This window comes from Pseudophryne corroboree, chromosome 1 (genome assembly GCF_028390025.1).
Source record: "Pseudophryne corroboree isolate aPseCor3 chromosome 1, aPseCor3.hap2, whole genome shotgun sequence".
NCBI classification, from domain to species: Eukaryota; Metazoa; Chordata; class Amphibia; order Anura; family Myobatrachidae; genus Pseudophryne; species Pseudophryne corroboree.
Window position 1 is genome coordinate 225,612,800 of NC_086444.1, and position 144,179 is coordinate 225,756,978.

Below are 144,179 nucleotides of genomic sequence, written 5' to 3' on the forward strand. Positions count from 1 at the left end.
GTTAACACTAAAAGATGCTTGGGACTACTAATTTATGAGCAAGCCATGTAAAGGTGTCCATGGTAGAAGCAGCTCATCCTGAGATCTACGCCAGCAGCCATGAGCGTATGCCCGTGGAACCTGTTGATCATCATAGTAAAGCAGATGCTTATAGGAAACAGCAGGCGTTTTTGAAAAGGAAAATTGTTGGGCATAAGACGTGTACGTGGTATAAACACAGTCTCAACTGTGCCACATCCCTTTAGAATCGCTGCCTCAATTATACCCCTTTCACATCGCAAAAATAACCCGGTATATTGCCGAGTTTGAGCCGTGTCAACCCGGTTTGAGGTGCAGTGTGAAAGCGCCATTATGAATTTACCATGTCAAACAACCCGGTATTTCAACCCGTGTAAAAAGAAGAGTCTACACCGTTCAGAATCGGTTCATTTAGCAGTGTGAAAGCCTCAGACCCGCTATATTCAACCCGGTAATCTTAAAAAGGAGGTGATAGGTTGTCTCCCTGCATGATGTCACCTGTCTGAACCCGGAAATAAACAGTGTGTTTTTATTTATACTACATTCACAGTGCTACATTGCTACAGTGCTTGGAGAATATGGCAAACTGGAGTGAGGATGAGGTTAGGGAGCTGTTACGGATAAGAGGGGAGTCTGAAATCACCCACCAAATGACAGGGACTGTTAAGGATGCAATCACGTACAAAAACATAACAAAGATGCTTGCAGCCTCTGGATTCCACCGTACCTCCCAGCAGGTAATCAATAAACTAAAGGCCCTTTAAAGGAATTTCCATAAGGTCCACGACCACAACAGAAATAGAAGTGGTGCTGCCCGTATGGAGTGGCAATATTACGAGCAGTGTGCCACCATATTTGGCCACACAGCACTTGCAACACCGGTTAGCTTATCCTCCAGCATAGCAGCAGCAGAAACAAGACAGGCCTGTGCTGCTTCCACCTGCAGCGTACAGGACCCAGACACCCGATCACCACCACCACCATCTCCACCAGTCGTACTGTGTGATATGCAACCGATGCAAACCACTATGCCTGACCCAGTTGTACAGGAGCCCAGCAGAACTGAAACCACTGATGCGCCAGAAGACACAGAGGCTTGGCCAAGTCAAATGGCCCCAATTGCACAAACGCAGCCTTTGCGTGGAAACAGTAAGTACAACAATCCTAAAAGCATAATAACTAACATTAACAATTAACGTAAACTAAACACAAACTAACAACTCTAAACATTAACGTCATTAAATCTTAACAATAAATGCATACAATTAAAAATTATAAATGTTGCAGAGTATATGCAGTGTGTAGGTGGGAGGAGGCCACAAACACGTTTGCGAACACTGCTATTTTATATAAGCTCTTTGCAAATTCCAATAACATAATTATTTGATTTGTGTCTGCAGTATATACTGTTCCGCCAAGGAGGCGCCGCCCAAACAAAACGGAGCAAGCTGCAAGAATTATGACCACTGTCCTGGTGGAGAAATTAGAGCAGATGGACGCTGCCATGGCTGATCGAGAAGAAGCACGTCTCGAGCGATTTTTGCAGGCAGAGCAAGACATGAACAACACATTTATGACGCAGCTGATCTCTATGCAGGAAACCTATAATAGGGATGCAAGAGAACGTCAGAGGGAAATGCAGGAATTTCAAATGTCCATATTTGACCGAATGTTCCAATGCATTGAAGGGCTGCACACAGTGCCACCAAACTACCCTCAACCGTATACCCAATATTACCCTGGCCCCCCCTACTATGAACATACCCCACCTCAACCAATGTCACACCATACCCATCCTCGACATAACCAACCTCAACAAACCCCACCTCCACTAACTACAACTCACTATACCCATCCTCGACATACACAACCTCAACAAACCCCACCTCCACTAACTCCAACTCACTATACCCATCCTCGACATACACAACCTCAACACACCCAATCACCTTCTGAAACGGAGTCAACTACAGAGTCTCATGTTTACCGTAATTTATCTTAAATGGTTATTGTTTTTAAAAAAAAGTTGGTTTTAAAATCATAGGAGTGTTTTCCTACACTATTACTGGTTTGACTTTTATTACTGTAAAGATTTCACTACTTTATTTACCAAAGTTTTATACAAATTAAAATTCTAATGTCTCTGACCTTTTGTTAATCTTTGGACTTGTCCTATTTTTACTTACAAACAAAATGCTTGATACATCCATTTCAAATTGGATATTGATGTTGTACATTTGTTATCAACACAGTAGCAGAACTACACAAACAAGAATTGTGGGGGTAGTTCAGCTGGCGCTAAGCTGCTCAGATGTAACAGGTTTCTGAATAAATGTCACCACATTTAGATCGAAAAAACACAAACCAGAAATTTGAAACACTGTCATACACCACAAGCGCTAAAACAAGATATCACCATAACGTTCTTTTTTGGGCCAGAAGATAGGTTCTATTCTTCTGAGTAGAATCTTCAATTTAGTTCAATACAGTATGGAGTTTCTCGAATGTTGATATCATAAAAGACAAAAATGGCGAGAACAGACCAATGTGTAGTACATACAATCAAGATTTGTTTTCATTCGTACAGTGTCATTAAATGGATAACACAAATTAAAAACGTGCCCCACTAGTATTACACAATTAGAATATAGACCACCTCAAAGTTTCTTTTTTTGGGGTCAATTTCTTTTTCTATTTATATAGCCTCCAGAGTGGTATAATAGAGTCTCAATCAAACTAGCGAAGGCCTTGTAACAGTTTTCTGGAGAAGGCGGATGATGCGTACCCCAACACTCACACTCTGTGTGCTGATGACAAACGTATAAAGGTATCTTTCACTCTTTCAGCAATAGAAGTAATCCACTGATCGCGTACCACAACTCACGATTTAAGGGGCTTTATAACTCCTATAAAGGTATCTTTGGATATCTCCTCGGAGATCTCGATTAGAAGTCTCTGATGTAGTCTCCAAATGTCGATCACATGGGGAAAATAAAGAACAGCCAATGTGTAGGAAGTTCCACTATTCTCAATGTAGTATGTAGGGTATCTCTAATGAATATTTAAATAGACATGGAGCGTACCCCACTTACACATGTATAGGGAACTCTAAACATATAATGGTTTCTTTCTGGTCAGACATACACCGAATTGAAACAAGATTTCAGGGATAAACGGTCAATGCGTACCCCAACACTCACACTCAGGAGGCAGGTTAAAAGCTTATAAAGGTATCTTTTTCTTCTCTAGAAATCAATGGATAATTATTCAATATGGCGTACCCCAACTCACAGTTTAGTGTGATGGAAGACTCCTATCAAGGTATCTTTAGACTCCCAGTAGAGGATGAGGTTTGTGTATTGAATCAGGTTTAGTTCCATTAACCCCAGAAAGAAGAAAAAATAGCAGGGCTCATACCGGAGTTGGTAAAAAAAAGGGAGTTTACAGATTTTATTTCACAGTACAAGTGGAAAACTATATGCAGGAACAACCCCGCATGGTGATAGTACAAGAAAAAATATATAAAATTTAAATAAAAACGGCAGAGAGAGATGGTAAACTCTTGCGAAGAAATTTTTTTTACAATTTAAAAAGTATCAGAAAATCCGGATAAAAATGGCTACTCACACTCCAGTTTGTCGACGCGTTTTAGCCCACATCTGGGCCTTTATCAAGACATGTTGGAGTGTGTTTGTAGCTTGATATTTAAAGGACAAAGCGCCAATGGAGGCTGAGCAGGAAGTGATGTCATAATTAGATAAATTTAAATATTTACTCTCCTTGCCGTTTTTATATACAATGAATAAGCTTTAATCTGGCTAAGGAGATACTGAATATAATTCAAAACGAACCAGCTATATAAGAAAATCAGACAATAATAGATTATCAATCGCGTGTTGTAGCTTCCGGCGGAAGTGACGTTGCGGCACCACGCTTTGTGGGAGATGTAGTTTTCTTCCCGCACATCCGTTTTTTTGTCACTCGTAGCCCGCCGGACAGGAAACAGGATGCAGGGTTTATGGGAAGTGTAGTCTCTTCCATTAGGCATCTCTAGACGTCACCGGAAATTGTATTACAGGTATTTGCCGTGATGTACATGGGAAATGTAGTCCGTTAGTGGGCTGTGTTTTGACATCTAGCCCGTTCTTTTGACATAATGTTCCATAACATATGGGGTACAGACATGAAGTCCTAGGGTGACATTATAGTATGTCTGATGAAAACAGACTCTAGAAAACAAAATCAGAGTCAGAATATCGATGTATATATATATATATATATAGTTACTGATAATTCCAACATAAAATGTCATCCGTATAAACAATCAATAACGTGTCTAATCATTAATACATTAATATAAAGTGCTCATATATATTGCAGTGAAACACATACGTATTTATATGATAAGGTGTAAGAGGATGTATTAAAACATGCAGGATGCCCATTATTGGACTAATTGTTCTGCATATTATTTCCACTCCTTATATGGTCAGAATGCCATAGTAAGATGTTTGACTGACAATTCCAACATAAAGTGCCATAGTAAAGAATATTTAGAATTGAAAGTGCATTATAATTGTTAGTGCAGTGGTGTGAAGTGTGCAAATCTATTTGCACCACAGCTACCTATTTTTAAAGTAAGTGCAACCAAGATTAACATTAAGAAAGTATATAAAATATCCATTAACAAACCAAATTATCTATATATATCCTAATAGACCAGATTTTATAGAATCAAGAAATGGTTTACATAAACCATTTGATTTCAAAGTCGCTGTTCAGTCCTATAGGAATCAGCGTATTGTAATTGTAGATAAAGCTCATCTCAGTTTTTGCTAACTGTGTTGCTGTATTATTGTTACGTCTGTTCCCTTTTATATGTCTCAGGCCATAAAATCCCGACACCTCAGAGATGCGACATCCATGTGTTGATTTAAAGTGGGCTGACAGGGAGTGTGTTTCAAGGCCCTTTCTGATGTTCCGAACATGCTCTCCCAATCTGGTTTTCAGAGGTCGAGATGTTCGCCCAATGTATGTCAAATTACATTTACAGCTAATCGCATATATAACATTGCTTGTGTCGCAAGTGATGAAGTCTCTTATTTCAACTACTTTATCATTAATGGATACTTTCTCAATTTTGCTACATCCCTCACTTTTTATACTTCGACAACCTATACAGTTTCTACACCTGAAGAAACCTTTAGATGTTATTCTAGGTGTATTTTGTCGGGTGCGTAGAGTGCTAGACACTAATTTAGATTTCAAATTCGGAGCCCTACGGTAAATGTGTACCGGTCTATTGGGTACCAGGGGTCCAATCACCGGATCACTCTTAACAAGATTCCAATGCTTCCTCTTGATCTTTTCAATGGATCTATGTTGTGAAGTGTATTCAGTAACAAAGGCCCATTCATATTTTTTGTCTTTAACTTTCTTTACGTTACTTGTACTAAGAAGGTTTTGGCAATCTATTTCATTGACCTCCTCAAGTGCTTTATTAATATTTTCACACTTATATCCACAGGCTTCAAACTTCTGTGACAATGTAACTGCCTGTTGTTGAAAGACAGCATCCTCACTACAATTTATTTTTAATCTTTTAAATTGCCCAACTGGAATAGAATTGAGCCAGCTGTCATGATGACAGCTGTTGATGGAAATATATGTCCCAGAGTCTGTGGGTTTTGAGAAGGTTTTCGTATTAATTCTACCATCTTTAATATAGACCGTAATATCAAGAAAGTTAACTGTCAATTGGTCTATTTGGAATGTTAAATTGATCTCTTTATCATTCGAGTTCAACTTGTGGCAGAAGGCATTCAAAGTTTCAATGCTGCCTCGCCAGATAAAGAAGACATCATCGATGTAGCGAACATAGGACACCAGGCTCGACCCGACCTCATTGGAGGACCAGATGGTATTGGCCTCCCACAACCCCAAAAAGAGGTTGGCATAGCTCGGGGCGAACCTGGTGCCCATGGCCGTACCGGTCTTTTGAAGATAATAATGGTCTTTAAAGAGGAAAAAATTATTTTCAAGGATAAATTGGACACCTTCCACAATAAACTCCCTGATGTCATCAGAAAGGTCTGCGGCATTAAGAAAATATTTAACTGCCTCTATACCAAACTCGTGTTTTATAATGGTGTAGAGTGAAGTGACGTCAGCTGTAACCAAAAAATTTCCCTCTTCCCATTTGATAGACGCCAGAACTTCTAAAAAGTCCTTGGTGTCCTTCAGGTGGGATCTGTTGGATAACACTAAAGGTTGAAGGACATAATCTATCACTTGCGATAGATTTGCGGTGAGAGAGTCAACCCCCGAAATTATCGGCCTGCCTGGGGGATCCACCAGGCTTTTGTGGACCTTTGGGAGGATGTACAGTACGGGGGTGATTGGATTCTCTACCAAAATGAAGGAAGCTTCTTTGTTAATTAGAGTCCCCATTTTTTCATATTTCTCTACCATGAGTTTTAGTTTAGTGTTGATCTGTTCGGTAGGATTATTCCTAAGTTTTTTATAAACCAATGGGTCGTTAAGTTGTCTGAAAACTTCATTTTCATATTTTATAGTATCCATCAGGACAATACCGCCCCCCTTATCCGCGGGTTTGATAATAAAAGACTCAGCCTTTTTTAATTCACCTAGTGCTTTTCTTTCTTTCGCTGTTAAATTATATGCTTTTTTAGGATGTTCTTGTAATTTAGTTATGTCATTCAGGACTAATTTGGAAAACAATTCCAAAAGAGGTCCCTGGACATGTTTTGGAAAGAAGATGGACTTAGGTCTATAAGGGGTGAGGGGTAGAGGATTAACTTGTTCCCTACATTGCTCTTGACTGGCAAAAAACTTTTTTACTGTTAGTTTTCTAATGTATTTTTGAACATCCACATAAAGGTTAAATGGATTGATATAGTTACATGGGGCGTATTTAAGGCCCTTTTCAAGCACTGAAACCTCATTTACAGATAAAATGTGAGAGCTTAAATTAAATATTTTGACCTTTTTCAAGGAGTCATTGGGTTCTGCAATCTGTGTATCTGGAAGGTATTCAACGTTATTGGCCAAATCAACAGCAGGAGGTCTTTTTACCCTTCTTTTTTTATATTTACGTTTTCTGGGTCTAGGTTTACCCCCTCTTTTACCCCTTGACTGGTATTGGGTAGTTATCTGAAATTCGTTCGTTGTGTTCTCTCCTCTAAAAAACAAGGTGAGTCTTCCAAATCCTTCAGAGGAGAGAAATAGTTGGGATCGGAGACTTCGTCCCAATTCCGTGAAAATCTTCTCGACCTATCTTGTCGAGTAGATATATTAGTCCGAGCCGGGGTCTGCTGGTCGTATCGGTAACTAGTATTTCTTGCCCTTGTTTTGAATTTAGTCGTTATATTATTTTTACGGGGCCTATTCCTCCATTCTGGTGTGTAGTCCCTATGTTGAGTATCCTCAATCCCCCGTCTTAATTCTGTTTGGTATCTGAATCTGTGGGTTGGGGAGGGTCGTGATCTATATCGGGATCTACTGCTATTCTTGTCTCTAAAGTTGACATTTTCATGTACAGATTGTTTTTTTGTTGGCATATTGTACTGGCCGTTTTTTCTCATGTTTTTTAATCTTACAGGGGATCTTTCATTACCCGGGACCTCACTTTCAGATTCCCTGGAATTATTTTTATCCAATTTGTCTCTATTGTATTTTTTTAATTTCCTCTCCATTAGTTGTCTCTGAGTCCTCCTTAGTTTATTCTCTATCTCTTTGTCAAGAACCCTATAGTCTTCTGAGTTACTATAGGGGGAGGCTAAAGATTTAAATATGGCAATTTCTTCATCGAGTTTGCTTAGTTCTCTTTTTCTCTCTTCTATAATAAGTCTCATTAAAGAGAACGAGCAGGCATCGATGGTATTTTCCCACTCTTTCTTAAAACCCTCTCTGGCCGTTTCAAACGTAGAGATTTTCTGTATTTTTAGGCCCCGAGGGATTATTTCATGAGATAGGTAACGTTCTAAAGTCGTCACCTCCCACCATAATTTACACTCTTTTATAAGAGTAGTTTCCAATTTGCTCATTATTCCATAAATGTCATCATCTAAAAGTTCGGCCTCTATATTGTTATCCCCGAAGGTTTTTTCAAAGAGAGAAAGTCTTTGGTCTCTATATGAAAACATGATGGCACTTGGGATGAGGAGCAAATTGGATTACAGCTGCCGATCCAAACCACTCCCAATGGTGAAAGATACAAATATACAAACAAGAATTGTGGGGGTAGTTCAGCTGGCGCTAAGCTGCTCAGATGTAACAGGTTTCTGAATAAATGTCACCACATTTAGATCGAAAAAACACAAACCAGAAATTTGAAACACTGTCATACACCACAAGCGCTAAAGCAAGATATCACCATAACGTTCCTTTTTGGGCCAGAAGATAGGTTCTATTCTTCTGAGTAGAATCTTCAATTTAGTTCAATACAGTATGGAGTTTCTCGAATGTTGATATCATAAAAGACAAAAATGGCGAGAACAGACCAATGTGTAGTACATACAATCAAGATTTGTTTTCATTCGTACAGTGTCATTAAATGGATAACACAAATTAAAAACGTGCCCCACTAGTATTACACAATTAGAATATAGACCACCTCAAAGTTTCTTTTTTTGGGGTCAATTTCTTTTTCTATTTATATAGCCTCCAGAGTGGTATAATAGAGTCTCAATCAAACTAGGGAAGGCCTTGTAACAGTTTTCTGGAGAAGGCGGATGATGCGTACCCCAACACTCACACTCTGTGTGCTGATGACAAACGTATAAAGGTATCTTTCACTCTTTCAGCAATAGAAGTAATCCACTGATCGCGTACCACAACTCACGATTTAAGGGGCTTTATAACTCCTATAAAGGTATCTTTGGATATCTCCTCGGAGATCTCGATTAGAAGTCTCTGATGTAGTCTCCAAATGTCGATCACATGGGGAAAATAAAGAACAGCCAATATGTAGGAAGTTCCACTATTCTCAATGTAGTATGTAGGGTATCTCTAATGAATATTTAAATAGACATGGAGCGTACCCCACTTACACATGTATAGGGAACTCTAAACATATAATGGTTTCTTTCTGGTCAGACATACACCGAATTGAAACAAGATTTCAGGGATAAACGGTCAATGCGTACCCCAACACTCACACTCAGGAGGCAGGTTAAAAGCTTATAAAGGTATCTTTTTCTTCTCTAGAAATCAATGGATAATTATTCAATATGGCGTACCCCAACTCACAGTTTAGTGTGATGGAAGACTCCTATCAAGGTATCTTTAGACTCCCAGTAGAGGATGAGGTTTGTGTATTGAATCAGGTTTAGTTCCATTAACCCCAGAAAGAAGAAAAAAATAGCAGGGCTCATACCGGAGTTGGTAAAAAAAGGGAGTTTACAGATTTTATTTCACAGTACAAGTGGAAAACTATATGCAGGAACAACCCCGCATGGTGATAGTACAAGAAAAAATATATAAAATTTAAATAAAAACGGCAGAGAGAGATGGTAAACTCTTGCGAAGAAATTTTTTTTACAATTTAAAAAGTATCAGAAAATCCGGATAAAAATGGCTACTCACACTCCAGTTTGTCGACGCGTTTCAGCCCACATCTGGGCCTTTATCAAGACATGTTGGAGTGTGTTTGTAGCTTGATATTTAAAGGACAAAGCGCCAATGGAGGCTGAGCAGGAAGTGATGTCATAATTAGATAAATTTAAATATTTACTCTCCTTGCCGTTTTTATATACAATGAATAAACTTTAATCTGGCTAAAGAGATACTGAATATAATTCAAAACGAACCAGCTATATAAGAAAATCAGACAATAATAGATTATCAATCGCGTGTTGTAGCTTCCGGCGGAAGTGACGTTGCGGCACCACGCTTTGTGGGAGATGTAGTTTTCTTCCCGCACATCCGTTTTTTTGTCACTCGTAGCCCGCCGGACAGGAAACAGGATGCAGGGTTTATGGGAAGTGTAGTCTCTTCCATTAGGCATCTCTAGACGTCACCGGAAATTGTATTATTTGCCGTGATGTACATGGGAAATGTAGTCCGTTAGTGGGCTGTGTTTTGACATCTAGCCCGTTCTTTTGACATAATGTTCCATAACATATGGGGTACAGACATGAAGTCCTAGGGTGACATTATAGTATGTCTGATGAAAACAGACTCTAGAAAACAAAATCAGAGTCAGAATATCGATGTATATATATATATAGTTACTGATAATTCCAACATAAAATGTCATCCGTATAAACAATCAATAACGTGTCTAATCATTAATACATTAATATAAAGTGCTCATATATATTGCAGTGAAACACATACGTATTTATATGATAAGGTGTAAGAGGATGTATTAAAACATGCAGGATGCCCATTATTGGACTAATTGTTCTGCATATTATTTCCACTCCTTATATGGTCAGAATGCCATAGTAAGATGTTTGACTGACAATTCCAACATAAAGTGCCATAGTAAAGAATATTTAGAATTGAAAGTGCATTATAATTGTTAGTGCAGTGGTGTGAAGTGTGCAAATCTATTTGCACCACAGCTACCTATTTTTAAAGTAAGTGCAACCAAGATTAACATTAAGAAAGTATATAAAATATCCATTAACAAACCAAATTATCTATATATATCCTAATAGACCAGATTTTATAGAATCAAGAAATGGTTTACATAAACCATTTGATTTCAAAGTCGCTGTTCAGTCCTATAGGAATCAGCGTATTGTAATTGTAGATAAAGCTCATCTCAGTTTTTGCTAACTGTGTTGCTGTATTATTGTTACGTCTGTTCCCTTTTATATGTCTCAGGCCATAAAATCCCGACACCTCAGAGATGCGACATCCATGTGTTGATTTAAAGTGGGCTGACAGGGAGTGTGTTTCAAGGCCCTTTCTGATGTTCCGAACATGCTCTCCCAATCTGGTTTTCAGAGGTCGAGATGTTCGCCCAATGTATGTCAAATTACATTTACAGCTAATCGCATATATAACATTGCTTGTGTCGCAAGTGATGAAGTCTCTTATTTCAACTACTTTATCATTAATGGATACTTTCTCAATTTTGCTACATCCCTCACTTTTTATACTTCGACAACCTATACAGTTTCCACACCTGAAGAAACCTTTAGATGTTATTCTAGGTGTATTTTGTCGGGTGCGTAGAGTGCTAGACACTAATTTAGATTTCAAATTCGGAGCCCTACGGTAAATGTGTACCGGTCTATTGGGTACCAGGGGTCCAATCACCGGATCACTCTTAACAAGATTCCAATGCTTCCTCATGATCTTTTCAATGGATCTATGTTGTGAAGTGTATTCAGTAACAAAGGCCCATTCATATTTTTTGTCTTTAACTTTCTTTACGTTACTTGTACTAAGAAGGTTTTGGCGATCTATTTCATTGACCTCCTCAAGTGCTTTATTAATATTTTCACACTTATATCCACAGGCTTCAAACTTCTGTGACAATGTAACTGCCTGTTGTTGAAAGACAGCATCCTCACTACAATTTCTTTTTAATCTTTTAAATTGCCCAACTGGAATAGAATTGAGCCAGCTGTCATGATGACAGCTGTTGATGGAAATATATGTCCCAGAGTCTGTGGGTTTTGAGAAGGTTTTCGTATTAATTCTACCATCTTTAATATAGACCGTAATATCAAGAAAGTTAACTGTCAATTGGTCTATTTGGAATGTTAAATTGATCTCTTTATCATTTGAGTTCAACTTGTGGCAGAAGGCATTCAAAGTTTCAATGCTGCCTCGCCAGATAAAGAAGACATCATCGATGTAGCGAACATAGGACACCAGGCTCGACCCGACCTCATTGGAGGACCAGATGGTATTGGCCTCCCACAACCCCAAAAAGAGGTTGGCATAGCTCGGGGCGAACCTGGTGCCCATGGCCGTACCGGTCTTTTGAAGATAATAATGGTCTTTAAAGAGGAAAAAATTATTTTCAAGGATAAATTGGACACCTTCCACAATAAACTCCCTGATGTCATCAGAAAGGTCTGCGGCATTAAGAAAATATTTAACTGCCTCTATACCAAACTCGTGTTTTATAATGGTGTAGAGTGAAGTGACGTCAGCTGTAACCAAAAAATTTCCCTCTTCCCATTTGATAGACGCCAGAACTTCTAAAAAGTCCTTGGTGTCCTTCAGGTGGGATCTGTTGGATAACACTAAAGGTTGAAGGACACCAGGTTCGCCCCGAGCTATGCCAACCTCTTTTTGGGGTTGTGGGAGGCCAATACCATCTGGTCCTCCAATGAGGTCGGGTCGAGCCTGGTGTCCTATGTTCGCTACATCGATGATGTCTTCTTTATCTGGCGAGGCAGCATTAAAACTTTGAATGCCTTCTGCCACAAGTTGAACTCGAATGATAAAGAGATCAATTTAACATTCCAAATAGACCAATTGACAGTTAACTTTCTTGATATTACGGTCTATATTAAAGATGGTAGAATTAATACGAAAACCTTCTCAAAACCCACAGACTCTGGGACATATATTTCCATCAACAGCTGTCATCATGACAGCTGGCTCAATTCTATTCCAGTTGGGCAATTTAAAAGATTAAAAAGAAATTGTAGTGAGGATGCTGTCTTTCAACAACAGGCAGTTACATTGTCACAGAAGTTTGAAGCCTGTGGATATAAGTGTGAAAATATTAATAAAGCACTTGAGGTCAATGAAATAGATCGCCAAAACCTTCTTAGTACAAGTAACGTAAAGAAAGTTAAAGACAAAAAATATGAATGGGCCTTTGTTACTGAATACACTTCACAACATAGATCCATTGAAAAGATCATGAGGAAGCATTGGAATCTTGTTAAGAGTGATCCGGTGATTGGACCCCTGGTACCCAATAGACCGGTACACATTTACCGTAGGGCTCCGAATTTGAAATCTAAATTAGTGTCTAGCACTCTACGCACCCGACAAAATACACCTAGAATAACATCTAAAGGTTTCTTCAGGTGTGGAAACTGTATAGGTTGTCGAAGTATAAAAAGTGAGGGATGTAGCAAAATTGAGAAAGTATCCATTAATGATAAAGTAGTTGAAATAAGAGACTTCATCACTTGCGACACAAGCAATGTTATATATGCGATTAGCTGTAAATGTAATTTGACATACATTGGGCGAACATCTCGACCTCTGAAAACCAGATTGGGAGAGCATGTTCGGAACATCAGAAAGGGCCTTGAAACACACTCCCTGTCAGCCCACTTTAAATCAACACATGGATGTCGCATCTCTGAGGTGTCGGGATTTTATGGCCTGAGACATATAAAAGGGAACAGACGTAACAATAATACAGCAACACAGTTAGCAAAAACTGAGATGAGCTTTATCTACAATTACAATACGCTGATTCCTATAGGACTGAACAGCGACTTTGAAATCAAATGGTTTATGTAAACCATTTCTTGATTCTATAAAATCTGGTCTATTAGGATATATATAGATAATTTGGTTTGTTAATGGATATTTTATATACTTTCTTAATGTTAATCTTGGTTGCACTTACTTTAAAAATAGGTAGCTGTGGTGCAAATAGATTTGCACACTTCACACCACTGCACTAACAATTATAATGCACTTTCAATTCTAAATATTCTTTACTATGGCACTTTATGTTGGAATTGTCAGTCAAACATCTTACTATGGCATTCTGACCATATAAGGAGTGGAAATAATATGCAGAACAATTAGTCCAATAATGGGCATCCTGCATGTTTTAATACATCCTCTTACACCTTATCATATAAATACGTATGTGTTTCACTGCAATATATATGAGCACTTTATATTAATGTATTAATGATTAGACACGTTATTGATTGTTTATACGGATGACATTTTATGTTGGAATTATCAGTAACTATATATATATATATATACATCGATATTCTGACTCTGATTTTGTTTTCTAGAGTCTGTTTTCATCAGACATACTATAATGTCACCCTAGGACTTCATGTCTGTACCCCATATGTTATGGAACATTATGTCAAAAGAACGGGCTAGATGTCAAAACACAGCCCACTAACGGACTACATTTCCCATGTACATCACGGCAAATAATACAATTTCCGGTGACGTCTAGAGATGCCTAATGGAAGAGACTACACTTCCCATAAACCCTGCATCCTGTTTCCTGTCCGGCGGGCTACGAGTGACAAAAAAACGGATGTGCGGGAAGAAAACTACATCTCCCACAAAGCGTGGTGCCGCAACGTCACTTCCGCCGGAAGCTACAACACGCGATTGATAATCTATTATTGTCTGATTTTCTTATATAGCTGGTTCGTTTTGAATTATATTCAGTATCTCTTTAGCCAGATTAAAGCTTATTCATTGTATATAAAAACGGCAAGGAGAGTAAATATTTAAATTTATCTAATTATGACATCACTTCCTGCTCAGCCTCCATTGGCGCTTTGTCCTTTAAATATCAAGCTACAAACACACTCCAACATGTCTTGATAAAGGCCCAGATGTGGGCTGAAACGCGTCGACAAACTGGAGTGTGAGTAGCCATTTTTATCCGGATTTTCTGATACTTTTTAAATTGTAAAAAAAATTTCTTCGCAAGAGTTTACCATCTCTCTCTGCCGTTTTTATTTAAATTTTATATATTTTTTCTTGTACTATCACCATGCGGGGTTGTTCCTGCATATAGTTTTCCACTTGTACTGTGAAATAAAATCTGTAAACTCCCTTTTTTTTACCAACTCCGGTATGAGCCCTGCTATTTTTTCTTCTTTCTGGGGTTAATGGAACTAAACCTGATTCAATACACAAACCTCATCCTCTACTGGGAGTCTAAAGATACCTTGATAGGAGTCTTCCATCACACTAAACTGTGAGTTGGGGTACGCCATATTGAATAATTATCCATTGATTTCTAGAGAAGAAAAAGATACCTTTATAAGCTTTTAACCTGCCTCCTGAGTGTGAGTGTTGGGGTACGCATTGACCGTTTATCCCTGAAATCTTGTTTCAATTCGGTGTATGTCTGACCAGAAAGAAACCATTATATGTTTAGAGTTCCCTATACATGTGTAAGTGGGGTACGCTCCATGTCTATTTAAATATTCATTAGAGATACCCTACATACTACATTGAGAATAGTGGAACTTCCTACACATTGGCTGTTCTTTATTTTCCCCATGTGATCGACATTTGGAGACTACATCAGAGACTTCTAATCGAGATCTCCGAGGAGATATCCAAAGATACCTTTATAGGAGTTATAAAGCCCCTTAAATCGTGAGTTGTGGTACGCGATCAGTGGATTACTTCTATTGCTGAAAGAGTGAAAGATACCTTTATACGTTTGTCATCAGCACACAGAGTGTGAGTGTTGGGGTACGCATCATCCGCCTTCTCCAGAAAACTGTTACAAGGCCTTCCCTAGTTTGATTGAGACTCTATTATACCACAGTAGCAGAACGTCAACTAAACAGGTTTATTTTTTGTAGCAACAACAATTAACAGAATATACAAACTGAAAAAACTTAACGGAGTAATGAGGGAAGGTTGGCCATTATAGCAGACCTCATCTGTTCTGCACTTCCAGAATGGTCACCCAGATAGGCCTCACAATCAAGTGCAGGGTACGCAGCGGAGGCCTGCACTGTCCACTCTGGTAGGAATTCCTCCCTCTGAAACTCACATAGGTTATGCAGAATACAACATGCTGCAACAATGTTAGGCATGATATTAATGTCTACATCATTGCGCTTCATAAGACAGCGCCAACGTCCTTTTAATCGTCCAAAGGCATTTTCGACCACCATTCTTGCCGAGCTCAGGGTGTGCGTATATGTAATTTGATTGGGGCTCAGCTGGACATGTTGGGTGACCCCCTTCATGAGCCATCGTCGTAACGGGTAGGCTGCATCACCAATTATGTGTACTGGGATCTCCACTCCGTCCACAAATTTGGATTTCTAGTAGGAATATAGATAAAAAAATGTACGTTAGCAACAAGAAATTGGAATACAAATATGAGCAGACTCCTCCGTGATGGGCAGGCTGGTGGGCACATAGGAAGCATGTTTGAAGGTAACGACAACTAATTGGTCCCAATGTAATTAAATTGCATTCATCTATAACCTGCTTGATTCATGAACATTGCGTCATTTTAACACATCTTTTCTTGGGCATGTTTTCAAAAGTATTAAAATGATTAAACAAAATCACCTCTCTTGGGAAAAGGTAGCCCCCTTGCTTGTCCTCTGCTAGCCGGTACAGATCAGAGTTAGCAAGCACTCGAGCGTCATGTGACCGTCCCGGCCAACCGATGAATACGTCTGTGAAGCTAATATAAAAATATATATTAAGTTGTAAATTAATTATAAACAATTAGCATTAAGAAAACACACTGACAAGAACATCACCAATACTTATGATCCACCACAGCTTGCAAAACAATGGAATGCCATCCCTTTCTATTGTAGTAGTCGGCAGGATTATCATAAAGTGCGATTATAGGGATGTGGGTACCATCGATTGTGCCTGTGCACTGCGGATATCCAGACTCCACAAATCCCTTAATTGTTTTATCCAAACGCTGGTCATGCGGAAGAGAAATAAATCTGTGGTACAGGTTGTCCACCAATGCTCTGGTCACCTCATGTACAATGGTGCAAACGGTAGATATCCCCACACCAAACAGGTAAGCAATTGTGCGATATTCACCTGGAGTGGCGTACCACCACAATGCTATAGCTAGCCTCCTGCTTGGCTCTATTGGTGACCTGAAGTTTGTGGTCTGTCTAGAGAGTGCTGGGGACATTAAATCCAAAAGGTAGTGGAATGTGTGATGCGACATTGTGAAGTGACACTTCCACTGAACATCCTGAAAGTTCAGCACACTTTGCATAAAAACTTGACCATGCTGCTGTTCTCTAGACCACAATCTTCATTGTGTAGAGAGGTGAAGGTTGAGTATGGTGGTCACAGAAGCAAATATAAACGATCTCCTCCTGCGCAGGTATTATCGGCGACGAATGGCGGTGTCTCTCAAATACTGCAGCCTCCTCCTCCTCATAACATAGCTGCTGAACAAGCTACAGAATGTGAGAAGCTCAAATATCCTCTCACAGGCTGAATCCAAGAGCAGTACAGCTGAGACTATCATAAAGTCTATAGAGACATGTGCTGTGTCGGCCATGATTGCTGCACTACTGAGCACTCCCCAGCCCCTCCTTGTAATACCTTTCAAACCTCATCAATAGGAGACAGAAAAGTCCATTTATAATGACATCACAAATGTTTTCAAAGGGTGAACCGGGTTCAGTGTGAAAGGCACCAACCCGGGAATAACCCGGTAATAACACGGCTCCAAACTGCAATGTGAAAGGGGTATAGCGTGTTCAGACCCGGGTCGGAAGCGTGTTCAAAAGCCGGTTCTTTACCGGGTTAGCGATGTGAAAGTGGTATTAGGTTCTTATGCAGAGCAGTCACTTTACGTTGTGTTCCATTGCATAACTAGGGCAGAGTCAAGTTCCACAGAAGCATTATCAGAACACCAACTTTCAGTGCGCTCAGTGTCAAGCATCTAGTTTTTCCCTTATTGCTCGTCTCCCTCATATTACATCAAGTTTTTTTCTAGGTCACTAAGCTATACAATAGTTAAAGTGCAATTCAAATTCATCCAGTAGATTTTGTGTGATGCCAGAATGAACAGACAAACCAACAAAAAAATCTGAATTTTTGTTTTTATTCATCTCCATAGTACATAAACTGTCCCTAGAAGTATTTTAAATTTTTTTTATTGTTACGTACAGATACAACCCTTACAGTTTTATTATATGTATATATAAATATATAAATATTATATATATATATATATATATATATATATATAGAGAGAGAGAGAGAGGGAGAGAGAGAGAGAAATGTAGGAAAACACTCACTATATCTACAAAAGCACATTTATTAAAAAGTCACATGACCGGGTATATATACCTTCATCTAATGTACGTAGGTGTTATCCAGTAATTACAGTAGTTGATAAGCCATAGCTGGATGCTGAGCTGTCAGGTTCTAATGCATCAGTGAGAGAGACAGGCACCTGGGAACAATATCATTGTTTATGCTGTTTTGTATCACATCTTCGAGCACAACATGGAGAGCTACCAAGTTATTTAATTATACGTACAAATAAAATTATTGAACACAAATGAAAAAGTATGTAAGGGCCACAAAGTTAGATAATAGAGGTTAGTTAATGAATACAGGAGAGATAATGAGAGCCCACAGAATAGACACTAAAGGGGAAATGTTCGAAATAGGCAAAAGTGAGTTTCCAGCGAGAATAAAAACGAAAAAGAGTTAGAGGCTAACTCAGTAATTGTTCCACAAGGTGTTTCCACACTTGACGGCAATCCAGCATGTTTCCAGCATATTTGCTGTAAATACGTTATTGAAGAAAAAAACTCATATAGTACTTTCTATGTATATCTTTCTATATTGTAGCATAAAGCTGAAGCTAGTTTACATCAACACTATCTTATCTGATATACAGGATGCTTGTTGGGTATATCTTATCTGCTGCATAATCACTGCATTGTTCATGGTTTTTTTTTTCTCCTATTCTGATCTTGTAATAACATTCACCATCATATTGAGCCTGAATCAAAATATTTGGGATAAAAAAAAGTATAGGGTCCCCCCTCAAAGCATAACCACGGCTGGCATTAAAAAAACAAAAACCAATGGGTCAAAGAGCATGTACCCGATCCCCCCCCCCCCTTCCTCCCACAAACACACAATTTTTCCATGAACAGCACTAGGCTGGATCAGCCATGGCTAGTGAAGCATGGAGTGGGCATCAGTAGTGTGTGGGTCTCCGCAACATCATTCCACCAGCCCTCAGTCAGTTGGCATGAGGGCTGGTTTCCTCAGGGTAGGGCAAAAAAAATCATACAGGGCTCCCCTCCTGTACCCAACCAGCACTAGTGCCTTTAGCACTAGAGCTCTGCATCGTACTCCTGGTAGTAGTGAGTAAGGAAGAAATAGTTAATTTCAGAAATAATAATGTTTTTACAGATTAACTATTGGTCCCAGCAAGGCTGCCAGGGCAGGATGGCACTTGGAGAACCACAAGTGTTATCATGACTGGGCATCAAGGGCCCGTTGGCACCTGTAAAAAATATTATAACTATGGGGCTAATTCAGAGTTGATGGTAGATGTGCTAAATTTGACATGCGGGGGAATGCCCAGCACAGGGCTAGTCTGCCGCGCATATCAGGCCCTACCCCCCCTGCACAAGTACAAAAGCATAGCACAGCGGCGATGCTTTTGTACTTGACAAGTAGCTCCCTACCTGCGCAGCTCCTGTGCTCTGGCAGGGAGCTACTTGTTGCATCCCGGGTCACATTGGCTGCGTGTAATGTCACACATCCGCCGCGGCCACCCCTCGCACAGTCCGGGCACACCAGCATTTCCCAGACCACGCCCCCAAAATGGTGGCCACATGCCGCCGGCCAGTCCTCACCCGCCCAGTGAATGCCTCTGCCTGGTAATCAGGCAGTGGTGATCGCTGTGCTGTTATGCCGATAGCATCTCTGGCATGCGCTGGCACACTGCGGCGCGGGCGCATGCGCAGTTCAGACCTGATCGCCCGTAGTGCGAAAAATGCACAGCAGCGATCGGGTCTGAATTAGCCCCTAAGATAGGACTTGGACACCTTAGCAAATATATTTTTAGTAAATAGGCACTACCCCACACATTCCTCATTAACCCATTTTTCACTCATTTAATCCATTATATAGATTATATAGATATAGATAGGTCCTCTTCAATACATGTAGCATCTCAAATACTTGGCAAAAAAGTTCCCATACTCTCACCTGTCTCAGAGGCCAGATCCCAGAGATCACTTACCAGGTTCATGAGGCGCTGGCTTCCTTGCACTGTCATTGTCCCACTGTAGCAGTGGTCCATTTGCACCCGGTGACATAGTGGCAGCTGGTGGTCCTTCTGCTGGCCATTACTGTGTCAAACTCCCGGCTCCTTTCACTGTCAGTGAGTCTCCCATTAGGTCTTGACTAAGTCTGTTGACTTATATGGTATTATACGTCTCATGGCTGCACACTCATTCCAACACTAGTGTATGCCAGCTCCATACTAGGCAACCCAGATAGAGAGTTGCGACCTGCGTGATGGATGCAACAAAGCCCAATAGAGATGAGCGGGTTCGGTTCCTCGGAATCCAAACCCGCCCGAACTTCAGCTTTTTTCTCACGGGTCCGAGCGACTCGGATCCTCCCGCCTTGCTCGGTTAACCCGAGCGCGCCCGAACGTCATCATCCCGCTGTCGGATTCTCGCGAGACTCGGATTCTATATAAAGAGCCGCGCGTCGCCGCCATTTTCACACGTGCATTGAGATTGATAGGGAGAGGACGTGGCTGGCGTCCTCTCCGTTTATAGAGAAGAGACTAGAGTAGAGAGAGACACAGTATTTAGTAATTTTGGGGAGCATTTTTAGGAGTACTACTACTTGCTGAAGTGTAGTGTGACTGTATATGTATATCTGACTTGTGGGGGAGACAGTGGGGAGCAGTTAGAGTCTGAGAGCAGGAGTACATATTTTAACGTACAGTGCACACTTTTACTGCCAGAGTGCCAGCCACACTGCCATTGTGACCACACTGACCACCAGTATATTGTGATTGTCTGCTTAGGAGTACTACTTGCAAGTTGCTGATAGTGTGACCAGTGACCTGACCACCAGTTTAATTAATCACCACCAGTTTAATATATATATATAATTGTATATATATATATAATTGTATACCACCTACTCGTGTTTTTTTTTTTTTCTTTCTTCTTGATACATACTATAGTAGCTTACTGTAGCAGTCTGCGGTGCTGAGCTGACAGTGTCCATCAGGTCCATCATCAGTCATTACATAATAAATATATATACCTGTCCGGCTGCAGTACTAGTGATATTATATATATATATATATATATAAATTTAATCTCATTATCATCCAGTCTATATTAGCAGCAGACACAGTACGGTAGTCCACGGCTGTAGCTACCTCTGTGTCGGCAGTCGCTCGTCCATCCATAATTGTATACCACCTACCCGTGGTTTTTTTTTTTCTTTCTTCTTGATACATACTACTATAGTAGCTTACTGTAGCAGTCTGCGGTGCTGAGCTGACAGTGTCCAGCAGGTCCGTCATTACATAATAAATATATATACCTGTCCGGCTGCAGTACTAGTGATATTATATATATATATATATATATATATATATATTAATTTCATCTCATTATCATCCAGTCTATATTAGCAGCAGACACAGTACGGTAGTCCACGGCTGTAGCTACCTCTGTGTCGGCAGTCGCTCGTCCATCCATAATTGTATACCACCTACCCGTGGTTTTTTTTTTTTCTTTCTTCTTGATACATACTACTATAGTAGCTTACTGTAGCAGTCTGCGGTGCTGAGCTGACAGTGTCCAGCAGGTCCGTCATTACATAATAAATATATATACCTGTCCGGCTGCAGTACTAATGATATTATATATATATATATATATTAATTTCATCTCATTATCATCCAGTCTATATTAGCAGCAGACACAGTACGGTAGTCCACGGCTGTAGCTACCTCTGTGTCGGCAGTCGCTCGTCCATCCATAATTGTATACCACCTACCCGTGGTTTTTTTTTCTTTCTTCTTGATACATACTACTATAGTAGCTTACTGTAGCAGTCTGCGGTGCTGAGCTGACAGTGTCCAGCAGGTCCGTCATCAGTCATTACATAATAAATATATATACCTGTCCGGCTGCAGTACTAGTGATATTATATATATATATATATATATATTAATTTCATCTCATTATCATCCAGTCTATATTAGCAGCAGACACAGTACGGTAGTCCACGGCTGTAGCTACCTCTGTGTCGGCAGTCGCTTGTCCATCCATAATTGTATACCACCTACCCGTGGTTTTTTTTCTTTTCTTTCTTCTTGATACATACTACTATAGTAGCTTACTGTAGCAGTCTGCGGTGCTGAGCTGACAGTGTCCAGCAGGTCCGTCATTACATAATAAATATATATACCTGTCCGGCTGCAGTACTAGTGATATTATATATATATATATTAATTTCATCTCATTATCATCCAGTCTATATTAGCAGCAGACACAGTACGGTAGTCCACGGCTGTAGCTACCTCTGTGTCGGCAGTCGCTCGTCCATCCATAATTGTATACCACCTACCCGTGTTTTTTTTTTTCTCTTTCTTCTTGATACATACTACTATAGTAGCTTACTGTAGCAGTCTGCGGTGCTGAGCTGACAGTGTCCAGCAGGTCCGTCATCAGTCATTACATAATAAATATATATACCTGTCTGGCTGCAGTACTAGTGATATTATATATATATATATATATTAATTTCATCTCATTATCATCCAGTCTATATTAGCAGCAGACACAGTACGGTAGTCCACGGCTGTAGCTACCTCTGTGTCGGCAGTCGCTCGTCCATCCATAATTGTATACCACCTACCCGTGGTTTTTTTTTCTTTCTTCTTGATACATACTACTATAGTAGCTTACTGTAGCAGTCTGCGGTGCTGAGCTGACAGTGTCCAGCAGGTCCGTCATTACATAATAAATATATATACCTGTCCGGCTGCAGTACTAGTGATATTATATATATATTAATTTCATCTCATTATCATCCAGTCTATATTTGCAGCAGACACAGTACGGTAGTCCACGGCTGTAGCTACCTCTGTGTCGGCAGTCGCTCGTCCATCCATAATTGTATACCACCTACCCGTGGTTTTTTTTCTTTTCTTTCTTCTTGATACATACTACTATAGTAGCTTACTGTAGCAGTCTGCGGTGCTGAGCTGACAGTGTCCAGCAGGTCCGTCATCAGTCATTACATAATAAATATATATACCTGTCCGGCTGCAGTACTAGTGATATTATATATATATATATTAATTTCATCTCATTATCATCCAGTCTATATTAGCAGCAGACACAGTACGGTAGTCCACGGCTGTAGCTACCTCTGTGTCGGCAGTCGCTCGTCCATCCATAATTGTATACTAGTATCCATCCATCTCCATTGTTTACCTGAGGTGCCTTTTAGTTGTGCCTATTAAAATATGGAGAACAAAAATCATGTCATAGTACAGAGCATGTAAAATCCAAAACACCAAATATCAGTAAAAAAAGGACTCCAAAATCTAAAATAAAATTGTCGGAGGTGAAGCGTAAACTTGCCAATATGCCATTTACCACACGGAGTGGCAAGGAACGGCTGAGGCCCTGGCCTATGTTCATGGCTAGTGGTTCAGCTTCACATGAGGATGGAAGCACTCAGCCTCTCGCTAGAAAAATGAAAAGACTCAAGCTGGCAAAAGCACCGCAAAGAACTGTGCATTCTTCGAAATCCCAAATCCACAAGGAGAGTCCAATTGTGTCGGTTGCGATGCCTGACCTTTCCAACACTGGACGTGAAGAGCATGCGCCTTCCACCATTTGCACGCCCCCTGCAAGTGCTGGAAGGAGCACCCGCAGTCCAGTTCCTGATAGTCAGATTGAAGATGTCAGTGTTGAAGTACACCAGGATGAGGAGGATATGGGTGTTGCTGGCGCTGGGGAGGAAATTGACAAGGAGGATTCTGATGGTGAGGTGGTTTGTTTAAGTCAGGCACCCGGGGAGACACCTGTTGTCCGTGGGAGGAATATGGCCGTTGACATGCCTGGTGAAAATACCAAAAAAATCAGCTCTTCGGTGTGGAAGTATTTCAACAGAAATGCGGACAACATTTGTCAAGCCGTGTGTTGCCTTTGTCAAGCTGTAATAAGTAGGGGTAAGGACGTTAACCACCTCGGAACATCCTCCCTTATACGTCACCTGCAGGGCATTCATAATAAGTCAGTGACAAGTTCAAAAACTTTGGGCGACAGCGGAAGCAGTCCACTGACCAGTAAATCCCTTCCTCTTGTAACCAAGCTCACGCAAACCACCCCACCAACTCCCTCAGTGTCAATTTCCTCCTTCCCCAGGAATGCCAATAGTCCTGCAGGCCATGTCACTGGCAATTCTGACGAGTCCTCTCCTGTCTGGGATTCCTCCGATGCATCCTTGCGTGTAACGCCTACTGCTGCTGGCGCTGCTGTTGTTGCTGCTGGGAGTCGATGGTCATCCCAGAGGGGAAGTCGTAAGCCCACTTTTACTACTTCCACCAAGCAATTGACTGTCCAACAGTCCTTTGCGAGGAAGATGAAATATCACAGCAGTCATTCTGTTGCAAAGCGGATAACTGAGGCCTTGACAACTATGTTGGTGTTAGACGTGCGTCCGGTATCCGCCGTTAGTTCACAGGGAACTAGACAATTTCTTGAGGTAGTGTGCCCCCGTTACCAAATACCATCTAGGTTCCACTTCTCTAGGCAGGCGATACCGAGAATGTACACGGACGTCAGAAAAAGACTCACCAGTGTCCTAAAAAATGCAGTTGTACCCAATGTCCACTTAACCACGGACATGTGGACAAGTGGAGCAGGGCAGGGTCAGGACTATATGACTGTGACAGCCCACTGGGTAGATGTATGGACTCCCGCCGCAAGAACAGCAGCGGTGGCACCAGTAGCAGCATCTCGCAAACGCCAACTCTTTCCTAGGCAGGCTACGCTTTGTATCACCGGTTTCCAGAATACGCACACAGCTGAAAACCTCTTACGGAAACTGAGGAAGATCATCGCGGAATGGCTTACCCCAATTGGACTCTCCTGTGGATTTGTGGCATCGGACAACGCCAGCAATATTGTGTGTGCATTAAATATGGGCAAATTCCAGCACGTCCCATGTTTTGCACATACCTTGAATTTGGTGGTGCAGAATTTTTAAAAAAACGACAGGGGCGTGCAAGAGATGCTGTCGGTGGCCAGAAGAATTGCGGGACACTTTCGGCGTACAGGCACCACGTACAGAAGACTGGAGCACCACCAAAAACGCCTGAACCTGCCCTGCCATCATCTGAAGCAAGAAGTGGTAACGAGGTGGAATTCAACCCTATATATGCTTCAGAGGTTGGAGGAGCAGCAAAAGGCCATTCAAGCCTATACAATTGAGCACGATATAGGAGGTGGAATGCACCTGTCTCAAGCGCAGTGGAGAATGATTTCAACGTTGTGCAAGGTTCTGCAACCTTTTGAACTTGCCACACGTGAAGTCAGTTCAGACACTGCCAGCCTGAGTCAGGTCATTCCCCTCATCAGGCTTTTGCAGAAGAAGCTGGAGGCATTGAAGGAGGAGCTAAAAGGGAGCGATTCCGCTAGGCATGTGGGACTTGTGGATGGAGCCCTTAATTCGCTTAACAAGGATTCAAGGGTGGTCAATCTGTTGAAATCAGAGCACTACATTTTGGCCACCGTGCTCGATCCTAGATTTAAAACCTACCTTGGATCTCTCTTTCCGGCAGACACAAGTCTGCTGGGGTTCAAAGACCTGCTGGTGACAAAATTGTCAAGTCAAGCGGAACGCGACCTGTCAACATCTCCTCCTTCACATTCTCCCGCAACTGGGGGTGCGAGGAAAAGGCTCAGAATTCCGAGCCCACCCGCTGGCGGTGATGCTGGGCAGTCTGGAGCGACTGCTGATGCTGACATCTGGTCCGGACTGAAGGACCTGACAACGATTACGGACATGTCGTCTACTGTCACTGCATATGATTCTCTCACCATTGAAAGAATGGTGGAGGATTATATGAGTGACCGCATCCAAGTAGGCACGTCAGACAGTCCGTACTTATACTGGCAGGAAAAAGAGGCAATTTGGAGGCCCTTGCACAAACTGGCTTTATTCTACCTAAGTTGCCCTCCCACAAGTGTGTACTCCGAAAGAGTGTTTAGTGCCGCCGCTCACCTTGTCAGCAATCGGCGTACGAGGTTACTTCCAGAAAATGTGGAGAAGATGATGTTCATTAAAATGAATTATAATCAATTCCTCCGTGGAGACATTGACCAGCAGCAATTGCCTCCACAAAGTACACAGGGAGCTGAGATGGTGGATTCCAGTGGGGACGAATTGATAATCTGTGAGGAGCGGGATGTACACGGTGATATATCGGAGGATGATGATGAGGTGGACATCTTGCCTCTGTAGAGCCAGTTTGTGCAAGGAGAGATTAATTGCTTCTTTTTCGGTGGGGGTCCAAACCAACCCGTCATTTCAGTCACAGTCGTGTGGCAGACCCTGTCACTGAAATGATGGGTTGGTTAAAGTGTGCATGTCCTGTTTATACAACATAAGGGTGGGTGGGAGGGCCCAAGGACAATTCCATCTTGCACCTCTTTTTTCTTTCATTTTTATTTGCGTCATGTGCTGTTTGGGGAGTGTTTTTTGGAAGGGCCATCCTGCGTGACACTGCAGTGCCACTCCTAGATGGGCCAGGTGTTTGTGTCGGCCACTAGGGTCGCTTAGCTTACTCACACAGCTACCTCATTGCGCCTCTTTTTTTCTTCTTTGCGTCATGTGCTGTTTGGGGAGTGTTTTTTGGAAGGGCCATCCTGCGTGACACTACAGTGCCACTCCTAGATGGGCCAGGTGTTTGTGTCGGCCACTAGGGTCGCTTAGCTTACTCACACAGCTACCTCATTGCGCCTCTTTTTTTCTTCTTTGCGTCATGTGCTGTTTGGGGAGTGTTTTTTGGAAGGGCCATCCTGCGTGACACTGCAGTGCCACTCCTAGATGGGCCAGGTGTTTGTGTCGGCCACTAGGGTCGCTTAGCTTACTCACACAGCTACCTCATTGCGCCTCTTTTTTTCTTCTTTGCGTCATGTGCTGTTTGGGGAGTGTTTTTTGGAAGGGCCATCCTGCGTGACACTGCAGTGCCACTCCTAGATGGGCCAGGTGTTTGTGTCGGCCACTAGGGTCGCTTAGCTTACTCACACAGCTACCTCAATGTGCCTCTTTTTTTCTTCTTTGCGTCATGTGCTGTTTGGGGAGTGTTTTTTGGAAGGGCCATCCTGCGTGACACTGCAGTGCCACTCCTAGATGGGCCAGGTGTTTGTGTCGGCCACTAGGGTCGCTTAGCTTACTCACACAGCTACCTCATTGCGCCTCTTTTTTTCTTCTTTGCGTCATGTGCTGTTTGGGGAGTGTTTTTTGGAAGGGCCATCCTGCGTGACACTGCAGTGCCACTCCTAGATGGGCCAGGTGTTTGTGTCGGCCACTAGGGTCGCTTAGCTTACTCACACAGCTACCTCATTGCGCCTCTTTTTTTCTTCTTTGCGTCATGTGCTGTTTGGGGAGTGTTTTTTGGAAGGGCCATCCTGCGTGACACTGCAGTGCCACTCCTAGATGGGCCAGGTGTTTGTGTCGGCCACTAGGGTCGCTTAGCTTACTCACACAGCTACCTCATTGCGCCTCTTTTTTTCTTCTTTGCGTCATGTGCTGTTTGGGGAGTGTTTTTTGGAAGGGCCATCCTGCGTGACACTGCAGTGCCACTCCTAGATGGGCCAGGTGTTTGTGTCGGCCACTAGGGTCGCTTAGCTTACTCACACAGCTACCTCATTGCGCCTCTTTTTTTCTTCTTTGCGTCATGTGCTGTTTGGGGAGTGTTTTTTGGAAGGGCCATCCTGCGTGACACTGCAGTGCCACTCCTAGATGGGCCAGGTGTTTGTGTCGGCCACTAGGGTCGCTTAGCTTAGTCATCCAGCGACCTTGGTGCAAATTTTAGGACTAAAAATAATATTGTGAGGTGTGAGGTATTCAGAATAGACTGAAAATGAGTGGAAATTATGGTTTTTGAGGTTAATAATACTTTGGGATCAAAATGACCCCCAAATTCTATGATTTAAGCTGTTTTTTAGTGTTTTTTGAAAAAAACACCCGAATCCAAAACACACCCGAATCCGACAAAAAAAATTCGGTGAGGTTTTGCCAAAACGCGGTCGAACCCAAAACACGGCCGCGGAACCGAACCCAAAACCAAAACACAAAACCCGAAAAATTTCAAGTGCACATCTCTAAAGCCCAACTTCCGTGCAGGGGCCCCTATTGAAAACTCATTTCACATTAGACTCTGTTCTTGGTATCCACCAATCCCAAAGTACGGGTCAGCATCCGATATCCATCTGTGATTTGTTATAGCCCAATCAGCATGAACAGAGTGAAAAGGAATTAGTAATCAGGTCCGCTGATAAAGGTAGAGCCATATGTTTTGTATGAAAACACACTCTTTTAAGCCAGAAGCTTTTACCCGGAACATCTTAAAAAGGTCCTTAGGTTGCTTAAAAGCAATACAGATGCAGAATACATAAGTTTTACCGATTGCCGGGATCCCGGCTGTCATGATCCTGACAGCGAGATCCTGGCTACCAGTATGCTGGCAGCGGGGCGAGTGCTTGAAAGCCCCTTGCGGGCTTTCTGTGCTCACAATGCTGTGGGCATAGTGGCTCACTGCGCTTGTCATAGGCACCCATAGAGGGAGAAAAGCCTGTGGCGCAGGTATTCCGGCGGCAGCATTTCACCATCTGTTGGGATTCTGTCGTCGGCATTGTGACCGACGGGATCCCAACATGCAGTCTCATGATCGCCTCCACAGATACATTACAAGCAGAAATGCACAATGGTGAGATGAAAAATAAGATTTTACTTACTGGTAAATCTATTTCTCGTAGTCCGTAGTGGATGCTGGGGACTCCGTAAGGACCATGGGGAATAGCGGGCTCCGCAGGAGACTGGGCACTCTAAAGAAAGATTTAGTACTATCTGGTGTGCACTGGCTCCTCCCTCTATGCCTCTCCTCCAGACCTCAGTTAAGGAAACTGTGCCCGGAAGAGCAGACATTATAAGGAAAGGATTTTGGAATCTCGGGTAAGACTCATACCAGCCACACCAATCACACCGTATAACTTGTGATACACTTATCCAGTCAACAGTATGAACAACAACAGGGCATCAACAATGGATGACAACATAACATAACCCATTATTAAGCAATAACTATGTACATGTATTGCAGAAAGTCCACACTTGGGACGGGCGCCCAGCATCCACTACGGACTACGAGAAATAGATTTACCGGTAAGTAAAATCTTATTTTCTCTGATGTCCTAGTGGATGCTGGGGACTCCGTAAGGACCATGGGGATTATACCAAAGCTCCCAAACGGGCGGGAGAGTGCGGATGACTCTGCAGCACCGAATGGGCAAACTCAAGGTCCTCCTCAGCCAGGGTATCAAACTTGTAGAATTTTGCAAATTTGTTTGAACCCTACCAAGTAGCAGCTCGGCAGAGCTGTAATGCCGAGACCTCTCGGGCAGCCGCCCAAGAAGAGCCCACCTTCCTAGTGGAATGGGCTTTTACTGATTTTGGATGCGGCAATCCAGCCGCAGAATGAGCCTGCTGAATCGTGTTACAGATCCAGCGGGCAACGGTTTGCTTTGAAGCAGGAGCACCCAACTTGTTGGGGGCATATAGGATAAACAGCGAGTCAGTTTTCCGGACTCCAGCCGTTCGGGCTACATAAATCTTCAAAGCCCTGACTACATCTAGTAACCTGGAATCCTCCAAGTCACGAGTAGCCGCAGGCACTACAATAGGTTGGTTCAAATGAAAAGATGACACCACCTTTGGCAGAAATTGGGGACGAGTCCGCAATTCTGCCCTGTCCATATGAAAAACCAGATTGGGGTTTTTACATGACAAAGCCGCCAATTCTGACACACGCCTAGCCAAAGCTAATGCCAATAGCATGACCACCTTCCACGTGAGATACTTTAGCTCCACGGTCTTAAGTGGTTCAAACCAGTGGGATTTTAGGAAACCCAACACCACGTTGAGATCCCAAGGTGCCACTGGTGGCACAAAAGGGGGCTGAATATGCAGCACTCCCTTAACAAACGTCTGAACTTCAGGAAGAGACGCCAGTTCCTTTGGAAAGAAAATGGATAGGGCCGAAATCTGGACCCTTATGGATCCCAACTTCAAGCCCATAGTCACTCCAGACTGTAGAAAGTTCAGAAATCTGCCCAGTTGGAATTCCACTGTAGGGGCCTTCCTGGCCTCACACCAAGCAACATATTTTCGCCATATGCAGTGATAATGCTTTGCTGTCACGTCCTTCCTAGCCTTTATCAGCGTAGGAATAACTTCCTCTGGAATGCCTTTTTCCGCTAGGATCCGGCGTTCAACCGCCATGCCGTCAAACACAGCCGCGGTAAGTCTTGGAACAGGCAGGGCCCCTGTTGCAACAGGTCCTGTCTGAGAGGCAGAGGCCATGGGTCCTCTGTGAGCATTTCTTGCAATTCCAGGTACCAAGGTCTTCTTGGCCAATCCGGAACAATGAGTATTGTTCTCACTCCTCTTCTTCTTACGATTCTCAGTACCTTGGGTATGAGAGGAAGAGGAGGGAACACATAGACCGACTGGAAAACCCACGGTGTTACCAGGGCGTCCACAGCTATCGCCTGAGGGTCTCTTGACCTGGCGCAATACCGTTGCAGCTTTTTGTTGAGACGGGACGCCATCATGTCTACCTGTGGCAGTTCCCATCGATTTGTAATCTGAATGAAGACTTCTTGATGAAGTCCCCACTCTCCCGGGTGGAGGTCGTGTCTGCTGAGGAAGTCTGCTTCCCAGTTGTCCACTCCCGGAATGAACACTGCTGACAGTGCTTGTACGTGATTCTCCGCCCACCGAAGAATCCTGGTGGCTTCCGCCATCGCGACTCTGCTTTTTGTGCCGCCCTGGCGGTTTACATGAGCCACCGCGGTGATGTTGTATGACTGAATCAGCACCGGTTGGTTGCGAAGCATGGGCTCCGCTTGACTCAGGGTGTTGAATATGGCCCTTAGTTCCAGGATATTTATGTGCAGACAAGTTTCCTGACTTGACCACAACCCTTGGAAGTTTCTTCCCTGAGTGACTGCCCCCCACCCTCGGAGGCTCGCATCCGTGGTCACCAGGACCCAGTCCTGTATGCCAAATCTACGGCCCTCGAGAAGGTGAGCACTCTGTAGCCACCACAGAAGCGACACCCTGGACCTGGGGGACAGGGTGATCAGCCGATGCATCTGAAGATGCGATCTGGACCATTTGTCCAACAGATCCCTTTGAAAGATCCTCGCATGGAACCTGCTGAAGGGAATGGCTTCGTACGATGCCACCATCTTTCCCAGGACTCGCGTGCAGTGATGCACCGACACCTGTTTTGGTTTTAAGAGGTGTCTGACTAGAGTCACAAGCTCTTGAGCCTTCTCCGTTGGGAGAAACACCTTCTTCTGGTCTGTGTCCAGAATCATGCCCAGAAAGGGCAGACGCGTCGTAGGAATCAGCTGCGACTTTGGGATATTCAGAATCCAGCCATGCTGTTGCAACACTTTCTGTGAGTGCGCTACGCTGATCTGCAACTGCTCCCTCGATCTCGCCTTTATAAGGAGATCGTCCAAGTATGGGATAACTGTGACTCCTTGCTTTCTCAGGATCACCATCATTTCTGCCATTACCTTGGTAAATATTCTCGGTGCCGTGGACAGACCAAACGGCAACGTCTGGAATTGGTAATGACAGTCCTGTACCACAAATCTGAGGTACTCCTGATGAGGCAGATAAATGGGGACATGCAAGTAAGCATCCTTGATGTCCAGAGACACCATAAAATCCCCCTCTTCCAGGCTTGCAATGACCGCTCTGAGCGATTCCATTTTGAACTTGAATCTTTTCAGATAAATGTTCAGGGACTTTAAATTTAATATAGGTCGGACCGAACCGTCCGGTTTCGGTACCACAAACATTGTGGAATAGTATACCTTCCCCTGTTGAGGAAGGGGAACCTTTACCACCACCTGCTGGAGAAATAGCTTGTGAATTGCCGCTACCACTACTTCCCTTTCTATGGGGGAAGCTGGCAGGGCCGATTTTAGGTAACGTTGAGGGGGCATCACCTCAAATTCCAGCTTGTATCCCTGAGACACAATCTGTATAGCCCAGGGATACACCTGTGAGCGAACCCACTGGTGGCTGAAATGTCGGAGACGCGCCCCCACCGCTCCTGGCTCCACCCGTGGAGCCCCAGCGTCATGCTGTGGATTTAGTGGAAGTCGGGGAGGACGTCTGTTCCTGGGAACTAGCTGTAAGGTGCAGCTTTTTTCCTCTGCCCCTGGCTCTAGCAAGAAAGGAAGCACCTCTGACCTTCTTGCTTCTTTGTGCGCGAAAGGACTGCATTTGGTAATACGGTGCTTTTTTCGGTTGTGAGGGAATATATGGCAAAAAGTTTGACTTCCCAGCAGTAGCTGTGGAAACCAGGTCCGAGAGACCGTCCCTAAACAATTCCTCACCCTTGTAAGGTAACACCTCCATGTGTATTTTGGAGTCGGCATCACCTGTCCACTGCCGAGTCCACAGGACCCTCCTGGCAGAAATTGACATTGCATTAATTCTAGAACCCAGTAGGCAAATGTCCCTCTGGGCATCCCTCATATATAGGACAGTGTCTTTTATATGCCCCAGGGTCAGCATAATGGTATCCCTGTCTAAGGTATCCATTTCCTCAGACAGATTATCTGTCCACGCTGCTACAGCACTACACATCTACGCCGACGCAATTGCCGGCCTCAGTAGAGTCCCTGAATGTGTATAAACAGATTTCAGGATACTTTCCTGCTTTCTATCTGCAGGATCCTTTAGGGTGGCCGTATCCTGAGATGGCAGGACCACCTTCTTAGATAAGCGTGTCAGAGCTTTATCTACCCTAGGGGAGGATTCCCAGCGCACCCTGTCCTCTGGCGGGAAAGGGTACGCCATAAGTAACCTTTTGGAAATCAGGACTTTCTTATCTGGGGAATCCCACGCTCTTTCACATAACTCATTTAACTCATGTGAAGGGGGAAAAGTCACCTCTTGCTTTTTCTACCCATACATATAAACCCTCTTGTCAGGGACAGGGTTTACCTCTGATGTGTGTAAAATATCCTTCATCGCTATAATCATGTAACGTATAGCTTTTGTCATTTTTGGTTGCAATTTTGCATCATTGTCGTCGACACTGGAGTCAGAATCCGTGTCGACATCTGTGTCAACCATTTTGGATAGTGGGCGCTTTTGAGACCCTGAGGGCCTCTGCGCTGTAGGATCAGGCATGGGTTGAGACCCTGACTGGCCCGAGGTATCAGCTTTATCAAACCTTTTATGTAAGGAGTTTACATTATCATTTAACACCTTCCACATATCCATCCAATCAGGTGTCGGCACCGTCGGCGGCGACACGTCAGTCAATTGCACTTGCTCTGCCTCCACATAGCCCTCTTCGTCAAACATGTCGACACACGCGTACCGACACACCACACACACAGGGGAAGCTCTAAATGAGGACAGGACCCCCACAAGGCCTTTTGGAGAGACAGAGAGAGAGTCTGCCAGCACACACCCCAGCGCTATATAACCCAGGGATTACACAGTAACTTAGTGTTTACCCAGTAGCTGCTGTATTATGATTTATGCGCCTAAATTTATGTGCCCCCCCTCTCTTTTTTACCCTTCTACCGTGATTCTGCAGGGGAGAGCCTGGGGAGCTTCCTCTCAGCGGAGCTGTGGAAGGAAAATGGCGCTGGTGAGTGCTGAGGAAGAAGGCCCCGCCCCCTCAGCGGCGGGCTTCTGTCCCGCGATTTTTAGTAAAATAAATGGCGGGGGCTCATACATATAACAGTGCGCCACTGTTTATATGCAGCATTCGCCAGGAGGTATCTAATTGCTGCCCAGGGCGCCCCCCCCCTGCGCCCTGCACCCTACAGTGACCGGAGTGTGTGGGTTAGTGTGGGCGCAATGGCGCACAGCTGCAGTGCTGTGCGCTACCTCATGTGAAGACAGGAGTCTTCTGCCGCCGATTTCGATGTCTTCTCCGCTTCTGCCGGCTTCTGTCTTCTGGCTCTGCGAGGGGGATGGCGGCGCGGCTCCGGGAACGGACGACAAGGTCAGGTCCTGTGTTCGATCCCTCTGGAGCTAATGGTGTCCAGTAGCCTAAGAAGCGCAACCTAGCCGCAGTTAGTAGGTTTGCTTCTCTCCCCTCAGTCCCTCGTAGCAGAGAGTCTGTTGCCAGCAGAAGCTCTCTGAAAATAAAAAACCTAACTAAAATACTTTCTTATTAGCAAGCTCAGGAGAGCTCACTAAAAGCACCCAGCTCTGTCCGGGCACAGATTCTAACTGAGGTCTGGAGGAGGAGCATAGAGGGAGGAGCCAGTGCACACCAGATAGTACTAAATCTTTCTTTAGAGTGCCCAGTCTCCTGCGGAGCCCGCTATTCCCCATGGTCCTTACGGAGTCCCCAGCATCCACTAGGACGTCAGAGAAAGGAGATTTATCCTTAGAAAGTAGTCAATAGAAGTGGTTGTTGATTCATGCCTTAGAAAAACTTATAGGAGCTCATCTCAAAAACAAAAATCTGATATAAACTAGAGATGTGCGCCGGGTAATTTTTTGCTGGTTTTGGTTCTAATTCGCCGTACAGTTTTGGTTTTAGATTTGGTTTTGGATTTTAGCCAGGACTGGTTTTGGATTTGGATTTTTGCCAAAGATTTACAAAAAAAGCTAAAAACACATAATTTGCACCATTTTTTGGTTCCTAAAGTATTATTAACCCCAATAATATTCATTTCCACTCATTTCCAGTCCGTTTTGACTACCTCATAGCTCACAATATTGTTTTCATCTGCTTTAGGTCAAAGGCTGCAGCGAGCTAGATGGTTACTAAGAATCATCTAAGAAACATTGCCACACACCAGTGGCAGAAATGAAAAGTGGTGCAAGATGGAATTGTCCTTGGGCCCTTATTTTGGATACTGAAGGTCATGCACAGTTTAACAGACCAAGCACTTCAGCAACAGGGACTGCAACTTTTGTGGCTGAAGTACTTGGTTTGTTTGGGTCCACACAAAACAGTATTTTGGAAGCACTACCTCCGATCGCTAAACAGGAGGTTGATGATGCGGGTGTTGGTTACTAGATGACTAATGAACCTACCTCTACTAACTTTGGTGGTCTTGTTAACATCAAGTGACTCACAGTGTACATAATGTTCATTCATTTTAGAATATAAACTAGCAGAGAGGTCTAATATTATGTGGACTGGTCAGGTAGGTACTTGGGGAATTCTGATGGTATGGAAAAGGGCAGGAATGATGTGCATCTCAGAGGTATATGGTGAGGTTTGCTGAGCATCTAAGGGGCATGTGTGGAAGCCTGATGGACATCTAAGGGGCATATCTGGATGTCTTAGATGTCCATCAGACCTCTCCACATAACTCTTAGATATTCAACAACTTTCCTAAATGCCCCTTAGATGTTCATCTGACCACCACATATATGTGTGAAGGCCCCTTAGATGTCTCCACACATGCCTTCAAGACCTGCTCTCATGCCATCAGACCTTCTCACATGCCCCTCATACAGTATTTGCAGTATGTAAATGGCTGTGTGTCCATGCACAGACGTGGACACCCCAAAAATTGTGCAGCCTCACAAATTATAAACTTTAAAGTTCACGTCTCTTTAAAATATGATTTTATGTTTGTTCAGCATTAATTTTCACAATGTAGGTTTGTAATCATATTTTAAAAGATGATATCCACAGTCATATTTCATGATCAATGATTAAAACTGATGAGATCTACTGTGCTCCAATTTATCTCCTATAGTAGATAGATTTGTGAAAGGAAATGTGTACAGTATAATATATTTTACTTAAAATAGAAGCTGTATGGAAATGGTACATTATTCTAGTTTATTTTGCTAAAAAACACAATACCATATGAAAATGTATTTGATTTATATCTACTGAATTCAATCTACAGTAGGAGAGAATTTGTTGCTTCATAGAATAAACAGAACCGGCTTTGAATAACAGCCACTTGTGTCTGCAGTCTGCAGCATATTTATTTTCATTTCTTTGACTACAACATGAGACTTTCCTTCCTATAACCCATGTACTGTATTTAGACAAATAAGGATTTGAGGTATTTCAGCGAAAAATGTATTTGACTATTTATGATGAATCTACCCATGGCTTTATATAGCAAGACAAGATGAAAATGTTGGCATTTTCAATTAAAATAATATTATAGAGTTCTCTTTTTTCAAGAGAACAACTTTACTTTAAAACGGCTATGTTGTTCAAATACATTGTTAAAAATACATGATTATTTCTAAATGATTTAAGAGTTTTAAACTTTTAAAGATATTTATTAAAAGAACCAATGGAAAACAATGAGATTTTTTTTTTATTGGGAATTTGAGCTTCCATGTTTGATGCAACAGAGAGCAAGAAGTTGCTAAACCCAGCAGAGATTGCTAATGCTTTTGCAGCTATTATAGCACATTGTATAAACTCAGATGTCTCTGAAGACAATTTTCTGCATGACCTTCAACTCCTTAAGTTGAGTGAAGACTGCTTGGCCATCCTTAATGCCCCATGGACAAAACAGCTGTTATAAAAGCATTTCCTATATGGAAGGTTCCTGGTCTGCATGGTTTCACTAGCCCATTTTATAAGCATTATGCTACATCTGTTGCCCCTGAGCTTACCTCCCTCGTTAACTTTATATTTCAACAAGGCAACTTCCAAGGGGAAATGCTGGAAGCCGAGCTCATTACCTTACCTAAACCCAGGAAAGAAACAGCACTTTGTCCAAACTTTCAACCCGCAGCCCTTTTTGATTTGGACAGTAAAAGTTTATGCCATTATGCTAGCCAAACAGCTATTTCCCATGCTTCCCCACTTAATATACCCAGACTAGGTGTGCTTTGTAATTGGTGGACAAGCATCTAATAATGCTCACCAGGTCTTTGATATAGTGGACCTCATGCTGAAAGGTCGACAAGAGATTGTTCTCCTTTCTTTAGAAGCAGAGAAAGTGTTTTACAACCTTCACTGACAGTTTCTTACAGAGACTATGAGATGTTTCAAGGTGTAAAAATGAAATCGATAGCTGCTTTAAGTCCTACAGCTAGAGACTTTAGCAATGGCTTTTTGTTGTCTCCTTTTCCTATCACTAATGGCACGAGGGAGAGGTGCCTACACTCTCTTTTAATGTAAGTAATGGTTGTTAAACCATTTGTTTCTGCTGTTATAGACTTGGGGTTGGATGTAATGCTGTGCAATTTTTTAGTAAAATTCCAGCTCACACCTTCTCACACTTTATGAAGGTGTGAGTTGGTGCCGCAACTGGCAAATGTAATACAGTGTGAGTTTTTAGTAAAAAACGGTACCTAAATGCGAGATCTCGCGATAATAAAGACCAGGAAGCTAGTGGTTAAACTCGCACCCTGTAACGCAAGTTGCATTACAAGTTGCAAGTTTTGACAGAAGCATGCACAGATCAAGTGAGACTCATACATGCTTCTGTCTGTAAAAGTGTACAAATAGTAAAAAAAAATTCCACAGATGTGCAGTTAACCCACAAAGCATAATAAGCTCTGGGCTCTTTCAGCCAGTCCTGGTAGGCAAAAATACAGGGGGAAAACTGAGTAGGGGTCTCCCACATTTTAACAATCTGCACCGGGCTCTTGGAGCAGTCCTGGTTCCAAAAGCACAGGGGGGGGGGGGTGATGGGGGGAAGGTGTAGAGATTTTTGCAGCCAGTACCAGGCTTCGCTAGCCAGGGAGGTAATTCCGCAGCTGGGGGATACATTTATATCGGTCCCGGTGGCCGCAGCATCGCCCCCCCAACCAGTCATCCATGGCTGGGGTTTCCTGGGGGAGTGGGGACCCCCCAATAAAGGGGTCCCCCCACTCTAAGGCTCCAAAGACCAGTGCATAAGCACTAGGCCATGCTCACCATCCCTGGGCTGTGGGTAGTGAGTTTATATTCCAATTGGAGTGTAAAATTAAGATTTGATATTGTTCTTTACTTGTGGAACTACAGGTGCCAGCAAGCCGTTCCTGTATGCTGGTACTTGGAGAACAACAATTGGTAATATGCGGGACATAAAAGGGCCCACTGATACCTGTAGTTCCACTAGTAAAACAAATATTACAAAAAACACAGGACACACACACCTTAGACAGTACAATTTTAATATAACATACTTGCACACTCACTCATTTACTTGCATACATACACATACTCACACATAACCCTTCCTACCATCACACATAGCCCTTCAGTCTCTTTATCTAGTAGAAATCCATAGGTAACTTGTTTTGTTTTTCTCATACGTCCTAGAGGATGCTTGGTACTCCGTAAGGACCATGGGGTATAGACGGGATCCGCAGGAGACATGGGCACAATATAAGACTTTGAATGGGTGTGAACTGGCTCCTCCCTCTATGCCCCTCCTCCATACCTCAGTTAGATTCTGTGCCCAGGAGAGACTGGTCACACACTAGGGGAGCTCTACTGAGTTTCTCTGAAAGACTTTATGTTAGGTTTTTTATTTTCAGGGAGACCTGCTGGCTACAGGCTCTCTGCTTCGTGGGACTGAGGGGAGAGAAGTCAGACCTACTTCTTCTGAGTTAAGGGCTCTGCTTCTTAGGCTACTGGACACCATTAGCTCCAGAGGGTTCGATCACTTGGTGCGCCTAGCTGCTTGTTCCCGGAGCCGCGCCGTCACCCCCCTCACAGAAGCCGGAAGAAAGAAGCCGGGTGAGTATTAGAAGAACAGAAGACTTCAGTGATGGTGGAAGACTTCAGGTCTCGGAGGTACCGCGCAGCGGTTGCGCTGCGCGCCATTGCTCCCACACACCAATGGCTCTACAAGGGTGCAGGGTGCAGGGGGGGGCGCCCTGGGCAGCAATATACCTCTCATTTAAGCCTGGCTAAACATGTATACAGTGCATAGGCACTGTATACGGACCACTGCCAGCATAAGAGGTTAAAATAATAGCGGGGCTGAAGCGCGCCGTCAAGGGGAGTGGCTTAGCCCTCACAACATGATTCAGTGTGATTTTCTCCACGGTCCCCGCCAGAACAGTGTAAACGAAGGGGGGGCACAGTGATTAATGCAATACATCATGAAATATAGCACTATCTTAGATAATGGGCATGTAATCATTGTGTTGTGCATATATGTCTGTGTTTTCCCTGTCAGATATACCCAATATAGCTTTTTAGTGCACATGTGTCGACATGTGTGAGTGCTATGTCGCAATGGGACTCTGTCGACATCGCTGACTCCTGTTGATACTTGATTCAGTAGATGCAGTGTCAGTAGGTCGGTAGTTGTATGCTTTTCAAGGGTAAACACTGTAGGGGAGACACAGTAGTATGTGGGTGACCCTGTCGGCACCAACTGTTATTACTGGGTATAAATTAACATGCTGTAACTAACCTGTATATATTAAATTAACATGCTGTAACTAACCTGTATATATTTTTATATGTATATGTATGGTACTGTTCCATGAACCTGTAGCTCGAGCACAGACATGGTAGTATTTGTGTGGAAGTGAGATTTAAATTATATATATGTATACTTCCCTCGGACCCCTCGGGGTCGCAAGAATGTTATTTTGCCTGGTTATTACTCCCTGCTGTCGACGAATACTAGGTTTTCTGTCGACCATAAGGTTTCCCGGTTAGATCCACAACTTGGGCATTTCAGTACATGGTCATACACATTCAGAACATGTCACTAGGGACCCGACGGTTTTGGACAGTCTGCTTATATGTATTATATATATATATATATATATATATTTATTGGATATGTGTGTATATGTGTATTACAAAATGTATATTCATATTACGATTTCTAATGAATGCTGAAGTGGAAGTATTCCTTCTCATCTGCTGGTCGCTCTGTTGATAAAGCTCTAGGTCGACCGTGACGAGTTGGTCTCAGATCCTCACGAGGAGTCCGAGTGTTTATTCTTTTCCCGCCACGGATAGAATACTGTGAACGTCAACTCCTGGTCGGCACGGGGCCCTGTCACAACGGATCGTATACGGGAAGCTAAGTGATATTTTATTTATATGCTTTGAAGTTATTTGCATTACATCCGCATGGGGGAGTGCTTGTATTCGGAAAGGCATCCGATAGAATTACCCTAGAGAGAGAGGGGATGTTTTCTTATGTTTGTTCTTCTCTATAACATTGCGGCAGGCTGCCGTGCGTATACAGGAGGTGTGGCCGGGGGAGTGCTGAGGCTGACTCCGAGAGATACTGGAGTTTTTCCCTGTGACGGTGTACCGCTGTTGGGGATGCCTCAGTTAAGTCACTCTCGGCGGATACCACTGGTAAGTCAGAAGTCTACCTTCGTGAGTTAGATTTCCTCACAACGGTTGGTGACGCATTCTTTTGTGGGATGCAGTCATTTTAACCGGTTCGATACCGTTCTTTTTTCCCTTTCTGTGTAGATAGTGGAAGGTGACAAGATAAGAGCTCGTCTAAGGCTCTTCCATCAGTCCTGGAATGGATCTGGACCTGGGAGTTAATAATAGAATCCAAAGGGGGTCATACTGGAGTTTACAGATGATTCCCCTCACTGATTTTTCAAATAGATCTACGATTCCCCTCTGGAAGGGGAGGTAGTACGCAACACCATGCCAGAGTTGCGTCAGGTTCAGGACTTTGTCCTGCTGTCCCTGTTAATAAAAAAAAAAAAAAAGAAACAAACATTTCTACTTACGAAGTGGAACTACAGGATGGAATCTCTCAGGCCAGGGAGCTCCAACACGTAAAGGTAGAAAAAGGGTTTAAATGCGTTTTTCTCAGCATTCAGCCTACCTGGGTTGATATCCAGGTTTGTCTTTGCCATTTCACGGAGTGTTGGCAGTATGATGGTTTTCTTTCAATAGTAAGAGCCATTGTTATTTTGTACAGAGATACTCTCCTGATTACGGCGAGGTCAAGAAACAAGTGGTTCAAATCGTTGTTTCTCTCTGACTGTTCTTCCACACAGGGAATGGCTGTTGTTCCCAACGACGCAGATGTCGGAGGTGGGTATCAGAGTAGATACTGAATGGTTGAGGTTCTGTGTTTTCCTGTGGAAAGAGGTCTGAGGATCCAGAGTCGGATCAGATTTGCAGTGACAATCCATCAATATGTTCCGTTGATGAAGAAGATGGGTGCGGCCTAAGAGGCCTGTTCGGTGAGCTGATCACATGCCAGAGTGGTTTCCACGGGACCAGTTGGTAAGGTGGTCTGGGTCTCACCTGCACATTCACCAGAATATTATCCTAATGGCCAGGATATCGCTCCTGTGGTGTCTGCACAGTCTAACTTCCTAGAGGAACGAAAGTTCGGGATCCAGGATTAGATCCTGGTGTCCATGCATGCAGATCTCCGAGGCTGGGGAGCAGTCTTTTCAAGGGAAGTATTTACAGAGGAAAAGGTCAAGCTGGGAAGCTTGTCTGCAATAAGCTTTCTTGAATTAAGAGCTATTTTCAACGAACACATTCTTCGTGATCTGCCCGTGTTAATTCTGTCGGACGACTTGACAGCAGTGGCGTAAGTAAGCGGCTAGGGCGGAACAAGGAGCAAAGCGGCAATGGCAGAAGCCGAAAAAGTTTTACGCTGGGCAGAAAGACAGTTAAACGCTATAGTAACAGTCTTCGTCCCGGATGTAGATAACAGAGAAATGAATTTCCTCTGCAGACGCAATCTCCCTCCAGGAGAAATACAGTCGTCATCGAGAAGTTTTCACTGAAGTGACAAGTCTTTGAGGAGTGCCTCAATTGGACATGTTGGCATCTCGCCTCAACGAGAGACCTCAGGGATATTGTTCCAGGTCATGGACACTCAAGCTATGGCAGTGGACGCCCTCGTGACGCCTTGGGTGTTTTCAGTCGGTCTACGTGTTCCCTCCGCTTTCACTGTTTCTGAAGGTGATAAACGTAAGAAGAACAAAGGTTCAGGCGATCCTCATTGTTCCGGTCTAGCCAAGGAGGGCTTGGTATCCCGTTCTTCAAGCCTTACTCATAGAAGATCCCTGGCCTCTTCCTCTACGTGAGGATCTGTTACAGCAAGATCCGGGCGTGTATCAAGAATTACCGCGGCTGCGTTTGACGACGTGACGGTTGAACGCCATATCCTAGCCCGAAAGGGTATTCCCTATGAAGTCGTTTTCCACACTTCTTCAGGCTAGAAAAGAAGTAACGGCAAAGCCTTACCACCGTATTTGGCGTAAGTATGTGTCTTGGTGTGAATCCAAGAAGGCTACTACGGAAGACTTTCAGCTGGGTCGTTCTTCTCCATTCTTGGCAAGCAGGTGTGGAGGCAGGCCTAAAGTTAGGCTCCATTTCAGTGCAGTTTTGGTCTTATAAAATTTCTTTAAAAAAAAAATTTGGCCACCTTTCCGGAAGTTCAGACTTTCGTGAAAGGAGTACTGCACATCTGACCTCCAATTGTGCCCCATTGGCACCGTGGGACCTTGACAGGGTGTTGCGGATTCTAGTGTCACACTGCTTGAAACCTTTATGAAAGGTTGTGTTAAAGTTTCTCTCTTGGAGAGTGGTCATGCTATTGACCTTGGCATCCGCAAGGCGGAAGCAGCGGTTTTGTCTCACAAGAGCCCCTGTTTGAGCTTCCATGTGGATAGAGCGGAATTGAGAACTCGGATAATAGTTCTGCCAAAAGTGGTTTCTGTGTTTCGCAGAAACCAGCCTATGTTGATGCCTGTGGTTACTTAAGCATTGGCTGATTCAAAGTCTCTCGATGAAGTCAGGGTTTTGAATATTTAGATCGCCAATTTGGCTCTGATTGGGGAAACAGAGGTTCTGTTTGTCCGGTATGCTCCCAACATGTTTGGGGCGCCTGCGGTTATGCAGTCTGTTACACGCTGGATATATGATGCAATGCGGCGTGCTCGTTCTACGGCTGGATTGCTGTTACCGAAGTCGATGGAAACCCATTCTACTAGGTAGGTGGGCTCTTCTTGGGTGGTTGCCCGAGGAGTCTCAGCGGTTCAACTTTGCCGAGCGGCTACTTAGTCGGGTTCAAACACTTTTGCTAAGCTCTACAAGTTTGATACCCTGGCTGAGGGGGGCCTCATGTTTGCTCAATCGGTGCTGCAGAGTCGTCCGCACTCTCCCGCCCAGTCTGGAGCTTTGGTATAAACCCCATGGTCCTTACGGAGTCCCCAACATCCTCTAGGACGTATGAGAAAATAGGATTTTAATACCTACCGGTAAATCCTTTCTCTTAGTCCGTAGAGGATGCTGGGCGCCCGTCCCAGTGCGTACTGTGTCTGCCGTTATTGGTTATGATTACACTCTTGTGGTGTTTCTTTTCTGTCAGGCTGTTGCTGACATTGTTCAAGCCATGGCATGTGGTATCTTATTATGGATTGGGTATACTGTCAGCAGAGACAAATACCATTGGGACTATTTGCTGAAAGTCATGGATATTTGGATACTGGTAAGAACTTTCTAGTGAGGCGCCGCTATAGACTTATTTATTCATCTACCCTATACTGTACTTCTTTACAAGTGCCTTCATACTGCACATGCAGATCTGGACTATATAAAAATTATATAGAAATCATTCTTTGTTGCTCATGCATTGCTGCATATATCTTATTCATATTTACTTTTATTGTTCATTTTTATTTTTATTTCCATTATTCTTAGTTTATTTTTATATTCATATCATGTACCTGTGTGCATAGTCTTAATTCTATTCATTTCCAATTTTCTAATTTTAAGTGTAATTACTGTACATAAATACCTGGCCAGAGAGACTACGGGGGTAATTCAGGCCTGATCGCTGCTGTGCGTTTTCTCACAGGCTGCGATCAGGTCTGAACTGCGCATGCGTATGCACCACAATGTGCAGGCGCGACGAACTGCAGCAACGATGAGCGCCGGTCAGCGACGGGATGGTGCAAAAAATCCGAACGCACCGGAGATCACAAGGAGATTGACAGGAAGAGGGCGTCTGTAGGTGGCAACTGACCGTTTTTAAGGAGTGTCCAGAAAAACACAGGAGGGACCAGTCATTGGGAGGGAGGGATTCTGACGTCAGCTTCGGCCTCGATCATCGCAGCGGCTGAGTAAGTCCTGGGCTGAGCACAAACTGCTCAAACTTATGTTTGTGCAGTTCTGGAACACATGCGATCGCACACCTACACACAGCTAATACCCTCCCCCTGTAGGCAGCGACTACCTGATTGCAGGGATGCAAAAAATGCACCCTAGCGATCATGTCTGAATTATCCCCTATATCAGTCTTATTTACTTAATAGTCATATTGTAACAGTCTGGATTTCTTAGATACAAAAGAAAATGTTACATTTTATTAACAACACTGGAAGGTATATTTACTAAGATTCGTATTTTGCCGATTCCAGTTGAAATAGAAGTCGACTGACATCGGCCGTGCAAAATTGCAACATTTTGAATTTGAGTTCGGTTATTTACTAAGCTACCTTGTTTGTTGTATTCGCATTTTCCGATGTCGATGTCATTCATATTTCTGGTGTGTGTTTTCCAACCATATGTGTTTGTGTTCCGCCGAACACGGATATTTGGATGCATGATTTGTATTTTTCAAGTGCGGCAGTGTTTTGTGGCCAGTGTGGCAGCGTTTTTACATTTACTTTGATGGTGATGCGTAATTGGTTGTGACGAATATGTGGGAGTGTCAAAGCGCAGCCATGTAAATATGCCCCAAACCGTCCGCACCTCGTGGGTTTAGTTAATGGAGAGGTGAGAGATAGTGGTCTGATGAGTTGGTGAGTTTAGTGGTGTTCTATATTGCAAGTTCTGATTGCTGTATTGTGTTTGAAAGTTGTCTTATCTTTATTGTTGTATTGTTATTTAGTAGTTTGTCATATTTTCTGTCAGTGTTTTTTCATTTAGTCTCTTCTCAGTGTGTGTGTGTGTGTGTGTGTGTGTGTGTGTGTGTGTGTGTGTGTGTGTGTGTGTGTTTGTGTGTGGTGTGTAGAGGAAGAGGAGGAGTGTGTCTTGTTTGTCTTTATTTTTTATTGTTCTGTGTTGTTTGTCTTAATTATGTCACATTCAGAGGTTAGTGAGGGAGGTGAGGTGGAGGAGCTTAGTGATGGAGGTGAAGCAGTGCAGGTTAGTGAGGGGTGAGGGGGAGGAGGTGGCAGAGGATGCACATGAGTTCTCTAGTGAGAGTGATGTGGCTCCGCAGCCACGCACCAGGACCAAGACAGGGTGCAATGTGAAGTTAACTTTTGATGAGAATGTGGCTCTGGTGCGGGTGATTATGAAGTACCATCTGCAGCATTTTGGGCCAGAGTCTGCTATTGTCTCATCCCATAAAAAGACAGTCATCTGGAAGAAGGTGGTTGATGCTGTCAATAGTTAGGGCTTGGTGAGGTGAACATAGGAGACCTGTAGAAAGCGCTTCTACGATATTAAGCGGCGTATGAAAGCCAAAATGGCCAAGGAGGCCAAGTCTGCATGGCAAACAGGAGGTGGGCATCCTTTTGTTGCCACATATTTAGAATATGAGGAGCCTCTGCAGAATCTGATTCCTCCGGAAGTAGTGAGGGGGACTTATGTCCGGGACGCAGATAGGCCCAAGGAGGCTGGTAAGTTGTGATTTTTAATATATTAATTTTGAGGATGCACTAATATTTAAATTGTTTTTAGTCTGCTTTGTACTGCGTCTTTTTGTAATGTATTGGTCAGTAATAATGATGCATGTTTTTTTCCCAAAATATTTTATCATTGTGTATGCTGACAACATTGTGAAGGTGTTGTTTTTTGGGGTAATAATAATTTCAGTATGTTGCAGTGAGAGTTTGAAATATTTGTCATGGCTTTTGTTGTAGAATCATGCACACCAATCTTTAATATGTTATGTGGGTATTGTGCATAAATAGTATTCCTAACATACTGTGTTTAAATCTGCAATCTAATTGTAAAGCGCAACGGAATATGCTGCGCTATATAAGAAACTGTTAATAAATAAATAAATAAATAAATAATAAATAATTGTATATTTCCCAAATGAAAGAGAGGTGGTGATTTGTGTAATACATGGTTAATCACATTATACAGTATGTTGTAGTTGTTTAAAGATTATGCAAACATTTTGGTTAATGTTTTTTAATAGACATTAATTTCAAAAGATGTCTAACATCAGTTTTGAATTCATGAGTAACAACATATGTGTGTTTATTAAATTGTTTGTAAAATAATTAAATGCTTCATATCCATTTACAGTCTCCAAAAAATCACAAAGAGCCTCTGGCCCTGTCTCCACTCCTACTGAAGTTGAGGATGCTTAGGAAGTTGGTAAGTACATCAGCATTGGGTGTGTTTTCATATCAATTTGGATACAATAATAATTTCGTTTTTTTGTTAGGTCCATCCACACACGTGTTGCCACCACGGAAATGCTGGGTGTGTCTTCAAGACCAGTACACATCACACCACCATGTCGACGCATGTCGGAGGTATCAGCCGTGCCACCAATGCAACTCCTCGACAGTCCGCAGCCATTGTCACCATATTCACCATACCTGACCGGTGAGTAAAAAAACAACACAAAAAGGACACATACTTACACACACACACACACACACACACACACACACACACACACACACACTTTACCCTAAGACAAACATTGGGCTAAATTTTCTAAGATGGAAGTTCTAGCAACCAATCGGATTCTACTTGTCTACTTTATGTAGCACCTTCTAGAAGGTAACACATGGAATGTGATTGGTTGCTATGTGCTACATCCCATCTTAATTAGAACTCCCATCTCATAAAAATTACATCATTGTAGTTTCACAGTTTAGGGAAGCAGCTTAGTGACAAAGTGGTGATGTAAATAATGCACCACTAACAAAGTTATCAATATGGTCTTAAATCACTTAGACAAATAGAATTGATGTGCATACTGCATGTTGTCCATAGCCAGCAATCATAATCAGAATAAAATTTCGGAAATGAATGACCCAAAAGTTTAGCAAATATACAAAATGTGGATAAGGACAACATCCACGAATTATTAATTAAAGTAACATAACATTTGTAGCACTAGGGAGCAAAACACATAGGATATTCTATATTAGTTCAAAAAAATTATACTTACACACAACTGGTCTCTCATTTCAGGGGATACCATTCTTCACCCAACTCAGCCAGGCCAAGTGCAGCAACCTGACAATAATGAGACATTTACCTTAAATCTGACAGCAATACCACCGCCTGACCCAACAACTACACATTTAACAATGCCACCCACTCAAAGGACACCTGAACAGGACATAAGCCTTACCACACCACTACCACAGTCTCAGGAACAAGCTTTTTAGGACAGCTGGTCCACCCAGCAAGCAAATAACTTAGAATGTTTGCATAGGCAAACCCAATTTATTGGCAGACTGGCCCATCACATCCCCAGATTATGCAGAAGCAACAGCAGACAAACCACAGAAATAGCAAGCAAACAGTATGATATTATAGGCATTACTGAAACTTGGTGGGACGAATCTCATGATTGGACAGTCAATCTAGAGGGCTATACACTGTTTAGGAGAGACTGACTAAATAAAAAGGGTGGAGGGGTGTGTCTTTACGTAAAGCCGTTTTTAAAACCTGATATACGGGAAGATATTCAGGAAGGGACTGTAGACACTGTCGAGACATTATGGGTAGAAATTGCATGCAGGGAAAAAGGAATAAAAAAGTTAGTATTGGGTGTATGCTATAGGCCGCCTGGTATCCACGTATCTGATGAGGAACTGTTACTAAAGCAAATTGAAAGAGCAGCAGGAGTAGGAGACATAGTAGTGATGGGAGATTTTAACTATCCAGAGATAAACTGGAAAAACGATTCATGTGATACTGCTAGGGGCAATATGTTTTTAAACACACTTAATGATAACTACTTAGTTCAACTAATTGAGGAACCAACTAGGTACAATGCAATCTTAGACCTGGTATTAACAAACAATGGGGATTTGGTATCAGGTATTATAGTAGGGGAACCCATAGGAAACAGCGACCACAATATGGTCACATTCAATATCAGTTTTCATAAACAGCCCTATACTGGCTCAACTAGGACTCTAAACTTTAGCAAAGTGAATTTTGAAAAGATGAGGGTATTTTCAGGGATATTGAATGGGAAGGTTTGTTTTTAGGAAAAAATACTATGGAGAAATGGGAGGTACTAAAATTCCTGCTAGCTAAAAATACTCTCAAATTTATTCCTACAAGCAGCAAAAAAAGGAATACAAATCATAAACCGATGTGGCTTAACAAAAAGATAAAGGAACTTATGGGCAAGAAAAGGCGAGCATGTAAAAAATAAAAAATAAAATACAAATTCAGCACTTTAAGGAATGAAACAAAATATGCAAAAAGGAAATAAGAGCGGCTAAAGTAGAAACTGAAAAACTAGTAGCAAAGGAAAGCAAAGCGAATCCCCAAAAATTATTTAAATACATTAATAGCAAGAGATTAAAGAAGGAGAGTATAGGCCCTTTAAAAGACAAGTTGGGAGTCTTAATCAAAAATGATAATGACATAGCAGACACACTAAATTAGTTTTTTTCAACAGTATTTACTAGAGAGGACCCAATTCAGGGACTAACACATAATCTCAATAATGAGAATATCCCACTGATAGGTACTTATTTAAGCGAGGAAGTAGACTGTGACCGATTAAAACATTTAAAGATTAATAAGTCACCAGGTCCCGATGGTATTCCCCCAAGGGTTCTAATAGAGCTTCACTCTGAACTGCAAAACCGCTATTTTTGATCTTTAAGGATTCAGTAATATCAGGTATGGTTCCCAAAGACTGGCGTATAGCGGAAGTAGTGCCTATATTCAAAAAGGAAAGTAAAGCTGAACCAGGTAATTATAGACCATTTAGTCTTACATCTATAGTGGGGAAAGTATTGGAAGGTATTCTAAAAGATAGTATTCAGAAGTTCCTTGAAGTCAATAAGGTAATTAAAAGGAATCAACATGGGTTTATGAAGGACAGATCCTGTCAAACCAACTTACTTGGCTTTTATGAAACAGTAAGCACAAACCTAGATCAGGGTAAAGAGGTGGATGTAATCTTTTTAGATTTTGCCAAAGCATTCGACACTGTACCACACATGAGACTTATCTACAAGCTACAAGAAACAGGGCTTGGAAGCACAATATGCACTTGGGTCAAAAACTGGTTAGATAATAGGGAGCAGCGCTTTGTGGTTAATGGACCTTTTTCAAATTGGACTGAAGTGCTAAGTGGTGTGCCGCAAGGCTCAGTATTAGGACCACTATTGTTCAATATTTTCTATAACGACCTAACAGAAGGTCTAGAGAGCATGGTGTCAATTTTTGCAGATGATACCAAATTGTGTAAAGTTATAAATGCGGAGGGGGATGCTGAGTCGCTTCAGAATGACTTAGTTAAATTAGGAGCTTGGGCAGCGAAATGGAGAATGCGCTTTAATACAGACAAGTGTAAGGTAATGCACTGTGGTAACAAGAACAAAAATAACACCTCCCTACTAAATGGGGTAAAATTAGGGGATTCTGTACTGGAAAAGGACTTAGGTGTCCTCATAGATAGCAAACTAAGCAGTAGTACCCAAAGTAGGACTGCAGCAAAGAAGGCTAATAAGATATTAGCATGCATAAAACGGGGAATTGATGCTAGGGACGAGAGTATTATACTCCCGTTATATAAATCACTTGTGAGGCCACACCTTGAATACTGTGTACAATTCTGGACACCTTACTACAAAAAGGATATCCTGGAGCTAGAAAAGGTTCAGAGGCGGGCGACGAAACTAATTAAGGGTATAGAGATGCTGGAATACGAGGAAAGGCTTGCAAGACTAGGAATGTTTACACTGGAAAAGAGGAGATTAAGAGGGGACATGATCAACATTTACAAATATAAATAAGGGGACAATATACAGATCTTGCGCAGGACCTGTTTTTGGTTAGATCAACACAGAGAACTCGTGGACACTCGCTCAGGTTAGAGGAGAGGAGATTCCGCACAATACGGCGTAAAGGCTTTTTTACGGTAAGGACGATACGTGTTTGGAATTCCCTGCCTGAAGGAGTTGTAATGGCCGACTCAGTCAACACCTTTAAGAATGGGTTAGATAAATTCCTAATGGATAATGATATCCAGGGTTACGGGGCATAGTCACGCACTATGGTTATTATAAAAAAGAGGGGTAAAATGTAACGGCAGTCATCAACTTCAGTCAAAATTTTATACAATATAATCGTGCATAGGAGACCACAAATAGGTTGAACTCGATGGACAATTGTCTTTTTTCAACCTTAGATACTATGTTACTATGTTACTATGTAACTCACCAGAATGGCTAACACCCTGGAATTAATGAGGGCAGACAATAATAGGATGCTAGACACATACAAAGAATCATGGATTAGAATCACAGGCTCCATCAAGCCTACCTGCAGATATTAACAGCAACCCAAAACATGCATGGTCACATTCAAGTAACATAGATTACACATGCAGCAGTGATAAAGTATTGATATAGAGAAGAGTGTCCTTAATAACAGTTTATTCTATTCTTAAAAATTGCCTTAGGGAGATGTAAAAGCATAGTCAAACATACACAAAGCAAACAAAACACCACATGGAATACTGTGCTACTATAATGTTTATACTAACTTTACTTGCAGTTGTTATAGATTGCAATGTATAATGCATACAGTAAAAAGTGGTATGTTCTTTAAAAACTAAAAATAACTAGAGATGTGCACCGGAAATTTTTCGGGTTTTGTGTTTTGGTTTTGGATTCGGTTCCGCGGCCGTGTTTTGGATTTGGACGCATTTTGGCAAAACCTCCCTGAAATTTTTTTGTCGGATTCGGGTGTGTTTTGGATTCGGGTGTTTTTTTTTTCAAAAACCCCTCAAAAACAGCTTAAATCATAGAATTTGGGGGTAATTTTGATCCTATAGTATTATTAACCTCAATAACCATAATTTCCACTCATTTCCAGTCTATTCTGAACACCTCACACCTCACAATATTATTTTTAGTCTTAAAATTTGCACCGAGGTCGCTGGATGACTAAGCTAAGTGACCCAAGTGGCCAGCACAAACACCTGGCCCATCTGGGAGTGGCACTGCAGTGGCAGACAGGATGGCACTTATAAAAATTGGCCCCAAACATCACATGATGCAAAGATAAATTAAAAATAAGAGGTGCAAGATGGAATTGTCCTTGGGCCCTCCCACCCACCCTTATGTTGTATAAACAGGACATGCACACTTTACCAAACCCATAATTTCAGCCACAGGGTCTGCCACACGACTGTGGCTGAAATGACTGGTTGGTTTGGGCCCCCACCAAAAAAAGAGGCAATCAATCTATCCTTGCTCAAACTGGCTCTACAGAGGCAAGATGTCCACCTCATCATCCTCCTCTGATTCCTCACCCCTTTCACTGTGTACATCCCCCTCCTCACAGAGTATTAATTCGTCCCCACTGGAAACCACCATCTCAGGTCACCGGGTACTTTCTGGAGGCAATTGCTGGTGAATGTCTCCACAGAGGAATTGATTATAATTCATTTTGATGAACATCATTTTCTCCACATTTTGTGGAAGTAACCTCATACGCCGATCGCTGACAAGGTGACCGGCTGCACTAAACACTCTTTCAGAGTACACACTGGAGGGGGGGCAACTTAGGTAAAATAAAGCCAGTTTGTGCAAGGGCCTCCAAATTGCCTCTTTTCCCTTCCAGTATATGTACGGACTGTCTGACGTGCCTACTTGGATGCTGTCACTCATATAATCCTCCACCATTCTTTCAATGGTGACAGAATCATATGCAGTGACAGTAGACGACATGTCAGTAATCGTTGGCAGGTCCTTCAGTCCGGACCAGATGTCAGCACTCGCTCCAGACTGCCCTGTATCACCGCCAGCGGGTGGGCTCGGAATTCTTAGCCTTTTCCTCGCAGCCCCAGTTGAGGGAGAATGTGAAGGAGGAGCTGTTGACAGGTCACGTTCCACTTGACTTGACAATTTTCTCACCAGCAGGTCTTTGAACCTCTGCAGACTTGTGTCTGCTGGAAAGAGAGATACAACGTAGGCTTTAAACCTAGGATCGAGCACGGTGGCCAAAATGTAGTGCTCTGATTTCAACAGATTGACCACCCGTGAATCCTGGTTAAGCGAATTAAGGGCTCCATCCACAAGTCCCACATGCCTAGCGGAATCGCTCCGTTTTAGCTCCTCCTTCAATCTCTCCAGCTGCTTCTGCAAAAGCCTGATGAGAGGAATGATCTGACTCAGGCTGTCAGTGTCTGAATTGACTTCACGTGTGGCATGTTCAAAGGATTGCAGAACCTTGCAATACGTTGAAATCATTCTCCACTGCGCTTGAGTTAGGTGCACTCCCCCTCCTTTGCCTATATCGTAGGCAGATGTATAGGCTTGAATGGCCTTTTGCTGCTCCTCCATCCTCTGAAGCATATAGAGGGTTGAATTCCACCTCGTTACCACCTCTTGCTTCAGATGATGGCGGGGCAGGTTCAGGAGTGTTTGCTGGTGCTCCAGTCTTCAGCACACGGTGGCTGAATGCCGAAAGTGTCCCTCAATTCTTTGGGCACCAACAGCATCTCTTGCACGCCCCTGTCGTTTTTTTTTTAATTCTGCACCACCAAATTCAATGTATGTGCAAAACATGGGACGTGCTGGAATTTGCCCACATGTAATGCACGCACAATATTGGTGGCTTTGTCCGATGTCACAAATCCCCAGGAGAGTCCAATTGGGGTAAGCCATTCTGCGATGATGTTCCTCAGTTTCTGTAAGAGGTTGTCAGCTGTGTGCCTTCTATGGAAAGCGGTGATACAAAGCGTAGCCTGCCTAGGAACGAGTTGGCGTTTGCGAGATGCTGCTACTGGTGCCGCCGCTGCTGTTCTTGCTGCGGGAGGCAATACATCTACCCAGTGGGCTGTCACAGTAATATAGTCCTGAGTCTGCCCTGCTCCACTTGTCCACATGTCCGTGGTTAAGTGGACATTGGGTACAACTGCATTTTTTAGGACACTGGTGAGTCTTTTTCTGACATCTGTGTACATTCTCATTATCACCTGCCTAGAGAATTGGAACCTAGATGGTATTTGGTACTGGGGACACACTACCTCAAGAAATTCTCTAAGTCCCTGTGAACTAACGCCGGATACCGGACGCACGTCTAACACCAAAAAAGCTGTCAAGGCCTGAGTTATCCGCTTTGCAACAGGATGACTGCTGTGATATTTCATCCTCCTCGCAAAGGACTGTTGGACAGTCAATTGCTTACTGGAAGTAGTACAAGTGGTCTTCCGACTTCCCCTATGGGATGATGATCGACTCCCAGCAGCAACAACAGCAGCACCAGCAGCAGTAGACATTACACTCAAGGATCCATCGGAGGAATCCCAGTCAGGAGAGGACTCGTCAGACTTGCCAGTGACATGGCCTGCAGGACTATTGGCTTTCCTGTCTAAGGAGGAAATTGACACTGATGGAGTTGGTGGGGTGGCTTGCAGGAGCTTGGGTACAAGAGGAAGGGATTTAGTTGTCAGTGGACTGCTTCCGCTGTCACCCAAAGTTTTTGAACTTGTCAATGACTTCTGATGAATGCGCTCCTGGTGACGTATAAGGGAGGATGTTCCTAGGTGGTTAACGTCCTTACCCCTACTTATTACAGCTTGACAAAGGCAACACATGGCTTGACACCTGTTGTCCGCATTTCTGTTCAAATAATTCCACACCAGAATGGTGATTTTTTTTTGTAATTTGACCAGGCATGTCAATGGCCATATTCATCCCACAGACAACAGGTGTCTCCCCGGGTGCCTGACTTAAACAAACCACCTCACCATCAGAATCCTCCTTGTCAATTTCCTCCTCAGAGCCAGCAACACCCATATCCTCATCCTGGTGTACTTCAACAGTGACATCTTCAATTTGACTATCAGGAACTGGACTGTGTGTGCTCCTTCCAGCACTTCCAGGGGGCGTGCAAATGGTGGAAGGAGCCACCTCTTCCCGTCCAGTGTTGGGAAGGTCAGGCATCACAACTGACACAATTGGACTCTCCTTGGGGATTTATGATTTAGAAGAACACACAGTTCTTTGCTGTGCTTTTGCCATCTTAACTCTTTTCAATTTTCTAGCGGAAGGATGAGTGCTTCCATCCTCATGTGAAGCTGAACCACTAGCCATGAACATAGGCCAGGGCCTCAGCCAGTCCTTGCCACTTCGTGTCGTAAATGGCATATTGGCAAGTTTACGCTTCTCCTCAGACGCTTTTATTTTAGATTTTTGGGTCATTTTACTGAACTTTTGTTTTTTGGATTTTCCATGCTCTCTACTATGACATTGGGCATCGGCCTTGGCAGACGACGTTGATGGCATTTAATCATCTCTGCCATGACTAGTGGCAGCAGCTTCAGCACTAGGTGGAAGTGGATCTTGATCTTTCCCTATTTCACCCTCCACATTTTTGTTCTCCATTTTTTAATGAGTGGAATTATATGCCAGTAATATTATTATATCAATACTGTACTGTACAACTATATACTGTTGGTCACCAAAATGCTGCACTGTACTACTATATATACTGCTCACAAAAATGCAGCACAGATATGGAATGGATACTTGCAGTGACACAGAGCTGCAAGATACAGCAATGTCCTTCTGTACTGTACAACTATATACTGTTGGTCACCAAAATGCTGCACTGTACTACTATATATATTGCTCACAAAAATGCAGCACAGATATGGAATGGATACTTGCAGTGACATGGAGCTGCAAGATACAGCAATGGCCTACTGTACTGTACAACTATATACTGTTGGTCACCAAAATGCTGCACTGTACTACTATATATACTGCTCACAAAAATGCAGCACAGATATGGAATGGATACTTGCAGTGACATGGAGCTGCAAGATACAGCAATGGCCTACTGTACTGTACAACTATGTACTGTTGGTCACCAAAATGCTGCACTGTACTACTATATATACTGCTCACAAAAATGCAGCACAGATATGGCCTACTGTACTGTACAACTATATACTGAGCACAGATATTTGCAGCACACTGAGCACAGATATTTGTAGCACACTGAGCACAGATATGGAGCTTTTCAGGCAAAGAACGTAGCCACATCCTCTCCGTTCAATCTCCAATGCACGAGTGAAAATGGCGGCGACCCGCGGCTCTTTATATAGAATATGAATCTCGCGAGAATCCGATGACGTTCGGCCGCGTTCGGGTTAACCGAGCAAGGCGGGAAGATCCGAGGCTGAATAGGTGAAGTTCGCGGGGGTTCGGATCTCTACGAACCGGACCAGCTCATCTCTAAAAATAACATAATAAAACTTAAACACTATTTTCAAAACCATACAGGGATATTATAACACTTACCTTAGTAATTGGACAGTAGTGACAGATGTTAAACACACCAGCCAAAAGCAGTTCTATTTGTAATGTCTTAATTTCTATGAATCGAGGCCTTTTGCGGCAGAGTTTAAGGTATTTCTGTCTGCATTCATAAATACGAATCCTTGATAAATTACTGTGTTGTATGAAATAACCGCATTTGAACGATGGTCTATTCATTCGTATTTGTGTAGTTGGCCATGAAAAACAATACGAATGGCTCAAACACTGCCGAGTTTAATTTTTTTGTGAAAAACCGAGATGCCACTTAGAAAACAAAAACAAAACTCGAATGGATTCGAATGGAATCGGGACCTTAGTAAATTTCCCTATGTGTTCTATTTATAATACCACTATTTATCTTACTTTTCAAATATTTTCAGGTTTTTTTGTTGAGCACCTGCAGGTCTTATCTTTTGACCTATTGGTTGGAATTTTAAACCTTCTTTAAAAATAAATAAATACGGATATATTTTATACTACTGATCATCTCCAAAAATATACTGGTAGGTTAATTGGCTCCCTACAAAATTAACCCTAGCGTGAATGTGTGTGTGTGTGTGTGTGTACATGTGGTAGGGAATATAGATTGTAAGCTCCACTGGGGCAGGGACTGATATGAATGGCCAAAATATTCTCTGTAAAGCGCTGCAGAATATGTGTGCGCTATATAAATAACTGGTAATAAATAAATAAATAAATAAATAATCTCTGTAACTGATATATGCTTAACCCATTAGGTTCACTATCAGTTTACATCTTATATTATATTGCTCAGCGCCACCAATCCTTTTCATTCTTTTGCTATTATATGCAATTATCAATTAGAGATAGAGAGATTTATACTTAGCATCCAGATCCAGTGTTTGAAGCTGCATCTTTGCAATGTGTCTGTGAGCTGTGTTCTAACTGCATCCTTTAGTCGGGTTTGGTATGATTTACCGGCAGATGGGATGCCAGCTGTCAGTATACTGACAGTGGCATCCCATCTGCCGGAATCCCAGCAGCAAAGCAGTGAGTCCCCTCGAGGGCTCACTGTGCTCACCTCGCATCGCTCGCCACAGGTTCTATTCCCACTCGGTTGGTGGCATGGACCTACCAACTGAGTGGGGGGTATGGGTCATTGGGTCCACTCAACTTAGGTTGACAGTCATTAGGTCGACCATGGAAGGTCGACATGCATTAGGTCGACAGGGACAATAGGTCCACATGGTCATTAGGTCGACATGTACTAGGTCGACAGGTCAAAAAGGTTGACATGGGTTTTTGGACTTTTTTGGGTGTCGTTTTGGGCAAGGAGCCTCGCTGCGTTCGGCACAGGTTACCAATCCCAATTGTAGTCCACGTGGATGGTCAAGTATGAAAAAGTCCAAAAAAATGGGGGGGAAAAAAATTGAAAAACCCATGTCGACCTTTTGACCTGTCGACCTAGTACATGTCGACCTAATGACCATGTTGACCTATTGACCATGTCGACCTAATGCATACCAACCTCTAGTGGTCGACCTAATGACTGACAGCCTAAGCTGTGTCAACCTAACAACCGTATCCCCGAGTGGGTATACTGGGTGGTGGGTGGAATTTCATTGTCAGTATTTCAGCGGCGGTCGAGATTCCAGTAGTGACGTGCGGTGAGGTGAAGCAGGTGAGGCAGAGCCTTTCCTGTCATATGAATGTTTGTGCCAGAGTTTTTACTGTATAAAGTATATGAAAAATATAAAGAATATGTTTGAAATATCTTCTTTGCATTATTTTAATAATTTTTATAGCCAAAACTCCGCGATCCAGACATCCGGCATTTTAGCTGCATCCCCTTTAGTCTCGTAGCCCCAGAGATTCTGAGCAGTATATAGTTTAAATGGTATCAAAGTGACTTCCTTTGGGTGGGTGGACAAAACCTATTGTTTTAGGTAAAGCCTTGTGCGAGGTGAGCTGGCCATGCTTTTCAAATGCTAATGGGAGACAGTTCCATGGTGTGTTAGAGTGAAGCAAGGGAACTCATGGCCACAGATACCAGTTAGCCTGTTTAACCAGTTTTCTATTGACAAAAGCAGAGCATCACTATATGTGTAGTATAGCAAAATATAATAAAATCTAAATATATCAAAAATGGATAATTCATAAATACTATAATACAGCTATTATCATGTAGCCTTACAATAGACAATTACATGGCCCAGAGTGTGTGATGTTAGTGTATTAGAATGCTTAATATTTGTAGACACTCCCTTACTAATATGTGTACGCCTGAATCTTCAGTTATGGTCCCTGGCACCGGGGGGATGCTGGGATGTGGGTGGTCCAGTGTACAGTGTGTCTGGAGTTGGTGAGGGAATAAAACAGCACAGCAGTGAACTCACATGTCTCTGTGTCCTTATGACTGGATTTCCAAACATATGAACAAAACAGAGTGGTTACTATTATCATGCAGTATAGGGACCTCCAGTGTCAGAGGAGCCTTGACGTTTGGCCTGGAGGCTTACAATATCTTTGCAAATATATGAATCTAAGATCTCTGAATTATCTACCACCATGTAGTTTTTCAAATCTTATTGCTAATGCCTCTATGTGCTGGGGAACATTAGTTTTGTTTAGCTTTCTAGTTTAGAACAACACCTCCCTTTCAGCATTACTAATTTGACTAAGCCACTTTCATTTTAACTTTGACTAGTGTAGTGACAGTCAGGGTGATAATAGTGCAAGTCAAACAGTGATACCTACAGAGGTCTATGGCACTGCACAATGCCGTAAGTCCCAGCAGTTTGTTGTGCATATGTGCGCTTTTGTAAATTCTCCTTAGTAATCATCCATGTTTTGAAGTTTAACATGTACTGGTCACAGTACAGTTTCTCCCGCACTCTTCCTTGCGTGTTTGATATTTGAACAAAAAAAGCATATTCTACAATATACGATATATGGTATGTAGTATTTAAATGGTAGAAATGGTAGACAAGATTATTTAATGACATTTGTGGAAATGTACAGAAACAAACACAAATGTAATGTTTTATTGCTTAATATAATGATAATACCTCAGACTCATTGGTTTTTTTGCCACACATTTGTATATTGGTTTGGTTACTAACTGCCCTTGGTTTTAAATGGCTATCATAAATTATACATTTCTATGGTTGTTTATTGGCCTCCATGGAAGATATCTCACTAGTCACAGCTCCACAGGCGAGCACCAGATGTGGCTATAGAAACCTGGAACTTGTAACGCTGAAGAGCAATACACAAGGCTCTGTGGGAAAGCTGGAACTCATATGTTTGACTAGGTCTCTGTAGCCCAGCAAACAGAAAATGTCATCTGTCTGCTACAAATTCTTGACTGTTAAGAAACACGGAGCAGCTCCCAATCTCAAAATCTCAAAATCGGAGGCAATTGGTTGGCTTTCCACCAAGAAATTTTGTTTGCCATGAATCTTGCTCCTAGAGTTATAGAACTTTTTTTTAAATCTCTTTGAGTTCTAAATCCAGTCACCTGCAATCATCTGTTAACCTCCTCTTTCTGTATACCACATGTATTCTTACTCAGCAATTGGTTATTCACCGCTCCTTCCAAAGCAGTAACTCAAGATGTGGAGGAATTTGAAAATCAATAAAATCTTAATGATAGAATTTCTGAGGGAAAACTCCAGTTTTTAACTGATTAGAAGAGTTGGTTTTGGTCCTGAAAAATGTACCTGGGTTGATACCTCTAATGGCTATGCTTCAGTTAATGTTAAATGGTGCCATTAGAGCTTTTTTTCTGGTGTCCACCATTAATAGAAAAGGTCATGAATCGGTCCATAAGATACACTAACCAGATTTTAGGTACTGGATTCCCTCTAAGTAAGACCAGGGGTACATTTACTAATGGTTTATTAAGTGTTTTCCATTGTTTTTTTTCCCATTGATTTAGCATGTTGGAGATTTGCTAAAGGGAAAAATTGGCCAAAAATGGTCAAAATTGTACAAAAATCAATCAAAATCGATGGGAATTTTTTTTTATTAACTAATGTACAACACCAGAGAACATTGATGTTTCCTGGTGTGGTAAATGCAAATCGGAGAGTTATTAACAGTTGATTTGTAAATTTATCGAAAATCGACCAAAAATCATCATTTCAAATAAAACCATCAGAAACAGTTCAATTTCATTTTAAACCATGTCAAATTGTCTGAAACCTCAATATGATGGTAAAAACATGGCAAAGAAGCATGTGGGCACTCTGGCTGCATTTGTGGGTAATACAGTGTGTTTGTGGGTACGGTGTTTTAGCCAATAGGAATGCTTTTATATAATTTGTTCGATTTTTAAACAAATTTTGGTAAATATTTGCTTTTATTAAAGGTGACTAGAACTCATTTAGAACTTGAAATAGAACCCAATGGCCCATCGAATTCACAATAGAACCAAAAATCAACTGTTAATAAATGACCTATTTGGAATAGAAATGCTGTGGTCGATTATGTGTCAATTTTGAATAATTTCAGATAGATTTTGAATCAATCTAAAATCGATCTTTAGTAAATTTACTGTACTCCATGGGATGTTTTGCTATTAAAAGCATTGCCCTTTTATATTTCAGGCTAAAGAACACCAGGAAGAAGGAGCTATTATAATGCACCACTTGATAAATAAAACCTTTATCTCCACCTCCATGAAATAAAAGTAAAATTCTCTTTTTAACAGAAAAGGGTCTTTTGACTCCCTTTAGACAGGGAATATTCTTATAATTACATACCTCCCACCTGATAAATGTAACTTAAATATCACTTAACGTAAAAAAGAGTCTTGCATTTTGCAAATGAGTGAAATATGAGACTTACTGTGCCAGTCCTGCAGCCGGCAATGAAGCCTGGATCTGCCAGCTCATGCCATCAGAAGCTGCAATATTTGGAACTACCCCAGCACCACCACCTTATTGCACAGATCCATGTGCATCTTATAAGACCACAAGCTTCATAAAATGTAACTTGAGCTACAGACCCACAATTTTGCAACTTCATAAATAAATCTGTCTTTATTTATTATTTATTAACAGTTTCTTATATAGCGCAGCAAATTCCGTTGCGCTTTACAACTATACACAATTAGAAGACAAAACGGGGTAAAAACAAACAGTCATAGGGGTAGGAGGGCCGGCCCTGCTCGCACGCTTACAATTTATTTAGCAGACTATGCAAATGACAGGAAAACCAAACATGGGGGGTAATTCCAAGTTGATCGCAGCAGGATTTTTGAATAGCAATTGGGCAAACCCATGTGCACTGCAGGGGAGGCAGATATAACATGTGCAGAGAGAGTTAGATTTGGGTGTGTTATTTTATTTCTGTGCAGGGTAAATACTAGCTGCTTTTAGATTGCAGGTTGAACTCACCACACCCAAATCTAACTCTCTCTGCACATGTTATATCTGCCTCCCCTGCAGTGCACATGGTTTTGCCCAATTGCTAACAAAAATCCTGCTGCGATCAACTTGGAATTACCCCCATGGTTCGAGCGCTATATTTGGGGATAGGGAATATACAGTAACTATTTACAAGTCTCTTTAATTCAATTTGACAGATCCATTTTAAGGGTTAGCTGTTCCCAATGAAATCTCCTACGTGTCATACACTGTGTTCATTTAATTTGAACACATTGGAGTTGCTTTACTCAGTAATTATTCAATGCCCCAAAAACTTGATTGTTTAATTGTTTAATGTTCCTGAGCTGTCACACGGTGTTAAAAATGTATTATTACAGCATTATAAGGAATCATTAATTCCTATCTCTAGACATTGTTGTGTTTTAGCCCAGACACTGAATTCTAAGTCAGCTTCAGCTATTGCACAACGATTGTGGTGCCCCGTCACACTCACCATTTGGCTGTTAGAATACTGCAAAGACTGAGAGAAAAACAACCAGATGGTAACCAGGGAGCAATAGAAGAAGGACAAATATGTGCAGAGTGATACAAAGGCACAAATTAAAAATTCAAAAGTATACTGCAGGATAATGGAAAGATTGGAGGGACAAAGTAAGAAAGATAGAATGGCAGACAGAGAGAGCAATTGCATAGGCAGGCTACACAAGCAAGATAAAAAAACTGACAGGACGTGCAAAGAAGGAGTTGACAGATAGGCAAGGATCCAAAAACAAAATTAAAAACTACATTTGTACCTCAACCCACCAGTGGATTCAGATATGCTTGTGGCTGTATCAGCCCATTTGCCTTTAGGAGGCGTGCTCCACTCCACAGGTGTGCCTTTAGGAGGCATACTTACTGTCCCCAGGTTTCATTTAATAAGGCTCTAGAGTTCCTATAGTGGAACAGTTTGAAACAGGAACTAATCATAATATCAATGGCAGATGACAATCAAGTCCTGGGGTATCTGGACTCACATTTCACAAGTTCTATACTTACCAGTACTCCTGTCCTCTCCAGGTGACATGTCCTTTCTTCATCTCTGCAGCGAGAGCTATTGGGGTGGGAGGGAAGGGAGTGCCCCCAGTCTCGCAACGCAAGACGGAGATGGAACAGACCACCCTCTATTATTATATAGATTTCAGTATTGATTTCTTGAAAGAATTTCTATTTGTAGTTATAATATGCAGGTTTTCTGGTATACTCTATTATTACTCAATTGTTTACCTGTCAATTTAGCTTTGATCTGCATGTTCTCCCAATGTAATGCAGCTATTTTGTATATTTACTTAATATTCATAGTACAGACCACTTTGTGCACACAGTGAAGCAATGAAATTGCTGATTCCTAGTCACGGCCGGTTCTAGTCCAAATTGAGCTCAGGGTGAAAATTTCCTTTGGCGCCGTCCCCCCCCAAAATGAACATTTCTTAGTTTGAGCAGAATGCTATGTGGTGCAAGCCAGGGTGCAGGTCAATTTGAATCTCTGGCCTTTTTGCTTTTATTTTTTCACCCAAATTGCATACTTTTTCCTGTATTTTGCATCTTAATTCAATAATGGTGTACTAAGTAGTTGGGATTAGTATTTTAACTGACTCCTCTATACTCTACACTACATCCCTGCCTCCAGTACTGCCAGATACACATAATATCACCAGTATAGTGCCAGATACAGGTAATGCCCACAGTATAGTGCCATTTACAGGTTATGCCCCCAGTACAGTGGCAGATACACATACTGCCCCCAGTATAGTGCCAATTACACATAATGCCCCTCCCCAGCAGTGCTCACCGCTCTGGGCCTCCCCCGCTGCACTGTTGGGCTGCCTCCACTGGACCACTGCCATCTGTGTCTGGGGGCAAGAGACACAGATGGCACTGTCTCTTGAGACAATCAAAGCTTGTGGTCCATGAGCCACAGCTGCTGGGCCATGAACTCTGATTGGCTATGGCCAGCACTACATTTAAAGTGAATATGGTGCTGGTGGCGGGCGAGAGGTGGCAGGCACTTTCAGATTGATGACTCCGGAGGGGTGACTGCAGCCATGCTCTCAGGCCACAGCATTCCAGGCTATTGCTCTGCTTGCCACCCTAGATCTGCCCCTCTTCCTAGTAAATATATAGTGGTGGATTCTGAGTTGTCAGCATAGCAAGACATTTTTTTTTAAAAAGCAAGTAAGCTTGTACTTGGATCAACCAGGTTTCAGTGCAAACACATTTTTCTTTTGCATGCATGGTAAATACAGTCTGCTTTTGCATGTAGCCCTGGACCATCTTAACATATAGACAAACTGGGCAGCTACCCAGGGCCCCACAATTCCCGGGGTGGCCTCCAAACAGGGACAGGTGCTGGTCACACAATCAATGCGCCCAGACAGCATTCTCTACCTTCCTTCCAGCTTGCAGCCGGACGGTGAATGGCTGATGAATGGCTGGAGCTATCTACCAGTTAGAGTGCTGACAGCCATTCACTATATGGAAGCATGTGGACAGATGGTGCAGGACTGCAGCAGGGGCACATTATAATATTTTTAAATTGGTTCTCCTAAATGGGTGATTAAGGGCCCCAGTGAATTGCTTTGCCAAAGGGCCTACAATGCAGTTAAGACTGCCCTGATGTACAGTAGCCCACAAATGCTCAACAGCTTTATTTTTACACTACAGTTTAAATTTGAGTTTAGACACATCCCTCTCAAATCTAAATTTCTCTGCAACATCATATTACCAGGACAAATCAGTCTAAAGGGCACTGGTATTAAAATTCAAGTTGAACAATATAAAAATGACCTTGTTATATTCAGAAATACATGTAACCAGTATCCACAACTGTTCATTTTATTTTATTGAATTATTTATCTGGATTCTTTGTACAGTATATTACAGAAACATTTGTTTACTGCTTCTCTTAGCTGGCAGATACCGTGGAATTCAAATTATTATATTGCTTACAAACAGTTGGACCTCAATGAAATCCAACAGAAAGTGAATATTGTATGATAATCAAATCATATCTGTGAATGTAATGATATTTCTGTCATATTATTTGAAATCCCTTTGAATCTAAAACATACATGGCAGATTTCTTCAATGTGATATTAAAGTAGAAAAAAGGGCTTTTTACTACAGACCATGAATGTAAATATTGCAGTATTAACCTGTATGGTTACAGTATATCACAGTGTAAACAGAATCATGCTGCAAGTACCCAGAAAGTCATTAATATAATACAGTAGGAGTCTCATGAAGGTAAAGGGCCATGTCAGCAACTGACAGGCATATGCCTTATAATAAGAGGAACAGGGGCACAAAATAAAACAAAATATAGAATTTGAAATAACAGTTAAATAATTTGCTAATATGGCTACAGTGTCCCACTGCATATTGACACTGTCGGACGACCCCTGGAAAAGCTAAAAGCAAAACGGATTCCCCTCATATACAGGGGGTAGACAGCCTACCTATAAGTATTTTAGTAAATTGATTTGTGTTAGGATGGATCAATTTATCAATTAGATTTTTTTTTTTCATGTGGTTGTTTGTATAAACTTTATATTACCTGCAGTATTTTTATGAAAACTACTTTTCTTTGTTGAAAATATTATTTATGTATTTCTGCCAAAGTCAAAGTCACCAGAGGTTATTTGCTGGGCACAAGGGCGTAGCTACCATAGGTGCAGGGAGTCCAGCTGCTATGGGTTCCACAGCTGAGAAAGGCCCACCTTTCCTGTCAATGTTACATGTATCATGCAGTCCTATAGGATCACGGGTGCAAGTGTAGTGTACGCAGCTGCCGGCAGGCACTCTGTCATGTCATGCATGCCGTGGCATGCCGTATGAGTGGCAAAGAAGCAGGAGGACACATCTGTAGGTTGGTCCAAGTGTGCACTGATGATGAAGACGATCTGTTCAGAAAGATGCATACAACTACATATATACATGAATACACACATTTGTTTCCTTGCACGCAAAGCATCTGAGGCCCATCATGAGTACAGGGCTGTAGCACTTTAGGGGGCATTGCTTAATTAGAGGAGGCATGGCCACACCTTTTACAAAAAATATTCCACACAAAAAATGAATCCCTGCTTGCTCCACAAGCTGGGGTGGGGGTAAGGGGGGCACCATACAGATCCGAAGGAGAGAGGAATGGGGGTGGTTGCACATCACCATATTACCTTGCTTACTCCGATAAGCGGGTCCCTTATCAGCCGGCGCCATCATCCCAGTGATATTAGGGGAGATGGTGCATGTGCACTAGAGAGCATAGACTCTGGCATAGTGTCACGGTCTTTGCTTTCACTGTGCGGTGCCATATCCCCAAAGATGTCTCTGTGAAGGTGGTGCAGCGGAGGAGGATGGATTCACTTCACAAAGCAAGGTACAGTAAGTATGCTGGACCTGCAACAAATCCCCCCACCCCCCTGATGCCAGTGCATGTGCAGGCCCATAATCTTTTTTTTTTTTTTTTTTTAAATTCACTTGTAACATAAAGATATCCCCCAAAAAATTCTGAAGGCTTTTCATGGGGATGAAGAGGATATATGGACTCTCCAAATCAAAATCTTAATTTTTGAACAATGTAACCTTTATTTAGCTAGGACTGTCCTGAATCCACAGCTCCCCCTAACAGATGATGAGCAGAATGTACTAAAGGAAATATGTGGTAAACCCCCTGTTTTCGGGTGTTTTATTGCATTTTCAAATGTACTAACCCCCGGCCGCCTGCGTATCGGTGCAGAGGGTATGTTTTTGTAGCGATACCCTATATAAGCCTATGGGCTTCTTTCTGTATCCTGCCACCTCACGCCGCTCATGCCGACCCCCCCTCACCTGCATCCTGTCAGTCTCCCGGTACGCTCCACAATCCCAAACCTCCTATTCCCCGGCAACACAGCTATTTGTCCTTCTGGCTGCAGGGAGGAGGAGGAAGAGCCCAGGGACTCCCAGCATATGTCACCTCCTGGGGCTGGGTAGATAACTGGAATTGAGATGAAGGATGCATATCGGGTGCTGACAGAACCACCTTTAAAGAAACTGAGAGAAACACTGATGTAAAAGCTTATTGGGAGAAAGCAGAATACCTATAGAGACTTTTTTTCCCATGTGTGTCTTTCCTTGCTTCTGAACCCTGGGATAACCCTATTACACCATTTACGTCTTCTGGGGTGTTTTCAATAATTAACAGTATTTCACTTTTGTTTTTTTCTGCATTATTTTGCGTGGTTGGACCTTCTATGTATGAAATATCTAATAGGAGATTTGCTTTAACCGCTTCAGTGGTATGCCCGAAAAATTTCCAGGGCCAGCTGTGCTGTGCAAACTGGCTACCCCGGACATTTTCTGAGACATGCCACTGCTCCCACTCCCTCCTCCTTATACTCCGCTCGGATGGGGGACTTTTTTTTGAAGAATGATGTGATCACATCATGACGCGATCAGCCGAGCGGAGTGCAAGGGATGAGGGAAGGGAGGAATTTTAGTACTGGCGGGATAGTGCCCGCCAGCAAATGCTACCCAGGGGATGGCCATCAGTGGGTTATCCATCGATGGTCACCATCGATGGATAACCTCAGTGGTGTAAAACCATTTGGAATGGATCCATTGGTGGTTTTTACCCATCAATAGTCATCCCTGATTTATAGTACAAATACCAGGGGGGGCATGGTTTATTGGGTGTCAGGGGGCAGAGCTAAGCTCTGTGCCCTGACACTTTTAGAAAACAAAATTAATTTGGTAGCATTGAACCATTGATGGAGGGAAACCATCTAGTTCTCCCCATTGATGGTAAAAGTATTCAACATCTGTCATAGACCATCGATGATTTTGAATCATCGATGGTCGATGGCCATCCCTAGCTACCCCTAGGCAATGAGCATTCCCTAAGGCAACGAGCATTCCCCGTGGAAACAAGCATGGATCCGAGTATAAAACCCCTGGCAAAAAGCATGACACAGCGCATGAAACCCCTGGCAACGTGCATGAAACCCCTGGCAATGCGCAGGTAACAAGAATTAAAAACCCACCCTGGGAGGTGTGACCAAATTCCCAAAAATTCACCACTGAAGGCCTTAAAGCATCTGATGACATCAGTTGGACCACTTCTTTTTTTTAAATCAATAGTTTTTATTGAATTTTTAAAAATTTTGTACTCAAAAAAGGGGGGTACAGAAAGAAAGAAAGGGGGAAAGAACAATGGCCCTCATTCCGAGTTGATCGGTCCAAGGCGAATTTAGCAGAGTTACACACGCTAAGCCTACGCCTACTGGGAGTGTATCTTAGCTTCTTAAAATTGCGACCGATGTATTCGCAATATTGCGATTACAAACTACTTAGCAGTTTCAGAGTAGCTTCAGACTTACTCTGCCTGTGCGATCAGTTCAGTGCTTGTCGTTCCTGGTTTGACGTCACAAACACACCCAGCGTTCGCCCAGCCACTCCTCCGTTTCTCCAGCCACTCCTGCGTTTTTTCCGGAAACGGTAGCGTTTTCAACCACACGCCCATAAAACGCCGTGTTTCCGCCCAGTAACACCCATTTCCTGTCAATCACATTACGATCGCCGGAGCGAAGAAAAAGCCGTGAGTAAAAATACTATCTTCATTGTTAAATTACTTGGCGCAGTCGCAGTGCGAATATTGCGCATGCGTACTAAGCGGAATTTCACTGCGATGCGATGAAATATACCGAGCGAACGACTCGGAATGAGGGCCAATAATAATAATAATAATAATAATGAATAAACATCATCTTGAGACTATGTGATATAAAAGGCCTGCAGAAAGACAATTACCAATCAGACTTACAAATAGATTATATGCAAATCACACAATAAATATACAATACAAATTATCAGCAAAGATGGGACAAGTGTTATGAAATGAAATCAGACCTAAAATTAAGGATTTGAGGATGTCTCCTCCTCATTCAAGCTAAAATGGGGCGGATCAGAGCAAGGGGAATATGTAATCTGTTTCGCCCCCTCTCCATTCTATAACATATATACAGTATGCCATGGCATCCAACGGACAAGAGTGGAGTTAGTAGAAAAAGAATATGGGATGTACACGGTTTCCATTAGGAAGTAGAACTGAACTTTGTGGATAATTTTCATACGTAAAGGTAATAAAGGTTGTTTCCAACACTGGGCCAAAGCTGTTCTGGCTCCGATGCAAATGTGACCTAAATCATAATGTAAATGGGAGCCAACTGAGCTTGGGTACCAGTTTAATAAGGCTATAAGGGGGGAAGGGGACAAGGAGAGGTTCAACACCTTATTAATTGAATCAAATACTTCTGTCCAAAAATTTATAAGGAGTAGGCATGTCCAAAACACATGAAATATGTGGCCAACTTCCCTGCAGAGGCGCCAAAAAAACTTTGAACATGAAGGCCATATTGTATGCAGCCTATATGTGGTGAGGTACAGCCTAAGCAGTAACTTGACATGCATCTCAGAATGATTCAAGCATCTAGACATTTTTTTGTCCATTGAGAATCTTCAAGAGAATTACACATATCTGATTCCCAATGTTTTTGAGCATTAGATTTGGAAGAAGGTGCAAGAGCTATTCAAATTTTATACCAAAAGGAAATTTCCCCTTTACTCCCTTTATTAATCAGTTGGTCTATTATAGGGGCTGTGAGGAGGCCCAAGTAAAAGCGCTCTAGGATACGTGAAAAGGAGCTGAATACAGACCCATCTAACAAATACCCCAAGGAATTTATCTCACTAGCGTACCACTTTGTAAGGTTAAGATTAGGGACAAATTTGGTTACTGTATGTGGAGATATTAAAGGGAGATTATAAAGAGTATTAGGGGTCCTAGAAGCCAATTTATCCCACCCCTGTAAGGTAGCACGAGTAGCGGGGAGAAGTCTTAAAGACGTGGGTCTTAAAGATTTAGCTATCCAAAGCAAATCCTTCAAGGGTAATCGTGGACAGGCCAGACCCTCCAGACACGCCCACCCAAGCCTCACATCCTCCGTACAATAAGACTTCATTTGAGACAGGAGGCAAGCTTCTTGATATAATCCCAGATTTGGAAAATGTAAACCACCTTTACTCTTTGGCAAGCACATTTTTGACCGAACCAATTTAGGCGGGCAAGATGCCCACACATACTTAGTAAAAATAGAATTACATTTGTCTAAATATTTTTTGGGAAATTTATAAGGAATGGTCCTGAAAAGAAACATCAATTTAGGTAATAGCGACATCTTGAAAGCTGCCAAACGGCCTAGCCATAAAATGTCATATGAGAGCCAGGATTTAGTTAACAACAAGAGCAATTTAATGAGCGCAGGAAGATTCACCTCAAAAACAGAAGAGGAAGAAGGAGGAATATGAATACTTAAGTAACGTATCGTATCAGTCTGCCAGTTATAACGGTAATAGGCACTTAGAGAGACGATAGAGTGGGAGAGATTAATAGGTAGAGCATCCGTTCTTGTTGTATTTAATTTATAATATGAAGCCTCAGAGTATTTATCTAAATTGTTATGTAAATGAGGGAGTGCGGTGAGAGGGTCAGATACAAATAAAAGTACATCATCCGCAAATAGGCATAGTTTGTGAGATGAAGAACCAACCTGGACACCTCGGAATAAAGAGTCAGCCCAGATCTTAGCTGTGAGTGGCTCGATTGGTAGAATGAAAATGAGGGAGAAAAGGAGGCAACCCTGTCGAGTCCCATTGGATATTGTAAAATAGCTAGATAAAAACCTGTTGCTGAAGACTCAAGCCAGAACAGAGAACTATACAATGCTAATATGGAGGACAGTATCGGATTCCGAAAGCCAAATTTCGTTAAGACTTTCCGCATATATATCCAACTTAGGAGATCAAATGCCTTCTCTGCATCTAATGATAGTAAAATAAGGCCTTGATTATTATTATCAGTTATTTATATAGTGCACACATGTTCCGCAGCACTGTACAGAGAATATTTGGCCATTCGCATTTGTCCCTGCCCCAGTGGAGCTTACAATCTATATTCCCTATCACATGTACATGCACACACATTCATACTAGGGTTAATTTTTGTTGGGATCCAATTGACCTACCAGTATATTTTTTGGATTGTGGGAGGAAACCGGAGTACCCGGAGGAAACCCACGCAAGTGCGGGGAGAATATACAAACTCTGCACAGGTAGAGCCATGGTGGGAATGGAACCCATGACCTCAGTGCTGTGAGGCAGTAATGCTAACCATTACACCATCCGTACTGCCCACATTATGGGGCAAAGAATCAATTAGGTTAAAAACTCTGCACATATTATCAGATGCTTGGCTGCCTGGTACAAAACCAACATGGTCAGGATGAACCAATGAAGGGAGAAAAGCATTTAATTGAGTAGCTATTAATTTAGTGTATACTTTAGTATTGCCATTCAGTAATGCAAGAGGGTGATAAATCTGGCATACCATCCTTTCCAGGCTTAGGAATTGTGACAATTTGGGCCTCAAGCATCTCTCTCAGGAGACTACCGTTATCTCATTATAAACGTTACCCAATGAAGGTACTAGCAAGGCACTAGGAAAGTGACATAAAAATCACTGAAAAAGATGTCAGGGCCCGGTGTTTTGCCTTTAGGGAGAGAGTTAATTGCTCCAACTATTTTCCGAAGAAGACCACGGGGCATTCAATATCTCCAATTGGTCAATGGATCTCGAAGGGAGATCAAAATCTGCAGGGAAGAGTTAATAGTTGAATTGAAGGTTGAGGGATAGAAGAATCAGAAGACAAGGTGTAGAGTTGAGAGTAGAAACTGGCAAGCTGATTAGCAATCTCCGAAGGGTTGCAAATTTTAGTGCCTGAAGGTGATACATTATGTTTAATTCTGTTTCTAGCCTGTTGGGCCTGAAGTTTATGAGCTAGCATCTTTCCTGGTCTATTCCCAGCTACATAAAATTTTTGATGCATCCTATTCAAAGCAGCTTGTGTGCTTGCCATGAGTAACTTCTGAAGTTGAGGCCTAGCGTCAGATAATTATTTCAGAAGAATTTTTGAAGGTTGGTTTATATTTTCTGTCTCCTTTAGTTTAAATTCAAAATCCGCTTGACGTTGCTGACTTTGTTTTTTAAGTTTAGCCCCTGCTTGTATCACTACTCTTTTCACTACAGCCTTAAGGGTACACCAGTAGTTCAGAGTGGACGTGTCTGAAGGGAAATGAAATTCCCCATATTTTGTAATACTATCCGCTATGTACTTTTTTTTTAACACAGAACCAGCTAATAGAAGGAGGAGCATACTGTTGGCTGATATCCTATTTAAGTAGTATCAGAGCATGGTCCGACAAAGTTATAGGAAGGATACAAAAATATGAAATCTATACGTGAGTATGAATTATGAACTGAGGAATAATAGGTGTATTTATGGCCAGTGGGGTTTTGCACTCGCCATATATCATAGAGGTCGAATTCTGCTAAAAGATTGTGAAAGGCCAAGCAAGGGTTGTTGGAGGAAATCAAGGAGATGATGGGGGGCTTATGGGACTTATCTAATTTAGGGTCTACAACCAGATTAAAGTCTCCGGTAATGAGACAAAACTTTCTGGATAGCCAGAGAAAGTTTGCGGAAAAATGGCACCTGGGGGTAAATTTACTAAGATATGAGTTCTATTTAAGATGGTATGTTGCCCATAGCAACCAATCAGATTTTACTTCTCATTTATCTAGCACCTTCTAGAAGATAATACATGGAATCTGATTGGTTGCTATGGGCAACATCCCATCTTAAATAGAACTCCCATTTTAGTAAATTGACCCCCTGGTTGGAATTAGGAGCATATGTAGACATCAAGGTGACAAGTTTATTATCAAGAAGGCCAGGTAATATGAGGTAGCAGCCATTATTTATCTACTACTTGCGTAAGTAAGATCAATTATATGGAATCTTTAAACAAAATGGCCACACCATTCCTCTTGATGGGTCCGTTGGCATAATAGCCAAGAGAAAATCTACAATCTTTCAAGATGGGAGGGCCCAGTGATGAAAAGTAGGTCTCCTGTAGTGATACCACATCTGCATTTTGTTTAGTGAAATATCATAATACCAATCTTCATTTAGTTGGGGAGTTCAACCCCTTAACATTTAAAGACAAAACCTTAACTATGTAGAATTAAGAAAAACAGTACGGTGTAACATATGATATGTGCATAGTACATCAATGAGGTGGTGTTGAAGTATGGTCTCAAGAATTGGGCATAGAAATGTAGAAAAAGGGGAGAGAGGGCATTAAGGAGGGGGAAAATGACAAACCAAAATAACCCAGTATATTGGACCAGTTTAACTACTGCAGAGGAAGGTAAAAGGTGCAGTAGTTCAACTGCGAGAGGGAACATGTGGCCAAGCGCCACCACCCATTCATGCATAATATACTGATTAGAGTAAATCTGGCAACCTAAAATGTATAATAAGATTTAAACTGTTAGAGAAACATAAAAAATGGGACATTGTTAATAAAACATCCAATACAGGAACTCATGTACTCAGATGAACCAGCGTAATAGAGGTATTACTGAGTCCTAAACTAGAACTAATCAGACTATATAGTCCGACAGTGAAGCCAGCATGAGTAAACTGGAAGTAAGCTGATGGAAATATCACACTCCCGTAGAAGCTTGACTCCATCATTCAGGGAAGAAGCGGTGTATAATGAACCTTCATAGGAAATGATTAACTTTACTGGAAATCCCCAATGATAAGTGATTTCTTCAGCACAAAGGACTGAAATGATGGGGAACAGTCATTTTTGTTTGGCAATGATTAATGCAGAAAAGTCTGGGAAGAGCTGCAACCCACGCAGGAAATTCAGAATCTGAGTGTCCTGCCATTCTAGCTCCCTTTAGAATACAATCCTTTGTGGTATAAAAATGGAACCTCAGAAGTGTATCTCTTGGAAGTGAAGAAGCAACAGAGCATGGTTTGGGAAGGCGATGAATTCTGTCGATTAGCAGATCTCTGTTCCAGGCAGAAGCTTCCAAAATAATGAAAGAGCATATCCCTCCAGCTCAGAATTAGACACCAAATCTGGTATGCCCTGAACATTGATGTTATTCCACCAAGAGTGATCCTCTATTTCTGCGATCTTGTCTTTAATGCTTCTAGCTCACTTTGCTGTTGATCGTGAGCTGTGATAAGATCATTATCGGACGAGATCAGCTTCTTCATTTTTCATTCCAGGGGATCTGTGCACTCTCCAATAGCACCAAGTTACATCTTGACCTCGCGTTTAGCAACCATGAGGTCTTGAGTCAACTCACTTTTGAATGCAGACAGCACCTGGCATAGTGTTTTAACTGTAAGAGGAGCATCATGCTCGGGGTCAAACTCAGAGACAGAGGGAGGGCATGGAGGATTACTTGCTGGAAAGGTAGAAGTAGAGGCAGTGGACCCCGAAAACAGATTAGAGGTGCGTGTAGCCTTCTGAGATGGGAAAGTAACACTGGGAGCTCCCTCCCTCTACTCCATTAGGCTTTTTTGGAGGCATTTTAATATAACACGTTTCCCAAGATGAGGAGTCAAAATAGAGATGCAAATATTTCATTAAGACAGAACAGCAATTGTTAGGTAAGCATAAAGGTCATGGGTGGTGGAAGTGATATGTTCCGGATTACATGGGAACTATGCTGATGGAGCTGCTCAGGGCAGCATTAGACAGTAGCTCCAATGGAGGACACTCTTTCAACATGAAAGGGTATCCAGTCTGGAATAAATAGCCCAATCCAGAAAATACAGCTCAATCTTATTATAGTAGAGCCAGTAGTGTAGGTGGCTGATAACTTGTATAAGGGGGGCTGGTGAAATTATAGGATTCCCCCCATCTGCAGAGACCAAAAAGCAATCAGGGAGAAGCCTGTAATGGGGACTAGGCACTAAAATGAGAGGCACTCGCTTCTCCAGAGGCACAGCTTTCTTCCCCTTCCTATGGGAACTAGTGCTCCTTCTTGTAGCTTGTGTACTTTTCCCCAATGAGTATAGGGGACAAAAGGAGTGGAGAAGCCTCCTTCTCCGTGCAGACGATACGGCAGGAGTTTGGCGCCACTTCCAGGGAGCATCCTCAGCAGGTTCAGGCTGCAAATTGAGGCTGCAGCTTCTGTACCATGGGAAGGTTGCAACCTGCAGAGGTCTTATAATGGTCTCCCGGCTCCACTACGCTGTCCCGGGACACTGCAGTCAGCCCCAGGAGCCCCTGGTGGACTAGAGAGGCAAGTGGGAAGCCACTGACAGCCGAAATAAAGGGTGGCCAGGCCAGAGCTCTGCAGATACATGTTCTCTCCGGACCACCGCTAGGCCACGCTCCCCAGTTGGAACATTTCTATGGTGCCTTATAAGTGTATTGATTTTTGGTTATTAGTTTGAAGGTTGAGGATTTGGTTGCTCTCTTTATAGACACAATCAGTGGCTTGGGAGTTGTGCCTAGGGGACATTCTACTTTTATTGCTCCTATTCTTAATTGCCTTGGTAGTTTTTTAAACAATAGTGTACTCAGTGCTGTCTTCTTTTAGAAAACTATTGTCTTTAAGGATATAAAAGATGGTTTGTAGTCATTATATTGATATTCAGAATGTCCACACTTGAATATTGACACGGTCTGAATGTTGACATTCAGAATATAAAAAAATAAAAAATGTCGACAGTGAATATGTCGATATTCACAATGCTCACTGTGTCAACATTTCAAATGTTGATAGGCACAGTGTCAACAGTGCAGGTTCCGGGTTAGATTAGTTAGAATTAAGGCTCTAGCACTAGAAAACACAATTTTGACATGCTGCACAATTTTTACATAATGCCATGTCAACATTCTGAAGTAATCAGACCATGTCACAATCTTGGTGTTGACATTCTGAATGTTACAAATCCATACCACACCTAGCTAAAAGTCAAAGAAAATCATAATCATCCATAACACATAGCTTCCTTAGATGAATATGATTTTCTTTGAGGGATGTACTATAATTAGGTCAAAAAAAGTAAGGGGGACATGTACTAAGCAGTGATAAAAATGGAGAGGTGAGCCAGTGGAGACGTTGCCCATGTCAACCAATCAGCTGCTCTGTATAGTTTTATAGTATGCAAATTATTAATGTTACGTCAATGCTGATTGGTTGCCATGGACAACTTCTCCACTGGCTGACTTATGCCCTTTTATCACTGCTTAGTACATCTCCCCCTAAATCATTGATATTTACAGTGCCTTTCACTTAATCCAAAGTCGTGTTTTTAAAACTACACTTTTGCTTTCTTTCTTTTTTTCTTTCTATAAAAGCGCTGACCTAAAGTGCACAAGTCCCTGTATAAAGAACTATTGGAAATATTTATGAATGTTTTAGAATATGCTATTTCTGCTTTTTACAGCAAAGGCTTTTTCTAAAATGTAGATACTGGCATGAATCTTAGTTGGTATCTAAGGGAACATTTTGACCTTACAAAAGGAACATGTACAAGGAGCCCCTTCCCAGGCAATTGGGACAACAAACTCCCTTAGTTTAATAACGAGACAGAAAACCAGCTGTAAAATACAATAATAACTCTGTAGACCTTGTTATCTGCTGTGACATAAATTTTACTATGCCCCCCACAAACACTGTTTGTTTTAAAGAGAGACCTTAAAAAAGAAACACATGGATGCTACACAAAATCCTATACTAATTACTAAGACACATCTGTGATTCCCATAAAGCGAAATGTTTATTATCTGTCAGCTTTGGTGATTGGGAGATGGTGCCAGTGAGTTTAACTCATCATCCGATAGAGAAACATCCAATATAAAAGTCTCAAAGTGTGCTCTTACTCATTTGTATGCGTATTTATGTGTTATAATGCTGCTATTATTGGTCTAAGCCCCAGCTGTCAGCTCCATTGCAGTTTAACAAATAGAAGCAATTTAAGCATGAGTGACACAAACAGCAATTATTACTGCAATTAGAAAGCATAAAGCAGCCTATACACATGCGAAGCACCATTAAACTACTTATGTGATAGTCCATTCAGTTGTAGTTCATGAAAACAGTGTGAATTGCTTTTGTATATCCATCTATTTAATATTTAATTTGCCACTGAAATAAGAGTTTGAATTTACCAATTCTAACACTGACTCTCTGAGCAGCTGTATCACTAACGGAGAGATGTGCCACGAATTAGACAACACGCTTGTGTGTTTATGATAACCAAGCTGCCTCTTGCCATCATCCAAATCTATGACAGATACATCTATACTTAAAAAAAAAAAAAAAAATCAAATAAAAACCTTTGTATTTTTAAACTGCTGAATTCACTGTTGTCTTTTTTTTAAGCATATGTTGATATCATTCATGATTTAAAATAATATTTGGTTAACTACAGTAAATGTTCATTTTCAGATAGATCATAATAACTGTACAAGCAAGTCAGAATATAGACTAAAGTACAGGGTGTTTAAAAAAAATGTAACTGAATCTTGTATGTGTAGCTTATGTGTTACAGTCTGAGATAAGTAGTTCGAAATACCTTAAATCTGAACCGCTCCAAATTTGTTGATCTGAGTCAAATCCAATTCCTGGCTTGGTTTTAACTGCCATTCTTGGATTTCAAATCGAGGATGAACGTCATCCTACTGGCTTCGGATCTCGCATTTCATGTTAGAGAGCCACGGCTGGGACTCAGAGCCATTTCACTCCAGTCATGCTGCTGTATGCTGCTCTCTGCTCTGCAGTGTCCATCCAAGTGTCTGTGCGGAATAGTGTTGTCACTGTGTCCATAAGGAGCTGTGCTGCTGTCACTGTGTCCATCTAAAGGACTGCGCTGCTGTCAATGTGTCCATCCAAGGGGCTGTGCTGCTGTCACTGTGTCCATCTAAGGAGCTGTGCTGCTGTCACTGTGTCAATCCAAGGGTCTGTCCTGCTGATGCTGTGTCAATCCAAGCGGATGTGCTGCGGTCACTGTATCCATCTAAGTGGCTGTGCTGCCGTAACTGTGTCCATTTAAGTGGCTATGCTGTCATTGTGTCCATATAAGTGGCTGTGCTGTGTCCATCCACAAGCTATGTCCAAACCCCTTCATTTAATTCCATCACAGTGGTGCTGCACTGACTCTGCAAGTCCCACCCACTGCATTCACAGTCTGACTCTATATTTAAAAAAATTAAAAAAGTTAAATAACTAAAAATTGTATTTGTTTATACCATAGTAGTTCCCAGTGCACGTGCATAAAAGTGGTCTAACTCCACACAGTGTGAGCTAAGCTGGCAGTTAAAAAAGTGATAATGAGCTGCCAGTTAAAAAAACAAAAAATATATTGTTAAATAATTAGTTTGTACTGTCTGTGCACTCTACCTACCCCAGTATGCTCTGTACCCCAGTGCTCTGTTCATTTCACGTAAGTCCTGTGACTCCACACAGTGTGAGATGAGCTGCCAGTTAAAAAATGGATAACGATCAATTTAGAGAAGAGCAGGAGCAGCACCCACATACTATCCCTACAGTTGCTGCAACCAGTCAAGATGACGATACTAGTCCTTCAATGCAATCTAAAGCCGATGCTTAAGGACGTACAGGGTTTAAAAAATCAGGGCATTTGAAATAAAGAAGTCAATATTTTACAGGGGTATAGACAAAAGCTAAAACACCTCTATTAAAGGGTATGTTCACTAGTGCAGACAAAATCATAAAATTGGCAACATGGCATTCGCCACACACAGTGGCAAGGAAAGGCTCAGGCCTTGGCATTTATTTATGAGTGGTGGCTCTGAAACTGTCAGTGATTTTCATTTTTTTGTGACACCTCTTCTAGACTCTAAGTGGAAAGTTCTTGTATCATCATGAGAGGCAGAAGAAGATGAGGCATGAACTTTTCAGTCAGTCTAGGAAAGGTATCAAAAAATGAAAATCACTAAGGCAGTAGATCAAACTATGTTCAGAACCGTCACACATCCCTGATTTATTTTACAAGATTATAATTGAATTAAGACCTCATCATCAACCTCCTCTTTAGTTATGTGCAAGCCCTTTAGCATACAAAATAAGGTTGCATGGGAGATCCCAAAGACAATTCCATCTTGCACTAGTTTTCATTTCTGCCACTGCTGTGTGGCAATGTTTCATCACACAAGCCATTCTTGTTAGCAGAATAGAAAACCATTAGGACACAAACTTTCGCAGATCACGCCACCATAAAGCCTTATCAATTTATTTTACGGCAGCCCTAAGCCAAAATTTTGCTATTGAGATAATCAGCATTAATTCAGAAAATAAGGAGATTGTGCTTACCTGTCATCCATAGGTTGCGTTATGTGGTGTACTGTAGACATGATTGAGATTTTGCTTGTCCATGTTGTATCTTGAAAGACTTTGTTTCCCCCAGCACCCTGAATGATAACAGTAACCAGATATAAATCCCACATAATATTAGAATTCAGAGATCTTGGTTACACATATTTGCGCAAATGTGTGACTAAGCCCCAAAGCCACTTCAAGGCGTCTCTGTATATTTGGGGTCCCTAGCGCTATATCTAGGTGCAGGGTGTGGCACCCCAAAACACCAGCATAAGCCAGAAAGCCCAGGGCAGCATACCAGTGAAACAACTATAGTGTTAATAAATTAGTATTTAGGAAGCCGAAGCTATAGAGAAGGTGATACAAAAATTAAATGTAATTAAAATAGAGAAATAGTATTGAGAAATTAATAAGTGAAAAGTGTTAATAGAATGTAAAGGTATGCCACACTAAAGCCATACAGCTCAGCCAGTCCAGAGGCACCACACCCCACACCTCCATTACCCCAATCTGGGTCTATGATTAACCAGCAAGGAGCCACATGATAATGGCTGCTTACTACAATATGTCTAAGCTAAGAGCTACCTACCTTGGAGCAACCCCATAATGCTCCATGTGGCATGTCAGGGCCTGCACCTCCTCCTAATGCAGGAACCTCTCTGCCTCTCATAACAGACATATATAATGGTAGATGCTCAATCAGCTTAATGATATCATTCAGGTGCTCGAAAGGGAGGGGTATTTCTAAGCAAGAAAAAAGAGAGACATTGTTTCCCCAAGCACCCTAAATGATAACTAACCAGATATAAATCCCACATAATATTAGAATTCAGAGATCTTGGTTACACATATTTGCACAAATGTGTGACTAAGCCCCAAAACCACTCCAAGGCATCTCTGTATATTTGGGGTCCCTAGCGCTATATCTAGGTGCAGGGTGTGGCACCCCAAAACACCACCATAAGCCAGAAAGCCCAGGGCAGCATACCAGTGAAAAAACTATAGTGTTAATAAATTAGTATTTAGGAAGCCTAAGCTATAGAGAAGGTGATACAAAAATGAAATGTAATTAAAATAGAGAAATAGTGTTGAAAATTAAAAAGTGAAAAGTGTTAATAGAATGTAAAGGCATGCCACACTAAAGCCATCCAGCTCAGCCAGTCTAGAGACACCACACCCCACACCTCCATTACCCCAATCTGGGTCTATGATTAACCAGCAAGGAGCCACATGATAATGGCTCCTTACTACAATATGTCTAAGCTAAGAGCTACCTACCTTGGAGCAACCCCATAATGCTCCATGTGACATGTCAGGCCTGCACCTCCTCCTAATGCAGGAACCTCTCTGCCTCTCATAACAGACATATATAATGGTAGATGCTCAATCAGCTTAATGATATCATTCAGGTGCTCGAAAGGGAGGGGTATTTCTAAGCAAGAAAAAAGAGAGACATTGTTTCCCCCAGCAACCTGAATGATAACAGTAACCAGATATAAATCCCACATAATATTAGAATTCAGAGATTTTGGTTACACATATTTGTGCAAATGTGTGACTAAGCCCCAAAGCCATGTTGTATCTTATCAGCAGCCATCAGCAATGTTTATGCTAGTCTCATTGAGCCGATGAGAAGGAAAGACTGGAGAGGAAGTGCATGAGGAGGCAGGGATGCACCCAGTATATGCTAAACAGTGCAGCCTGTACAAATAATCATACACTTCTTTGATAGGGTGACAGGCAGCATGCAATCCAACCTACAATGGCGTCACGCCTGAGGGTTGGGGTTGGCTTTGACGGACATGTGAGACTGAAGCAGGAACTGCTGGGCATAAATGTGTATGTGTATGAGTATGTGAAATGAGAATTGTTACTAGTACCACTAGTACTAGTGGTAGCTAGCCTGAAGGCGCGGACAATAAAGAAGTAATCTTTATCAATACTGGAACTGTAGTAGCTCTGACCATCTAGGTAGTGGAGCTGTTGTGAGAGCTGGAAGGATGGGGAGACTGAAGCCTGCAGCTGGACTAGAACAGTATAGTAGCAGAGGTGGATGAGCTGGACTGGAACCAGATGATTACTGTACTGCAGTGTTTCCCAACCTCGGTCCTCAAGGCACGCTAACAGTCCTGGTTTTAGTGATATCCAGGCTTGAACACAGGTGACTTAATTAGTACCTCAGTTATTTTGATTTAACCGTCTGTGCTGAAGCCTGGATATCACTAAAACCTGCACTGTTGATGTGCCTCGAGGACCGCGGTTGGGAATGCCTGCTGTACTGGAACCAGAGAGTGACTAGATTGGAACCAGATGGTGACTGGACTGGAACCAGATGGTGACTGGACTGGAACAAGATGGTGACTGGATTTGAACCAGATAGAGACTAGACTAGAACCTGATGGTGACTTCTCTGGAACCAGATGATGACTGGATTGGAATCAGATGGAGACTGGACTGAAACCAGATGGTGGCTGGACTGGGACTAGATGGTAACTGGACTGGAACTAGATGATGATGGGACTGGAACCGGTAGATGACCGGACTGGGTCTGTACAGATACACAGTATCTGGGAGCTCAACACAGACCTGTAACTTCAGCAGAAGCAACATTGTACTGGAGATTTCAGCCAGTCAGGAGTGGAACTTATACAGCTGAGCATGAGGTGATTGGATGATGTGGTCAGCTGGTGTTAGATCAGCTTCTGGATTGGCTATGGAATGTCAGCTGACTGAATCCAACATGGCTGTGTCCCTGGAGGGAACTCTGGCATTCAGTCTGTGAGTCAGGATACTGAGTGGAAGCGGAGCTCTGTGGAGAGACACGCTTAGGATTATACACAAAATGCTGAGAGCCCTGTGCAGATACAGCATGTATAGACTTAACTGTTAGCAGGGAACAATGAGCAGAGAGACCAGTTGCTGAATCCAGGATCCTGCAAATTACTTACACAGGGATATTGTCACTCAGGTGGCTAATCAGGAGTTTCCGCAGCATGTAACACAGACTGCAGCTTGTATGCTGAACAGACTTCTCAGGTAATGAACTCAGCAAAACAGAATATACTTGGAACTGGTGTGCTGGCCTGAACCCAGTATTCATGATAGATTGAACTGCAGAAGAGAAGGCAGAGGTAAGTCACAAGACATGAGGAATTTAGTCAGGATTGTGATAGCTGGCCCAAATCAGTTGATTTGGAACTGGATGCGCACGCCTCTGGAGAGGCGAGTACTGAAAAAAATGGGTGCAGCATGTGCGGTGGTCCCCCCTGGACCCAAGGTGCCTGTGTGCACTGCGCACACCGCACCCATCATAGATACAGTATGTCACTGGTTACAGTACATTCAAGGTTTCCCAAGCTTGCTACAGAGCAGAAAGCTACTATATTGCTCAGTTCATCTATTATTTACTTCTCCTGGTATACTGCACCTATCATTAATATTCTGTCTAGCTTTCAAATACTGTATGAAAATAAATTCCAATAGGTGAACTATTTGTTTAGGAAAATACACTGTAGCTCATTTACTATTAATAACTAATATTTTATTTTCAGTACAAGTCTTTTCCAAGTTCCAAGGTTTTTTTTTACTTGCATGCACAATATTCAAAGAGTATATCAAGTCAAATTATGCAGATATATTCCTCTGATCATGATTATTACCAGAATAAAATCAAACATGTTATTTTCTATTTCCTGGTTTGCATCTAAAATTGATTGGCTCACTAAAAGCTCTCATTAGAAGCTGACACAATTTACAGCAGCTCGAGGTAAAGTAATTAACCCTTTATTTTATGATTTTATTTTTATTTTTATTTATGAATTCTGCTTCATTGATCACAATGGGGCTGATACCAGGGCTTTTCTGGATCTTTGCAAATACTGATAATGGGTTAATTTTGGAATTAGGCATTATGGTCATAATTATTAAATAGTTCCTGATTCTAATCTTTTAAAAAATATATATTTTTTGTAATATAAATATTATTTCAAAATGGGGTGTTGGCTATCTATAGAATGCCTTTACTTCCTTTTTCCCATCGCTGCTCCAACTTATGTATACCTTTAGTTTTCTTTTCTCCACTGTATCAATGTTATTACTTGTTCTATTACATCACATTGTACAACCTTTGAAAAATATTTAGCTTCCAAAACAGACAAATGTGTATAAGTTTCTTAAATGCAATAGAGAAATTATTGGTTGTTTGTTATGGACAACATCACCAATTGTCTTATCTGAAACTTTAGTAAATCTACCCCTTCTTGTTGTCATGATTATTTTAGCACATATGCTTGTAATGTATGTCTTGAATCATAAAGAATGCTCCCCACATTCTAATACCCACAACGTATTATGATCTTATCAAAATAATGTTATCCCAATTTTACTTCTGCCACTAGTTACCTGCTATTGTTTATTCTCCCCCCCCCCATGGTTTTTTTTTCTTCCTTCCTCTCTTACACCCCACCGTGTGTTTTTCCTGTAATGTTTACCTCCACTGATTGCACACCCTGCCATTGCGCCCTACATACAGGGTGCATCATACTACTACATAAGCATCAGTTTTCCCATATATGAACTTGGCCCTTGTATGGCTCACCTCCCACAGTGTGACCTCGAAGTGCGCCCAACATGGCTGCCCAATATGGTACACTTGTGGATGGGATGAAAAATACATAGGCCTGATGGTTTTGATGGAACCCTACTCTGACCTGTAGGACTCTGAAATCACCCCCATTTTGTGTAATCTCTTCTAGGGCTAGACTATTCCACCATGGGTAATCCTATGCTCTGCACCCAAGATGGCTGCCACACCTGGTACCTTGTGAGGGTGGAATACACAACCCTTGGAAGTTATTACCCAAAATGCCTACACCAATCATCCATTATGCTTTCTATGTGCTTAAGGTTTTCTTTTATGTCGGTGTTGCTGATCTATTGCTGTATTACTCAAATCCTCTGTATCATGTGCATTGTTTTTGATATCTGTAAAGCGCCTTGAGTCCTGTTGGAGAAATAGCGCTATATAAATAAAATTATTATTATTATTATTATTATTATTATTATTATTATTAATAATAAAAAACTTCTAATGGAATGTAAAGCAAGTGAGAAAGAAGAGAAGGAAATAGACAGTAGCAATGGATTGTGAGGAGCAGGAAATAGACAGTAATAATGGAATGTGATAATAAAAATAAGTTAGAAAAGAGGAGCAGGAAATAGACAGTAGCAATGGATTGTGAGGAGCAGGAGACAGACAGTAGCAATGGAATGTGATAAAAATAAGTGAGAAAAGAGGAGCAGGAAATATGCAGTAGCAATGGAATGTGATAATAAAAATAAGTGAGAAAAGAGGAGTAGGAAATAGACAGTAGCAATGGAATGTGAGAAAATTGGATGTGTTTTTGTGATTGCTCATGGAAGTAAAGTTTTTATTTCCTGATCCTAGTGCAGTCACTGGCAGCAGGATGAAGAACACTGCCTTGAGGGTTCCAATGATACTCTGGAAGGCTCTACAGGCTGCAGAGTTCCACGAGGCAGCAACGGTGTTACCCTAGGCTCTAGAGCACTGGGTGGCGGCACCACTTGGACACTCCTATTTACAGCCTGGTGCTAGTGGGTGGCATTTGAACATGAACAGGAATTCAGGGGTTATTAAAATGGCCAAGTAATCTGCACCAGGTGTGTTCCTATTATAGCAGTTCTCTACAACAGTACCTTGGAAAATAATCAGGTTTCATATAAAACATTTTTCTCCCAATCATATGGATGTAACTGTAGCACTCTCTCTCTCTCTCTTTCAGGATTTGTATGAAAGTCTAGAATAGTGTCTTTAGCTCTTCTGAATTAAACATCTACTGGAGGCAACATAACACTAAATGATGATGGAGAATAGCACCTTGAGCAACATAGAGTGTGTACTACAAAAGAGACCAAACATAAGACTTTTGTCCCCTTAATGCTATAAATCTTCACATTAGCTTATACTTAGTACAGTATAAACAACAAACTATGTATTGAGGTAGACACCTGTGATATTTCATTACTTTTAACCACTTGCCTGGCATGGTCGCATTAGATGCGACCATACCAGCAAGTGTTTTATCTGACCAGGTCGCACAGGATGCAACCAGTCAGATAAAGAGTGTTAGCAGCTGCAGGGAAGGGAAACTTCCCTCTGCTGCTGCTCTCAGGGGGACCGGATGATCTCTCCACCTCCCTGCACCCTCCCCTCAGTGTTGCCATGCTGCTGATCACTGGTGATCTGTCAACACGGCAGGACACCCCACCCAGGAGCTGCAGACAATGGCAGCCACTGGGAAAGTGTAAAACAAACCACACCCCACCCAATCTACAGTAACTCTCCCTGCACATGTTACATCTGCCTCAACTGCAGCGCACATGGTTTTGCCCATTAGAGGAAGATTTTGCTTTTGCAATTAACCTTGAATTAGGCCCAGAGTATGATAATTGCAATGTGCTGAGCATTCAATAATTTAGCAATAAGATTTAAAGCAGCAATTTTTTTACAAAGCAAAGCAAGGTTAGTTTTGCAATGTATAAAATCTAATTGCTAATCCACAAAATATCAGCACTTGAAAGATTTTGCACTTTATTACATTTGGGTCAATATAGCAATCTGTAATGTGAACAGTGGAGCGCCAACCTACAGGGTTGGATGACATTTGTTAAAACACATACAAAATATTCACACTAAATAAGCAAAAAACTCATATAAACATTGTAAAGAAAACTGATCCAAGACACTTCTATATACACTAAGGGTTGAGCAGTGCCAGTTTACCATATAGACATAGTAGGTACCGACCTACTAAATGTGCCCTGACGTTTTAGGGGCCCGCAACAATGGATAAAAATAATATTGATTTGATCTTGAAAGAAAATTACAATTAATCTTTCTTAAATTGATATCAAAAGATATAAAAAATTAATCAACTCAAAGAAAACAAAACCTTCCATAAAAGCTAATAGAGAAAATACGTTATATATGTAATAAACCATTAACAACTTAAAGTACATAAATCGTAGACTGTTGGTTGGAAAAATAAAAAATGTATTAGGAGATAATTTGCATGGGGACCCCCGAGTTTTTGACTGCCTAAGGGGCTCCACAGATTTTAATACGGCACTGGGGTTAATATTATGCCCATTTGCAGGGCACATCTTGCTTGTTTTTGCATGGTGCATGCTCAGGAGCCAAGACTACACAATTACAGGCTATGCAGAGTTGTACAGAATTCAGTGAAGGAAGCGTAAATGCGCCTGTTTTCAGAAATGTCTTTAGCACCAAGAATGGGGCTGATGCACTTTGGTTGTGGTTTTGACCAAAACAAATGCTGAATATTGTGATTTGTTGAAACTAGAGATGAGCAGGTTTAGTTCCCCAGAGAACCAAGCCCCCCCCCCCCCCCCCTCCGAACCTCACGTTCCGAGCCGGGATCCGAGCCCGGCTCGGGACCTCCTGCCAGACTTGGAAACCAGAACGAGGCAAAACGTCATCATCCTGCTGTCAGATTCTCATGGGTTTTGGATTCCATATAAACAGCCATGTGTCACTGCCATTTTTACTCTGGACTTGGAGAGTGAGGGAGACAGACCTCTGTCTCTCTGTGGGTGGGGTCAGCGTGTGCTCTCTTGGGCTGCTGTCCTATCACTGTGATGTTAAGGGTGCTGTCCTGGCTGTCACTGGTGTTTCATCATGTGCTTTTAGGGGTGCTGCAGCTGTACATGGGTGTTGTTGCTGTCCTGGCTGTCACTGTGTTATACAGGGAGCAGGGGCAGTGTCCTCCTGTATGCCGTAAAAATTCAGGGGTGATGTTGTTAAAAGAAAAGCACACTGGTCCTGTATGCTGGGAAAATACAGGGGTGCTGGCCCAATCTTGCATGCTGTAAAAAATCAGGGGTGCTTTTGTTGTTAAAATAAAGCACACTGGTCCTGTATGCTGTAAAAATTCAGGGGTGCAGTTGTTAAAATAAAAGCACTCTGGTCCTGTATCCTGTGAAAATACAGGGGTGCTTGTATGCTGTAAAAATTCAGGGGTGCTTCTGTAAAAATAAAAGCACACTGGTCCTGTATGCTGTAAAAATTCAAAGGTGCAGTTGTTAAAATAAAGCACATTGGCCCTGTATACTATAAAAATTCAGGGGTGCAGTTGTTAAAATAAAAGCACACTGATCCTGTGTGCTGTGAAAATACAGGGGGGCTGGCCCTGTCTTGTATGCTGTAAAAATTCAGGGGTGCAGTTTTTAAAATAAAATCACACTGGTCCTATATGCTGTGAAAATACAGGAGTGCTGGCCCAGTCTTGTATGGTGTAATAATTCAGGGGTGCTGCTGTTGGTAAAATAAAATCACATTGGTCCTGTATGCTGTAAAAATTCAGGGGTGCAGTTGTTAAAATAAAAGCACACTAACCCTGTATGCTGTAAAAATTCAGGGGTACAGTTGTTAAAATAAAAACACACTGGCCCTGTATGGTGTACAAATTTAGGGGTGCAGATGTTAAGCACACTGGTCCTGTATGCTGTGAAAATAAAGGGGTGCTGGCCCAGTCTTGTATGCTGTAATAATTCAGGGGTGCAGTTGTTAAAATAATAGCACACTGGTCCTGTATGCTGTGAAAACACAGGAGTGCTGGCCCAGTCTAATATGCTCTAATAATTTAGGTGTGCTTCTGTTGTTAAAATAAAAGCACACTGGTCCTGTATGCTATAAGAATACAGGGGTGCTGTGAAAATAAAGGGGCACTGTTCTGTAATAATAAAGGGGTGCTGTCCTATGAAATGGATAACAACAATTTGGAGGAAAAAATAGTGGAAGATCAGGAACTACTTCCAGTTCCTAGTACTAGTACTGAAGCCACTTGTCATGATACTGATGAAGCAATTCCATGAACTTTGTCTGATAAGGCCAATGCCCAATGTCACAGAGGGCACGTAAAATCCAAGAAGCAAAAATTAATAATCAGAAAAAAAAGAAATTATCTGATGAGAAATGTAAAATTGGCAATATGCAATTCACGACACAAAGTGGCAAGGAAAGGCTAAGGCATTGGCCTATGTTCATGACTGGTGGCTCAGCTTCTCATGAGGATGCAAGCCCTCCTCCCTCTTGAAAAAATAAAAAAATTAAGCTTGTTAAAGCACAGGAAAAAACAACTGTGCATTCAGAGATATCACAAATACCCAAGGAAAGACCAAGTGTGTCCACGGTTGCAATGTCTAGGCCTGAACTTCTCAAGACTATATGGAAAGAGGAGGCTCCTACCACCATTTGCATGCCACCTGCAAGTGCTTTGAGGATCACCGCCAGTCTAGTTGCTGATATTGAGATTGAGGATGTCACTGTAGACGTACACCAGGATGAGGATATTGTTGTAGCTGGCGCTGAGGAGGAAGTTGACGATAAGGATTCTGATTGTGATGTGGTTTGTTTGAATAAGGCACCAGTGGAGACAGTTGTTGGCCATGGGATGAGAAAGCCCATTGTAATGCCTGGGCAAAATACCAAAAAAGCCACTACTTCGATGTAGAATTATTTCTCCACAAATCCGGACAACAGGTGTCAAGCCGTGTGTTGCTTTTGTCAATACGTAATAAGTAGGGGTAAGGACATTAACCACCTAGGAACATCCTCCCTTATACATCACCTGCAGCGTATTCATTAGAAGTCATTGTCAAGTTCAGAAACTATGGGTAAGAGTGTATGCAGTTCACTGACACCTAAATCCCTTCTTCCTGTTGTACCCAAGCTCCTGCAAGCCACACCACCAACTCCCTCAACGTCAATTTCCTCCTCAGTCAGGAACGTAAGTAGTCCTGCAGGCCATGTCACCGGCATGACTAACGAGTCCTCTCCTAACAGGGATTCCTCCAGGGGATCCTTGAGTGGTACGCTTACTGCTGCTGCTGCTGACGCTGCAGTTGTTGCTGCTGGGAGTCGATTGTCATCCCAGAGGAGAAGTCGGAAGACCACTTGTACTACTTCAACTAAGCAATTGACTGTCCAACAGTCCTTTGTGAGGAAGATGAAATATGACAGCAGTCACCCTGTTGCAAAGCAGATTACTGAGGCCATAACAACTATGCTGGTGTTAGACATGCATCCGGTATCCACCATTAGTGCAGTGGGATTAGACAGTTGATGGACGTACTGTGTCCCTGGTACCAAATCCCATCTAGATTCCACTTCATTAGGCAAGCGATTCACGGACTGTACAGGGATATTAAGCAAAGTGTCCTCATAGTCCTGAAATATGCGGTTGTACCCAGTGTCCACTTAACCATGGACTTGTGGACAAATGAAGCAGGGCAAACTAAGGACTACATGACTGTGACAGCTGACTGGGTAGATGTATTGCCTCCTGCAGCAACAACAGCAGTGGCACCAGTAGCAGCATCTCACAAATGCCAACTCGTTCCTAGGCAGGTTTCTGTAAGAGGCACACCACTGACAACCTCTTACGGAAACTGTGGGACATCATTGCACAATGGCTTACCCCACTTAGACTCTCCTGGAGATTTGTGATATCGGACAATGCCAGCAATATTGTGCGTGCATTACATCTGGGCAAACTCCAGCACGTCCCATGTTTTGCACATACAGTTAATTTGGTGGTGCAGAATATTTTGAAAAGTGACAGGAGTATGCAGGAGATGCTGTTGGTTGCCCGCCAAAGACTGGAGCACCAGCAAACACTCCTGAACCTGCCATGCCATCACCTAAAGCAAGAATTGGTAACGAGGTGGAATTCAACACTCTATATGCTTCATAGGATGGAGGAGCAGCAAAAGGCCATTCAAGCCTATACATCCACCTACGATATAGGCAAAGAAGGGGGAATGTACCTGACTCAACCACAGTGGAGAATGATTTCTGTGTTGTGCAAGGATCTCCAACCCTTTGAACTTGCCACACATGAAGTTAGTTCAGACATTGCCAGCTTGAGTCAGGTCATTCCCCTCATCAGGCTTTTGCAGAAGCAGCTGGAGAAATTGAAGGAGGAGCTAAGATGGAGCAATTCCGCTAAGTATGTGGGACTTGTGGATGGAGCCCTTCATTCGCTTTGCCAGGATTCAAGCGTGGTCAATCTGTTGAAATCAGAGCACTACATTTTGGCTACCATGCTCAATCCTAGGTGTAAAGCCTATGTTGTATCTCTCTTTCCAGCAGACACAAGTCTACAGAGGTTCAAAGACCTGCTGGAGAGAAAAATGTAAACTCAAGCGGAATGTGACCCGTCAACAGCTACTCCTACATTTTCTCCCGCAACTGAAGCTGCGATGAAAAGGATACAATTTCCAAGCCCACCAGCTGGCGGTGATGCAGGGCAGTCAGGAGCAAGTGTTGCCATCTGGTCTGGACTGAAGTACCTGTCAACGATTACCAACATGTCTACTGTCACTGCATATGATGCTGTCACTATTGAAAGAATGGTTGAGGATTATAAGTGTGACAGCATCCAAGTAGGCATGTCAGACAGTCTGTATGTATACTGGCAGGAAAAAGAAGCATTTTGGAGGCCCTTGCACAAACTGGCTTTATTTTACCTAAGTTTCCCCCCCTCCAGTGTGTACTCCGAAAGAGTGTTTAGTGCAGCCGGTAACTTTGTCAGCGATTGGTGTAGGAGGTTACTTCCACAAAATGTGGAGAAGATGATGTTCATCAAAATGAATTATAAATTCCTCCAGGAAGACCTTTACCAGCAATTGCCTCCAGAAAGTACAGAGGGACCTGTGATGGTGGGTTCCAGTGGGGACAAATTAATATTCTGTGAGGAGGAGGATGTACACACTGAAAGGGGTAAGGAATCAGAGGATGAGGATGAAGACAACATCTTGCCTCTGTAGAGCTAGTTTGTGCAAGAAGTGATTAATTGCTTCTTTTTTGTTGGGGGGATTAATTGCTTTTTATTTTGTGGGGTCCCAAACAAACCAATCATTTCAGCCACAGTTGTGTGACAGACCCTGTTGCTGAAATGATTGGTTCGTTAAAGTGTGCATGTCCTGTTTATACAACATAAGGGTGGGTGGGAGGGCCCAAGAACAATTCCATCTTGCACCTCTTTTTTTCTTTGCATTATGTGCTCTTTGGGGCCTAGTTTTTAAAACTGCCATCCTGTCTCCAATTGCAGTGCCACTCCTAGATGGGCCAGGTGTTTGTGCCGCCCACTTGTGTCGCTTAGCTTAGTCATCCAGCAACTTCGGTGCACCTCTTTTCTTATTTGCATTATGTGCTCTTTGGGTCCTAGTTTTTAAAATTGCCATCCTGTCTGACACTGCAGTGCCACTCCTAGATGGGCCAGGTGTTTGTGCCGCCCACTTGTGTCACTTAGCTTAGTCATCCAGCGACCTCGGTGCAACCTTTTGGCCTAAAAACAATATTGTGACGTGTGAGATGTTCAGAATAGACTGGAAATGAGTGGAAATGAATGTTATTGAGGTTAATAATACTGTAGAATCAAAATTACCCCCAAATTCTGTGATTTTAGCTGTTTTTATGTTTTTTCAAAAATCATCCAGATCCAAAACCAAAACCCGAAAGGGTAGTTTTGGCAAAATCAACCCAGATCCAAAACACGAGCGGGGAACCAGATCAAAAACCAAAACACAAAACCCAAAAAGGGTCCACTGCACATCTCTAGTTAAAATTACTTCTTAATAAATCTTCCCCATATATTTATAAAAGAACCAGTGATAACATTAACACAAATCACAAACAAATATGAAATAAGTGATTCTGTACATAGCTTATAAATACCGTGATTTATAGCTGGCACTTCAGTTTGTTGATGCCTAGCTGAAGAGAAGTACTGTAAGTGAATTTTTAAGAAGGAAAAAAGAACTAACTAACTAACTAACTAACTAACTAACTAACTAACTAACCAACCAATCAACCAACCAACCAACCAACCAACCAACCAGAATACAGATATTCATCATATATAAATTGCTGATGTTGGTAGCAATTTATTAGTGGTTGGATAATTTCAAATGCGCTGGTGACACTGATAATAGCTTTCTTCATTGCTAACGCATATTGTATTATGCTTTGGTATGCTTTTTGTATGCCAGATGGAGCGTTGTTATTATAGAGGTTTTAGAAGTTTTGCTGTTAAAGCATGTTTGGCTAGCAAAACAAATGGTAATCAAACTTAAGTATACCTGGCACAATCAGTGCAGAAGTGCTGCTGGAACCAGGCTATATATACACCTCACCACATCGGCCTGCGCAATTTTCATTTGTGTTTTTTTTAATTGTAAATTCAGATATTTTTGACCTCCTATGCATGCGGACCATTGTGTATAAATATATATTTTGCTTGCTGTAATCTTTCCCTTACTGCAGCACATTTGCTAACTTTAATTACATGATTTCACTATGACATTTCAAGACACATTTAAGTACCTATCTGACATATTCAATTGTCAGTAAAGTATTTCTCAGATTGCTAACACACATATGACAATAAATTGGGTGAGGGTGTCTTATATTATACTTATACTGGAGGCATACAGTGTTCCTGCCATTCTGTGCTGGTACAATCATGAAATACTATATCAAATACTTATAATAATTTATTAAAAAGCTGCTCCTGTCCATTTCTCTGGCATCACTATTCTCTCTGTGTTGTCTGTGTCTGAGTACTCCAGTTCACCTTGCTACAGCCAAGCCAATTTGCATTATATCACAGATGGTAAGAAGCAGTGGACAGACACGGAGAATTAATAAGCAGCGCTGTCCAAAATTTCAGATTGGCTATTGTAAATAAGACTTTAGTATAATAGCATTGTCATAAAACCATGTATTATTAGAATGTCTGACTTGCAAAATATTTGGACAGTATCTGGTATATTTTACAGAAAATGAATGTTAATAACTAGCATATGGAGGTTACATTGGTAATTGCATTTTATAGCTGTCATAAGGATGTTTCACTCCCAGAAAGGATGAAAGTGAAAGCAACTCTATATGCATCTCTCTCAGTGTCTAAGGATCACCAGGGTTCCAGAACATTTCAGTATTTTCAGTTTCTAAGTAGGATCAAATTCAAACTTTTCAAATAATACTTCAAGTTAACCTATAACAGCAAAATGTCATTTATCTTACAATATGATGTGCGGAAAATAGACAAGCCTGTCTTTTCTTCTCCCATTTCCTTTAGCTTTCATCTTTTTTTAAAATCTGTCAGTTCAGCCTCTCTATGCAGTAAAGCCAAGACATGCTATTAACCAACATGATCAGTTCTGTTCTTAGCAAATGTTGATATTTTTTTCATACTATTTGTTCATTTTGGATTTTTCTTTTATGAACACATCAAATAGTGACAAAACTATTCAGTCATGAGACAAAGTTCAAAGTAGAAAAACAAATAGCACAATGACAAACACTCACCGTATTTAAACAAATAACTCCGGGACAAAGTAACAACAATAAACCTTAACTGTATATTCAAAATATAAAAACACTGACATCAGTATACCGAATGGAAGAGGAATGCTTCCATATTGCCTACTACCATAGTGGACATACTGGGAAAAAACAGTGGTAATGCCATTTAATGCCACTATTAATTTATTAAACATTGTTTATTAAACTTGTACATTATTGTATGCCCTTGTTTTTTCAGAGCAATGCCACTATAACCTTTACTGCCTATTTTATTTGATGGCGACAGGACAGGATTAACTGGGGTTACCTGGTGCTGAAATATGCCAATGGCCATATTCCTATTTAGCCACACCAACTGCCAGGTAGCCACACACACTTTCCTGGGCACAGAGGTGGAACAGTCTAATCAAAACCGTAACTATTGTGTTGCTATGGAAGCAAGATACAGTTTGCCGGGTATTTTTTTTCTTTACAATTTCTGCCTTGTCTGTCTGGTTTCAACGCAAGATTGCCTCCATTCCTGATGTACACACATTTCTTCAGGGTGCAGTTCACATTCAACCTCCTTATGTCCCGCCAGTGGTTCAGTGGAAATGTGTTGGAAGCCCTTAAAAAGGCTCCTTTCAAATCTCTTGAATCTGTGGAACTCAAATGGCTGACGGCCAAGGTTCTTTTCTTGCTGGCTATCACCTCTACTAGAAGAGTTTCAGACTTAGGGGCTTGTCCTGTCATCCTACGTTCTTGATTGTCCACCATGACCGGGTGGTTCTCCGAACTAGGCCTGGTTACCTTTCTAAGGTGGTTTCCTCTTTAGATCTTAACCAAGAGATTGTGGTTCCATCCTTTACCTCTTCAGACTTGTTGGCAAAGGAATGTGGCAGGGTTATAGAGGAGTGAAGCAGGGACAGCTAAAGCTTTAACTGTTTGGTGCCCGGATTCTTGATCCATGCACTACACCCTGATGTTCCCTGTGGACCCTATGTACTTCGCAGAAACATAGTTAACCAAGGTAAGTCTACCATAATGCTCCTTATTTTTGGGTTGGGACCTACTCTAAAAACAGAATGCATTTATGTTCCATTTATGTTCCATATATACTTTATACACATAGTCTAAATCAATACAATATTTTTTATTAATTTTGTGAATATAAAACAAAGTTTGTGAACAAACATGAAATTCATTTATGTTACATATACACCTTACACACCCAGCCTGAAGGTAATTTTAAAGTTTATTTCTTTACATTAAACCATCAGAAAGCAAACGTGTCACTTTCTCAGTTGTGCTCATAAAATTCTGCATTTCAGAATATTCTGTATTTCAGAATTTTGGATATGGGAGACTTAACCTGTATTCATTTCAGTTCATAGGGATATGCAAACGCTCATCTCTAGGCTGACTTTGAAAACAGAACAATTCAATAATTAACCTTTAAGTGCATGGTTTAAGTTTGACTGTCTATATAAATGGTGACCATTTTTGCTCTATTTGTTTTATTATTACTTGTGAGTGTTGCAGCTAGTAGATCTATTTCTGTATACAGTAGGGCAATAGATTACTTGTAGGAATAGGACCCTGTAATATCTGACTTTTGAGACACTGGACTGGATTCAGAGGTAGATGCAAGCAGCCAATGTTCACTGTGCCTGTTTAGGATTAATGATGGGGCTCCAGGCCCACCTTCCAAATAGGCCCATAACATCTGCAGATTGCTGTGCTGCTGTAGATAAACAGATTTTTTTCTCCCTTCTACAGCATCCTGGCAGTGGATGTCCGAGGCCCTGCCAAACCCTACTCCCCCCCCCGACCGCAATTTTCATTCCCCCAGCGGTCAACCAGGGGTGTTTCTCTTTGTTCATTAATAAACTCTCAAATTACACTATTAATATATGTGAAGAGGGGAAGAAGAGATTGAGTGGGTTGAAGGTTAGAGCCAGCTCTGCCCTCCATGCTGCCAGCCACACCCCCAAGGCATTGGTCACACCCCCACAATTTTCAGCTTCCAGAATTAAAGCTAGATTTTAACAATTTTATTGTAAGATGGGGAGAACATAGGGAACATCTACATAAATGTAGTAAAAGTATTACAATTTGTATAACCTGGGGACATTTATTAATAAAGTAATGGAATCACCCTGATGTGGTTACGGACTCAACAATTGGGTAATGACTAGTGATGAGCGGGTTTGGTTCCTCGGAATCCGAACCCCCCGAACTTCACCCATTTTACACGGTTCCGAGGCGGACTCAAATCTTCCTGCTTTGCTCGGTTAACCCGAGCGCGCCCGAATGTCATCATCCCGCTGTCGGATTCTCGCGAGATTCGTATTCTATATAAGGAGCCGCGCGTCGCCACCATTTTCACTCGTGCATTGGAGATGATAGGGAGAGGACGTGTGCAGCGTTCTCTCAGTTGTGTTCAGTGTGCTGCAAATATCTGTGCTCAGTGTGCTGCAAATATCTGTGCTCAGTGTGCTCGCAAATATCTGTGCTCAGTGTGCTGATAATATCTACGTTCTCTGCCTGAAAAACGCTCCATATTTGTGCTGCATTGTAGTATATAGTAGGAGGACAGTGCAGAATTTTGCTGACCAGTGACCACCAGTATTATATCAGTACGGTACAGTAGTCCACTGCTCTACCTACCTCTGTGTCATGAATTATACTATCAATCCATACCTGTGGAGCATTTAAGTTTTGCGCAGTAGTAGGAGGACAGTGCATAATTTTGCTGACCACCAGTATATAATATATAGCAGTACAGTACAGTAGTCCACTGCTCTACCTACCTCTGTGTCGTCAAGTATACTATCCATCCAAACCTGTGGTGCATTTTAGTTGTTGTGCGCAGTATATATAGTAGGAGGACAGTGCAGAATTTTGCTGACCACCAGTATATAATATATAGCAGTACGGTACAGTAGTCCACTGATCTACCTACCTCTGTGTCATCAAGTATACTATCCACCATACCTGTTGTGCACTTAAGTTTTGTGCAGTATATATAGTAGGAGGACAGTGCAGAATTTTGCTGACCACCAGTATATAATATATAGCAGTACGGAACAGTAGTCCACTGCTCTACCTACCTCTGTGTCGTCAAGTATACTATCCATCCATACCTGTGGTGCATTTTAGTTGTTGTGCGCAGTATATATAGTAGGAGGACAGTGCAGAATTTTGCTGACCACCAGTATATAATATATAGCAGTACGGTACAGTAGTCAACTGCTCTACCTACCTCTGTGTCGTCAAGTATACTATCCATCCATACCTGTGGTGCATTTAAGTTTTGCGCAGTATATATAGTAGGAGGACAGTGCAGAATTTTGCTGACCACCAGTATATAATATATAGCAGTATGGTACAGTAGTCCACTGCTCTACCTACCTCTGTGTCGTCAAGTATACTATCCATCCATACCTGTGGTGCATTTTAGTTGTTGTGCGCAGTATATATAGTAGGAGGACAGTGCAGAATTTTGCTGACCACCAGTATATAATATATATATAATATATAGCAGTACGGTACAGTAGTCCACTGATCTACTTACCTCTGTGTCATCAAGTATACTATCCATCCATACCTGTGGTGCATTTAAGTTTTGTGCAGTATATATAGTAGGAGGACAGTGCAGAATTTTGCTGACCACCAGTATATAATATATAGCAGTACGGTACAGTAGTCCACTGCTCTACCTACCTCTGTGTCGTCAAGTATACTATCCATCCATACCTGTGGTGCATTTTAGTTGTTGTGCACAGTATATATAGTAGGAGGACAGTGCATAATTTTGCTGACCACCAGTATATAATATATAGCAGTACGGTACAGTAGTCCACTTCTCTACCTACCTCTGTGTTGTCAAGTATACTATCCATCCATACCTGTGGTGCATTTTAGTTGTGCGCAGTATATATAGTAGGAGGACAGTGCAGAATTTTGCTGACCACCAGTATATAATATATAGCAGTACGGTACAGTAGTCCACTGCTCTACCTACCTCTGTGTCGTCAAGTATACTATCCATCCATACCTGTGGTGCATTTTAGTTGTTGTGCGCAGTATATATAGTAGGAGGACAGTGCAGAATTTTGCTGACCACCAGTATATAATATATAGCAGTACGGTACAGTAGTCCACTGCTCTACCTACCTCTGTGTCGTCAAGTATACTATCCATCCATACCTGTGGTGCATTTAAGTTTTGCGCAGTATCTATAGTAGGAGGACAGTGCAGAATTTTGCTGACCACCAGTATATTATATATAGCAGTACGGTACAATAGTCCACTGCTCTACCTACCTCTGTGTCGTCAAGTATACTATCTATCCATACCTGTGGTGCATTTTAGTTGTTGTACGCAGTATATATAGTAGCAGGACAGTGCAGAATTTTGCTGACCACCAGTATATAATATATAGCAGTACGGTACAGTAGTCCACTGCTCTACCTACCTCTGTGTCGTCAAGTATACTATCCATCCTTACCTGTGGTTCATTTTAGTTGTTGTGCGCAGTATATATAGTAGGAGGACAGTGCATAATTTTGCTGACCACCAGTATATAATATATAGCAGTATGGTACAGTAGTTCACTGCTCTACCTACCTCTGTGTCATCAAGTATACTATCCATCCATACCTGTGGTGCATTTAAGTTTTGCGCAGTATATATAGTAGGAGGACAGTGCAGAATTTTGCTGACCACCAGTATATAATATATAGCAGTACGGTACAGTAGTCCACTGATCTACCTACCTCTGTGTCATCAAGTATACTATCCATCCATACCTGTGGTGCACTTCAGTTTTGTGCAGTATATATAGTAGGAGGACAGTGCAGAATTTTGCTGACCACCAGTATATAATATATAGCAGTACGGAACAGTAGTCCACTGCTCTACCTACCTCTGTGTCGTCAAGTATACTATCCATCCAAACCTGTGGTGCATTTTAGTTGTTGTGCGCAGTATATATAGTAGGAGGACAGTGCAGAATTTTGCTGACCACCAGTATATAATATATATATAATATATAGCAGTACGGTACAGTAGTCCACTGATCTACTTACCTCTGTGTCATCAAGTATACTATCCATCCATACCTGTGGTGCATTTAAGTTTTGTGCAGTATATATAGTAGGAGGACAGTGCATAATTTTGCTGACCACCAGTATATAATATATAGCAGTACGGAACAGTAGTCCACTACTCTACCTACCTCTGTGTCGTCAAGTATACTATCCATCCATACCTGTGGTGCATTTTAGTTGTAGTGCGCAGTATATATAGTAGGAGGACAGTGCATAATTTTGCTGACCACCAGTATATAATATATAGCAGTACGGTACAGTAGTCCACTGCTCTACCTACCTCTGTGTCGTCAAGTATACTATCCATCCATACCTGTGGTGCATTTTAGTTGTTGTGCGCAGTATATATAGTAGGAGGACAGTGCAGAATTTTGCTGACCACCAGTATATAATATATAGCAGTACGGTACAGTAGTCCACTGCTCTACCTACCTCTGTGTCGTCAAGTATACTATCCATCCATACCTGTGGTGCATTTAAGTTTTGCGCAGTATCTATAGTAGGAGGACAGTGCAGAATTTTGCTGATAACCAGTATATAATATATAGCAGTACGGTACAGTAGTCCACTGCTCTACCTACCTCTGTGTCGTCAAGTATACTATCCATCCATACCTGTGGTGCATTTTAGTTGTAGTGCGCAGTATATATAGTAGGAGGACAGTGCATAATTTTGCTGACCACCAGTATATAATATATAGCAGTACGGTACAGTAGTCCACTGCTCTACCTACCTCTGTGTCGTCAAGTATACTATCCATCCATACCTGTGGTGCATTTTAGTTGTTGTGCGCAGTATATATAGTAGGAGGACAGTGCAGAATTTTGCTGACCACCAGTATATAATATATAGCAGTACGGTACAGTAGTCCACTGCTCTACCTACCTCTGTGTCGTCAAGTATACTATCCATCCATACCTGTGGTGCATTTAAGTTTTGCGCAGTATCTATAGTAGGAGGACAGTGCAGAATTTTGCTGATAACCAGTATATAATATATAGCAGTACGGTACAATAGTCCACTGCTCTACCTACCTCTGTGTCGTCAAGTATACTATCCATCCATACTTGTGGTGCATTTTAGTTGTTGTATGCAATATATATAGTAGCAGGACAGTGCAGAATTTTGCTGACCACCAGTATATAATATATAGCAGTACGGTACAGTAGTCCACTGCTCTACCTACCTCTGTGTTGTCAAGTTTACTATCCATCCATACCTGTGGTGCATTTAAGTTTTGCGCAGTAGTAGGAGGACAGTGCATAATTTTGCTGACCACCAGTATATAATATATAGCAGTACAGTACAGTAGTCCACTGCTCTACCTACCTCTGTGTCGTCAAGTATACTATCCATCCATACCTGTGGTGCATTTTAGTTGTTGTGCGCAGTATATATAGTAAGAGGACAGTGCATATTTTTGCTTACCACCAGTATATAATATATAGCAGTACGGTACAGTAGTCAACTGCTCTACCTACCTCTGTGTCGTCAAGTATACTATCCATCTATACCTGTGGTGTATTTTAGTTGTTGTGTGCAGTTTATATAGTAGGAGGACAGTGCAGAATTTTGCTGACCACCAGTATATAATATATAGCAGTACGGTACAGTAGTCCACTGCTCTACCTACCTCTGTGTCGTAAAGTATACTATCCATCCATACCTGTGGTGCATTTTAGTTGTTGTGCACAGTATATATAGTAGGAGGACAGTGCAGAATTTTGCTGACCACCAGTATATAATATATTTAGCAGTACGGTACAGTAGGCCATTGCTATTGATACATTACTGGCATATAATTCCACACATTAAAAAATGGAGAACAAAAATGTGGAGGGTAAAATAGGGACAGATCAAGATCCACTTCCACCTCGTGCTGAAGCTGCTGCCACTAGTCATAGCCGAGACGATGAAATGCCATCAACGTCGTCTGCCAAGGCCGATGCCCAATCTCATAGTAGAGAGCATGTAAAATCCAAAAAACAAAAGTTCAGTAAAATGACCCAAAAATCTAAATGAAAAGCGTCTGAGGAGAAGCGTAAACTTGCCAATATGCCATTTACGACACGGAGTGGCAAGGAACGGCTGAGACCATGGCCTATGTTCATGGCTAGTGGTTCAGATTCACATGAGGATGGAAGCACATATCCTCTCGCTAGAAAAATGAAAAGACTTAAGCTGGCAAAAGCACAACAAAGAAACTGTGCGTTCTTCTAAATCACAAATCCCCAAGGAGAGTCCAATTGTGTCGGTTGCGATGCCTTACCTTCCCAACACTGGACGGGAAGAGGTGGTGCCTTCCACCATTTGCACGCCGCCTGCAAGTGCTGGAAGGAGCACCCGCAGTCCAGTTCCTGATAGTCAAATTGAAGATGTCACTGCTGAAGTACACCAGGATGAGGATATGGGTGTTGCTGGCGCTGAGGAGGAAATTGACAAGGAGGATTCTGATGGTGAGGTGGTTTGTTTAAGTCAGGCACCCGGGGAGACACCTGTTGTCCGTGGGCCGAATATGGCCATTGACATGCCTGGTCAAATTACAAAAAAAATCACCTCTTCGGTGTGGAATTATTTCAACAGAAATGCGGACAACTGGTGTCAAGCCATGTGTTGCCTTTGTCAAGCTGTAATAAGTAGGGGTAAGGACGTTAACCACCTAGGAACATCCTCCCTTATACGTCACCTGGAGCGCATTCATCAGAAGTCATTGACAAGTTCAAAAACTTTTGGTTACAGCGGAAGCAGTCCACTGCCAACTAAATCCCTTCCTCTTGTAGCCAAGTTCCTGCAAACCACACCACCAACTCCCTCAGTGTCAATTTCCTCCTTAGACAGGAAAGCCAATAGTCCTGCAGGCCATGTCACTGTCAAGTCTGACGAGTCCTCTCCTGCCTGGGATTCCTCCGATGCATCCTTGAGTGTAACGCCTACTGCTGCTGGTGCTGCTGTTGTTGCTGCTGGCAGTCGATCGTCATCTTCCTTGCAACAGTCCTTTGTGAGGAAGATGAAATATCACAGCAGTCATCCTGCTGCAAAGCGGGTAACTCAGGCTTTGGCAGCCTGGGCGGTGTTAAACGTTTTTCTGGTATCCACCGTTAATTCACAGGAAACTAGAGATTTGCTTGTGGTACTGTGTCCCCGGTACCAAATACCATCTAGGTTCCATTTCTCTGGGCAGGCGATACCGAGAATGTACACAGACCTCAGAAAAAGAGTCACCAGTGTCCTAAAATATGCAGTTGTACCCAATGTCCACTTAACCACGGACATGTGGACAAGTGGAGCAGGGCAGACTAAGGACTATATGACTGTGACAGCCCACTGGGTAGATGTATTGCCTCCCGCAGCAAGAACAGCAGCAGCGGCACCAGTAGCAGCATCTCGCAAACGCCAACTCGTTCCTAGGCAGGCTACGCTTTGTATCACCGCTTTCCATAAGAGGCACACAGCTGACAACCTCTTACGGAAACTGAGGAACATCATCGCAGAATGGCTTACCCCAATTGGACTCTCCTGGGGATTTGTGACATCGGACAATGCCAGCAATATTGTGTGTGCATTACATGTGGGCAAATTCCAGCACGTCCCATGTTTTGCACATACATTGAATTTGGAGGTGCAGAATTATTTATAAAACGACAGGGGCGTGCAAGAGATGCTGTCGCTGGCCCGAAGAATTGCAGGCTACTTTCGGCATTCATCCACCGCTTGCCGAAGACTGGAGCACCAGCAAACACTCCTGAACCTGCCCCGCCATCATCTGAAGCAAGAGGTGGTAACGAGGTGGAATTCAACCCTCTATATGCTTCAGAGGATGGAAGAGCAGCAAAAGGCCATTCAAGCCTGTACCTACGATATAGGCAAAGGAGGGGGAATGCACCTGACTCAAGCACAGTGGAGAATGATTTCAACGTTGTGCAAGGTTCTGCAACCCTTTGAACTTGCCACACGTGAAGTCAGTTCAGAAACTGCCAGCCTGAGTCAGGTCATTCCCCTCATCAGGCTTTTGCAGAAGAAGCTGGAGACATTGAAGGAGGAGCTAAAACAGAATGATTCCGCTAGGCATGTGGGACTTGTGGATGGAGCCCTTAATTCGCTTAACCAGGATTCACGGGTGGTCAAGCTGTTGAAATCAGAGCACTAAATTTTGGCCACTGTGCTCGATCCTAGATTTAAAACCTACGTTGGATCTCTCTTTCCGGCAGACACAAGTCTGCAGAGGTTCAAAGACCTGCTGGTGAGAAAATTGTCAAGTCAAGCGGAACGTGACCCGTCAACAGCTCCTCCTTCACATTCTCCCGCAACTGGGGCTGTGAGGAAAAGGCTAAGAATTCCGAGCCCACCCGCTGGCGATGATGCAGGGCAGTCTGTAGCGAGTGCTGACATCTGGTCCGGACTGAAGGACCTGCCAATGATTACTGACATGTCGTCTACTGTCACTGCATATGATTCTGTCACCATTGAAAGAATGGTGGAGGATTATATGAGTGACCGCATCCAAGTTGGCACGTCAGACAGTCCGTACGTATACTGGCAGGAAAAAGAGGCAATTTGGAGGCCCTTGCACAAACTGGCTTTATTTTACCTAAGTTGCCCCCCACTCCAGTGTGTACTCCGAAAGAGTGTTTAGTGCAGCCGCTCACCTTGTCAGCAATCGGCGTACGAGGTTACTTCCAGAAAATGTGGAGAAGATGATGTTCATCAAAATGAATTATAATTAGTGATGTGCACCGGAAATTTTTCGGGTTTTGTGTTTTGGTTTTGGATTCGGTTCCATGGCCGTGTTTTGGATTCGTACGCGTTTTGGCAAAACCTCCCTGAAATTTTTTTGTCGGATTCGGGTGTGTTTTGGATTCGGGTGTTTTTTTTACAGAAAACCCTCAAAAACAGCTTAAATCATAGAATTTGGGGGTCATTTTGATCCCATAGTATTATTAACCTCAATAACCATAATTTCCACTAATTTCCAGTCTATTCTGAACACCTCACACCTCACAATATTATTTTTAGTCCTAAAATTTGCACCGAGGTCGCTGGATGACTAAGCTAAGCGACACAAGTGGCCAACACAAACACCTGGCCCATCTAGGAGTGGCACTGCAGTGTCAGACAGGATGGCACTTCAAAAAAATAGTCCCCAAACAGCACATGATGCACAGAAAAAAAGAGGCGCAATGAGGTCGCTGTGTGACTAAGCTAAGCGACCCAAGTGGCCGACACAAACACCTGGCCCATCTAGGAGTGGCATTGCAGTGTCAGGCAGGATGGCAGATTTAAAAAAATAGTCCCCAAACAGCACATGATGCAAAGAAAAAAAGAGGCGCACCAAGGTCGCTGTGTGACTAAGCTAAGCGACACAAGTGGCCGACACAAACACCTGGCCCATCTAGGAGTGGCACTGCAGTGTCAGACAGGATGGCACTTCAAAAAAATAGTCCCCAAACAGCACATGATGCAAAGAAAAAAAGAGGCGCAATGAGGTAGCTGTGTGACTAAGCTAAGCGACCCAAGTGGCCGACACAAACACCTGGCCCATCTAGGAGTGGCACTGCAGTGTCAGACAGGATGGCAGGTTTAAAAAATAGTCCCCAAACAGCACATGATGCAAAGAAAAAAAGAGGCGCACCAAGGACGCTGTGTGACTAAGCTAAGTGACACAAGTGGCCGACACAAACACCTGGCCCATCTAGGAGTGGCACTGCAGTGTCAGGCAGGATGGCACTTCAAAAAAATAGTCCCAAAACAGCACATGATGCAAAGAAAAAAAGAGGCGCACCAAGGTCGCTGTGTGACTAAGCTAAGAGACACAAGTGGCCGACACAAACACCTGGCCCATCTAGGAGTGGCACTGCAGTGTCAGACAGGATGGCACTTCAAAAAAATAGTCCCCAAACAGCACATGATGCAAAGAAAAAAAGAGGCGCAATGAGGTAGCTGTGTGACTGAGCTAAGCGACCCAAGTGGCCTACACAAACACCTGGCCCATCTAGGAGTGGCACTGCAGTGTCAGACAGGATGGCAGATTTAAAAAATAGTCCCCAAACAGCACATGATGCAAAGAAAAAAAGAGGCGCACCAAGGTCGCTGTGTGACTAAGCTAAGCAACACACGTGGCCGACACAAACACCTGGCCCATCTAGGAGTGGCACTGCAGTTTCAGGCAGGATGGCACTTCAAAAAAATAGTCCCCAAACAGCACATGAGGCAAAGAAAGAAAGAGGCGCACCAAGGTCGCTGTGTGACTAAGCTAAGCGACACAAGTGGCCGACACAAACACCTGGCCCATCTAGGAGTGGCACTGCTGTGTCAGGCAGGATGGCACTTCAAAAAAATAGTCCCCAAACAGCACATGATGCAAAGAAAAAAAGAGGCGCACCAAGGTCGCTGTGTGACTAAGCTAAGTGACACAAGTGGCCGACGCAAACACCTGGCCCATCTAGGAGTGGAATAAATAGTGGAAAACTGCTCTAATCAAGCTGGTAACAATCCCCAGGTGCTGCTGGAGGGGGTTACTCTAGACAAGAAATACAAAAGGGATTTTTCCCACGCACTCTGCTGGCTGTTAGTAAGAAGAACTATATACACTATGTAATGATAGAAAATTTAGAGCTCTTCGTTACATATGTTTTGCAAAAGATATGATAAGCCTCCAGGCCACTTCACGGCTGCTCTATTACTGGAGGTCCCTAACTAAGCATAAGTCCAGGGCTTGGACCCCACAAAGTCGGCTCAGGCCCCGACCACCCTAGGGCAGCACACCATTGAAATACTAAAGTGTTAATATGTGTTAAGAAAGAAGCAGATGCTATGGGTTAGAAAGTGCTACAAAAATAAGGGTGTTAATAAAATACTCAAAAGAGTAATATTAGTGAAAAAATAGGAGTGTTACATAAGTGCTAAATAAATAATATGGCATGCTACCCCAAGGTGGCCCAGCCCCACCAGACCTGGGGGGTACCATTCCCCAAACCCATGCACAGCATAATAATAATAATAATAATAATAATAATAATAACAACATCCACTATGGGTCATACAATTGCTTAATATATGGCCACATGATAATGGCACATACAAAACATATCCAGATTGAGAGCTAGTTTACCTGGAGGCACCCCTGTATCCTCCAAATGGCACCACAGGACCCAGCATGCCCTCCTAATGCTGGCTCCATCTATGCCTCACTGAACTGCAATAAATAGTGGAAAACTGCTCTAATCAAGCTGGTAACAATCCCAAGGTGCTGCGGGAGGGTGTTACTCTAGACAAGAAATACAAAAGGGATTTTTCCCACGCACTCTGCTGGCTGTTAATAAGAAGAACTATATACACTATGTAATGATAGAAAATTTAGAGCTCTTTGTTACATATGTTTTGCAAAAGATATGATAAGCCTCCAGGCCACTTCACGGCTGCTCTATTACTGGAGGTCCCTAACTAAGCATAAGTCCAGGGCTTGGACCCCACAAAGTCGGCTCAGGCCCGACCACCCTAGGGCAGCACACCATTGAAATACTAAAGTGTTAATATGTGTTAATAAAGAAGCAGAAGCTATGGGTTAGAAAGTGCTACAAAAATAAGGGTGTTAATAAAATACTCAAAAGAGTAATATTAGTGAAAAAATAGGAGTGTTACATAAGTGCTAAATAAATAATATGGCATGCTACCCCAAGGTGGCCCAGCCCCACCAGACCTGGGGGGTACCACTCCCCAAACCCATGCACAGCATAATAATAATAATAATAATAATAATAATAATAATAACAACATCCACTATGGGTCATACAATTGCTTAATGTATGGCCACATGATAATGGCACATACAAAACATATCCAGATTGAGAGCTAGTTTACCTGGAGGCACCCCTGTATCCTCCAAATGGCACCACAGGACCCAGCATGCCCTCCTAATGCTGGCTCCATCTATGCCTCACTGAACTGCAATAAATAGTGGAAAACTGCTCTAATCAAGCTGGTAACAATCCCCAGGTGCTGCGGGAGGGGGTTACTCTAGACAAGAAATACAAAAGAGATTTTTCCCACGCACTCTGCTGGCTGTTAGTAAGAAGAACTATATACACTATGTAATGATAGAAAATTTAGAGCTCTTCGTTACATATGTTTTGCAAAAGATATGATAAGCCTCCAGGCCACTTCACGGCTGCTCTATTACTGGAGGTCCCTAACTACACATAAGTCCAGGGCTTGGACCCCACAAAGTCGGCTCAGGCCCGACCACCCTAGGGCAGCACACCATTGAAATACTAAAGTGTTAATATGTGTTAAGAAAGAAGCAGAAGCTGTGGGTTAGAAAGTGCTACAAAAATAAGGGTGTTAATAAAATACTCAAAAGAGTAATATTAGTGAAAAAATAGGAGTGTTACATAAGTGCTAAATAAATAATATGGCATGCTACCCCAAGGTGGCCCAGCCCCACCAGACCTGAGGGGTACCACTCCCCAAACCCATGCACAGCATAATAATAATAATAATAATAATAATAACAACATCCACTATGGGTCATACAATTGCTTAATGTATGGCAACATGATAATGGCACATACAAAACATATCCAGATTGAGAGCTAGTTTACCTGGAGGCACCCCTGTATCCTCCAAATGGCACCACAGGACCCAGCATGCCCTCCTGATGCTGGCTCCATCTATGCCTCACTGAACTGCAATAAATAGTGGAAAACTGCTCTAATCAAGCTGGTAACAATCCCCAGGTGCTGCGGGAGGGGGTTACTCTAGACAAGAAATACAAAAGGGATTTTTCCCACGCACTCTGCTGGCTGTTAGTAAGAAGAACTATATACACTATGTAATGATAGAAAATTTAGATCTCTTTGTTACATATGTTTTGCAAAAGATATGATAAGCCTCCAGGCCACTTCACGGCTGCTCTATTACTGGAGGTCCCTAACTAAGCATAAGTCCAGGGCTTGGACCCCACAAAGTCGGCTCAGGCCCGACCACCCTAGGGCAGCACACCATTGAAATACTGAAGTGTTAATATGTGTTAAGAAAGAAGCAGAAGCTATGGGTTAGAAAGTGCTACAAAAATAAGGGTGTTAATAAAATACTCAAAAGAGTAATATTAGTGAAAAAATAGGAGTGTTACATAAGTGCTAAATAAATAATATGGCATGCTACCCCAAGGTGGCCCAGCCCCACCAGACCTGGGGGGTACCACTCCCCAAACCCATGCACAGCATAATAATAATAATAATAATAATAATAATAACAACATCCACTATGGGTCATAGAATTGCTTAATGTATGGCCACATGATAATGGCACATACAAAACATATCCATATCTGCTGGCTGTTAGTAAGAAGATAAGATAATAATAATAATAATAATAACAACATCCACTATGGGTCATACAATTGCTTAATGTATGGCCACATAGATGGAGCCAGCATTAGGAGGGCATGCTGGGTCCTGTGGTGCCATTTGGAGGATACAGGGGTGCCTCCAGGTAAACTAGCTCTCAATCTGGATATGTTTTGTATGTGCCATTATCATGTGGCCATACATTAAGCAATTGTATGACCCATAGTGGATGTTGTTATTATTATTATTATTATTATTATGCTGTGCATGGGTTTGGGGAGTGGTACCCCCCAGGTCTGGTGGGGCTGGGCCACCTTGGGGTAGCATGCCATATTATTTATTTAGCACTTATGTAACACTCCTATTTTTTCACTAATATTACTCTTTTGAGTATTTTATTAACACCCTTATTTTTGTAGCACTTTCTAACCCATAGCTTCTGCTTCTTTCTTAACACATATTAACACTTTAGTATTTCAATGGTGTGCTGCCCTAGGGTGGTCGGGCCTGAGCCGACTTTGTGGGGTCCAAGCCCTGGACTTATGCTTAGTTAGGGACCTCCAGTAATAGAGCAGCCGTGAAGTGGCCTGGAGGCTTATCATATCTTTTGCAAAACATATGTAACGAAGAGCTCTAAATTTTCTATCATTACATAGTGTATATAGTTCTTCTTACTAACAGCCAGCAGAGTGCGTGGGAAAAATCCCTTTTGTATTTCTTGTCTAGAGTAACCCCCTCTCGCAGCACCTGGGGATTGTTACCAGCTTGATTAGAGCAGTTTTCCAGTATTTATTGCAGTTCAGTGAGGCATAGATGGAGCCAGCATTAGGAGGGCATGCTGGGTCCTGTGGTGCCATTTGGAGGATACAGGGGTGCCTCCAGGTAAACTAGCTCTCAATCTGGATATGTTTTGTATGTGCCATTATCATGTGGCCATACATTAAGCAATTGTATGACCCATAGTGGATGTTGTTATTATTATTATTATTATTATTATTATTATTATGCTGTGCATGGGTTTGGGGAGTGGTACCCCCCAGGTCTGGTGGGGCTGGGCCACCTTGGGGTAGCATGCCATATTATTTATTTAGCACTTATGTAACACTCCTATTTTTTCACTAATATTACTCTTTTGAGTATTTTATTAACACCCTTATTTTTGTAGCACTTTCTAACCCATACCTTCTGCTTCTTTCTTAACACATATTAACACTTTAGTATTTCAATGGTGTGCTGCCCTAGGGTGGTCGGGCCTGAGCCGACTTTGTGGGGTCCAAGCCCTGGACTTATGCTTAGTTAGGGACCTCCAGTAATAGAGCAGCCGTGAAGTGGCCTGGAGGCTTATCATATTTTTTTGAAGTGCCATCCTGTCTGACACTGCAGTGCCACTCCTAGATGGGCCAGGTGTTTGTGTCGGCCACTTGGGTCGCTTAGCTTATTCATCCAGCGACCTCGGTGCAAATTTTAGGACTAAAAATAATATTGTGAGGTGTTAGGTGTTCAGAACAGACTGGAAATGAGTGGAAATTATGGTTATTGAGGTTAATAATACTATGGGATCAAAATGACCCCCAAATTCTATGATTTAAGCTGTTTTTGAGGGTTTTTTGTAAAAAAACACCCGAATCCAAAACACACCCGAATCCGACAAAAAATTTTCAGGGAGGTTTTGCCAAAACGCGTCCGAATCCAAAACACGGCCACGGAACCGAATCCAAAACCAAAACACAAAGCCCGAAAAATGTCCGGTGCACATCCCTAGTAATGACCATGGTAAACTTTTATATAAAACTGAATTTTGAGGTAATACTGTATCTCAAAATCTGACTCAATAATAAAAAATAATTTTTTAGTAATGTATTCAACTTTAGAAATGTACATTTTAACTTAACCATATTCAAGGTGAGAGAATTATATATGACTTTATTTCCATTATATTAATCTTGATATTGAGATATTGGGGGTCATTCCGAGTTGTTCGCACGTTATTTTTTTGTCGCAATGGAGCGAATAGTCGCTAATGCGCATGCGCAATGTCGGCAGTGCGACTGCACCAAGTAAATGTGCTATGCAGTTAGGTATTTTACTCACGGCATTACGAAGTTTTTTCTTCGTTCTGGTGATCGTAATGTGATTGACAGGAAGTGGGTGTTTCTGGGCGGAAACTGGCCGTTTTATGGGAGTGTGTGAAAAAACGCTACCGTTTCTGGGAAAAACGTGGGAGTGGCTGGAGAAACGGAGGAGTGTCTGGGCGAACGCTGGGTGTGTTTGTGACGTCAAACCAGGAACGACAAGCACTGAACTGATCGCAGATGCCGAGTAAGTTTGGAGCTACTCAGAAACTGCTAAGAAGTGTCTATTCGCAATTCTGCTAATCTTTCGTTCGCAATTTTAATATGCTAAGATTCACTCCCAGTAGGCGGCGGCTTAGCGTGTGCAATGCTGCTAAAAGCAGCTTGCGAGCGAACAACTCAGAATGACCCCCATTATGTGATAATTTAAGGAAACACATTCATTGCTTTACATGCAAATAAATGAAAACCTGGCCATATTGTTTTCATTCAGTGAACACTTGATGGTTTAAAGAGCCCTAATATGGAGTACTAGGGGCTAGATGCGTCATCACTTGAAGAGTAATAAAATAGAGAGAGATAAAGTACCAGCCAATCAGCTCCAGTCAAGTTACAGGCTGGGTTTGAAAAATGACAAGAGCTGACTGGCTGGTACGTTATCACCTTCCACTTTATCACTTCTCCATGGTTAATACATCTGCCCCTCAATTTTATTACTCTCCAAGCGATGACGCATCTAGATCACAAATCATAATTATTTTCCTATATTAGAAAAGTAGAGCACTTCAACTGATTACTAATGCGAACATCATGTACCTGTCTTGACCTTTATGTTTTATCACTATGGGGATCATTCAGACCCGAACACAACCGCACGTCTGGCCGCAGTGCACGTTCGTGATCTTACACATTGCATCCGCATCCTGTGTGACGTCACACGCATGGCAGGCTGGGAGCGTTTTCAGGGCAGCTGTGTGACGTCACACGCGGGCTGCCTGATAGTGCAGCTAGGCTATGCTGCCTGGGGCCAACCTTAATTCGATGCATCCACAATGTAATTGTAGACGCATTGGTAGGCAGCACTTCACACATGCTGGGTGGTCCCCAGCATGTGAGGAGATGGACGCAGATCTGGCTGCATATGCAGTGATCTGCGACCATTAGAGATGAGCGGGTTCGGTTCCTCTGAATCCGAACCCGCCCGAACTTCAGGTTTTTTACACGGGTCCGAGCAGGCTCGGATCTTCCCGCCTTGCTCGGCTAACCCGAGCGCGCCCGAACGTCATCATCACGCTGTCGGATTCTCGCGAGGCTCGGATTCTATCGCGAGACTCGGATTCTATATAAGGAGACGCGCGTCGCCGCCATTTTCACACGTGCATTGAGAGTCATAGGGAGAGGACGTGGCTGGCGTCCTCTCCGTTTAGAGAAGAGAGAGACACAGTATTTTGGGGAGCATTATTAGGAGGAGTACTACTATACTGTATACTACTATACTACTTGCTGAAGTGATATTTATAGATTAGATAATAGATAGTGTGACTGTAAGTCTATTATCTGACTTGTGGGGGAGACACTGACAGTGGGGAGCAGTTAGAGTCTGAGAGCAGGACTCAGGAGTACATATAACGTACAGTGCACACTTTTGCTGCCAGAGTCAGTGCCACACTGCCATTGTTGTGACCACACTGACCACCAGTATAATAATATATTTTGTGATTGTCTGCTTAGGCCTCGGAGTACTAGTTGCAAGTTGCAACGTGACCTGAAGTGACCACCAGTTTAATAATCAATCACCACCAGTTTAATATATATATATATATATATATATATATATATAATTGTATATAATATATATATATATATAATATTGTATACCACCTACCCGTGTTTTTTTTTTTTTTCATTCTTCTTTATACATACTACTATAGTAGCTTACTGTAGCAGTCTGCGGTGCTGTGCTGACCTGACAGTGTCCAGCAGGTCCGTCATCAGTCATTACATAATAAATATATATAGTACCTGTCCGGCTGCAGTACTAGTGATATTATATTGATTTCATCTCATTATCAATAATTTATCATCCAGTCTAGACTCTATATTAGCAGCAGACACAGTACGTTAGTCCACGGCTGTAGCTACCTCTGTGTCGGCACTCGGCAGTCCATCCATAATTGTATACCACCTACCCGTGGTTTTTTTTTTTTTTCTTCTTTGTACATACTACTATAGAGTATAGTAGCTTACTGTAGCAGTCTGCGGTGCTGCTGAGCTGACAGTGTCCAGCAGGTCCGTAATCAGTCATCATTACCTAATAAATATATTATCTACCTGTCCGGCTGCAGTACTAGTGATATTATATATACATACATATATATATTGATTTCATCTCATTATCAATCATCCAGTCTATATTAGCAGCAGACACAGTACGTTAGTCCACGGCTGTAGCTACCTCTGTGTCGGCACTCGGCAGTCCATCCATAATTGTATACCACCTACCCGTGTTTTTTTTTTTCCTTTCTTCTTTGTACATACTACTATAGTATAGTAGCTTACTGTAGCAGTCTGCGGTGCTGCTGAGCTGACAGTGTCCAGCAGGTCCGTCATCAGTCATCATTACCTAATAAATATATTATCTACCTGTCCGGCTGCAGTACTAGTGATATTATATATACATACATATATATATTGATTTCATCTCATTATCAATCATCCAGTCTATATTAGCAGCAGACACAGTACGTTAGTCCACGGCTGTAGCTACCTCTGTGTCGGCACTCGGCAGTCCATCCATAATTGTATACCACCTACCCGTGGTTTTTTTTTTTTCTTTCTTCTTTGTACATACTACTATAGTATAGTAGCTTACTGTAGCAGTCTGCGGTGCTGCTGAGCTGACAGTGTCCAGCAGGTCCGTCATCAGTCATCATTACCTAATAAATATATTATCTACCTGTCCGGCTGCAGTACTAGTGATATTATATATACATACATATATATATTGATTTCATCTCATTATCAATCATCCAGTCTATATTAGCAGCAGACACAGTACGTTAGTCCACGGCTGTAGCTACCTCTGGGTCGGCACTCGGCAGTCCATCCATAATTGTATACCACCTACCCGTGGTTTTTTTTTTCTTTCTTCTTTGTACATACTACTATAGTATAGTAGCTTACTGTAGCAGTCTGCGGTGCTGCTGAGCTGACAGTGTCCAGCAGGTCCGTCATCAGTCATCATTACCTAATAAATATATTATCTACCTGTCCGGCTGCAGTACTAGTGATATTATATATACATACATATATATATTGATTTCATCTCATTATCAATCATCCAGTCTATATTAGCAGCAGACACAGTACGTTAGTCCACGGCTGTAGCTACCTCTGTGTCGGCACTCGGCAGTCCATCCATAATTGTATACCACCTACCCGTGGTTTTTTTTTTTCTTTCTTCTTTGTACATACTACTATAGAGTATAGTAGCTTACTGTAGCAGTCTGCGGTGCTGCTGAGCTGACAGTGTCCAGCAGGTCCGTCATCAGTCATCATTACCTAATAAATATATTATCTACCTGTCCGGCTGCAGTACTAGTGATATTATATATACATACATATATATATTGATTTCATCTCATTATCAATCATCCAGTCTATATTAGCAGCAGACACAGTACGTTAGTCCACGGCTGTAGCTACCTCTGTGTCGGCACTCGGCAGTCCATCCATAATTGTATACCACCTACCCGTGGTTTTTTTTTTCTTTCTTCTTTGTACATACTACTATAGTATAGTAGCTTACTGTAGCAGTCTGCGGTGCTGCTGAGCTGACAGTGTCCAGCAGGTCCGTCATCAGTCATCATTACCTAATAAATATATTATCTACCTGTCCGGCTGCAGTACTAGTGATATTATATATACATACATATATATATTGATTTCATCTCATTATCAATCATCCAGTCTATATTAGCAGCAGACACAGTACGGTAGTCCACGGCTGTAGCTACCTCTGTGTCGGCACTCGGCAGTCCATCCATAAGTATACTAGTATCCATCCATCTCCATTGTTTACCTGAGGTGCCTTTTAGTTGTGCCTATTAAAATATGGAGAACAAAAATGTTGAGGTTCCAAAATTAGGGAAAGATCAAGATCCACTTCCACCTCGTGCTGAAGCTGCTGCCACTAGTCATGGCCGAGACGATGAAATGCCAGCAACGTCGTCTGCCAAGGCCGATGCCCAATGTCATAGTACAGAGCATGTCAAATCCAAAACACCAAATATCAGTAAAAAAAGGACTCCAAAACCTAAAATAAAATTGTCGGAGGAGAAGCGTAAACTTGCCAATATGCCATTTACCACACGGAGTGGCAAGGAACGGCTGAGGCCCTGGCCTATGTTCATGGTTAGTGGTTCAGCTTCACATGAGGATGGAAGCACTCAGCCTCTCGCTAGAAAACTGAAAAGACTCAAGCTGGCAAAAGCACCGCAAAGAACTGTGCGTTCTTCGAAATCCCAAATCCACAAGGAGAGTCCAATTGTGTCGGTTGCGATGCCTGACCTTCCCAACACTGGACATGAAAAGCATGCGCCTTCCACCATTTGCACGCCCCCTGCAAGTGCTGGAAGGAGCACCCGCAGTCCAGTTCCTGATAGTCAGATTGAAGATGTCAGTGTTGAAGTACACCAGGATGAGGAGGATACGGGTGTTGCTGGCGCTGGGGAGGAAATTGACCAGGAGGATTCTGATGGTGAGGTGGTTTGTTTAAGTCAGGCACCCGGGGAGACACCTGTTGTCCGTGGGAGGAATATGGCCGTTGACATGCCTGGTGAAAATACCAAAAAAATCAGCTCTTCAGTGTGGAGGTATTTCAACAGAAAAGCGGACAGCAGGTGTCAAGCCGTGTATTGCCTTTGTCAAGCTGTAATAAGTAGGGGTAAGGACGTTAACCACCTCGGAACATCCTCCCTTATACGTCACCTGCAGCGCATTCATAATAAGTCAGTGACAAGTTCAAAAACTTTGGGTGACAGCGGAAGCAGTCCACTGACCAGTAAATCCCTTCCTCTTGTAACCAAGCTCACGCAAACCACCCCACCAACTCCCTCAGTGTCAATTTCCTCCTTCCCCAGGAATGCCAATAGTCCTGCAGGCCATGTCACTGGCAATTCTGACGATTCCTCTCCTGCCTGGGATTCCTCCGATGCATCCTTGCGTGTAACGCCTACTGCTGCTGGCGCTGCTGTTGTTGCTGCTGGGAGTCGATGGTCATCCCAGAGGGGAAGTCGGAAGACCACTTGTACTACTTCCAGTAAGCAATTGACTGTCCAACAGTCCTTTGCGAGGAAGATGAAATATCACAGCAGTCATCCTGCTGCAAAGCGGATAACTGAGGCCTTGACAACTATGTTGGTGTTAGACGTGCGTCCGGTATCCGCCGTTAGTTCACAGGGAACTACACAATTTCTTGAGGTAGTGTGCCCCCGTTACCAAATACCATCTAGGTTCCACTTCTCTAGGCAGGCGATACCGAAAATGTACACAGACCTTAGAAAAAGACTCACCAGTGTCCTAAAAAATGCAGCTGTACCCAATGTCCACTTAACCACGGACATGTGGACAAGTGGAGCAGGGCAGACTCAGGACTATATGACTGTGACAGCCCACTGGGTAGATGTATGGACTCCCGCCGCAAGAACAGCAGCGGCGGCACCAGTAGCAGCATCTCGCAAACGCCAACTCTTTCCTAGGCAGGCTACGCTTCGTATCACCGCTTTCCAGAATACGCACACAGCTGAAAACCTCTTACGGCAACTGAGGAAGATCATCGCGGAATGGCTTACCCCAATTGGACTCTCCTGTGGATTTGTGGCATCGGACAACGCCAGCAATATTGTGTGTGCATTAAATATGGGCAAATTCCAGCATGTCCCATGTTTTGCACATACCTTGAATTTGGTGGTGCAGAATTTTTAAAAAAACGACAGGGGCGTGCAAGAGATGCTGTCGGTGGCCAGAAGAATTGCGGGACACTTTCGGCGTACAGGCACCACGTACAGAAGACTGGAGCACCACCAAAAACTACTGAACCTGCCCTGCCATCATCTGAAGCAAGAAGTGGTAACGAGGTGGAATTCAACCCTCTATATGCTTCAGAGGTTGGAGGAGCAGCAAAAGGCCATTCAAGCCTATACAATTGAGCACGATATAGGAGGTGGAATGCACCTGTCTCAAGCGCAGTGGAGAATGATTTCAACGTTGTGCAAGGTTCTGATGCCCTTTGAACTTGCCACACGTGAAGTCAGTTCAGACACTGCCAGCCTGAGTCAGGTCATTCCCCTCATCAGGCTTTTGCAGAAGAAGCTGGAGACATTGAAGGAGGAGCTAACACGGAGCGATTCCGCTAGGCATGTGGGACTTGTGGATGGAGCCCTTAATTCGCTTAACAAGGATTCACGGGTGGTCAATCTGTTGAAATCAGAGCACTACATTTTGGCCACCGTGCTCGATCCTAGATTTAAAGCCTACCTTGGATCTCTCTTTCCGGCAGACACAAGTCTGCTGGGGTTGAAAGACCTGCTGGTGAGAAAATTGTCAAGTCAAGCGGAACGCGACCTGTCAACATCTCCTCCTTCACATTCTCCCGCAACTGGGGGTGCGAGGAAAAGGCTCAGAATTCCGAGCCCACCCGCTGGCGGTGATGCAGGGCAGTCTGGAGCGACTGCTGATGCTGACATCTGGTCCGGACTGAAGGACCTGACAACGATTACGGACATGTCGTCTACTGTCACTGCATATGATTCTCTCACCATTGAAAGAATGGTGGAGGATTATATGAGTGACCGCATCCAAGTAGGCACGTCACACAGTCCGTACTTATACTGGCAGGAAAAAGAGGCAATTTGGAGGCCCTTGCACAAACTGGCTTTATTCTACCTAAGTTGCCCTCCCACAAGTGTGTACTCCGAAAGAGTGTTTAGTGCCGCCGCTCACCTTGTCAGCAATCGGCGTACGAGGTTACATCCAGAAAATGTGGAGAAGATGATGTTCATTAAAATGAATTATAATCAATTCCTCCGTGGAGACATTGACCAGCAGCAATTGCCTCCACAAAGTACACAGGGAGCTGAGATGGTGGATTCCAGTGGGGACGAATTGATAATCTGTGAGGAGGGGGATGTACACGGTGATATATCGGAGGATGATGATGAGGTGGACATCTTGCCTCTGTAGTGCCAGTTTGTGCAAGGAGAGATTAATTGCTTCTTTTTTGGTGGGGGTCCAAACCAACCCGTCATTTCAGTCACAGTCGTGTGGCAGACCCTGTCACTGAAATGATGGGTTGGTTAAAGTGTGCATGTCCTGTTTATACAACAAAAGGGTGGGTGGGAGGGCCCAAGGACAATTCCATCTTGCACCTCTTTTTTCTTTAATTTTTCTTTGCGTCATGTGCTGTTTGTGGAATGTTTTTTGGAAGGGCCATCCTGCGTGACACTGCAGTGCCACTCCTAGATGGGCCCGGTGTTTGTGTCGGCCACTAGGGTCGCTTATCTTACTCACACAGCTACCTCATTGCGCCTCTTTTTTTCTTTGCGTCATGTGCTGTTTGGGGAGGGTTTTTTGGAAGGGCCATCCTGCGTGACACTGCAGTGCCACTCCTAGATGGGCACGGTGTTTGTGTCGGCCACTAGGGTCGCTTATCTTACTCACACAGCTACCTCATTGCTCCTCTTTTTTTCTTTGCGTCATGTGCTGTTTGGGGAGGGTTTTTTGGAAGGGCCATCCTGCGTGACACTGCAGTGCCACTCCTAGATGGGCACGGTGTTTGTGTCGGCCACTAGGGTCGCTTATCTTACTCACACAGCTACCTCATTGCGCCTCTTTTTTTCTTTGCGTCATGTGCTGTTTGGGGAGGGTTTTTTGGAAGGGCCATCCTGCGTGACACTGCAGTGCCACTCCTAGATGGGCCCGGTGTTTGTGTCGGCCACTAGGGTCGCTTATCTTACTCACACAGCTACCTCATTGCGCCTCTTTTTTTCTTTGCGTCATGTGCTGTTTGGGGAGGGTTTTTTGGAAGGGCCATCCTGCGTGACACTGCAGTGCCACTCCTAGATGGGCACGGTGTTTGTGTCGGCCACTAGGGTCGCTTATCTTACTCACACAGCTACCTCATTGCGCCTCTTTTTTTCTTTGCGTCATGTGCTGTTTGGGGAGGGTTTTTTGGAAGGGCCATCCTGCGTGACACTGCAGTGCCACTCCTAGATGGGCCCGGTGTTTGTGTCGGCCACTAGGGTCGCTTATCTTACTCACACAGCTACCTCATTGCGCCTCTTTTTTTCTTTGCGTCATGTGCTGTTTGGGGAGGGTTTTTTGGAAGGGCCATCCTGCGTGACACTGCAGTGCCACTCCTAGATGGGCCCGGTGTTTGTGTCGGCCACTAGGGTCGCTTATCTTACTCACACAGCTACCTCATTGCGCCTCTTTTTTTCTTTGCGTCATGTTCTGTTTGGGGAGGGTTTTTTGGAAGGGCCATCCTGCGTGACACTGCAGTGCCACTCCTAGATGGGCCCGGTGTTTGTGTCGGCCACTAGGGTCGCTTATCTTACTCACACAGCTACCTCATTGCGCCTCTTTTTTTCTTTGCGTCATGTGCTGTTTGGGGAGTGTTTTTTGGAAGGGCCATCCTGCGTGACACTGCAGTGACACTCCTAGATGGGCACGGTGTTTGTGTCGGCCACTAGGGTCGCTTAGCTTAGTCATCCAGCGACCTAGGTGCAAATTTTAGGACTAAAAATAATATTGTGAGGTGTGAGGTATTCAGAATAGACTGAAAATGAGTGGAAATTATGGTTTTTGAGGTTAATAATACTTTGGGATCAAAATGATCCCCAAATTCTATGATTTAAGCTGTTTTTTAGTGTTTTTTAAAAAAAACACCCGAATCCAAAACACACCCGAATCCGACAAAAAAAATTAGGTGAGGTTTTGCCAAAACGCGGTCGAACCCAAAACACGGCCGCGGAACCGAACCCAAAACCAAAACACAAAACCCGAAAAATTTCAAGTGCACATCTCTAGCGACCATCTCTGAAAGTCCTATGTCCATATTTTCATGGCACTGCCCAGTTACAGCTCTGTGTATGGTGGCGATATCAGGTATCCCTTTTCCACATTTCTTGGACCTAACTGGCCACTATACTCAGTCCATTTTGGAGTTCCAGATGCAGCAAAATGCAGCACTTGTCATGATCCCGTAGACCACATCTACAGATGAATACGTCTGTACAGTAGAATACGAATATCTCATTGCCCTGCGCCAGTGCTTTTCTTTTGACCAATTTTCTCTCTTACATGTTGCATCCAGCGCATCTCACTCAGAAGCATCCAGCCAGTGCTGTAACTATGTGTGTGCCAGGTGTGCCTGGCACACAGCGCAGTTGCCCTGAGGGCGCATGGCCAGCGGCTTGTAATGAGTCAAATTGACTCATTACAAATTGACTCATTGCTGCTGTGAATGCTGGGATGCACTTCGCTCATCCCAGCATTCACAGCGGCGGCCAGCCAATGCGGAAGGAGAGGGGACTGCTGCAGTGGCGCCTCTACCAAGTACATAGCGCTGCTGCGGCTCCAGTCCCCCTCCCTCCTCCTTCTTCTTCTCTGCGGCTACCCGGGATCTGCCAGCACGAGGAGCCTGACTCCTCTCCAGCGGGGAGAGATGGTAAGTATCTCTCTCTTTCTCTCTCTCTCTCTCTATTCTCTCTGCCACAATGTGTAAAAAGGGGGACTGGCTGCCATAATGTGTAAAAAGGGGGACGCTGTCTGCTGTAATGTGTAATAAGGGGGACGCTGTCTGCCGTATTGTAGCCGTAATGTGTAATAAGGGGGACACTGTCTGCCGTAATGTGTAAAAAGAGGGACGCTGTCTGCCGTAATGGGACGCTGTCTGCCGTAATGTGTAAAAAAGGGGACACTATCTGCCGTAATGTGTAAAAAGGGGGACTGTCTGCCGTAATGTGTAAAAAGGCATGCCGTCTGCCGTAATGTGTAAGAAGGGAGACGCTGTCTGCCGTAATGTGTAAAATGGGACGCTGTCTGCCGTAATGTGTAAAAAGGGGGACTGGCTGCCGTAATGTACAAAATGGGCTCTACCTGGTGTAGTGGCACTACAGTGCAGTGTAATTTGAATAATGGAGACTACTGTGCACCGTAGTATGAATTGGTATTATTTTGTGGCCACGCCCCTTCCCCATGAAGCCACGCTATGTATTTTTACGGCGCGCACTGCCCCTATCTTGCATAGGGGGGGCGCCAATGCCGTTTCTTGCACACAGTGCTAAAATGCCTAGTTACGGCACTGCATCCAGCACATCTTACATAATCCTTCCCAGGTATGTCTCCAGCAATGTCTTAGCAATGGAAAAAAGACTACTTAAACCTTAAATATGCCCTCTACGAGCACTTTTGTTCTGTTACCTGTTATCAATTAAATCAATGCCTCCCCAAAGCTTTCTGTAATCACCATGGTTTCTATCATTCCATTTTCCAGAAGCAAATCTCTTCAGCTCTCATTGTTCTCCTCTGCTCAAGTACTCATTTCTCATTCATTTAGCAGTTACCTTTTTCTCTTACATCTTTACTTTACTACTTCTTTTATTTTTACCCCAAGCTCTCTTCTCTCCCAGTTCTCTCTTTTCCTCCCCGGCTGCTATCTTTCCTTTCCCCATGGTTGCTCATTTCTCCTTAATTCAGCTCTTTTTTTCTGGGGCCTTGAAGGTAATTATTATAATTATTCTCTCTCCCAAATAAGCTAGAAATTATATGTATCATAACTGTCTAAATTAACCATTATACCATACTTGCCTACTGTCCTAGAATGGTTGGGAGGCTCCCAAAAATCGTGTGACCCTCCCATCCCCTTGCGCCCCCTTGGAAGAGCAAGCCAAGCATGTCTCCTGACTTGAGAGGACCCCTTCTGTCCTGCCGCCCAGTTAGCGAGTAAAGTGGGTGGTCCGGGCACCTATGACGCAATTCTTTGTAAATCACATCATCATAGACACGATCCCTGCTGTATAATGGCAGTAATTTTGGCATTGTTAAGCACTGGGGGGGTGGGTGGGAAGGTGCGTGGCTACAATGCGGTCATCATGCCTCCTGTACTGAATCATTTATAGTGTTTTGCCTCCACCCCACCCCTTCTGATGCGTCCATCCCTCCCCCCCGTACCACCCGCCAGTTGTGCCAACCTAACTACTCTCTCCCAAGGAGAGCTGCCCAGAAGTTGGCAAGTATGCATTATACGCTTTCCAGAGGTGGCTGTGGAATGTTAAAGGTTAATAATATATTTACACGATAGCCAAGTACAAAGTATAGTAGGGTGTCCACTTAGTTTGAGGCCTATCCATGGATGACCTGGTAACTTCCAGTCTGAATATAAATCACATTAGCAAAGAGATAAATATATATTTTTTGTTTTAAAGTTACTTCAAAAAAGACCAGCATAAAATGGCACGTTCATCAAAAGCACAAATAATAGCCGGAATCCTGAAGAAATTGTGAAATAAATAAATAAACATTCAGGGGCCTTTGTCAAGCAGGAGTCACTGCCCTGGGCACAGTAAAGGCAACACAACAAGGAATCCTGCTTAGATTACACCAGATAGAACCTGGATACAGTCAAAACATCATATCAAAGAAACTTAAGCCATAAAGAGTTTGTTTGATTTAATTTCAAGGAATGCGAGCACAGAACAATAGGAAGGCATCAAAAATAGAACTTTTGAATTTTGGGGAAATTTTATGTTGGTCACAACACAAGAATGATGTTACATATGGGAAAAGCGTCAGATCTCGCTGATAGGATTTAATGATGTACTAGGCACAGAGATATACAATTTATATAGAAATACTGTACACCAAATTATTAGCTTATAAACAAATTAATTGAAGATTGTTTTAGAAAGATAGGGGCTGATGTACTAGGGGCCGGATCTAATGGCTTGCGAGACAGCCGGAGCTCCGAGACTCCGGCCGAACGCGTATGTTTTTTTAAAGCAGCAAATGTTTATAAGGCAAAACCTGGTTGGTTTTGCCTTGTAAACTTTTGTTGCTTTAAAAAAATGTACGAGTTCAGCCGGAGTGTTGGAGCTCCAGCCGTCTTACAAGCCATTACATTCAGCCCTTGGAGAGAGATAAAGAGGATGGAGATAAAGTACCAGCCAATCAGCTCCAAACTATCATGTTAAAGGCCATGTTTGAAAAATGATAGTTAGGAGCTGGTTGGTTGGTACTTTATCTCCTCCACTTTATCTCTCTCCAAGGCTTAGTACTGTAAATAGACCCCTTATTTTGCTCTAGAGCTCTTATACACATGTAGAGTCCCCTTTTACACATTACGCCAGGTAGAGTCCCCTTTTACAAAGCCAGGTAAAGCCTCCTTTTACACATTGCACCAAGTAGAGCCACCTTTTACACATTGCGCCAGGTACAGTAATATAAACTAATATTGCACTACTCACCACGTTAATCTCTATGACTGAGGGCAGGTGGGGGAAAGGTCAGCAGAGGTCTGACTCTGGAGTCGCTGGGCTGCACTATGGTCAGTAATGCCTCCTCCTCTCACCGCCCCCCCAAAAAAAAAAACCTCTGCGCAGGGAACTGTGGGAATCAACTGGGGCTTGGAGAGATGTCTTCTCTCATTGGAGGCACTACAGGGTGGCGGAGCATCCTATCTGGTGGGAAGGTGGCGCTGCAAGCATTCCCTGTATAGTGGTGCACTCGCCAGCAGAGAATTAGCTGTACGTACACCACTACATACAGGGCAGGGCTGCAACGATGGGAGGCAGGTGGCTGTGTGGGTGGTGCTGCCAGATGGTGCGCCCACAGTGTATATGTGCTGTGCGCAAGGCACCATTGGCACACAGCTAGTTACGGCACTGATCTACCTTCAAAAAGTCCTCACTGAAGTTGCTCAATAGTGCTGCGAAAGCCGTAACCTGAGTTTGGGTTTTCCCATTTTCTCTCCCATCTGACTCAACTTTTGCAGTTACCAATGCAGGTGGACAGCATGCCTGTAATATCCTCTCCATCTGTTCTATTCTGGGGCTTCCAATTCTTCCCATATGCCCCTTTTTTTCCTTCCCCTTCTGTCCTGTATTCTCCATTTTGTGTGACGTCTTTGACTTTGTTAACCTGTCTTGTTTTCTTTAATTACCTTGCATGTTTTACTTTATTTATACTGGGTACTGTTTTGGACTCTCTTGCTATATTTTGTATCTATTTCTATGATTAATCTGTGTTAGTGTCTATATATATATATGTTTATATTGCACGTGTTGTACTACTTTATGACTATTTTGTATCCTGTATCCTGTTTTTGAAAATGAATAAACATATATTGGAAAAAAATGGGTCTGCTGACTTTCTCCAGCTACCCTGGAAAATGATTTAGAAGCTGCTATTTACTTCAACATATGTGTTGGACGTTAGGTCTCCCATGGTAAAAAGTGACTTCTACTGTAATTTGTTATTCTTATGCAGTAGGTTTCATATGTATGTATTGCTACCTGAGGGCACAGAAATAGTTGAAAGCAGGTTGCATTATAGTTTCTGGGCAGAGACTACTCAGCCTGTGAGTGTTTTTCTTCTCTAAACAATGGCAATCCCACTAATCTGCCTCTTACGATTTGTATAGATCAATGTGTTTTTCTTTGTAACAGAAAGGTAATATTTGGCTCTGGTCAAATGACTCAGTACGAAAAAAAGGTTTATTTTTTTATTCTATTTAAAAATGTTAATATGTGGCCTTTTTCTATGGAAGCAACATAAAACAACACAAGAGTGAAGCCAGCCTGACAGAGGATAACACAGCTACAGTAGCAGACTTAACTCCTTCCTCTTAGTAGACCGCTTTACCCAAAGCAGGGCAGGTGTATGCAATGTGTCTGTCTATCTACCCCAGGCTTCTTCAGAAGTGGAAATCTTCCATGTGCCGCATATATGGTAAAGTGAAATAAACTATACATGGAAGCAGGGCCGGTGCTAGGGTGTTCCTATACTTTACAAATGGACAGCATGCGCCTTTGGTGTACACAGAAAAAGGGGTGTGGTCTTACAAGGAAATCCCGCAGTTGTAGTGGCGCTTACACAAAATCCCCCCAGTAATAGTGCCGCTTACACAAAATGCCCCTGTAGTAGTGCTGCTTACACAAAATGCCCCCTTAGTAGTGCCGCTTACACACATCATACAAAATACCCCCTGTAGTAGTGCTACTTACACAAAATGACCCCTTAGTAGTGGCGCTTATACAAAATGTCCCCTGTAGTAGTGCCGCTTACACAAAATGTCCCATAGTAATGCCGCTTACAAAAAATGCCCCCTTAGTAGTGTCGCTCACATACATTATGCCCACAGTCACACATACACACAGATACACACACATACACATACACACACACACACACACACACACACAGATACACACACACACACACACACACACACACACACACACACACACACACACACACATACTTTCTCAAACTCACTCACTCTCTTTCCATCTTCTTACCTAAGGAAGTCTGGCTGGCCTGAGCTGCTAATCCTCCTGTTCCTCCTCAGAATGATCAGCCTGTTCCCGTGTAGCTCTGCCTCTCCGTTCCATGTAGCTCTGTACCCTTTTCGCCGGGTCCTCTTGCACAGTGTGCACACTGTGCTGACAGCCAGGTAGGGTGAGAGGACACATAAAGCTGCCGGAGCCACTTCCTGTCACAGTGTGACAGGCACAGCAGCCGGCAGCAGCAGGGGGGACCGGTGGTGCAGTAGGGACGGGAGGGATGCAGAGCAGGGAGAGTGCCTCTCCTGCCTGGAGCGTACCTGCTCTGCATCCCTTTACTTAGTTGGTAGCGACGGACCTGCATGGAAAGCTGTAATATGCTTAGCTGTGTGACATGCTCTATTGTAACATGCCAAAGTTATTTAAACAGTTGTAATTGTACCTGGTCCTGGATGATGTGCAGACTTGATCCAACACCTTTACCCCCCACCTAAAATTTCTGGATGCCAACATGCCAACATTTATTTTACACACTGTCTCAAAATAAACAATTTGCAACTTTTTGTTTTAATAGCCTATGTGAATACAAACAAAATTGGCTTTAAAGTGAAGCCTGATAATACTTTAGCACTTAAGGCCCATACACACACTAGGCGATTTTGAGCTCTAAGTAGCACACTTTTGGCGTTTTGAACTACTTTGAGCTCAAAATCGCCCTGTGTGTATGGCCGGGCTATGGCCCTCATTCCGAGTTGATCGCTAGCTGCTTTCATTCGCAGCGCAGCGAATAGGTAAAAAAGCGGCTCTTCTGCACATGCGTATGGGGCGCAGTGCGCACGCGCAACGTACTTTCACAAAAGCTGATGCAGTTTCACACAAGGTCTAGCAACGCTTTTCTGTCGCTCTGCTGATCGGTGAGTGATTGACAGGAAGTGGGTGTTTCTGGGTAGTAACTGACCGTTTTCGGGTAGTGTGTGTAAAAACGCAGGTATGTCGGATAAAAATGCAGGAGTGGCTGGGGAAACGTAGGCGTGGTTGGCCGAACGCAGGGCGTGTTTGTGACGTCAAAACAGGAACTAAACAGTCTGAAGTGATCGCAAGCTAGGAGTAAGTCTCGAGCTACTCAGAAACTGCACAATCTTTTTTTGTAGCAATACTGCGAACCTTTCGGTTGCACTTCTGCTAAGCTAAGATACACTTCCAGAGGGCGGCGGCTTAGCATTTACACTGCTGCTAAAAGCAGCTAGCGAGCAAACAACTCGGAATGAGGGCGTATGAGCGGTGAGCGCTGACGTGCGCTCCCGCATCATTGCCACCCGCCGCCATCCGTCGGCCTGTTTTACCAGCCAAGTGAACTACTTTCCACAGTCTCCTACTGTTGAAAGTGGTTCACCCCTGTGAAAATCGCTGGGCTGGGTGAAAATCAATCAGTGTGTATTCACTGTACGATTTTCTGGCCAGCTCAGTGTGTATGCACCTTTACAGGCAGCCAGTGAAGGAGTTGAGAATGAGTGTTATGTGGCTGGAATGGGGCTGGTTGGGTTATAACCTTGCAGCTTCATTTTGTACCAGTGCAAGTGACCCAGGTAGAGGGCATTGCAGTACTCTAGGCCTGATGATACATATGCATGTATGACTTTAAGGACTGTAGATACTAGGATGTGTGCATTAAATATGAGTTTTTAAAAGAAAAAAGAACTAGGAAAAGTAGCACATTTCCACCCATATGTTAATCTGGACCTACATACACTTAACTTGTGCGCTATCAGTAATTTGGCCTGATCCTGAGTTGCATGCAATTTAGATATTCACGTAAATGGTTGATGTTTTCCGACTGCCCATGCATCTAAGTTGCTAAAAAGTCATACAACGTACAGTATGCGTTGCATAGTGTGTGCACATAGAGGTGGAGTAGCAATTGAGATGCATTCTCACAAATGTATTGGAAATGTTGTGCGCATTCATGGGCGGTGATTAGGAGGTGGAATTTCAGATGCACAGAGATGCACTGCCTTATGGGCATGTTGTAGGAGTGTCGCAGATGTGTCGCATAACCGGTTCTGAACTCAGAAGATTAAATCACTTACATTGGAGTCCATACTGACGTTAAATCTTTACCTAACATGGGGCAGGTGCAAGGTTTCCGACAGATGGTAGTATCTAAATATGCATCAAGCTGGAATGTTGCATCCAAAGATGCATAAATTGGGCGCTCCAGGCCTGGCACTTCCAGATGCGCGCTTGTAATCCATGGAATAGCTTATTCTATCATTAGCATGAAGTAGCAGACTACAGCAAAAGATGCCAAAGTGGCCACAGCAGAGGGAAATTTATATGCATGTTGCCAACAATAAGTAACCCCTGGTGATGGCCCTGATACTATGACCACCACAGTCTGGCAATGCCTGGTACTGGCTATGTCTTTTCCAGGGAACCTCACTCTTGTCATAATGCTTCATTGGTTACTGGCAATTAATTTAACAAGACCGTGTTCTTACTGTTTTGAGCTTGCACAGGAACAGCACTGGTCCTACTCCCCAGGCACAGAGGGCTGTAAATGCAACCTGATTTTACTTGTGTATGTGTTGTATGGTACAGCGCATTAACGACCTTATTTTGAGATGGACGCAGATCGCTGCATACGCAGCCAGATCTGCGTCCATCTCCTCGCATGCTGGGGGCTGCCCAGCACAGGGCAAGGCCGCCCAGCATGTGTGACTGGCTGCCTCCCAATGCGTCCGCAATGACATTGAATTAAGGGAGACTCCTGGCTGCGCTGTCAGGTGGTCTGCCAGTATTTTTTAAATCAGATCGGGTACGTGTGATGTCATATATCCGCCTCAAAAACGCTCCCGGCCCGACCCCGTTTGGTCCACCACGTGGGGGAGGGCCCAATGCCCACATCGCCACCCCGCAAATGCCCATCGCTGTCAATCATCTTGTGGTCACATCCTTCTTAGATGCAGATAAAAGGAGAAGTGTCGCGCACACGCACTGCAGCCAGTGCGCATGCGCAGACCAGATGGACACGGCCGCTGCATACAGACACTTGGCTGCATCCATCTCTGAAGCAGCCTCTTTGCGTGCCATGGCTGGCCTTTAATCTCATTACCAAATGCCATAGCTCTTAAAAAATTAAACCCACTTTTTATAATTAATACAAAAAAATGTTTTTCTCTTGGACCAGAACAAATATTATTACTGAAGGCGAGGAGGAACATTTGCCCTTATTGAACTGAATTGATTCTTTGGACATCTTCTTTTGTAGTGCTGCGCACATTGCTGTTTCTGAATGATTTATATAATAAACATGTTTAACAAAAGTAAAATTGATGCTCAACCTAGATACATACAAACAGTAATTGTGGGTGCATTTCCATAATACCTTGTTGTATAGCATACAATAATTTATATACAGTATACTGTATGTTTTTTGGAAAAATGGGATATCCAGTAGAGATGAGCGGGTTCGGTTTCTCTGAATCCGAACCCACCAGAACTTCATGTTTTTTTTCACGGGTCCGAGCGACTCGGATCTTCCCGCCTTGCTCGGTTAACCCGAGCGCGCCCGAACGTCATCATGACGCTGTCGGATTCTCGCGAGGCTCGGATTCTATCGCGAGACTCGGATTCTATATAAGGAGCCGCGCGTCGCCGCCATTTTCACACGTGCATTGAGATTGATAGGGAGAAGACGTGGCTGGCGTCCTCTCCGTTTAGAATAGATTAGAGAGACACTTGATTTACTAATTTTGGGGAGCATTAGGAGTACTCAGTACAGTGCAGAGTTTTGCTGATAGTGACCACCACTTTTATTTATAATCCGTTCTCTGCCTGAAAAAAGCGATACACAGCACACAGTGACTCAGTCACATACCATATCTGTGTGCACTGCTCAGGCTCAGGCCAGTGTGCTGCATCATCTATTATCTATATATAATATTATATATATCTGTCTGACTGCTCAGCTCACACAGCTTATAATTGTGGGGGAGACTGGGGAGCACTACTGCAGTGCCAGTTATAGGTTATAGCAGGAGCCAGGAGTACATAATATATTATATAGTGAGTGACCACCAGACACACAGTGCAGTTTATTTAATATATCCGTTCTCTGCCTGAAAAAAGCGATACACACAGTGACTCAGTCAGTCACATACCATATCTGTGTGCACTGCTCAGGCTCAGGCCAGTGTGCTGCATCATCTATATATATTATATATCTGTCTGACTGCTCAGCTCACACAGCTTATAATTGTGGGGGAGACTGGGGAGCACTACTGCAGTGCCAGTTATAGGTTATAGCAGGAGCCAGGAGTACATAATATTATATTAAAATTAAACAGTGCACACTTTTGCTGCAGGAGTGCCACTGCCAGTGTGACTAGTGACCAGTGACCTGACCACCAGTATATATAATATTAGTAGTATACTATCTCTTTATCAACCAGTCTATATATTAGCAGCAGACACAGTACAGTGCGGTAGTTCACGGCTGTGGCTACCTCTGTGTCGGCACTCGGCAGCCCGTCCATAATTGTATATACCACCTAACCGTGGTTTTTTTTTCTTTCTTTATACATACATACTAGTTACGAGTATACTATCTCTTTATCAACCAGTCTATATTAGCAGCAGATACAGTACAGTGCGGTAGTTCACGGCTGTGGCTACCTCTGTGTCGGCACTCGGCAGCCCGTCCATAATTGTATATACCACCTAACCGTGTTTTTTTTTTCTTTCTTTATACATACATACTAGTTACGAGTATACTATCTCTTTATCAACCAGTCTATATATTAGCAGCAGACACAGTACAGTGCGGTAGTTCACGGCTGTGGCTACCTCTGTGTCGGCACTCGGCAGCCCGTCTATAATTGTATATACCACCTAACCGTGGTTTTTTTTTCTTTCTTTATACATACATACTAGTTACGAGTATACTATCTCTTTATCAACCAGTCTATATTAGCAGCAGACACAGTACAGTGCGGTAGTTCACGGCTGTGGCTACCTCTGTGTCGGCACTCGGCAGCCCGTCCATAATTGTATATACCACCTAACCGTGGTTTTTTTTTCTTTCTTTATACATACATACTAGTTACGAGTATACTATCTCTTTATCAACCAGTCTATATTAGCAGCAGACACAGTACAGTGCGGTAGTTCACGGCTGTGGCTACCTCTGTGTCGGCACTCGGCAGCCCGTCCATAATTGTATATACCACCTAACCGTGGTTTTTTTTTCTTTCTTTATACATACATACTAGTTACGAGTATACTATCTCTTTATCAACCAGTCTATATATTAGCAGCAGACACAGTACAGTGCGGTAGTTCACGGCTGTGGCTACCTCTGTGTCGGCACTCGGCAGCCCGTCCATAATTGTATATACCACCTAACCGTGGTTTTTTTTTCTTTCTTTATACATACATACTAGTTACGAGTATACTATCTCTTTATCAACCAGTCTATATATTAGCAGCAGACACAGTACAGTGCGGTAGTTCACGGCTGTGGCTACCTCTGTGTCGGCACTCGGCAGCCCGTCCATAATTGTATATACCACCTAACCGTGGTTTTTTTTTCTTTCTTTATACATACATACTAGTTACGAGTATACTATCTCTTTATCAACCAGTCTATATATTAGCAGCAGACACAGTACAGTGCGGTAGTTCACGGCTGTGGCTACCTCTGTGTCGGCACTCGGCAGCCCGTCCATAATTGTATATACCACCTAACCGTGGTTTTTTTTTCTTTCTTTATACATACATACTAGTTACGAGTATACTATCTCTTTATCAACCAGTCTATATATTAGCAGCAGACACAGTACAGTGCGGTAGTTCACGGCTGTGGCTACCTCTGTGTCGGCACTCGGCAGCCCGTCCATAATTGTATATACCACCTAACCGTGGTTTTTTTTTCTTTCTTTATACATACATACTAGTTACGAGTATACTATCTCTTTATCAACCAGTCTATATATTAGCAGCAGACACAGTACAGTGCGGTAGTTCACGGCTGTGGCTACCTCTGTGTCGGCACTCGGCAGCCCGTCCATAATTGTATATACCACCTAACCGTGGTTTTTTTTTCTTTCTTTATACATACATACTAGTTACGAGTATACTATCTCTTTATCAACCAGTCTATATATTAGCAGCAGACACAGTACAGTGCGGTAGTTCACGGCTGTGGCTACCTCTGTGTCGGCACTCGGCAGCCCGTCCATAATTGTATATACCACCTAACCGTGGTTTTTTTTTCTTTCTTTATACATACATACTAGTTACGAGTATACTATCTCTTTATCAACCAGTCTATATTAGCAGCAGACACAGTACAGTGCGGTAGTTCACGGCTGTGGCTACCTCTGTGTCGGCACTCGGCAGCCCGTCCATAATTGTATATACCACCTAACCGTGGTTTTTTTTTCTTTCTTTATACATACATACTAGTTACGAGTATACTATCTCTTTATCAACCAGTCTATATATTAGCAGCAGACACAGTACAGTGCGGTAGTTCACGGCTGTGGCTACCTCTGTGTCGGCACTCGGCAGCCCGTCCATAATTGTATATACCACCTAACCGTGGTTTTTTTTTTCTTTCTTTATACATACATACTAGTTACGAGTATACTATCTCTTTATCAACCAGTCTATATTAGCAGCAGACACAGTACAGTGCGGTAGTTCACGGCTGTGGCTACCTCTGTGTCGGCACTCGGCAGCCCGTCCATAATTGTATATACCACCTAACCGTGGTTTTTTTTTCTTTCTTTATACATACATACTAGTTACGAGTATACTATCTCTTTATCAACCAGTCTATATTAGCAGCAGACACAGTACAGTGCGGTAGTTCACGGCTGTGGCTACCTCTGTGTCGGCACTCGGCAGCCCGTCCATAATTGTATATACCACCTAACCGTGGTTTTTTTTTCTTTCTTTATACATACATACTAGTTACGAGTATACTATCTCTTTATCAACCAGTCTATATATTAGCAGCAGACACAGTACAGTGCGGTAGTTCACGGCTGTGGCTACCTCTGTGTCGGCACTCGGCAGCCCGTCCATAATTGTATATACCACCTAACCGTGGTTTTTTTTTCTTTCTTTATACATACATACTAGTTACGAGTATACTATCTCTTTATCAACCAGTCTATATTAGCAGCAGACACAGTACAGTGCGGTAGTTCACGGCTGTGGCTACCTCTGTGTCGGCACTCGGCAGCCCGTCCATAATTGTATATACCACCTAACCGTGTTTTTTTTTTCTTTCTTTATACATACATACTAGTTACGAGTATACTATCTCTTTATCAACCAGTCTATATATTAGCAGCAGACACAGTACAGTGCGGTAGTTCACAGCTGTGGCTACCTCTGTGTCGGCACTCGGCAGCCCGTCCATAATTGTATATACCACCTAACCGTGGTTTTTTTTCTTTCTTTATACATACATACTAGTTACGAGTATACTATCTCTTTATCAACCAGTCTATATATTAGCAGCAGACACAGTACAGTGCGGTAGTTCACGGCTGTGGCTACCTCTGTGTCGGCACTCGGCAGCCCGTCCATAATTGTATATACCACCTAACCGTGATTTTTTTTTCTTTCTTTATACATACATACTAGTTACGAGTATACTATCTCTTTATCAACCAGTCTATATTAGCAGCAGACACAGTACAGTGCGGTAGTTCACGGCTGTGGCTACCTCTGTGTCGGCACTCGGCAGCCCGTCCATAATTGTATATACCACCTAACCGTGGTTTTTTTTTCTTTCTTTATACATACATACTAGTTACGAGTATACTATCTCTTTATCAACCAGTCTATATATTAGCAGCAGACACAGTACAGTGCGGTAGTTCACGGCTGTGGCTACCTCTGTGTCGGCACTCGGCAGCCCGTCCATAATTGTATATACCACCTAACCGTGGTTTTTTTTTCTTTCTTTATACATACATACTAGTTACGAGTATACTATCTCTTTATCAACCAGTCTATATTAGCAGCAGACACAGTACAGTGCGGTAGTTCACGGCTGTGGCTACCTCTGTGTCGGCACTCGGCAGCCCGTCCATAATTGTATATACCACCTAACCGTGGTTTTTTTTTCTTTCTTTATACATACATACTAGTTACGAGTATACTATCTCTTTATTAACCAGTCTATATATTAGCAGCAGACACAGTACAGTGCGGTAGTTCACGGCTGTGGCTACCTCTGTGTCGGCACTCGGCAGCCCGTCCATAATTGTATATACCACCTAACCGTGGTTTTTTTTTCTTTCTTTATACATACATACTAGTTACGAGTATACTATCTCTTTATCAACCAGTCTATATATTAGCAGCAGACACAGTACAGTGCGGTAGTTCACGGCTGTGGCTACCTCTGTGTCGGCACTCGGCAGCCCGTCCATAATTGTATATACCACCTAACCGTGGTTTTTTTTTCTTTCTTTATACATACATACTAGTTACGAGTATACTATCTCTTTATCAACCAGTCTATATATTAGCAGCAGACACAGTACAGTGCGGTAGTTCATGGCTGTGGCTACCTCTGTGTCGGCACTCGGCAGCCCGTCCATAATTGTATATACCACCTAACCGTGGTTTTTTTTTCTTTCTTTATACATACATACTAGTTACGAGTATACTATCTCTTTATCAACCAGTCTATATTAGCAGCAGACACAGTACAGTGCGGTAGTTCACGGCTGTGGCTACCTCTGTGTCGGCACTCGGCAGCCCGTCCATAATTGTATATACCACCTAACCGTGGTTTTTTTTTCTTTCTTTATACATACATACTAGTTACGAGTATACTATCTCTTTATCAACCAGTCTATATATTAGCAGCAGACACAGTACAGTGCGGTAGTTCACGGCTGTGGCTACCTCTGTGTCGGCACTCGGCAGCCCGTCCATAATTGTATATACCACCTAACCGTGTTTTTTTTTTCTTTCTTTATACATACATACTAGTTACGAGTATACTATCTCTTTATCAACCAGTCTATATATTAGCAGCAGACACAGTACAGTGCGGTAGTTCACGGCTGTGGCTACCTCTGTGTCGGCACTCGGCAGCCCGTCCATAATTGTATACTAGTATCCAATCCATCCATCTCCATTGTTTACCTGAGGTGCCTTTTAGTTGTGCCTATTAAAATATGGAGAACAAAAATGTTGAGGTTCCAAAATTAGGGAAAGATCAAGATCCACTTCCACCTCGTGCTGAAGCTGCTGCCACTAGTCATGGCCGAGACGATGAAATGCCAGCAACGTCGTCTGCCAAGGCCGATGCCCAATGTCAAAGTACAGAGCATGTCAAATCCAAAACACCAAATATCAGTAAAAAAAGGACTCCAAAACCTAAAATAAAATTGTCGGAGGAGAAGCGTAAACTTGCCAATATGCCATTTACCACACGGAGTGGCAAGGAACGGCTGAGGCCCTGGCCTATGTTCATGGCTAGTGGTTCAGCTTCACATGAGGATGGAAGCACTCAGCCTCTCGCTAGAAAAATGAAAAGACTCAAGCTGGCAAAAGCAGCACAGCAAAGAACTGTGCATTCTTCGAAATCCCAAATCCACAAGGAGAGTCCAATTGTGTCGGTTGCGATGCCTGACCTTCCCAACACTGGACGTGAAGAGCATGCGCCTTCCACCATTTGCACGCCCCCTGCAAGTGCTGGAAGGAGCACCCGCAGTCCAGTTCCTGATAGTCAGATTGAAGATGTCAGTGTTGAAGTACACCAGGATGAGGAGGATATGGGTGTTGCTGGCGCTGGGGAGGAAATTGACCAGGAGGATTCTGATGGTGAGGTGGTTTGTTTAAGTCAGGCACCCGGGGAGACACCTGTTGTCCGTGGGAGGAATATGGCCGTTGACATGCCTGGTGAAAATACCAAAAAAATCAGCTCTTCGGTGTGGAGGTATTTCACCAGAAATGCGGACAACAGGTGTCAAGCCGTGTGTTCCCTTTGTCAAGCTGTAATAAGTAGGGGTAAGGACGTTAACCACCTCGGAACATCCTCCCTTATACGTCACCTGCAGCGCATTCATAATAAGTCAGTGACAAGTTCAAAAACTTTGGGTGACAGCGGAAGCAGTCCACTGACCAGTAAATCCCTTCCTCTTGTAACCAAGCTCACGCAAACCACCCCACCAACTCCCTCAGTGTCAATTTCCTCCTTCCCCAGGAATGCCAATAGTCCTGCAGGACATGTCACTGGCAATTCTGACGAGTCCTCTCCTGCCTGGGATTCCTCCGATGCATCCTTGCGTGTAACGCCTACTGCTGCTGGCGCTGCTGTTGTTGCCGCTGGGAGTCGATGGTCATCCCAGAGGGGAAGTCGTAAGCCCACTTGTACTACTTCCAGTAAGCAATTGACTGTTCAACAGTCCTTTGCGAGGAAGATGAAATATCACAGCAGTCATCCTACTGCAAAGCGGATAACTGAGGCCTTGGCATCCTGGGTGGTGAGAAACGTGGTTCCGGTATCCATCATTACTGCAGAGCCAACTAGAGACTTGTTGGAGGTACTGTGTCCCCGGTACCAAATACCATCTAGGTTCCATTTCTCTAGGCAGGCGATACCGAAAATGTACACAGACCTCAGAAAAAGAGTCACCAGTGTCCTAAAAAATGCAGCTGTACCCAATGTCCACTTAACCACGGACATGTGGACAAGTGGAGCAGGGCAGGGTCAGGACTATATGACTGTGACAGCCCACTGGGTAGATGTATGGACTCCCGCCGCAAGAACAGCAGCGGCGGCACCAGTAGCAGCATCTCGCAAACGCCAACTCTTTCCTAGGCAGGCTACGCTTTGTATCACCGGTTTCCAGAATACGCACACAGCTGAAAACCTCTTACGGCAACTGAGGAAGATCATCGCGGAATGGCTTACCCCAATTGGACTCTCCTGTGGATTTGTGGCATCGGACAACGCCAGCAATATTGTGTGTGCATTAAATATGGGCAAATTCCAGCACGTCCCATGTTTTGCACATACCTTGAATTTGGTGGTGCAGAATTTTTTAAAAAACGACAGGGGCGTGCAAGAGATGCTGTCGGTGGCCAGAAGAATTGCGGGACACTTTCGGCGTACAGGCACCACGTACAGAAGACTGGAGCACCACCAAAAACTACTGAACCTGCCCTGCCATCATCTGAAGCAAGAAGTGGTAACGAGGTGGAATTCAACCCTCTATATGCTTCAGAGGTTGGAGGAGCAGCAAAAGGCCATTCAAGCCTATACAATTGAGCACGATATAGTAGGTGGAATGCACCTGTCTCAGGCGCAGTGGAGAATGATTTCAACGTTGTGCAAGGTTCTGATGCCCTTTGAACTTGCCACACGTGAAGTCAGTTCAGACACTGCCAGCCTGAGTCAGGTCATTCCCCTCATCAGGCTTTTGCAGAAGAAGCTGGAGGCATTGAAGAAGGAGCTAAAAGGGAGCGATTCCGCTAGGCATGTGGGACTTGTGGATGCAGCCCTTAATTCGCTTAACAAGGATTCACGGGTGGTCAATCTGTTGAAATCAGAGCACTACATTTTGGCCACCGTGCTCGATCCTAGATTTAAAGCCTACCTTGGATCTCTCTTTCCGGCAGACACAAGTCTGCTGGGGTTGAAAGACCTGCTGGTGAGAAAATTGTCAAGTCAAGCGGAACGCGACCTGTCAACATCTCCTCCTTCACATTCTCCCGCAACTGGGGGTGCGAGGAAAAGGCTCAGAATTCCGAGCCCACCCGCTGGCGGTGATGCAGGGCAGTCTGGAGCGACTGCTGATGCTGACATCTGGTCCGGACTGAAGGACCTGACAACGATTACGGACATGTCGTCTACTGTCACTGCATATGATTCTCTCAACATTGATAGAATGGTGGAGGATTATATGAGTGACCGCATCCAAGTAGGCACGTCACACAGTCCGTACTTATACTGGCAGGAAAAAGAGGCAATTTGGAGGCCCTTGCACAAACTGGCTTTATTCTACCTAAGTTGCCCTCCCACAAGTGTGTACTCTGAAAGAGTGTTTAGTGCCGCCGCTCACCTTGTCAGCAATCGGCGTACGAGGTTACATCCAGAAAATGTGGAGAAGATGATGTTCATTAAAATGAATTATAATCAATTCCTCCGCGGAGACATTGACCAGCAGCAATTGCCTCCACAAAGTACACAGGGAGCTGAGATGGTGGATTCCAGTGGGGACGAATTGATAATCTGTGAGGAGGGGGATGTACACGGTGATATATCGGAGGGTGAAGATGAGGTGGACATCTTGCCTCTGTAGAGCCAGTTTGTGCAAGGAGAGATTAATTGCTTCTTTTTTGGGGGGGGTCCAAACCAACCCGTCATATCAGTCACAGTCGTGTGGCAGACCCTGTCACTGAAATGATGGGTTGGTTAAAGTGTGCATGTCCTGTTTTGTTTATACAACATAAGGGTGGGTGGGAGGGCCCAAGGACAATTCCATCTTGCACCTCTTTTTTCTTTTCTTTTTCTTTGCATCATGTGCTGATTGGGGAGGGTTTTTTGGAAGGGACATCCTGCGTGACACTGCAGTGCCACTCCTAGATGGGCCCGGTGTTTGTGTCGGCCACTAGGGTCGCTAATCTTACTCACACAGTCAGCTACCTCATTGCGCCTCTTTTTTTCTTTGCGTCATGTGCTGTTTGGGGAGGGTTTTTTGGAAGGGACATCCTGCGTGACACTGCAGTGCCACTCCTAGATGGGCCCGGTGTTTGTGTCGGCCACTAGGGTCGCTAATCTTACTCACACAGCTACCTCATTGCGCCTCTTTTTTTCTTTGCGTCATGTGCTGTTTGGGGAGGGTTTTTTGGAAGGGACATCCTGCGTGACACTGCAGTGCCACTCCTAGATGGGCCCGGTGTTTGTGTCGGCCACTAGGGTCGCTAATCTTACTCACACAGCTACCTCATTGCGCCTCTTTTTTTCTTTGCGTCATGTGCTGTTTGGGGAGGGTTTTTTGGAAGGGCCATCCTGCGTGACACTGCAGTGCCACTCCTAGATGGGCCCGGTGTTTGTGTCGGCCACTAGGGTCGCTAATCTTACTCACACAGCTACCTCATTGCGCCTCTTTTTTTCTTTGCGTCATGTGCTGTTTGGGGAGGGTTTTTTGGAAGGGACATCCTGCGTGACACTGCAGTGCCACTCCTAGATGGGCCCGGTGTTTGTGTCGGCCACTAGGGTCGCTTATCTTACTCACACAGCGACCTCGGTGCAAATTTTAGGACTAAAAATAATATTGTGAGGTGTGAGGTATTCAGAATAGACTGAAAATGAGTGTAAATTATGGTTTTTGAGGTTAATAATACTTTGGGATCAAAATGACCCCCAAATTCTATGATTTAAGCTGTTTTTTAGTGTTTTTTGAAAAAAACACCCGAATCCAAAACACACCCGAATCCGACAAAAAAAATTCGGTGAGGTTTTGCCAAAACGCGTTCGAACCCAAAACACGGCCGCGGAACCGAACCCAAAACCAAAACACAAAACCCGAAAAATTTCAGGCGCTCATCTCATTATCCAGTGGATATGGTAAGTGTCTATAATGTAGGATGCAGCTGACTTTTTCTTTTGCTAAATAACTTCCTTTCAATTTCCTGCTCCCTGGAATAATGCCAAAGAGCAGCAATCCTTACACACAAAGGTGCTCATTACCACAATGTGTAATGTTATTAGGTATAGTGCGATAAAATCCATCTCTCAAAAATATAGAATGCTGAATGCTACACTCAATCACATTGAATAGTAGCAGGTGGCATAACAACAAACAGCTTTTTGTCTAGCTGAGACTTTCTCTAACCTTGATAGACAAACACTTATGCATGTTGACTTATTGTTATTTGCCAAAGGTTTTCAAGTCTTAATGTGATCTAGGTGTTTTAAAACTCCAGATTTCTTTGCCAGTATTTCTAAAGCAATCTAGAAAGTAGTGATCACTGGAGTTCATGCAGATATTTCCTTAGAGAACTTGTACAAATTTACTTCTGACCATCACAAACACTAGAGGCATATGCGACACCTCTTATCATCTGTGTTCATAAAATCGGGACCCCGAAACGTGGGCATGACCTCACGGGGAAGAGGGCATAACCTCACAACACGCCCGTTTTGTCAGGTTGGGGGTTTGCCAAGCAGTCTTGGAGATGCTAGGCAGGAGCGGTTCTTGGTGCGGGCAAGCAGTGCCTTCGCCCGGGGCGCTGCAGCCTGGGGGCGCGGCCGCAGTCACCCCGCAGGCACCGCCGCCTACCCGCACCCCACTCTCCGTTCCACAGCTGTAGCAGACGCCGTGGGCTGTGTGGGCGTCCGCTGCAGCCAGCTCCAGGGACAGTCACTAGAGATCAGTACTGACCTCTAGTGTCTGTGCGGCGCTGCTATGGGAGAGACGTCATGACGTCTCTCCCATAGAGAGGAGCCGGCAGCCAGATGGAGCAGCAGCAGCAGCGGTCGGGAAGCAGGAGCGGGGCAGTGGTAAGTATTTTTATTTTTTTATTTTTGTGTGTGTGTTTGTAAGCGGCGACAGGGGGCAGAGCAACAGGGGGCACAACTACTGGGGGCAAAGAAAGAGGGGGCACAACTACTGGGGGCAAAGAAACGGGGCACAACTACTGGGGGCAAAGCAACAGGGGGCCCAACTACTGGGGGCAAAGAAAGAGGGGGCACAACTACAGGGGGCACAGCGACAGGGGGCACAACTACTGGGGCAAAGCAACAGGGGGCACAACTACTGGGGGCAAATCTACTGTACTGGGGGCACAGCTACAGAGGGCATATCTACAGGGTGCATAGCTACAGGGGGCATATCTACTGGGGGCAAATCAACTGGGGGGCACATCTACTTGGGGCAAATCTGGGTGCACAGCTACTGGGAGCATAATTGTGGCCACGCCCCTCCCCTTTTTTGCGTGCACTAACTGTTTTGACGCGGGGGGGGGGGGGGGTGCCAGTGGAAACCAGTGCTAGGCTGTCCCCAGACTGTGTAGCTAGTGTTCATGCATGCATGCAAATATAATTATATTGTATTTTAGCAATGTCTGTTGTCCATTTTAATACCTTCTGATTAGTAAATTAGCTTCATGGAGACCCTACACCATGGGTGGGCAATAAGCGGCTCTCCAGCTGCTGTTGAACTATGCATCTCATCATGCTGCTGTTGATCTATACATCCCAGCATGCACTGTCACAGTTTTAGCATGTCCTAACAGCAATCTTATGGCATGCTAGGACGTGTAGTCTCACAGCAGCTGGAGGTACGCTTATTGCCCACCCATACCCTACACCTTCTTTAGATTGCGTATGAAGATTGGTAATTATGTGGTTACAAATAAGATAATGTGCTGTTATTGATCAGACCTATACAGACTTCAGCAATGATTTAAATGTGGGAAGTGTCTCTCAGGTGAAAAGAAATTTCTAACTTTGCTGTGGAGCACTGTAATTCCTCTGAGCAAAATAGTCTAAATCTGGGTACACATTGAAGCCATGTTTGGCCAATTCGCCATTTCATAACAGCAAATAGCCTACATCGCTCAGTGTTTATGGTTGAATACGCACTCCAGTGGTCACTTGCGATGGGTACTAGGTTTGAAGTGCTGCACATCACAACTATTGATAATGCTAGTGACCTAGTTCACAGGTTCTCAAACTTGGTCCTCAGGACTCCACACAGTGCATGTTTTTCAGGTCTCCTCACAGAATCACAAGTGAAATAATTTAGCTCCTCCTGTGGATCTTTTAAAATGTGTCAGTGAGTGATTAATACACCTGTGCACCTGCTGGGTTACCTGCAAAACATGCACTGTGTGGGGTCCTGAGGACCGAGTTTGAGAACCTGTGACCCAGTTTATGCTAATGAAGGATGGAACAGTGATCTTTCCATTCTTCATTAACTCGTTCTAGCGTGTTCAGGCAATCCCCGCCCATGGGCATTCATCCTGGTGTCGGAACGATTGCCCTTTGCTTCAATGTATACCTAGCTGAAGTGTAGAAGGTCTGCTTGGATGTAGGGTGAGTATCCTATATATGTAAATACTCTGATGATAATGGCACTTATTGTGGTATGCTCCTTTGGGTTCCAATGTATAGGTTGACAGTACCTAGGTCGACAGCTTAAGCTTATACAACTTCTTGAAGATGTATATGCAACAGGATAATACTATAAAGCAAACAAGCTTATCTGAACAAGATCTCCAGGCAGGGATAGGTACTGTACTACTAAGTTTTTAAGGGGCCTATTCATTTCTGGTGCCAGATGAGTTGCGATGGTGAATACTTATTATCGGAGCAATTCAGTATTGTTCCAGTGTAGTGACAGCTGCTCCAAAAAACAGTTGTCTCTGCAATCAGTAAAACTGCTACAGAAGTAGCCAATTTTCGCAAAACCACAACTCAGCTTAATTAGGCCTATAATGTTGTATATAGGTGTGGTGTAACCTAATCCAGAGTAACCAGCTGCTATCTATAATTGGGAATGCAAGTTAGAACTGTTTCACTTTTCAAAACTTGCAGCACATTTCTGTAGTCTGGGTCAAAGGTCGCACTGTGACACAACTCTGGCAATATGAGGTCCAGGCAGCACAGAGGATACAGCATCATTGATAACCTCAGTAGCTTCTATTAATCACCGAAGAGCTAATCCTTATCGGGGAGCAGGCAGCACAAGGTCTGTGTTTTGTACATAATTTGATCTTGCTCATGCACTACTGCAATTCATTTCCATTGTGTCTGCTGTCCTGCACACTGACATTGCTGTCACACAGAACTCTTCCTGCCAGTGTCATACAGCAAGCGTCCATTACTGATAGCGGGTAGGTATTGAACACACGGCAGGCAGAGTCAGCACTGCTATATCTCTAGCTAGGGCCATGATTTTGTTTGAACATCAAGTACACCCTGAAAGAAGAAGTGTTGCAGGAAGCCGCCCATTGTGGGGGCTCCTAGCTGGAGTATCAGCTTCTTTAGTGTGGAGTGCTCAAGGCTGAACAACTGCTCGCTGCTGAAGGTATCACATATATCCAGTAGTTACTCAGCAAGTAGAAGTTGTTGTGCCTCTACCTGAAGGGGAGCAATACACTAGTAACTTGTGTGTTAAGGGATGGGACACAAGTTCTGATATATAGTAGTGTACAAACATAAATAGCCTGCAAACAGTGATGTTTAATAGGCAGGCTGATCTGTCATTACAGCTTACTTATCTGTAAACAAGCTACAGAACATGGAACATAGAGTATTGATGATCAGCATTAATTATAAATAATTAATGGACACTTTTATAACCTTCCTGACTATATGTAATATTAGTGCAGACCCAGAATAACTCTCTCCTTAAACTCTACACTATTACTCATGGTAAGTATAACAGTGGTCTGGAGAAGATGAAGAATTGTCTTCACAGTGTTCTCTTTGTTGTTCTCGTGGCAGAGAGGCAAGGACCCCCAAATCCCACTAGACAATAACTGACACACTGTGTTTACACAAAGTATTTTTTTTCAAAATTTTGCTTGCTTTTCTGCAATATGGATGTCCTAGGGCCGTGGTTCCCAAACTTTTCTGAATCACGGCGCCCTAGATGATCAGAGTTTTTTCAAGGCACCCCTAGGCCAAAAGTTTGTTACTGAAAAATTTAGAAAGAAAAATAAATTTTAAGTAAATTGGGTTTATATGTTATCCTTAGATTCATTTATTTGGTAAGGGATAGGATTTGCTTCTGTTTGTCCACATATGGGGCCAAATGTAATAGAGAGAGAGAGTTTCAGAAAGTGAGAGATTTGGTAAGGTTTTTCAGTTTTTTTTAAAGTGGCAATCATTTACACTGCAAAACCAGGTTGATCTTGCAGTGTAAATGATTGCCACTTAAAAAAAAACTGCAAAACCTTAACAAATCTTTCACTTTTTGAAACTCTCACTCTATTACATTTGGCCCATGTTCTGATTTGCAGCCACCAGAAGTGGTTCTGCCTATTACATTGATCATAAATAATTTGAATTTGTCCTGGACCACCAATCATGGGCACGCCTGCAAATGTCCCAAGGCACCCCAGGGTGCTATGGCACACATTTTGAGAACCACTGTCCTAGGGTAAAAGTGGCTTACGGATACAGACTAAAATTGTATATTACCCACTGACTGCATGCTAGCCCAGTGTTTCAATATGGTTACCATGAGCTTCACAAACAATACCATGCTCCAGGGCTGTGCTTCCAATATCTCCTAGCTGTGAAATTGGGCCAACACAATTACTTTGACTTTACTATGGGAACTGTGTGTTAACGGTAACCAGGTAACAGTGGATTCACAAGCAGTGTATAAAAAGTATCAAGTATACTGCTGAATGACTAAAGTGTAGCATTTAAATGAACAACAGCCTCTTATCAAATGTAGTAAATACACTTTGAACCAAATGTAGCAATTACAATTATGAAAGACAATCTCACAACATGGAAAGAAAAAGAAGAGTCTATTTTCACATTAGCAACTACAGCAGTGATTTTCAACCTTTTTTTACTCGCGGCACACCGAACAATATTTTAAAATTGCCAAGGCACACCATCAGTTCCCCACAGTAAAACAAAAATCCACACATACATTGGCCTACACAGAAAAAACAATCACATTGCTCCCCACATAAATCATGTTGCTCAATACATAAATCTGATTGCTCCCCACATAAATCAACCACATTGCTCCCCACATAAATCCTATTGCTCCCCACATGAATTATTCACATTATTTCCCACCATAACTCCTTATTCTCCCCACATAAATCCTATTGCTCCCCATAGGAGAAGTAACATAACAAATATTATCCCCTACCAGTCAGATGTCCTCCTCCCTGTCCCTCAGTGGCGAGGGTTGTTCATAGTGGAGTGCTGCGAATACTGAGCAGCGGGTGGTCGGGCAGGTGTGGATGTGGGTAGGCAGGGAAAGCTGTGAATGCAGGCAGGAACTGGAAGATGTGTATGCAGGTGGGTGGGCTGGCTGGGTGGTGAGACGCGGTGGCTGGGACCTATGATATCACACCGCGCGTCTTCAAGGCATAGGTCCCGACCGGGGCATGACTGATCCTCTAAGAAGATCCCGGGCCAACAGTTCACTCTGAAGGTGCAGGAAGCTGCTCTGACTCCACGGCACACCTTGCAACTGGTCGCGGCACACTAGTGTGCCACGGCACACTGGTTGAAAAAGCCTGAACTACAGTATGTCTGTGTTCCTTGTGAACTAGAAGGCAAGTTTGTACCCATACAGTTCTTTTGGAAGTGAATTAGTTGCAACTCATTCTGAGTTGATCGCTCACTAGCTATTTTTTGCAGAGCAGCGATCAGATAGTCGCCGCCTCTAGGGGAGTGTATTTTCGCTTTGCAAGTGTGCGAACGCTTGTGCAGCCGAGCGGGATGAAAACGTTTTTTGCAGTTTCTGAGTAGCTCTGACTCAGCCCTTGCGATCACTTCAGCCTGTCCAGTCCCGGAATTGACGTCAGACAACCGCCCTGCAAACGCCTGGACACACCTGCGTTTTCCCTATCACTCCCAGAACACGGTCAGTTGACACCCATAAACGCCCTCTTTCTGTCAATCTCCTTGCGATCGGTTGTGCGAATGGATTAGTCGCTAGAAGCATTGCACGGCAATAATGCTGTTTGTACCCGTATGACGTGCGTACGCATTGCGGTGCATACGCATGCTCAGTAGTAAACTGATTGCTGCACTGCGAAAAACAGCGGCAAGCGATCAACTCGGAATGAGGGCCATGATACAGCAGGTTATGTTAGTTGAATGAAATAGCAGGGACACATTTTTGGAGTCAATTGCTGCACTCCCTTAATGGCTAGTCACAGCAGTGTGCTCTCAGTCTATTGATAGACTTGATTTAATGTACCACCCTCACCTCAGAAGTCAGTGATTTGTTAACACAATTATCAGGACTACTAAGCAGGGCCAGGGTAACAATGGGACTGATGAATTTCCAGCTCCAGGCTTCCACATACAAATAGGCCCATCTACATGACAGTATTATGATAACAAGCCACCTACTGTAGTATTAAAATTGTAGTTCTATTTTTCTCACTATATTCTGCAATTTTTCTATTTTTATGTATTTTCTGAAGGTTGATAGTGTGGGGTGTACACACCCACCAGTGGCAAATGCAGGATTTCCATGGAGGGGTTTCCGCACATGTATGCATGTGTGTGTGTATGTATGTATGTATATATATATATATATATATATATATATATATATATATATATATATATAGTACTGTAACTCGGCACTCAATTCCTCTATTCAGTATGCCCGGGTGCCCTCCTGTGACCTGGCGGTCTATGTAGCAAACAGAATTCGGTGGCACTCACTCAGGACTTAGTAATGAAATTACGACTACAGAGACAAGCTGCTGATAGTGATCCTATCTCTCCAGTGCCAAACAGTGGGAATCTGTTTGGCACTGGAGAGATAGGATCACTATAGATACTGAGGATTTGTGTGTTTTTGGATCTCTGGTGAAGCATTCTAGTCAGAGGTTCA